Source organism: Oxyura jamaicensis, chromosome 2, assembly GCF_011077185.1.
Source record: "Oxyura jamaicensis isolate SHBP4307 breed ruddy duck chromosome 2, BPBGC_Ojam_1.0, whole genome shotgun sequence".
In the NCBI taxonomy this organism is placed as follows: Eukaryota; Metazoa; Chordata; class Aves; order Anseriformes; family Anatidae; genus Oxyura; species Oxyura jamaicensis.
The window spans coordinates 31,010,444-31,154,164 of NC_048894.1; the positions used below are offsets into that span (position 1 = coordinate 31,010,444).

The following is a 143,721-nucleotide window of genomic DNA, read 5'->3' on the forward strand; positions in this document are numbered from 1 at the left end:
ACTTTAGATAAACATGATATGACAAGCAAATTCAGACCTAACTACTTGATAAGACGATTTTATAATGAATGCTGACTTTTTCTTTAATAACCATCTCACCTTCCAAAATTCTAAAGGGGTAGCTTCATCTTGTTTATTGAAAATGCCGTGTTCCAACATAAAATAAAAAATATGGATCGGCGTACCAGTTTCTTCTTCTCAAGTACATTTCCTCTTTTTATGTTTTTAATACCCTAGAGATATTTTTAGAAGCTAAAATAAGTGATTAAAGACACTTTTGTTGTCAGTTTTATACTTTTAAGATGTCTAGTCTTTCTTATTTGAGGTTTCTACTTGTTTAAAGCTAACTAGCTGAAATGGAAGCCACCCACACAATTTTTCTATGAAAACGAGATATTTGCAACATAATACTTGTACTGCAGCTCCATTCCTCCATCATACACACTACATTTAGTTTCAGTGGTCTGAACAAGCAAAGGCATGCACGTAATTAATTCCATGAGGGACAGCTTATTCATATACTCACACACACAACTCTTGCTCTTTGTGTATCAGTTGCACATAATTTACAATGGCTATTTCTGCTAACTTGAGTACTCTGTAAATTGAATTCTAAATAAAGCTTCAAGTTTTCAGACTTATTTTTCTTGTAGCTCCATCAAACAGTTTCTATTGTCCTACATGCACATAAGTGCACGCACACACCCTGGAAAGGGCTTTTTCTATTCTTCAGCTTGTGCTATGTAGTAAAGTGGTTTTAAAAATAACATGGCAACAGTTGCTTGCACATGTGGATGTCATAAACATTTTGTGTTACGTTACAATCCAGCTCAATCAAATGCATTTTAGCAGCAGCGGGCATGGGAGTGGATATGGAATGCATTTTCTTAGACACGAAGGTGATTTGTAAGTTGCAAACGGGTAACACATACGGTGCATATTAGTTGTAAGCTCACAAATGTTCTCCTGGTGACATACATATATGTAAGTAGGATCTGCACTTAAAATAAATAGGGATGTAGTTAGGGAAAGAGCCCATTTTTTTTCCAGGATTATAAAAGAATACTGCCCAGGAAATCTCCTGGAGGAGATCTCACAGAGGAAGAGCAGCACTCCCCGATCTCCCTCAGCCTTCGCGGCCCCAAGGCCTCCGACAGGACCCCCGGCCCTCACAGCGCCGTAGCCGCCCCCTCCGCAGGCCGCTCGGCCCCGCCGCGCCCCGGTCGCCTAGGAACGAGCGCCGCTCTAAAATGGCGGCGGCCGGCGGCGGGCAGGTGAGCCCCTTCCCGCCCCCCAGCGGCGCCCGCAGCCGCCCCCAGCGGGGCCGCCTGACGGGGAGATCGGGGCGGGGAGGAGGTGGTGAAATGGCAAGTGCCGGGCCCGGAGGAATGGCGGTCGCGGGGCGCTGCCCTTTTTCTCCGTGCAGGGGGGTTGAAGGCAGCCCCTGGGGTTTGTGGTCTGAAGTAGGTGCGCGGTTCCCGGCTGTGTGCCTGGCAGCTGGCCCCTGCTGCACATCCCCAGGGACAGGCGTTACTCTGTGGGGATGTCGTTCAGCTGCTGTTCTCCCAGCAGCTTTTCTTTTCCAGTCTGCGGATGCTGTGGGCCATTTGGCCAGGATTTTCCCCTACCTGACAGCTGGGAGCTGTATCGAGTTCCTGGACAAGAGGCCACTGTCCAGCCACCAGCTGTGCTGAGTAAATGGCTGGTGCGCACTGTGCGTCCCACGAGCTCTGTGCTTGTCCTGCTGGGAAAGTACCACAGGTCCAGCCCATTTCCAAGTGCACCCAAAGTCACCTTATGTCACCCCTGTGACCCCAGAACATGCTCCACAAACTCATTGTGTGCCTTATACAGGCTGCTCTAAGCATATCCATTAGTACTTCCAAGCTTGAAAAGTTTTACATTTGCAATTTCATGTAAGCAAGAGTGATCTTAAAGGACATTGGGCATTTACGAAAGCCATTACTGTTCTACTGATGAGACATTTTGCTTTTTATCAGCTGCTAGAAGTTGAGATCCACAATACTCACATTACTAGGATTGCTTTTACAAATTATGGCACATAAGCATTAGATTCTGAAAAAGATATTTGTCTCTACATTTTTCAAAATTAAATATACATGCAGAGTTTTCTGGATGCATAGAATCATAGAATGGCTCAGATTGGAAGAGACCTTAAAGATCAGCTAGTTCCAACCCTCCAGATAATTTTAAAAAGTCATGTGCAAAATTTGCAAAATTATTGCAAGGTAAGCTGTTCTCATGTTGATCACCTGTACTGATTTGGCTGAATGAGTTGAGAAGCCCGTTCTCCAGCCACCCCATGTTTTCATATATCTGTCAGCTGTGGGTCTCTATAGAAAAACTAGAGTAACATAACTGTTGATGTATTTTTTATCAATTTAAAATAGAAACTGCCAATTCAGTATCTCTATCTGTCTTAGACTATGCTGTAGTTTGCAAGGTGCTGTGATTCATACATTAATTTTGGCATGTGTATTAATTTTGATACTGAATATGTATATGTTGTAATGAATTATGCAGTATCTTTTGCTGACAAATGTACTGTGTACTGTCAGGCATTTGAAAAACAGCTGAAGATCTGTGGCTTTAAGCGGAATATCGATGTCTTAGTATTGTATCTGGCTGGACAGTAAGTAAAATATTTCTTTGTCTTTTACTGAAAATGGAGCACATGGTAAATGGTAACCTTGCATAACCCTTTCTATATCCATCTCTGAACATCATTTATATGTGAATTCTCAGTAAATCATCTTTGTACCTAGTCCATACATGTTGTGCAAGAAGAAATGGTGGAGATATATATGGATGTAGACAGCAGAACTGCACTCCCAATGAAGTAGTTACCTGCCTCAGCCCTAGACACACAGTCCTCTAGCAACCCAGAATTGCTTGGGGGTCAGTAAGTTCATAGAGTTTTGTGTGAACTTCTACCACAGGGAACAGAGATGTGAAGCTTAATGGGCTGATCTCTACCTGTTCTAACTGGCTTGTAAGGCTGGGTGAAAGACTATCAAGAAAGCAAACGCAAAAACACGGGACCTGCCCAGTCTGAGAACTGCCAAATTTCTGACCTCCCTGAAGAAATCTGTTGTTGCAATAGCAAAACTCATTGGTAGCACCTTTGAAATTACCTGCATTGCTACCATTAAAAACTGAAGGGAGGGCAGGGCAACACGAAGTGAGCACGAGAACACTTGTTTGGAGCTGACAGCACTGATCAGAGAAGTGATCTCCTCAGTGAGCTTTATGAAGCAGCTTAAGAGATAGGGCAGGTAAGGAGAATTAACCATGCAAAGTGAAGGAAGGCAAAGCTTTCATGAACCTGTGGGTGATCTAGGTTGATAGAGTGATATGCTGTAGGATGAACATGCTGAGAGGCTACTGTAGAGAGATGGATACATGACAGGACATACTTCAAAGTTTTTGAAAAGCATACTTTGAATTTCTGGCCAGGGCACAATTCCAACTGTTGCATACCTGTCTGCAGCCTCACAACTGTGTCTAGTGTTTGTACTGTTGATATCATATGTAAAGAACTAATGTAGTTCAATAATTCAGGGACAAGGTTTTAAAAGTCTCTAGGTTTTATGAATGAAAAAAGTATTATAGGATTTCAATGATTTTAGTGGAAATTAGGTGCTCTTGAAAGTCTCCATGTGTCCACTGGTATGTCCAAGTTCCTTAGCACATCTCCTGGTTTACACCAAGAAAGAATTTGATGCTCTGTGAAAAGAAAATCTGAAGCATATAGCCCCTGTTAAATTATTATAAGCTTTATTAACTTAGTTTTAAAAAGACTAAAACACAGAAAATCCAAGTAAGGAAGAAATTTAAATAGAAAGTTACAAGATGCATCTATATATTATTTAAACAATATGATAAAATTATTCTAATGCATATGTGTAAAATATTAAGACTGTATATATATACAGTCTTCATAAGCACATTTTCTGATGTTAAATACTTAAATATATGCCCTCACTGGCTTTGAAATACTTTTTGTGTGTGTGGAATAAAATAAAAAAAAAAAAAAAAAAAAGAAAATAATAAAAAGAAATTACCAGATGGCAGATACAGAAGTGATCTGTCTTCCCATTAAACCATTTTGAGAAAGATGATGCAAGCTGGCTTCTTTGATGATTGGAGAGAACCTATTTCCTTTTATTCTATACCAATTTATATAAACCTTGAACCTCAGCCAATCTCAGTATCAGATCATGCCTCCTTAACTGTTGATTTGACATACATTTTTGTTGGCTAAAGTAAGAAGAAAATGAAAAAATAATAATGAAAGTCAATCAAATTAGAGGGAACAAAATTATGTTTTTAAACAACTGCTGTTAAAGGGACATGAAAAAATTTACTTTTCAACACTGAAAGCTGTCATCCTAGGAAAACTGATTAACTTAGCAGTAGGTAGGAGTAGAGGGCTGGAGGCCAGAAAGTATCAGTTTGTAAGAGACATGCAAAGTCTGGAAGGCATACAGAAAGGGACAGGCTCTTTTAGAGGAATTAAACTCTACCTGGGGCAAATTAAATGCCTTAATAACAGAAAAAAAAAAAAAAAAAAAAAAAAAAAAAAAAAAAAAAACCAGATCAAGGCTTGGATATAGTAGAGATGAGGCTGTTAAAAGAGAGGGAGTAAAGCCCATGAAAATGTAAAGCTGTAAGCTAAGTGTAGAATGGCAATGACAAAGAATATGAGGAGATTTGGGCTTTGCTATCTGAAAAGTAGTTCAGGTGTATACAGGTAAAGCTATACAGAAAAGACAGAAAATAGTTCTGTAAGACCTCTGTATGTCCTGTCAGCATTCAAGTGCTTATCTTTAGTACTTGCAGTAATGTATTTACTTGTGACAGTAAATTAAACACATAAATACAGGAGCAGCATGGGATAATCTGATTTTCAGAAATACAGGAGAATAAAATTACAGCACATGAACTTTGTGGGGTTTGCTCTGGACTTTTTTTTTTTCAAAAACAAGATCAGAAAAAGTGTCCACTCCTCCTTTGTATGTGGTGGGTTTGTTGGAAAAAAAAACATGGGAAAAGAGATTAGACTTCATGGCTGGAACATGAACAGATTGAGTTAGGCTGATAGTGTGAGGTTAATTCTTACCAATGCTATTAATTCTTTCTGAAACACTGGCCCTGGTGCTGCAAGATATTCAACACAGAAAGTTTTATTATGTCAACTAAAATCGTAAACATCATCTATAATTATTTGAGAGGAAATCAAGAATATTTATTTAAAACAACGAAACCCAGCAACAATTAGTAAAACTACTCAGCAGCCCACCCATATTCTCTGGTTAGTAGGTAATTTATTACTTATAGTACACTAGCAAGCTCAGCTTCGACGTGCTACATACAATTAACCAAAACCCTGTACAAGCGGAGAGTACCAGCTTCAGGGAGCGTACAGTTTCATGTAAAACAAGACTGCTAATGAGTATGAGTAAATACTCATTTAATACTCATATAAACAAAAGTTTATATGAGGACAGGAGAGGAAAGAGGTGAAAAAAGATAAAAGATTTCACAGTGTTAATTAATACGAAAAATAAGAAATGTATAGTGATGTGCTAAGTGTCTTTCTTGCATCTCTGGCACTGTGGCTGGAGAATCTGTGTTTTACTGAAAACAGCTCTCTTTATGTTTGTTGCTCCCTTTACGTTTGTTGCCCTCTAGGATGCAAAAATTCTCCTCCTGTGTTCTGAAGAGAACTTTAACAAGCTGCAAAGTAGATGAGACTTGTACTCCCTGGAAAATAAATGCTGTTATGGAAAAATAATTTATAACTGAGTTTGTTCCAATTTCTTTACCACCTGCTGCTTTGTTATGCTTTCAGGTGTTTATAATGCATATATTGTCTCTCCCTTTTGTTCTGTGTGTCTATTTTTTATAAAAAATTAAACTGTTTTTTAAGTCAGTAAGCACCATGAATATTAAGAAAATTGTTTTCTTTTCCACCAGAGGACTAAGAAGCATTCCAAGTCTATCACGCTTTCACAGGTTGAGGTATTTGTGGATTAACAACAATAAGGTAATAAGGCGTACCTTGAAAAAGCAGAACAATGCATTAACACTCCCTGTTTATTGTATCATGATTTTTCTAACATAAAATATGGTTGTAGTTGCTAGCAAATTTAACCGATGTATATATGACAGCTTTGAAGAAACAACTGTTTTACATTAGAGTACAAGCTGATTATTTTTTTTTACTTTTTTTACAGCTCTCATTTATAAATTCCGTGAAATTAAGGAGCTGAGTTTTTGTGCTAATGTCTTAGCAATAAAAAGACAGATTAAGTTCACTTAGAGCTAAGTTATTGGAAAAATTGCCTGATGTTATACTGATACGTGAGGCCTAGGAGAGCAGTTTCCAGGGTAGCTCATAGCAAGTGTACTCTGCCCACCGGAGTGGGCAGCTTTTGGAACAGACTGACTTTAACGTATTCTTATAGAAACTTTGTGTTTTCCTAGTTCTTCAGGAAAGGAGTGGACTGCAGGAAATGCGTAGGTCCTTCATTGTACCCTTCCAGACATGCCTAGTTTGTTTCATTGCAGGCTGGCAGCTGAGGTGAGACTCCTTTCTGCTGTCATGCACACAAGTGACATAAAACCCTTTCAAATTTGCTCCCGCCTGCGCACAAGTAGCACTGCCATGCCAAGATGGATGCAATATCTTCTGTCAGTATGCAGGCTGTAATGTCATCTAAGCATGTTTGAATCAAGAGACTTTTCCGGGCAAGTGACTAGAGTTTGACAATGAGCCACCATAAATTCCGTTGTATGGTTCTAAGACAGTTATGCAAACTATGAGCCATACTTTCTCCATCTGTGCAAATCTAGATCATAGCAGTTATTATATCCGGTATGAGTTCTAAGACAATGCTCTGTAAAAATCTCCAGACACTACATTTTTCAGCCAAATCTAGGTAAATAACTAGCTCCGTGAGCAGCAGGGAAAGAAAAAAAGAAAAAAAAGAAAAAAAAAAAAAAAAAAGGCATGCCATGTAATTTAGGAGTGTATGTATATCTGCTGCCCCAGGCTAACATCAATTATATAGTATGTTATGTAGACTTCGTTGAAAGACCTGCGGTTATCCAACTGTTTTCAAAAAAAGCAAAAATACGGATATGTGAAAAGGTTGAACTAAACCCACAGGTACAAGGCTTTCCCTTTTACTTCTAAAGGGCACTAAAGAATAAGGAGAAATGGCCGGATGACTAAGCAGAGCTGAACTGGTTGATCAGTAAAAGATAAATATATCTGATTAGATCGTACTTTCCTACTTATGCAGTAACAAAAATCATTCATCCAATGTTCTACATAACTTGTGGGACAAAAATCATTTTTTGTATAAACTGTGTGGAGAAGTGGCTCTTCTTAGAAGACTTCAGCTAACAGGGGAAACACATTTTTCTGAACTTGGAAGAGCTAAACACTTTTTTCTTTCATTTAAGAACACAATACAGTAATTTTATCACAAAAAGTAAACTTAAGATGATCTTAAAGCAAACTTGTCAAAGATAGAGAAATGCCACTGTATACAATAGGTATGTGCAGGCCCTACACTACACAAGGTACAATAATCGTTGTGAAGAATGTGATTTTAGTTTCAGAATACTACTGTCTTCACCCAACCAGGTTTTTCCGAACCTTAAAGTATCTTAAGTATCTTTTAACTTCAAAGTATTTTTTCTTAGAGGGTTCCAGAGAGCTTTAGGAATGGGAAAACCTCTGTCTTACTGCCCTCCTTCCAACTTCAGGTAGCGTTGATACACAGAGCAAAGCACATTTGTCGTAAAGTCAGTGGCACAATTCAAGGACTGAAATCATTCCAGTACTAACAGGTTACTTTGCATTACAGAAATCAAAATAGCGTCAGGAATAGAATTATATTTCTTGTTCTTGTCTTTCAAAACAAAGCCCCAAAAACTAGAGTACCATTAGTGCTCCAAGTTCTCAGCAGTTACAATGGTCAGCTTGCTACTCCATCGTATATACTCTACCTTGCGGTCAAATCAAGACTGATCATTAAAAACTTCTTAGAGTAAAACAGTTTTCAAATAGGATGTGTTTATACTTCTCCAAAGTTAAATTCAGACTGACATATGGCAGTTTTCCTAACTCTAATTTCAGATTCAAGATTTAACTTTCTTGAAGAAAAACTACTGCTTGACTGAACTATATCTCAATGACAATGAGATCACAGATATATCAGGTACAAATCTTCCATTTTAAGATTATTGGACAGAAACCTATACTTCCATTTCTATGTATTGGCATTCAAACTTGTAACAGTGGACTACAGCCAGTAACTTAATGGTTGAAAGCTCCCATGTATGAATAAATGTTAATTATTTTCATCCAATGTACTTGAGTGGAAGTAAACTAATAGCCAATATCAAGTTTATGCTGGTCTAAGAGAAGGAAATATCATTCACTTTAATGCCAGGCAATTGTAAAATATTTTTGATCTAGCATGACCATATTTTATATTCAAGATGGGTATGCAAAGTTCTTTTTACATCTGGTGATTTGTAGTCCTCTTCCTGAGCAAGCACTGCATAAGCTGATAGAACCTTTTGGGAGCCATTTATATTTACATGATGAAAAACTGATTGCAGTGCTAACAGACTTAGCATAAAAATAAAAAGACAATAAATGAATAAGTTGTCCCACTTCTAATGCAGGTTAAGCTTCTGCAGTTTCTTTATTGATGCAGTTATATTCACAATCAGAAGTGTTTTGCAAAGTTACTGCAAAACCATTTTATTGTAAAATTCCATCTTTATCCTGTACACCTATTTAAATTTTGCTTGCTCTTGTAGATTAAAGTAGCTATTTCAGACCAGTGAATTTCTGAATGAAAAGCCCAAAACACATTAATAAATCTCTGTGTTTTAGATGTTTTAAATGCTAATATTTTACTCTTCTCAGTCTCTATAAACTGTTCAGATGATAAATGATGTTGATTAGTTCTTGTGAGATTTTGAAAAAAGTGAATGTTTGAAAGAAACATTCAGGCACAAGAGACATCACAGCAGATACCAACATATGTGTTATCAGAAAGGGCAGGTGTCATCAGCGAGAAATGTGGATGAGAAAAACTTTGTGGAAATTGGAAAATGAGATGTCTAAACCTGATGTGGCGATGTGAACACATAGTCTGGATCAGCCACAACAGTGTTTGGAATAACTTATTTAACACATTTATAATAATTTGAAATTGAACTATGTTCTGAGGCATATGCAATGCATTGCTTGTAAGGCAAATGTAATATTAGCTAGGGATAAAAGGAAGTGAAGGGGAATTAATCAAAGATCACTGGGACATAGGAGGAAGGAAGGGATACAGGAAGGGAGGAAGAAAGCAGTTGATGTTGATTTGTTGAAGCAAGAGTGATGGAGACAAATAGAACTGGAGACAAAAAAACAGTGAAGCATATGTTTAAATGATGTGACTAGAAAGACAAAAGGGATTTTGAAATCTTTGATAGTTTTTTTTGTTTTGTTTTTTGTTTTTATTACTCTCATGCAAGGTGTTATAAATATGCAGACCTAGGTGGACAACTAGAACGTCAAATTTAGTGTGCAACATAAAATAATTATCTAATAAACACAATAAGATATGATGAAAATAATTATTTATTTTTCATTTAATTTCATTTTGTTTCATTTCAGGTGCTCTGAAAGACTTGCGTGCGCTACAGATTCTGTTGCTTCACAACAACCAGTTAAGACAACTTGGCAAAACAGTGAAGGAATTAAAAGGAATAATAAGCTTGCAGACCCTAAGTAATAACTTATTTCTATTTCGCAGAATACAAGCAGTAGTTTTTTAGTGTATCTTCCCAGGATGTTTCTTGTCTGTTTCCACATCATTTGCCAATAGATTTTGAAGCTAATTATCTATTTCAACCAAATGTGACTGAAGAAGGAGATCTGTAACGCATGACAATTCCACAGAGAGTACTGCTACTAAGGAAAAGACTGCTCAGTGAGTTCAAAAGTTAACTGCTTTTGGCTGCTGGCTAGCCAGTCTCCTGGATGAGTAGTGTGGAGGCAGTCAAAGCAGTTTGCTGCTACCTGTTTGTAAGGCAACATGGGAGTATACTGCTCACAGAGATGGGAAACTGATGTTACTGCTGTTACTGAGTGTGAGGAAGGATACAGAACCGGAATTCCTGTCTCGTTAATTACATTGCTTGAATACCTTATATACTACATCTTTTTCATAGAATCTATGGATTTGTAGAGTCTAAGATTAAGATATTAGTCTTTAGATACTAAGTTTAATAATATCTGTGGTATAATTTTTGGCATCCTGATTGGAAATAAAGTCACATAGATCTGAAATTTGAAATTAAATACTACAAGACGGTGCTGTCACTACTGAGTTACAGTGTAAGGAGTAGCCTTCAGGGAAGTAGGATTATATGCTATTAACCTGTTGAAAATGTGAATGTAAACAGTTTTTTTTTTTTTTCATGGTTCCTAAATGAATGTTGTCATTGGACATGCCAAACTCTCAGTACTTTGAGAAAACAGGAAATGAGTTTCATGGCTTAACTATCACAGTTAATGGAGGTGACCATCATCAAACCATACCATACCATATGCCTTCAAAAATTGAATTTCTGACTGCAGGAAAGGAAAAAATTGCTTGAAAAGTATACTTTTAATTGAACTGGATGTTGGGCTAAAATTCACAAACAAATCAAGTGTTTAAGAAGACAACATGCCAGCAAAATCATTTTTCATTATGGGCAAGACTGAAAAGTAGTCCATGTAAGAATGCAGTTGTTTGAAGTGATTAGGCAAAGTCTGGACAGACATCCTATGTATGAATGGTGCTGTCAGTTGAATTTAATGTTATAGCCCTGCCAATTAATATGGTGCTTCAAAAAGCACAGGGAGTTTATTGTGCTTTTTGCAGTTGTCTATGGGAAATAAAGAGAAATATTTAAAGTGCTGCTGAGTTACTATGAGTGGCAGTCACAAAGACACTGTGAAAACTGGATGGATATTGGACTGGTCACTGCTACAGAAAAGCAATTATTTAAAAGTACTATCAAACAGAATATGTAAAGTAAGCCTCTCTGCCCTGATTAAAAAATGTTCTTCAGTTCAAAGATATGAGAGTAAATGCAAATCATTGGAAGAAACTTAATAATCTGCTTTACAGTCATTCCTTGCTAAGCTTTCAAAAATTTGTCAGTGCCTTTGCTTCAAAGAAATAAGATACTACTGAGTTCTCAGATTAACAGTACTACATTAGTTTAATAAAATACATTATCATATTTGAAGTAAATGACAGCAATGAATGAACAAAATACGTTTTAAAAGTGATATCCTACATACTGTATTACTGTAGCATTTATCTTCCTGCCTGCAGTGTTCAGAAATGTGAAACGGGTGCCGCATTTGGGCTGTGTATCTTTCAAAAGGCCTGTGCCCATAATTCATCTTTATAAAATAAAAACTGTTTTGGAAATGGGACGGTTCTCGTTATTGTGAGGGAGATCTTTTTTAGATTTATTTATTTATTTATTTATTTAGCTGGACAATTTGATTAAAAAAAATAACTTGCAAACCTTCAGTAGAACTTCTGGAAAAATAATGCTTATTATTCTGTAGCACTGTTGGACATTAGAACTCTTAAAATGGGGCAGACTAATACACTATTATTGCTCACTTCAGAAGCAGCATTCAGCTACCAAAATGTTGCATTTCTCTTTCTTAAGGCTCTTGTGATTTTTAGCCACTGCACTGCAATGGAGTTGAAGCATAACAGCGTTCTTCATCACACAGTTAGGGAAGACAGTCAGCTTCTAAAGATTTACTGGATGGGTTGTTCAAAACTGCACCATTTTTGGGAGATACAGAGGGATTCTTTATGGGCTCACCTTGTGCTCCCATCACTCCTTTGGAATCCAAGATTTTTGTTATGTACTCTGTAAATTGCCTCAGCTGATTTATTATCCACAACTGATAACATCTTGCTGCCAGTCCTCAGAAAACTCGTTTCGTTCTTCACTGTGTTTTTACCAAAATAATTCCTTTCTGCCCCATGGGGGACAGGCACACTGTTTTCCTACAGCCCCAGTTGAGAAAACAGACAAAACTGCGGAGGAAGAAAGTATTATCCCTAATTTGTAGAATGAAAATTACATGACTTTGACTAGAAAGTAGATAGCAGAGCCCAAAATTGATCCCAGATGTTTTGTAAAATAAGACCATCTTGATCCATACAATGGCTGGATTTATTTTAAGAACAAGCAACAGAAAAAATTGTGTACTCTAAAAAAAAAAAAAAAAAAAAAAAAAAAACACCAGTCAGTATTGGGGAGGAGGGATGTGCTCCAAGTAGCACAGATTCAGAAGGACTTAGTATCAACCCCTCTTTGTGTCTTGGAAAAATCGCTCTTGAATTGCCATTCCATTCCGGTACTGCTTGAAACACCAAATTTACCAGCTTTTAGAGACATTTTGGAACCGTTTTTCTCTCTGGGATGCTATCACATATTGTCTTGACTCAAAAACAGGTTTATCAGGCATATACCTAACATTATTTCAGATTAACCCCACCTAGAAAAAAGGGCTGTACGCTACTGTGTTCAATAAAAATTGAACTTTCTTTTGCTGCCACCTTGTGGCTCCCTTACTACTTCTGAACACAGTGATTTTGTTGCGAATTCACTGAAGAAATAAAATATTTTCAGTTCTCCTCTCTATACATGAACAAACATTTTCTTCATAAAAGATGTCAGTTGCCCTTTCCAGACTTACTGAGCCCTCAAAACAGTTGGGCAGTACCATCATACACTGAGCACTCATTGGCAGTCAAATGCAGCCTAAAAAATGACATCCTGTTCACAAATCTGTGTAGGGTATTTCCAGATTTCTTTCTTCTTGTAGTATCCCTGAAATATCAGAGCCCTTATTTGTGTCTGTAATGCCACCTTTCTCTACATGCAGAAATTACATAAACAAAGATTTTTTGCCCTAGAATATTAGCCACAGCCTCTCCTCCAACTGAGCAGTGTAGTTGTCAAAATTCTTAACTTTAAAAGGCTTTTTTTTTTTTTTTTTTTTTTTTTTTTTTTTTTTTGCCTGCTCTGATCTTAAGGTAGAAACCTTCTGATTATTTTTACTTTACTGTCCGGGTTGAACAGTATTTGTGTAAGGAGAAGACAGCATTATTAAGTTTTTAACCTAGAAAAAAAAAATCTGTTTTCTTATCTGGGAATGAGCCAATTTCTGTTTTAATCAACCTCAGGCATCATTCGCGTGAACCAAACCAAATCTGGCATGTAAGCTAGGCAAATGTTCCACTTCTGTAAAAAGCAGCAGCATAGGGCTGGTACCTGCCCCTGTGTTGCAATTTTAGTCAAGTTGCTAATGGGCTTTTGAAGCCTAGTGCCTCAATGGAAGTTAGTGGCATCCAGGTTACAGGAGCTTAGGCCCCTTTAAACATTTTAATCTTTAGGTTTCTGAATTTCCAAAAACCCATCTTCCATTGGAACATCAGAAAACTGAGTATTTTATGTTTTATATTGCATCTGTATGCAGCTCTGATAAAGCCTTTGGAGTCCCAAAGCTCATCTTTTTGCAATTAACTCCCTCCCCCCTACAAAATTTATCTTATCCTTAAGCCATCACACCTAAAAGACTGCTACAATTTAAAATAGGCATCACCTAACAATGCACAATAAAATCAAAGGTAAGCACTTAGTGGTTTTGTCTGTATGTCGTAAAAAAAAAAAAAAAAAAAAAAAAAAGAGCTTCAAAGGCTCATAGTGCATGATGGCACCTTTACTCAATTCTTGCCTGTGGTATTTTGCATCCTGTGCAATAAACCAGTTCTTGCAGTCTGTGCTCAGTGGAGTAATTTTGTCTGTGTAAAGAAACTGCTTTATTTACCTAGCATAAAAATAATTTGAATTAATACTATTTTGTACAAAATCTTTGGCTACTATTGTTCTTTAATTTTCCTGTCTTGCTACGTTTGTTGGTTTTCTTTTGTTCTTTTGCTGGTGGTGCTGGTGTTTATCTTGCATATATTTTGCAGACTTGTTCCATAACCCTCTGGCACATGATCCAGACTACCGGCTTTACGTGATACACTTCCTTCCTTCGCTACAGCTCCTTGACAGGAAATGTAAGAATTGCTCTTCTCTTTTCACAGAGATTGTTGCTTTTGATTTTAATCCATTTGGAAAAATCGGTGAATTAATCTCATCAATTTTTTTGCATGCACTTGTTGATACATAAAAAGATCTAATGAACTATTTTGTGCAAGGTTTGTCATGCAAATAGACGTTTGGCATAAATAGTCATATGGCATAAACAGTTTACTTTGTCAAACATTTTTAATTTGTCCTTTTTCTATTTGAATTGTATATGTTTATCCTGTAGTTGGTCTGTATATTTGGGGGTAAGAGATAAAAGCCTGTGTTAAGAAACACCTACCTACATTTTGTATGCATACGTACATACCTGTACATGAGTACATACACCTACCTACCAGGAGTTGGACTCAGTGATCCTTGTGGGTCCCTTCCCACTCCGGATATTCTATAATTCCATATGAATTCTATGTGCATTCAGACCAATATGTTTACAAATGATACTGTGTACTTAGATGGGGATAATATTCTCAGGTGTCTAAGTGTTTCTGTACAGTTTAAATGCATATGTGCACATTTCCTGATAAGATCCATGCTGACTAAGCTGTCAAATACAAATCTTCATGAATCATCAGGAGATCTTTCACAGCTGTAAATGCTACTGAAAAAAAAAAAAAGGAATGATCTTTAGATTAGCCAGATCATAAATCAATGAACATGACAGTGGAGCCAGGAACTTAGCTTCGTGATTTTGTCTTTGGTGTTGGGAGAGCCATGTGATTCACTGGGAAGCACTGTGAGAGGTGTTGATTCGTACCCCACTTCTTCCTCATAAAAAACAATGGGAAGAAACAACATCATCTTTAAAACCTGCTCCCAGTCTCTAGGAGAAACAGAATGCAGGACCTGAGATGGCAACCACAAGATGTCGGCATGGGTTGGCAGGTTGCATAGCTCCATCATAAAGGAAAGGTGGTGGATGGGACACCGTATGTGTCAGGGGTTAGTGAGCTGCTGGATTGGACCATAGCCATTTGCCTACACATTCATCTTTTACACTGGCAAGTGTTACCTCCAGTCTCTTCAGTATTTGGTCTGGTGTTACACCTGTGCTTAGCACTTCCATCAGACTACTTTACTAGTGATCATTTTTGGCTAGGGAGGGGTGACTGCAGGTAAACCTGCTGGAAAATACATGTGGCATTTACAGTTCTAGAAACACTGCCATAAAACTTGGTGGACTTCTCTCTTCAATATAGCCATACTGTAATTAGTCTTGGATCAGGACTTGAGGCATTCATTTGTATCAAGCCGTACCCTGGACTTTCTATTTAGTGAACTATTTCTTTAACATTACAAAGACTGTACTGTTAAATAAAATGTTCCCTTTTTCATGATAAATGGAAAATGTTCTGGCTGTGGAACATTCCCACAGCGCTATCCTGGCTGTCTGCTTTACGCAGGACACATGCTCACACTTCTGCTACCTCCAGGCATGGCTACTGCAGTTCCTTTCTAATTAGTCCCCCAGACACCATGACTTAAAAACTTCCCTGAATTCAAAATGTTTCTGCCAGAGTTATGTTCTAAACCTTCAGCTCACTTTTATTGCCTATCGGAAGTGCTGGATTAGTATGCGGTTCAAATCATGAAAGTTAAAATTCCCTACTTAACTTAGAGTCTCAAACTTTCTTTAAAATGGTTACTTTTTAAGTAAAGTGCAAAACAAGAAAATGTGAAGCTTTTCTTTTGATTGCAGTCCTACAGTTTTCTCTGGAATTGAGCAATGGGAATTGAACTGATCTTGAAGCAGGATTTGTTTTCACTATTCCTACAGAAACTTCCAAGTCCTTACTGACTTCTACAGTAGGTCTCATTTAAGTGGTAATGAAGAGACTTGCTTTCTAGTTTCTTGGTTTAAAACTCCTGATCCTACAGCATCGAAACCAAATACTTGATTTTATTTGACAGGGCTTCACTGCAAAGCCATAGAAGTATCACTCCGTGGTCCCATTCTGAATCATTGTGAAATTATGCGGTTACAGCACAATTGTTATAGACCTCTGTACAAAATAATGGGAATCACCACGCAGATAGTTGATACCAGACTTTTAAGTTGACAGAAAAAAATATTTTTTTTATATCCCTTTTAACAGTGGTTACACAAAGAGAAAGGGAGTCAGCATTTCATCTGTATAGCCGTGAGAGGTCTTGTGTTATGGAGTCAATAGCTTTTGGAAAGAGAGTAAATACACCGCTGGGGACTGCCATGGCATACAGCAGAGCTGCTCCACCAGCTAGAAGACTGGTGATGGCCCCAGGTATTTATAATAACAACAATGAGAGCGTACACTTTTGAGTGATTTGAATTAGAAGAAAACAAGTTATTTTCATTCCTTATGTTCTTTACAACTTTAAAGTTCTTTACATTCATCTGAGAAAAAGTTGTTGTCTTTAGCAGTAAAATATAAATGCATCAGGAACTCAACCAAACTGCTTCAAGTCAAGAGCACTGGGGGCAACAGCCAACAAATGAATCTTTCGCCTGTGTCTATTACGGCAAATAAGTTTTGGCCACTCCCAGTAGTTACAGAATTGTTTTTAAGATAGCTGAACAAACAGCATTTTTTTTTCAATATGTATCTTTCTGTTTTGTTGGGTTTTGTTTGTGTGTTTTTGCTTTTGTTTTTTACTTTTGATTAGTTAAAAAAAATCAATATACTACTGTTGTCCTGGTGATCAGCATCATAGAGTTTTGATGCCCTCTAGTGCTTTTATAAAATAATCTCTTCAAGAACATACTTCCTCCTAGTGATGTAAATTTTGCATGTCTTGCCTAGTTCTGTAAGCAGAATCCTTTTTATGCTTTTCAAGCTAAGACTATTTTAATGACGTCTGATCATAGCATATAAAGTAATTTTTAAAGAGTCCTAAAAACATTCACAGCTGTAAGACTGTGTAAGGTCCTGGCACAAGAAAGCAGGTGAGTACCATCCATAACCTTGTGACTTGTATCATGGGACCATTCAGAACAAACCTTGGATTTCCACAGAATACTGTCTGCCTCTTGTGAAAGAAGAAGCAAAAATGCATGGAAATGTTTATCTAGGGAAAATAAAATATGAGAACTACATAAGCTTAAAAAGAAGTAGGTATTTGTTTCCACAGTAATTGAATAAAAAAAAAATATTACACATTTCAAATCTTTTGCTGGTTTAGGATCAGGATGGTAATCCTCAATTAATCAAAAAGCTGTATAGACATTAATGCCATAATCTGAACTTTTTCTTACAGATCGTGAATTTGGAAATCACACAAGTAAGTAAGTATTTTTTTCTGTACTTTTTTTTCTTTTATATTTCAGAAATATTTAATTAATTTTCTCTTCCTGTACATAAAATAAACCCTGACAAGAGGAAAAAAAACAGTAAAAATAATCTTGAAAAATTTTCTGATCTTTTGTGTTTAACATGGTTGTAACTCTGCATTATTCTGCTAAGGCAACCTACTCACTGCTGTTTTAAATTTAATATTGAAAGGTATTCCAGGTATATAAAAATGCTATTTATTTTATAAGATCAAATACTGATTGCTAGAAAGAGTGTGCTTGAAGCATTACCGCATCAGAATAGCTGTTCTGTATTGTGGCATTAACAACTTTCTCCTGGCTGGCTGTTCAGTAATACACACTGTCTGGAAAATATTACTTACATGTATTTTTGTTTGGATTTTTTTTTTTTTTTTTTTAGTCTATAGTTGATACTATATTTCAACATCATAGAAATAAATGTAAAACTCACTTCTGTTATCACTGTGCCTAGATTGAGGACGTATAATGGCCGCATTTTAATGTGATGACATTTTTAGATGCTATCTTTCTAAGGCATATTTACAATCTTAAGATATCAGGTTTGTTTATACTTTCTGGTTTCACAGAAAGGTTTCAAAATATTTGTAAGATGTATTAAAGGAAATAAAAAAGCCTACACATAGAATTTACAGATCCATGCACTCATAGAATCATTCAGGTTGGAAAAGACCTCTAAGATCGTCTAGTCCAACCTTTAACCTAGCACTGCCAAGTCCACCACATCTACAGATTTTTTGAAGACCTCCAGGGATGGTGACTCAACTACTTCCCTGGGCAGCTAATTCCAATACTTCACAACCCTTTCAGTGAAGAAATTTCTCCTAATAGCCAACCTAAACCTCCCCTGGTGCAACTTAAGGCCATTTCCCCTCGCCTTAACACTTGGTGCATGGGAGAAGAGCCCAGTCCTCACCTCGCTATAGCCTCTTTTAAGGTAATTGTAGAGCGTGATAAACTCTCCCCTGAGCCTCCTTTTTTCCAGGCTAAACAACCCCAGTTCCCTCAGCCACTCTTCATAAGCCTTGTAGCTTCTAGACCCTTCAACAGCTTCATTATCCTTCTTTGGACATGATTTCCCTTCTTTGGACAGTATGATGATTTCCTTTAACAATTTGTTTTTATATACCTATTTCCTCTGAGTACAGCTCTTTACAATCAGCCTAATTTATGTTCAAAAATAATTTCCTGCTTTCAGCTAGTTGTCCTTATGGATACAGTGTACAGTTTCCTCTCCATCTTACTTACGTAGATGCTTAAGCTTTATGAGGTACCTGAGCATTTGACGAAGTGCTGTACTCAGTGGGAATAGTCACATGATTTCTGATAGGTGTGTGTTACTACAGCTACGCATTTGTGAAATAAGTTCTTACAAATTCAGTTTTTAATACTGTATCTGATTCTAAAGTTTTTGGTCTAACATGAAGTCCGTGTCAATTCTGATGTTGCAAATCTGCTACTTCTCTGTCCCAAACTGCAGCTGTGGCAGGATACCCGAACAACACAAGTTCTAGGTGTTCTGCATTTAGTGTTCTGGATTCACTTGCATGGTGGCTGTTTAAAAGACCCATACTGAAATAAAAGTTGCATTTGCATTAATGGATATCATATCGCTATGAAATCATAAAGTACACAGTTATATGATTTCCACTTCTAAGAAACAGAACATGAAAATGTACAACTATACTTTTCATGAAAAAGAAGCAGTGAAAACAAAATAGCAAGTTCAAGTCTGCTTTAAATGCATTTTAAATAATTGATGATTTTTTTCCCTTAGAGTCCTGTGATCCTGAACTCCTGCAGTTTTGTTTTGCTTTTTAAAAATTTGGTGACAGAAGGAAACCTTCTAAAATTAAAAATTTTCAAATCCTAGCTGTTAGTATCATCACAACTTCTACCTGCATTTTCTACACAAAGTGTGCTTAGTAAGTTAGCTCCAAATGAGTTTGGAAACATTCAGATAATTTACATTTGCTTTGTTCTTTTTGCAGAGTTCCATTTGAGAACCCTGAAGATGCTGTTTTACTACGGGCAATGACAAGATCTGTAATGGAATTTTCCTCTCTTGACTGGAACAAAGTACCCACCTGTCGAGAACGACGTCTTGAAAACAAAGCAGAAGATTCCCCTGAGAAGCTGACAATCAAATTTAGATGACTGCTTTCTTCAGAAAAAAAAATACTCCTCTGTCTACAACGGATATAAACTTCTTATGTAAGTTAATATCTCTATAACAGAAGTACACTAAACCCCACATCCAATTAAATGAGCTTCCAGCAACAGAAAGTATTAGTGTAACATTCCTTTTATCATCAAATATATTATGTGGAAAATCAAGAAATTAAGAAATCAAATGATAAATAGTGGCAATGTTACAATAAAGGATGTTTGAAATGCAATTCTTACCATGCGTCTGTTACCACAAATTATTAAAGCCAAAATAGAAGTTAATTTTTTAAGAAATTAAGGATGCATTATTTTATTCTTTACAGTTTCTACTAGATAATTAGACTTACTATGTTCACTACTAGTAATTTGGGTTCCTCCGTCAAAGTAAAGATATCAGATAAACCTCATTAAGCTTTTCTAATTTTTTAGAGGAGTTAAAATTCCAATTTACTGATTTGTGTGCTTCACGAACTCACTGCAGGTTCTTAGCTTTATGAGGATGCTGTGCTGGGTCTCACTGCTGTGGAGCCAGTAGCTCTTAAGTGCTGAAATCTGGCTCTTGTCTCTGGCTGCTCATATTTCCCCAGGATGCAGGCCTCTGTTTACCAGTCCTTGTGGAGATGGGGCATATTATATGAAGTGCACTGGTCCCAGCCTGCTGCCAGCGCTTAGCAATACACCTGATGCTTTTGGCTTCTTGAGGTAGTTTCCACAAAGGGAGCTAGCAGGTGATGTGTATGCAGGTATACAGTAATACATTTCCTCTCATCTTTCTCTCTCCATGCTGCCGAAGGCTGAGTTTCAGTCAATGCTATCTGACATATCAAAGCCCTTCTTCAGCCTGGGGCTTGTCTTCTGAGTTCCTTCTTTTTGTCCTCAGCTGGCACTGAGTCACGGCGCAGTCTAGGTTGGCAGGGAGCTGTGGGTCCAACCCCTGTTGAAAGCAGGGCCTGACGTTAGGTTATCCAGCACTCTGTCAAGGCAAGTCAAATATTTCCAGGGAGGGAGAGACCACCACTTCTTGGCAACCTCTGGCAGTGTTTAATTGCACTCCCGAGCAACCTTCTCATATCCAGATGGAATTCTGCCTGCAACAGCGTGGGCCTGTTGGCTCTTGTCCTGTTGTTGTGCATCCCCATCAAGACAGGTCATCATCTCTGTAGGTGCTGTAAGACTGTGATTATATCTCTCCAAGTTGTCCTTTCTCTGGAATCGAACAAGCTCCTCCAGCTCTCAGATCACCACGGTGGCACACTCGCTGGGACCTCATTTTTTAATGTCTCTCTTGAACCAGGTTGACCAAAACTGGACACAGTATTCCAGGTGTGACCTAACAAGTGCCAAGTCAGGTGGAATAATTACACCCTCGATCTGCTGACTATACTTTTGTCTTTACCTTCAGTGCTGTCAGGGCGTACTGCTGGCTCAGGGGCAGCTTGCTGCCCGCCAGGACTTCCAGGTGCTTTCAACAGACCCAGACAAATCCCAGCCTGTACCGCTGCTTGATATTATTCCATCCCAGATACAGGACTTCATCTTTTGTTAAACCTTGTAATTCCTTTCACCTTTTTGATGTTAGATTCCTTCCTTTTTGATTTCAGCTTCCTTATTTTTCTTGCTTAAAGCTGTATGGATTTTGTAAATGCCCTTAAATCATCCTCATCTCTGCGGTTTTAAAAGGTAGATCAACACCTTGGTAGGTTTCAAGAACGTTTAATTTCTCAAATAGAATAAGTTTACAGAGAAGCTAGATCAAATAATCTCTAGATTGGCTGGGTCTTTTGAACTCTCACAGCTGGCTGTGCTCACAGAGGTAGTCTGCAATGCAGTAATTTCATAGCAGCAATTTCACAATTCCAGAATCTGTAGATTGCACATCAGATTTCACATGTCATAATAGACATGGAAAAGGCTGAATTTAACATTTTCTCTGAAAGCGGACTGCGCCCCACATGGAAATGGGAGCTCAGGTTGTAAGTGATGTCACTTCAGAGTAAATTTCATTGATTTCAAATTTTTGGATCAAATCTGAGGCACAATATTTCTGGCCTGCAGTATTTCTTCAGTCCCTGTCTTCTTTTGCTTAAAGAAAAATCAAAGTGAAATTTCCTATTTCAAAGTTTTCTGCTTAGAAAATGCTGGAATGGAAAACATGAAGAATTTTATTACAGAACCTTTTTGTAACAACTAACTTGATGTTTTCCCCAAATAATATAGATTTTGAAAACAACAACAAAAAAATTTCACGAGTAAATCTTAAAGGATTTTAACTGTACTTCTTGTAATCTTCTTGAGCATACAGATGGGCTCAGAGTAAATGACTGAGTTACTTTATACTTACATGGCCTTTGATGGTGAAAAGTCCAACAAAACCTCTAGAGTTTTGGCCCTCCCACTGTTGCACACAAAAGTCCCAGGAATACACAGAGTAAACAAACAAAATCCAACAGCCTATCGTGGCATCCAGAAGCCCTTCACTGTAGTATCTGCTGCCTGTTCACATTTGTAGTTTGTAAGCATTGGATGCTGTCAAACAAACCACAAGTCAGTAGAATCACTGACTGTCAAATCCACCTTACTCACTGGGCAGTGCTTTCCATTATACTCATCCACTGAGCTTTGCCAAAAGGTCTGTGTTTTACAGGCATTAGTTATAAGGCACGTTTGCTACTTATGTACAAAGTACTCAAATTACAAAGATAATTTCAAATTTTGCCGAAAATTTCCCTTTGTTAGATGAAGAAAATCGTTGAATATCTAACTGCATCAGTAATCTAAAGTGATTTGAACGTGTAATTTTAGTTCACTAGAAGACGTATGTAGTTTTAGAAGCTTGTTTTAATGTTCCTAGTTCAATCAGATTTCCCAGAAGGCAATAGAAAGAGTAAATATTAAAAAAAAAATAGCCTTGAAGTGAATTAGGAAGCAAGAACTGTGGTTCAGCAGGCTGTACATGTGTACAGCTGCTACGTCCTTACATCTAGCAAACAGCTGGAAAAGCAGAAGGGAGGACTTCATGTTTCTTAGAAAGCAAGGTCAGTGGAGGGGAGAAAAAGTCTTGTGACTCATATGCCCCTGAAGACACAAGAGCTATCTTTTGGCTTTGCACTCCACACCTGTCTTGTCACTTAAAATCTTGCTTAATGAATCAATAAATTGTATATGAATTTTCATTCTTCATTAAGCTCTGTATCAGTAGTGTCACGTGAGATGTTTTTCCAATTCATGGTCGTACAAGGGCTTCTCATTATCCCAAGCGTATGCAGAACCAATCATCATCTCCCAGCAGAAAAGCTGTCACCAGCTCAAGCTGAGGAAGGCTGAAGTGGCTTCTCTTCTGAGGCCACCAGGGCCTTCATTTGTATTGCATTTGTTCTGAGATTCACTGCAAAGAGAAGGAAGCGTGGAATCCTCTGCTCATAAAGATTCAGAATGCTTCTGAAGTTAGAATGAGAAAACCACATCTGCATAATCTCCACCAGGTAGCCTGTACTTCACACTTATTTCCGATTTCCAGTCTTCCTCTATTGCTTGGACTTTTCTTTATCAAGAAAGGTGTTGGCTGGTGGAACAAAAGCAGGATTTGTGCTATGGATATTATGACACTTCTAAGATCCTGAATCATTTACTCTGAATGAATGGCATTACCAGAGAAGTGTTAAAAGAGAAATATATCCCAGTGAGCTCCAACTGCTGTGTGTGGAATTGGGAATGAGGAGCACTTCTGCATGTGGTGACAGTTATTGTGACTCCATATCTAAGTTTCAGACACGCATCTCTTGCTTTCTGTCCCCCCGTTGGCTCTTGGCCCCAGCTGTCCTAAAATTAAACTCGCACACCTGAGCTACAGGAAGCCCATCGATCTCACATGAGAACATCACAGCATGCCCCAGCAACCCTCACAGATGCAGTAAACAGAATTGCGACTCAGCTCCCATCTTTTGAAAACCTTCCCTTTATTCTTCACGTTTTATTCATTTAATCATTGAAATTAAAACACTCTTGGATCATACAAAAGATACATTCCCTGCATTTATGTATCTTCACTCTTGCAAGTTGAAGAATAATAAACAAAAACTTTCAATATATTAAATAGTAAAAAATTAATAGCATTTTTCCTCTGTATGGTGGGTGGTCCTTATTCTTCTACGTTGAATGATATTGCCATGTTTAAAACATCAGTTATTCATCCAGCAATTATAGGATATCAAACTGTACCATCCTTCTTATGCAGCAAGTAGTGTTTTAGGTTGTGGCATTCCCTTTGATTTCATAGGAAACAGCAGCTAATCTGAGTGAAAACAGCAAAGTTAAGGGATGCTGTTTTCAAGATAAGCCATTTAGTTGAAAGCCTAGGTGAAATCACAATTGTATCAATGAATACATGAACTTCCCCATTTAGTTCATTCTGGCCAGGTTTAGCATGTACAATATTAAACATCTTTTATGTTTACAAAATAATTCATGAACATCCCAGTGTGCTCTAAGGCATCTTTGCCTGAAAGCTGGGATTTAGAAACTATTATTTGTGAGAGTCAAAACATTTAAAATCCTTCTGGTCTTCCCTTCATTAGGCTTTGATAAACTTGGACTATATTTGAGCAAATAAATAATGAAGTCAATTCTCTTGAAACACACATTTCACAGTAAGTTTGAGATATCTGAAACAGCAGTATCATTTAATAAAGTTGCCACAAAATAGACACTATTGTTGTGCACTCACTAGTCAAAAATATTTACAATAATGTCATGAAAAGTTGAGAATTCAGATGAGTATCTTTAGAAACTTAGCTGCTACTGAATTCTTTCAGATAAAGCTTCCTAAAGCGGTGTAAAAAAGCAATTTAACAGTTGGCTTCCCAATGTTTTAACTGCGGTTCTGTGTTGTTGCAGAAAAAAAATATATATTTGAATTACAAATAAAATAGATTTCATGTTCTGAAAACATGAAAAATCCAAAACACGTTTAAAAACTTTAACTAAGTGGCTGATTGACCACAGATACTCATAGATTTTACTACGGTTACTGTTGGTACACATACAGATGGATCTATGCCACTAGTTTTTATCATAATTTTTTGTTATTATTATTTTCATTCTACAACAGATCCTAAAGACAAACTAGCCAGTATTCCATCTCAGCGTGAACAGAGATATGCTTTCATAGGGAGTTTTGCATAAGCCATGCTGTAAGAACTCAGACATGGTCAGCAAAAAAAATTCTCTCTGACCCTTGGGGTACAGGGACTTCACCAGAATGCTTAGTCCCTTCCTTCCCTTCCTACCCTCCTCTTATTCCTCAGAATCTTGCATTTTTTGCAGATCAACGGCAGCTAAGCTAGTCTCACTTTCCAGCGGACTGTCAGGATTCAGGGCTAGTGCCTCGGACTCTTTGGCAAGTTCGGCTTCTTCTGTTCGGTCAGTAGCATGATTTGGATCCACTTCTTTGGTAGCATCTGGACCAGGAGCTGACTGTTCTTCATCTGTAGTACTAGACTCTCCTAGTTGTCCCTCATCTAGACAAACGAGAAAAGCCATCATCAGTAAGCACAGAGCTCATCTGCTAGCAAACCTTTTTTATTCCAGAAGAATAAACGCTAGGAAACTTTGCATTAAAGAAGTGATTAATTTAACCAAGTATCACCAAAAAGACGTAAGACATGAGAGTTCTGCTTTAGTCACTATAAGATTACTCTGAAACTAACTCTATAGAAAGCTGTCATTAATTTCTCTACAATTTTGCCACAGTTCCTTTTCATACATAGAGGAGCAGAGGTCTCTGCTGTTATTTTAACTTTTAATTCAAACATGCTTTACTGATGCTACAGTTTGCTTTTCAAAGAATGGCTGCAGGCTGATTAAACAGAATACAGGTGTTCTGTAAAAAAAAAGAGGTATTTATGTGATTGTGTAGGAAACTTTTTTTTGCACATAACAGACTGAAGAAATTCTTGCTAATAAACGGTTGACCACAATGAACTCCAGATGAAATGAGTCATCCCAAATTTTATAACCTGACTGCATGGAAAGGAGTCAGCTAGTACAACTTTACTTTTTAAGCATTTTTTTTCAGAGAAAAAACTCATCAGAATAACTTTAAATAACTTTATGCCCTGATTCTGTTAACGGGGGGTCACCTGCTAACAATTATGAAAAGAAAGAAGGGAAAGCCTAGTTTGGGGGCCCTTCAGAAGGCATCTTCCGAAGTAATTCCCCTTGGTTTCTTATTCTCTTATGACTGATAACCAGTTGAAAATACTGTCCTCACTAGCCACAACATCGCCAAAACGTACCATGGTCCCATCGGGCTATGGAGCTAACAACTTCCTTAGTCTAGGCTTCTGCCTGTGTTTTCTTAACACTCACCCTTGTGCAGTAGACACTCACAAACTCTTGTTTTTACTTGCAGTTACAGATGTAGATTTTTTTCTTTAATCCTTTTTGCTTATATATAGGATTTGTAAGGGGTATTAGTAGCTTTCTGAACTGAAACTACTGTTGATATGAAGACATTTGATACACCACCATCACAAGGGGACTTGAAGCTAGGATGAGTTCACTGTCTTGTGAAAAATAGTGAATCTGATAAGGTCTGTAGTGCGTTAACCATGTGTCTGAAGGAGTTAAAATTAAAATGTAGGTACTGCAGTATTAACGTTATAGAAAAAAAGTTAGCCTCCCCTTTTAGAATGGGAGGGAGAAGAGCCATCTACCAAGATCCTGTCTCTGAGGAACTTGTCCTAATACCTCCAATGAAAAGCAGAGTGTCATGAACTTCATTATTTTGTTTTAAAATTTGGATTTTGAAATAGTGTAGTGTAATTCAGAATGCTTCAGTTGTAGAAACCTGTGTAACTCTAGCATCAAAAAACAGGTTTTAAAAAGTATACAGCATTTGTAAACTGAAAAAAACTTGAATTCCAACAAATGCATGTTATGTTGTTACATTACAACAAAGACATTTCTTTTAACTTCAGCTGTTACAGATTTTTAAGACCTGTTACTGTTGTTCCTTACGGCACAGTTCATGTTGCATTATTTTCAGCAAGCGAACCATAGATCCTAACCTTTCTTTTGCTTTTTTTCTTGTTTTCTTTTTTCTTTGGCAGCTTCTAGTTCTTGTTTCTCATGAATTTCCTTCAGGGTCTTGCAGACTTTTTTGTGGGTAAACCAGTGTATTTTCTGGCAGTTCTGGTCACAGTACAGCACCTGAAAGTTATCAGAGCTATCAATTCATCTTCCTGTATTATAAAAATACACAAAAACCTTGTATTTCTTAGTGCCTCAAGTTAAATCATTCTATGTATAGTACTTAATGGTATTTTTTTAAGCAATTTGTAAGGTCATAAAGCAATTCGAACCTATATAAAACTCTAGAATAGTTTGTTTTGCTTAACTCTGAACATGCAGAAATTTTATTCTTTCTTAATCCTTAAACATATACGCTTGGAAATCCAAGTACTCCTACATGGAAATGCAGCCATCTCTCCTAGAAGTAGATGACTTGCACATTTGCAGTGCAGGTGTGCATGTGATTGATTGCTCATAAGTTTACATGGTAAATAGTCAAACATTCAAAATCCTCATCACCTCAATGGCACTAACTCGTGTGATACCTTATAACTATTTATGGATTCTTACCATTTTACATACTGAACATCTTTTGTCTGCTCCCTTTTCCCCACAAGTTGTACAGAATTCAGCATCCACAAAACCCACTTGGCCAGTAATGGCTTGTGTAAGTACAGAAAATGCTGTAGGATCAGAACCCTGAAATAAAGAAGGGGTAATGAGAAAAAATTAATTGTAAAACACAGGAAATACCACAGTTGTCCTGTAGGTTTCAGCTAAAAAAAAAAAAAATCAATGTGAAAAGGAGCAACAGAAGAGAAGAACAGAAAAAAGGTAATTCAAGTTTCCAAGTGGCCAGCTTAGTCTCACTGAAGATGCTGTAGCAGCAAGAATACAAAACAAAATCATAAAACTTCAAGTAACACGAACAATTTAGCATGTATACAGCTAGATCCATTTTTGTATATCAAGTTAACTTAGACCTTAGCTTCTGTGGAAGGGAAGATTAAAAATTACCATTTTTTTAATTCTGCAAAAAGGAGCCGCATTTGAAGGTAACTAGCTCTCAGCTTTGTTGCACATGCTTACATTTTGAAGAACCGATGGCTGCACAGAATGCTCCCTTATTCCATGCCCTTGTTTTGAATCAATACCAGAAGCATGGTGCAATGGAACTAAAATTTGAAGGCAAAGATAACTGGACTTTTTAATAACTGCATATTGTGGGATTATTTGAGAAGCTCATTATAAAGAATGAGATTTACCCCTTCCTTAACTGATGACTACTGATAATTATAAAAGCTATCTTGGAGGGAAGTGTTATTAATGCAGGGCAAATATTTGGATAATATAGAAGGCACTACCTAAGACATGAGCAGTCATTAAGTATGTGAGTAGTCCTAAATAACACTTAATTCATGAGAACAGACAGAAATTTAAATGTAACAAATATATAGGATACAAAGCATCCGTGTTAGCTTGTATATTCAAACAACTGCTGTTTTTCTGTGCAGACAAGCTAGATGATTTGAAGTGCAAATATTCCCCACTGATGTCGCTGCATTTGGAAAACAGATTCCTTTCTCTTCAGAGAAGAGAGTAAGCTTTATTTTTAATGCTCTGTATTGACCTTGAAGATTCATTAATTGCATAAGGTTCCTAAATTAGAAGTCTAGACCTCCAAATTAAGTACTCAGTCACATTAAAACACAGAGACAAAGTTCAGAAGCTTTAAAAGGTGAATTTTGTACCTGTTGAGGTTCACAAATATATTACTACTAATAGATAGCTTTGCTTTCCTCGTTTCCACCTGAAATAACTCTTGAAATGTGCTCCATGTACATCTATCTGTACATTCCTGTACTACTTCAACTGTTTTACTTCTGTGCCATCTGTTCTTTGTGCCATTCTTCTATGGGAATATCCCACAGCTTTTGTTCTTATATCACGGATGCCCCTGTAACGTATCTGTTGGATGAATTAATGAACTGTTATTAACTATAATTAACGAATATTACTATATTTGTTCTTAATACTATTAAAGGACTCAGTGGTCTTTTCATAGGCACCCCCTTGTAGATCCCATCCAGCAGGTTTTTCCACATTAGCCTCTATGCTGGCACACAGATATTTTTTGTTAAAACGTATTTTATTTGGCCCTGCTGTACTGTTGTGCTCAGTGTACTCAGACTACACACCGAAAGGTCAGAACTTGGAATTTTCAAAACAATTATTTACTTATTATTATTTATGTATTATTTATTATTATTTGCAGTATCTTTCCCATGCAATACAAGTAGTAAGACTAGCAACCATAAACTAAGTTATTTTGGGCAGTGATGTAAACAGAGGAAAAAAACGTCAAGTTGCTCCAGCTCTGTGTAAACCCTTAAATAGTTGGACCACCATGGAATATGCAGGGCCCTAACTACTAGACCAGTGCTGAGATGCCCAGACCAAATCTAAGTAATTGTGCATGGCAAAGGTCAAGGGCTTCCAGGAAATTAAAAATTTATAGCATCTTCTCCTTTCCAGTTCTGTAAAATGGACAAAAATACAGTGTAACAAAGCAGATGTCTTTAAATGGAGAAGGCAGTAAGGACTGCAAGGTCTTCTAAGAAAAGAGACAGGAAGGAATATGTTTACACTAAGGCAGCTCTTAATGCATCATGAAGGCTTACGTTTTCGTACTGTTTATTTTTCTGGCTTAGGCAAACAGTAGGGATCGCATTAAACCTCAGGACAATTTCATTCACTGGAGCCACTTAAGATAGAGGCTATTTTTAATTCACTCGGCGTAATCCAAGTATGTCACAAAACTGTGCCATTTCCCCAGTGTTAGTATTTGTAACATCTAGCTCTCAGACACCAGGGAGAACATAGCTTTTTAAAAAAGAATAACAACTTTTGTTTAACATTTATTATGAAATAACAAAAAGTACTATAATGAAGTGTGTTAGCAAAGACGTATGAGGAAAGCTGAAGTTAGATATTTTACTTGTAATTATGATTTCCTAATTCAGATACACATTGTACTGTGCATATGGCATCATCTTGTCTCTCCATGTGATAAAGGGAGCTTCACAGAATGGTTTTCCCTTTTCTACCATCATATATTATCAACTGTTCACATACACTGGAAATAATGAATGTATTAAACATAGGAAATGATTCCATCTATAAGTCCATTTAGACCCTGGGAAGAAGAAAACAAAGTTTCATCTCTGTTTGAATTCTGCAATTTGTAAAACCATGTGTGAAAAGAGAAACTGGATGGACATCCCAGAGTAAGAAAAGAAAGCTCTGTCACAGAAACAAATTGTTTCAATTTCCTTTAAAAGCTGAGGCATTTAAGCATTCAGTATTGGCACAGTGGAAAACAAACAAACAAACAACAACAACAAAACACACTACTAGGTTGAACCATTTTACAGTACTCTCTTGCAACATGTAAAATGCATTTCCAGTTTACCAGAGAACTCAGGACATCCAAAAACTTTGCTTAGCATAAAACACTGAAGAAGCTGAGAAAAGGAAAGACGTCCTAGTTTAAACTGAATTTATTATTGAAGTTATTAGAAAATATTTTCTTGATAGAAAAAACTTACTAGTTCAACAGGAGCAATACTTCTCACAAGCTGCTGGAGCAATGTGGCTTCACAGTAAGGAAACTTTCGGATGCTTTCTCGAATTAGCTTCTCTTGATATACAGGGAAACCATCTTTATCTCTCCCCTTCAAGAGACTAAATTTTTAAAACCAGAGTCAGATAAGAAATCATACAGTTCAAGAACAAACACAGCATGCTGTACTCTGTCTTCATTCCATTCTATTCCATATCTCAATTAATAGAGAAGAATTATAATTCAAAATAATTCTGAAACTTTAAACTCTGAAGTGTTTACATTGCAAATGAAAAATGCACGAGTGTTATGAAATACAAAATAACTCAGTGTATGCTCTGAAACCAGTACTTAATAATTCAGCCACCCAGTGAAAAATAATCAGCTACAGATGGACTAGTATCTATGTGAGAGTGAAGTAGCAAAGTGCTTTGTTGGGGTTAAAACAGAAGAAAAATAAACTCTTAATAATGCACTGGGATTAATTCAAAATTGATTTATCAGAACCTTTACCTAAACTAACCCAACTATTACTATTATTACTGTTGTCTTTTTCTGATATCCGTAGCTCATATGCATACATGACCTTCAGACCTTTGTGTAGAAATGCTTACCTTTTGATGAATCCATCTAGTTTATCGTCTCTCTCTTTTAGGAATGTAACACATCTCTGGAAGATGCAACTGATGTAGTGCATTTTCATAGCAAGTACTTCGTTCATATCTTTCTGCTTCATACATTTCTCACAAATTAAATCCAGAACCCTGTAACATTTCTGCAGTGCTTCTGCTTCAGCCAACAGAGGGTTCTCTTTCACTAGCAACACAATCTATGAGAAAGATTGAAGATGTAATCCAGTCCAGAGCTAGTATTTCTTTAAACTTTTTCATTAGCATTAAAGGTTAGATAGGTCTTTAAATATCAGTGAAGTTCCTAATATTCCTCTTAACCATTATTACTTAGTATACTGTAATACACAGTTCCCATACAAGAAGTGTTCAAAATTAATACTGGTATTAAAATATTGTAAGAAACAGAGCTACTTGAAGAATTACAGCTATTTTAAAAGAAGCACTTACAGAAACTACTACACACTGTCCTAAAATGTATTTCCTTTTGAACACCTAAAATAAACTGGACCTGTACGATTTAAGTGGCTTCAAAGAACACAACAACCTCAGATAAACTTTATTTTCAGCAAATATACTGGCAAGTAAAAATAAATATCTCTTGCATATACATTCAGAAACAGCAGCAGATGTTACTATGGTTAACCAGTGATTAAGGTAGGAAGATACACGCTGAGACAAGCACTGACAGAATAATGAGAATTGTTTTACGTTTTCACTTCAAGTAAGGCTAGGAAAAAATAAATCCCAAAAAGAAATATTTTTTTTGTTAAAAATACAAATCTCTCCACTTAAAGATAATAATTCAAGGTTCTAACTTATCTGAAGGCTCAAATAGCTTCAGTTTTTGAGTCATGTCTAGACATGAGGCCTGATTCTTTCTCATTTTCAGAAGCATCTGAGTTAGTAGATAATGCTTTTGATCTCAGCTGAATTCATGGAAGAGCTGAATGCTTTTTGACATAAAAAAACAGTTCCCATGCCAACAAACACATACAATTCACATGCAACTTCACCTTAACAGGATGCATATTAGTAGTAGTGATAATTTTATGGAGAGGCCCAGCCAACTTTACTGGCAGTTTTGGTTCTTTATCTAAGCCTTGTGGTTTAGTATAGTAGTCCAGCCTTTCACGTGGAAAAAAGTTGTTGATGATGGTCACACAATCATGCTGACCTAAAAGCACACAAGAAAAAAAAAATCACCAACAAAATGTAATCATCATTTAAAAACACCAAAACACCCTGAAACCTAATACAAACAACACAGATGAGGATTATCCATGAAAGAACTAAGCTTGGCATGCTTTACACTGGTAACAGGCAGGTCTTGCTCTTCCTCTTTAAAGTATGACTTACTGACTGAAGTCAGTAAGTCATGAAGAAAATAACTTCATGAAAGTCAGTAAGTCATGAAGAAAATAACTTCATGAAATTTCATTTGAAGAACTCCATTCCCTTCATGCATCCCTTCTCCCTGTTAGGCCAAAACTGAAAGAATAGGTAGTTCTCCCCAAAGTTTTTTATTATATTCAGAATCAAGCCATAAAGAAAACTGGTATTTTTATCCTGATGTGCAGCTATACTAGTAGTGTCATATTGGTGCTAAAATTTCTTAACAGAAGTTCTCTCCACGTTGCATTTTCAAAAATTAATGACATTTGCATTCAAACTTCTTAAAGTTCTCAGACCCAAGTAGTGTATTAATCTAAATAACAGAACATGCTTAATATCTACTAAAAAAATAAGGGGACTGCGATGAAAGTAAGAGCATGAGAGAAGTTGTTCCCCCTCCTTGTTTTCTCCATCTGGCAAAATGATGGATTACTAGGTTGAAGTGAAAGTAACATTTAGCTTCTCTAGTTCAGGGCCACATTCTTTAAACTGATTGATTTATCTTGGCATTAACGCAATTTATCATCAGCGGAAGACACAGACAACCAAATTCCAGCATTTAAAACCCTCCACTGTTTTTGAAGAGACTGTTCACAGCTAACAGAGCACAGGGTAAGACAATGACAGGAGAATCAGCATCCTCACTTCGCACACAAAGACAGATGAATTGATAGGACAGAGAATAAAAAAGAAGAGTTTCCACTGTTCAGACTTGTACAGAGTAGTGTATCTCAGTACGTTTGAAAATATTTACTCTCGTGATATGATTTTAAACAAAAATGTTCAAAAATTATGTTGAAGATGCCATTAATCATTGACTAATAATACAGTTCAACATCCCATTCCAAAACACTCTACAAATCCTAAGTGTTTGGAGTGGACTTCTTCAGCATGTTATGTGGATAGTTGAGGATTTGCTGCTTGAAACTCAAGTGAAAAATATCAATCTTTTCCTCTTTAAAAGAAGAGGAAATTCAATTGAAATTGAAACTGCACTAACTCACCGTTAAAGGAAGTAAATCTAAATGGCAAGGTAGGGTTTTGACTCCAGAACAACTAATGGACTTGCAGGAAAGTTCTCAGACATTTAAAGAAGATGAAAAGACTGCATTAAAATGAAAACAGACCCCCATTTTTGGTTGCTGGAGGTGGGGCTATCTGGACAGCAATAGCTGATTCATGAAAAAGACACTACCTTTTCTGGTATTTTATCACAAATCTTTGCTGGAAATAGAGAAAAAGAGTGCTCTATTTGGGTACGTTAATCCAGGAATCTTCTGATCACTGCTGAGGTGGGTAAAGAAGTAAAAAGGGTTTAAAAAAAAAGAAAAGAGGGAGAGGGAGCAGGAGAGGGAGGGGAGAAAAAGGTTGCATGTTTTGCCCAGGACCACCTAGCACTCTGTAATGACAATTGTTTTCTTATTCTAGTGAAGTTTAGGTTAGTAAGTACTGACCTATCTCAGAACAGGTCCTGAGAGTACTCCCTCTCACACATGCAGAGGGAGGTGGCTAACCATTACAGCACAGCATGCTGGTGCCAAAGCTCAGATGAGAGTCCTGGTTTGTAGTGCTTTGTTTTTCCTTCCTACAGAGGAAGCTCCGGTTACACACTTTGTACAGCAGGAGCACACGCGCGTACTTCAGAGACCTCAAATATTACAAGCTTCCTCTTACTATTTGCAAAATACCGACACTGCATAAACTTGCACACTTGGAGACCAGCAACATCTATTCTTATAGATATCATCACTTGTGCATTGAAGAAACGAGCATGGAAATAAAACACAAATGGACTCTGTTACAGGATGAGATGTGAAGAAAAAGATGAACTGCATCAGTTCAGAACAGGTTATTAAACAATGTTTCAGCAATAAAAAGCATCAAAACCTAAGATTTTACTTTAGGGATTTAGGAAACAATATTACACCTTAAACTTACCCACAAAAGCAGCCATCTGAGCTGCTGTCCTTCCCACAGAGTTGACAACATCAGTCTCTGCTCCAGCCTCTAACATCATCCAGGTGATTTCTTTGTTTCCTGAATTTGGGAGAAGATATGGGGTATTAGAATAAACCAGAACTTGTATTTCTTCATATTATAGAAGAACAAGGAGCGAACTTCTTATTAAAACCTGATATGATTAACAGGGAGGAAAAATGGTAATATTAGGAACATTACGTTAAGAGTGAACTAAGAGAAACACAGGGCTGCCTCCTTATTTATGGTCCCAAAGCGTTAAAGTGAAAACTAAATTCATGCAGGCTAAAATTCTGCCCTTCATAATGTACATTAAGTTCCCTGAGGAGCTGATGGGAGTCATATGCCTCTAACTATCCTAGCACCTGGTCCCCGTGGATAGCAGTACAGAAGCAAATTCTACTAATCTAGTTTGGCAGTTCAACTACAACGTTTGCTATTCTAAGAATAAAAAACAAACTCAGTACTATTATGTAGCAGGAGCATGGAGAAGAGAACAGATTGTTCCTTTTTCCACAGTGGGAACTGGGTGTTCAGACTGGGCTAAATACCAAATAAAATGAAGCTAAAATTTGATGGGAAGATTATAGAACTTAATTGGTGCCCTTCAAAGAGCACTGAGGGCACTCAGCACTACTTGTGCTGGTTCCGTTTTCAAAGGTACTCTTACTTTACCAGTTTTTGTGCACATTCTAATTGGAAAAAAAAAATATATTGAAAAAAGAAGGGGGTGGTAGGCAGAATTTGAGGTTTCTGGTTCAAAAACAAAGGCAACGCATCAGTAGTACTCACGTACCTTTTGCACTCACAAATAACAGACCTTAAAGTCAACACTCAGAAGCATTCAAACCCAGATGGCAGGTTAAAATCACAGCTGGGAGAAAATGGTAAAAAGACAGCAATTTCCATAAAGATGCAGGCATCTTAACAGCCTCTGACAGTTTGTTCCTATCTGTTTGCTGCAGCTCAGATATTGCTCAATGCCATAAAATACTGAAATTTCTCAAATCTTTTTATGAAAGTCTTAGCAGAAACCTGATATGCCAGTTAGAGTTCATGTACACACATGCCTTTTTAAAAATATATATATATGAAGAAAGAAAGCAGAATTTAAACTCTACGTGATAAGAAATCTTACATCTTCCCAACACAGAAAGTTCTAGGGAAGTAAGTGTCCTAAAAAATAACCCAGCATTACCAAATCTAATCCTTTCCCTAGAAGGAACAATATAATATCTTTATGTGATGCCTTTTCCTCACTCAAAAGTATAATTGTTCCTTTCATCAGGGAAAAAGAAGAGCAAGAGGAAAGTTGCAAAGCACCACACACACATATAAAAGAGGACAACAATAATAATGTAAGGAGATATATTTTTAAAACTTACTAAATAAATTTGTAGAAGCCCACAACATAGTTGCAAAAATAATGTAGCAGAGAGGCAAAATTTGAAAAATATTGATGTGACAAGCCTCAAATACTACTACAAGCTAGTGATATGAAGTCCTAAAAAAGTATGGTGCAGCATCATTTTCAGTGTTAACAGTATGAGTAACCAGAACGAATCCAACTGAAAAAAAAAAAAAAACATTGCATGAGAAAACTTCCCCTCTACTCAGCCACGGTGAGGCCACAGAGAGAAAGAGTACTATGTCCAGTTCTGGGCTCCCCAGTACAACAAAGACATGGAGCTCCTGGAGAGAGTCCAAGGAAGGGATACTAAAATGATTAAGAGACTGGAGTATTTCTCATATGAAAAAAGGCTGTGGGAGCTGGACCCGTTCAGCCTGGAGCAGAGAAGGCTCTGGGGAAATCTGATCAATGCGTGTGAGTTTCTGAAGAGAAGGCGTCAAGAGGATGGGGCGAGACTCTTTTCAATGACAAGAGGCAATGGGCACAAAGTGAAACACGGGAAGTTCCAGCTGAACATTAGGAAAAACTGCTTTACTGGGAGGGTGCCAGAGCACTGGCACAGGTTGCCCAGAGAAGCTGTCCTTCCTTAGAGATACTCAAAAGCTGCCTGGATGTGATCCTGTACAATGTGCTCTAGAGAACCCTGCCAGGGTTTGGACCAGATGATCTCCAGAGATCCCTTCCAATGGCAACCATTCCGTGCTACAAAGGCATCAACACTTTCCTTTAAATTATTAATTTATGTCAAAATGTATGCATCAATGCCATAAAAGATCAGTGAGATGAATTTAGTCAGAAGTTACCTGATAGCCCAGCGAACATCAAGGCAGTGTACCCATGCTCGTGTTCATTGCAGTTAACATCAGCTCCATGGCGCAAGAGCAGCCTGCACATGTCCACTTTCCCTTTGTAGGCTGCATGCATTAGAGGGGTCATGCCATGCTGAAAAGAGGAAGAAGCATACAAGAATTAGTTGCATCTCTCTGTCTTCATGCCACAGACGATTTTCACTTGCTCACACATATTCAGTGTACCTGCCAAAGCCCTGTGTAATATTTAAGCTAGGAAGAACAAAAAAGCTCACAAAATCTTGATGAAAAAATGTGGTTACTAACATGCAGTATATTTTCTATTTTCCATAGTGCCAGTGTTTGCTGCTGTGCTATATATCTGAAAACAGACCAGTCTTGAAAAAAAGAAATACGTTTTCCACAAATGAGTCATTAACACTAATGTCTTATACAGAAGACCAAAGACAGCTAAAGCTCATCATAGCAGGAAAAGCTTGTTTTTAGAAAATTTGTCAGGTTCCTCAAGTTGTTATTTCTCCCCTACATTCTATGCTAAGTAACAAGAAAATCAGAAATAGGCTCTTATTGTTTTTTGCCATTAAAAAGATTTGCAGTTTCTAAAATTCATCTTGTTTAGTCACGCTTACTGATAATTCTACTGTCCTCCTCTCTCCCATTTATCCATCCTTTTGGTACTGCATTTGTGATCTCTCTCCAGTCAGAGCTCTAAATGCCTTTGTCAAGCTATCCAGCTCTAACCAGACGTTAACAACCATACATTCTCAAACCTTGCCTTTTGATAAACTGCACCGGTGCAAAAAGGCTTACCTTCAGCAAGGGAGGCTCGCAGAGTTGCGCTGCTGTAATTACAAACACGAACCTGGGCAAGCCCTAGGGGCAATTTTCAGAACGGTGGTGAATTTTTAATACACGCTTTCTCCCTCTCAAAGGGCAGGGAGAAGCACAGTTCTTTTTGAGCAAATTGCATGACATTCAGTTTTGAGATTCTGATACATTTTTTCCAATACACCGTTCATTTTCACTTAACATCAAGTCAGGATTCGAGTTATCAGCCAAGACACAGTAATTGCCTAAAATCATTCTCCAGCACTGAGTACATGGGAATGTGATTTAGTCTGTCCCAGGTGGAAATTAAAATAGCATTTTCTCCCCTTTTTTGCAGGTTAGGGATATGTGCATGAATGCACTCATGTAGAACATCACTGCAGCTCTATAAATGCAGGGTAATGTGATCTTCTGAAATAATCTACTTGTCAGTTTGAGCCTTAATATATTTTTTGCTTCCATTTATAATACAAAACCTAAAGTTACATTTATCGGTATCATTTTAAAAAAATCCTAAAGGTGAAAGAAATTGGGCAAGTTAAAATTATAATATTTTTCAAATATAATTTCATTACTCCCTATCCTAACTGAAAACATTGAAAAATAATTTATTGATGCACTATACTTTAGCAACCTGATATACTTTTATATATTGCAATATAAACTGCTATTAAAGAAACAGAAAATCTGAAGAGAAGTTCATGAAATGGGTTTGTGACTGTTTTTGCTAGGTTTCATTTGTGGTCCTGTAAAAGAAAGGCATTCCTTCCTACTATACATAATACATTACACAGACAGTAATTTTTAGAGACCGTTCCCAAAGTCATATTGTAGAAACTCCTCCTTTAGTAGCACAGGAAAGCAGCTCTGTAACATGACACAACTTCAGGAAGGTTTTTGATTGGAGAAAGAACTTTAAGAAAACAACCACCTTAACTTTGGTTATATATAGAATGAGTTGTTTCAATTAAAAAAAAATCTGTCTGAAGATTGTAGGACAAAGGAAAGGTATTTTCTTTTGTACTCCCCTCCTCCTGGGAAACTTTCAGGAAAGTCTTTGATTAAATTTTGAAAGCATCAAGCTGTGGTGTGGATCAAAAAACATATCAAGCAAAAACATGTGCAGAGATGTTATAAAACTGGATTTAAAGTCACACTAATATTTTACATTCACAGCAAACTAAAAAGGGACAGGATAAACACAAGCTCATCTGGAAAAGCTTGGTATCTTCTATTATGCTCCTATGCAGAAGCTGAAGTGGCTGCAAATGTGATTCACAGGTTGAGTATCCAAGATGGGTCCAGAAACAGTCTGTTTTCTGATGTGACATTTGGTTTGTCAATGCACCATACTTAAAAGACTAAGCTGGCAGACAGTTTATTAGGCACAGAGATGAAAGTAATTACTTTATTCTTCCATAATGGAATACAGGATGAAGCAGCAGTTTTCTAGCAGCTACTCTGAAACATTCTTCTGTCCAAAAATCCATTCTTCTAAACTCATTCCCTTGGGGAAAAAGATTAATCTTCCCCAGTATTTGTTCAGTTTGGACTCTAGGGAGGAACATTAGCATCTCCTGTCTTCTGCAGGGCTGTAGGCATTCCCTGTATGTCTGGCTCTACCATGAGGATCGAGTTTGCAGAGCCTCTAGAAATTGCTTGGCATCTCCCCTGACCCAGTTGTTCAGCTAATCCACCACCAAGGACTCCCAGACAAACAGGGGCTATGCCTTACGCCACACCAGCCCAGCTCTGTTGCACACTGCCATGTCCAGTTCCCGATGCTGAAAATATAGCAGAAGCAGCTGATGAAGAAGATGAGATTTCAAGAGCTATTGCTGCCATGGTGGCAGAAATGAAGAAAAATACACTGTGGGTTCAGTAGGCTGAATTGCCTCAGAAGGGAAGAAAAGGACATAGTGGGAGGCAGGAGGGGCAGGTGAGCAGCAGAACCAGGGAGGGCTTGGACTCCACTGCTAGAAGTCAAGGCAGAAGAAAGCAGATCAGTATTTATCTTCTGCACCTGGCTGCTACAACATCAAGATGTGTTTCCACAGGATGAACAAAGCCAAGTTTATAAAGATCATAAACTGTAAAAACAACCTTCTGTCTTCGAGGAACTGTAGAATAAGTTCTCAACAACACTGTTTCTCAACCTTCATTGACTGGAGGAACTGGGGGAAGAGAGGAAATGCCACAAAGTAGGAGTTGGGATAAACCAAACAAAAAAGTACACACAATCTCATGTACCAGTGACCTGTGTTTGGCAGAAAAGCTGACAAGCTTATGTGGCCAAATACTCCTGCTGAGTATGTAAGAACACAAAGCAGGCATATTGCAGTCATTGTTTTGTGGGTAACACTCTAATGATTGACTATCACAAACTGAAGCAGCCAAACAACCTGACCGACCTGTGTTATTCAAGAGGAAAAAGGAATCAAAGTAGTACTAACACTCCAAGTGCTTTACACCTCTCACACTCACTTCATTTGTCTTACACCACAGCCATGAAAACTTGGCCACTACATGGCACATGTGGGCTGGATCACACCAGAACGGTTCCCCCAGCTGGTTCTCAGGCAAACCACAGCACCCCACAAGGGAAAACTAGCCACCTAGCTGGAGTTTAAGTCAAAGGTGATTTACATTTAAAAAAAAAAAAAAAAAAAACTTGGCCAGAAATTTGCTGTACACACTTACATGCTTCCACTGCTAAAGAAACCACCTCTCCCCTTCCCGTTTCATTTTGCATTGAGGAAGCCACCTCTACATTACCAGGGACAAAGTGTTATTTTATTCTTTAGATTCAGACAATTCAGTTCATTCAGGAAATCACAAACACACAGGCTGAAGGTCTGGCTTTTATTTGAGGCAGTATTTGGGAAGTTACTAGAAAGGAGGCAAATGACATATTTGTCTCTTCCTAGAAAGGAGACAAATGATATATTAATAAAAAAGAGTTAAGTAGGAACTAATTCTAATATGAAACACTCTTCATTGAGTACAGATCTCGTTATACTCCTCCTCCTTTATAGTCAGACATCCTGCTGAGCTGTTGTCTTCATGTAGGTAATACATTAAATTTGACTGATGATTTGTTTAACTGTAGTGACGAAAAAGTACATTCTACATCAATGTCCTGAACTGAAGTCAGAAAATTCTTAATAGATGTTGAATTTTTTTGGTTTGTGGATTTTTAAGTACTATACAAAAACATCAAAAGACAGACATGCACTAATAGGCAGGCTGCTGCTGTAATTTCAACACATTTTTAAATTCTGTAATTAGCAAATAGATGTGGACTGTTTCTAAAAGACGTATTATAGAGTGAACAGCTGAATTACCAAACTAGAAAAAAAAAATGCTGCCAATGCCAAGTGAAAGTTCTATATGTGATAAGATTATGAACCTGGAAATTATTTTAAATAGGGAAAAACCGTGAAGTCTTTTGAGATCAAAGCTTTCTGCTTAATCTGCATAAATCAATTATCAGGAAAATATTGTATTGTAGTATTACAGTATTACTCCTTCATAACCTTAACTACCAACATAACTGGAGGTAACTTCCGTATCTAGAAGCCTGATATGCTTCATCTAGATTGTATTTCTGTAGTAATCTTAGCCCCACTCAGCAAATGGATGGAGTTAAAGTCAGCAAATTGCCAACATGAAATCACAGCATTGTTTACAAGCTCTGTACATCTACAGGAAAGAAGACTCCTGAACATTTTCATCCACACTGCGTTTCTAAATTAGCAACCTCTCCACCTAAAAATAGGATAAGAATGAATAAGCAGTGTGTATTTAAGTTAAGTATAATTGTGGGTGGGTTTTATTGTTGGTGTGTGGGTTGTTTGTTTTTTTTTGCACCTCTTTCCATTGCCCTTTTGTTTATTATCTGAGTATAAATGCCTCTTAGATTTAAGCTGACAGAATCAAACAGCTAAAAGCTTAAGTTTATGGATGAAGAGCTATGTATGTCTTTGTTTTCATACGGAAAATATTTAGGCTTACTCAATGTCCTTTTCTTCAACTATCTAAATCCACAAAAAAAATGTAGTAAAACAACAACAAAAATGATTTGGTGAGAAAGAACACTGGGGAAAAAAACAGGGCTATATCTGCTGGATACCTGCACCATTCTGGAAGATTGGCACCTGCAAAGCCAATTTGAATAAAGGGGTCCTGTGCTACTTCTAAGTGACCTACTGCTTCCAGTGCAGTACTGCAGACAGGAGGAGGTAAAGGATGAGCAAGTCTTGGACATCTGAGCAGTAGAAGCAGATAGTTTAAAAAAAACTACTCTAAGCCTATCTAATTTTTAAATATCTGTAACAACCACAGAAGCAATGCTGCAATACCGTATCCAGCTTATATCTACACTCTTGAAGGAAGAAGCTGAAACAACTGGAAAGGATTTGGAAAACAGCCATGAATATAGCTCAATTACTAGAAAAAAAAATAACGTTAGGTATAATAGTTAAAAGTCGATGTACTTGCAAGGTACTACAAAGCGTCTTCATCCTGTCTAAAGATACATAAAGATTGCTGATTGTCCTTAGATTTTAACCTAGAGGAAAGGAGACCTAAGCAGTTAGAATGTAAGGCTAGAAACATTCAAAACAGAAATTAATGGGACCTTGTCTTATGTATTGGTATTTTAAGTCAGGAAGTGCAATATGTAACAACGTTCTACTGGATGTGGACTCTCCAGCACACAAAATTATTAAACTGTGATTATATATTCGCTGTACCACAAATAGAAGAGAGAATTGCATTAAAACCATGCTCATTCTGTTGACTCTCTCATCTTAAAAAAAAAAAAAAAAAGCTTTAAGAAAAGGAAATTCATTCTTAGTTCCCTCCCCTTTCACCCTTTCAGTATCTAAGCCTTTGATTTCGTCAGCATTCTATTTTCTCATTTCTTAAATTAATACAATTTAATAAAATAAGTAACAGTAGTAATAAAAGTGAATTTCAAAATAAACAGCTAAGGCAGTTGAGGGACAAAAAGAGACCTGATGCATTCAAAGCAGTCTCCAGTTCTGGCAGCCTTGGATAACAGATAAAGTTAATGTATAATTGTTGTTTCATACACTATTTATGTACAAATACTAGAATAACACATTAGAATTTGTCTATTATGAAATACTTTGCCTCTAAAAGTTGACATGAGATGACCACTGGATTAAAAATTTTAAATCTGAACCCTTTTCGGTTCAACATGCATCATTACATACCCCTCTTGGGAGAGGGTAGGATGCAAGAAGTCCATCACACGAACTATTTAAGTCTACCCAAAGCACATATGGCTCAGGCAGATGTGAACACTAGACAAGTATTGTTAATAGTGTTTCTTCTCTAACAATAGCTTAAGGCATAACTCAGCTATGCTGTCTATTAATAAACCATATCCTCTTAGCAGTAACGTTGCACTAATACTGCATCATGGGTGCAGTCATTTCAGGCCCTCTAGTACAACAAAGACATGGATAAACTGCAGCAAGTTCAGCAGGGTAAAACCGAGACATGGTGGGAGCTCTCAGGTTGGGGCTGGAGCACTTGCGCAGTGAAGAGAGGGTGAGGGAAGTGGGTTTCATCAGCTGTAGGATGGCTTTGTGGGGACCCAGAAGCAGCCTGCTGGTGCCTACAGGGAAGTTCATGAGAAGACACAGCCCGACGCTTCAGTTATGGTGGTGGGAGGGCAAGAGACAACAAGCTTCAGTTCTGAGGTCCTTTCTAGCCTGAATTTCCTAGGGATCCTAGGACCTGATAAAACTGGGAAAAACACAAATTGATACAAAGTACCTAATCAAGAACATACACAAACCACTGGCTATTTAAGTTAATAAATTGCATATTGACCTAATATGCATGTTGGGCAATTAAAGCTTTGCTTCCATGTTACACTTTGACATTGTATGCTTTTGTAAAGAGAAACACTGTAAACAGAAAATGAAGAGGAAATAAACATGAACCTCATACAAGAATCTTTTCTCCAACAACTTCCTCCCATCTTCGTGTCACACAAAGAATTGCATCTTCTACATGGCTATCACTTCTGTCTCCGCAGAAGACAGCATTTTCCTGACCTAGCTGCTCACTCACTCTCTGTTTAAGGTTCTGCAAAAGGTGATGTGGTACAGGCGTGAGAAGGGTGAAAAATGGGGACAGGTATTTACCTTTACTTTACCTTTACTTTACCTTTACTTTATTCACGCTGCCTGCTGCTAAATAAACAGATGGACTGCAATTTGGTGGAGGTGACAAGAAGCCAGGGAGCATCCCCATGTATCCTGCTGCAGTGTTCAACTTACCTTGCAGATACCAAAGCTCATGCAGGAACAAACCGTGTACTACCTTATATAACATTAAACTTCCTTAAAGAAACTAAGAGCTCTTCAAAGGTTCCTTATTCAGTTGCAGGCTGGAAGCTTCTTCAAAAGAATTCTGATTTCCAGGAGTCTGTACAGCAATGTTATTTAGCACCAAGCAGGCCTCTGGACCTAGTATTTTCACTGCTAAACCCAGTATAATGCTTGTACAGTTGTGTCGTACCTCATCCAAGCAATTGACACGGACATGCTTGCTGCCCAGTAGCCTTCCAGCCTCTTCGGTGTTTCCTTTAATTAAAAAGAGACACAGAGAGAAAAGGGGATGAGAAAAAGGAATGAAGAATGAAGGGGAAAAAGAGCAGAACTGACTAGAATAAAAATGTAGATTAACTAACAAGTTCAATAAGTCAACCGCACCTAGCAAAGAAGCACAAGAACAAACATCATTCTGCTCTAGAAGCTAAAAGCCAAGAAGTCACAACATCAAAGAGTAGTCTGAGAGCATGCGGTATAAGTAAGCATTCATTTTTTCTGATGTATTTGATCTACATACACACATGAGTATGGTACTAATATGTCTCTTCATAAACTGCATCAGAACAACTCTGAATGAGTAAAATGATACTGAGCATTTTAACATATTCTGTACTTCAAGAGCACCGTATGTCTGTAAGAGCTAACCAGATTCCCACAGAAGGAAGTCTGCTTCAGGAATCTTCTCAGTTAGGGCACAAATGTAAAAATCTCATATAAAGCCCACTGACATAACTGAAGGGACCTTCAATGCAACTTTATTCATCAAATTGAAACAAAAGAACATCGACTCTCAATTCATGGAAACTAATTTATTGCCAAGTAACAGAAACTTCTGATCACTGATTCAATCACAAGCAAAGCTCTTTTAACAGTGGCCTGCTTAAATAAAGGTAAGCATTATAACCCCTCATTTAGTGAGGGGCTTCACATTTTTCTTCATGCATCACAAGGAGGTACTCTTTCAGCAACTTTCCAGCAAAGCAGCTTTTGCAATTTCAGTTTGGGCTCATGTTGTTGCCCCCCAGAAGGTTACAAACACCAGAAATTATTTTCTTTCATAAAGTTTTGGTATGGTATGTATAAAGGAAACGTACACTTCACTTGTATCTGGAAATCAATTATCTCAGGGAAAAGAGCCAGTAACCTGGGTCATCTCACACACTTGACAATAGCGCTGTAAAATACAAGGACCAATGGTCAGGGCACTGTCAACTAGCCTGCTCACCCAAACAATTTTTTTCTAAATGCACAAGAAGCTTCTTAGGACTTGGTGCAGTTTTCAGAACGTCTCAGCAAAATAACAAGTGTTAGAAACAGCAAATCCACAAGGCATGATTATCAAAGTAAACTTTAATGCAAGTAAACCAAAGAAAAATTGCATTTACAAGTTCAGAGTTCTGTATGACAAACCACCAAAGGATTTCTAAACAAGGCACTAAACTTTGGCAGAAGTCAAACTTTCAGAGTTGGCTAGCTCTCAGAAGTTGGAGCCAAGCTGCTCATAACGCTGTGTGATAGGAGGACAAGGGGCAACAGGCGGCATTTGAAGGAAAGAGAGGTTCCTACCAGATGTAACAAAAAACAACGTTTTCACTACGGGCCCAGTAAGGCACCTGAAGAGGTTGCCCAGAGAGGCTTTGCAATCTCCATCCTTGGAGGTTTTCAAGGCCTGATCGGACAAAGCAACCTTGTTAGGCCTCACTGCTGAACTGTTTTGAGCAAGAAGCTGGACTAGAGACCTCCTGAGGGCCCTTCCAACCGGGATTACCCTGTAATCCGAATTATAAACATAAGGTAAATTAGAGGCATTTCCAAGAGTAAGGTCTGAAACTGCTTAAAGCAAGCCAGACTGACTCTGAGGCTCTGCAAGTTCATCACGGACTGTCCCGTGTTTGTCTGACACAGAGGAACGGGTGAACGTAATTGAGAGCGAAGCCCCAGAACTACAAATAGCATTTCCTATTGGTTCACACTCGCTCCGAACCACATACAGAAGTGCATGGAGCACATCAGGTGGATTTTGTTCACCTCCAACTAACAAACACCGCTCACAATTTTCAATATACGATTCAGGAAGTATTTAGGCAGGACGGTGAAGATCACCATGCAGCCCCATGAAATCCAGCAAGAAGCACAGAAATCCCCCGGCCCCTAACAGACATAACGCGACGGGGGGAAGCTGGCCTCCTACACGGAACACAAGGCAACACGTCAGGAATGACAGGCGCTGGGGGAAGGAAGCCCGAGCCCTGTTAGCCGAGGAACGCCGAGCCTGCAAGGACACCCTGCTGCGGCGGCGGCACACGGGGAGCGACGCGACGGGCTCAGGGCCCGGATTATCCCCAGCAAAACATCCCCGTCAGGTACGCGGAGGCGCAAATCCCCTCAGCAGCGCTGGGCCTCCCGCCGGGAAGGGAAGGAGGGGTGCGGGCAGCCCCTTCCCCGTGGGAGGGAGCGGCCGCGGCCCACCTGTGGCGATGACCCGCAGCAGCTCCTTCTCCTCGGGGCTCAGCTCGCCCCGCCGGGGGGGCGCCATGGCGGCCGCTCGCCTCCCTCCGGGCAGCGCCGCGCTCGGGCCCGGCCCGGCCCCCCCGCCCCGCTCGTAATGGCGGCTCCACCCCGCCGGGGGCCGGGCGGGACGCAGCACTGCTCTTGCCGCCTGGGGGGGGGACCGGCAGCGGCTTTCACCCGCCCTGCCCTCATCCCGGTGCGGCCGGAGCGAGGAGCCCGTTCCTCGGTTATCAGACCCCAAGAAGTGTATCGGCGCGGTTTGCGCTGTATCCCAGCCATTTTTCCCCTCCTTCCTTCTCAACTCTTTTCCCGGCCCCCCCGCTCGCCGCAGTGGCGCGGCCGGGCGGAGGGGCGGCGCCGAGCCGCCCGTGTGTCAATGTGCCCGGCCTGCGCGCCTCCATTGTCTGCCGCCGCTGACGGTACCGCCAGCACAGCCGCCACCGCTGCCCCTGCCGCCCCTGCTGCCGCCCCGCCGGCCGCCCGCCCGCCCTGCCCTGCCCTGCCCTGCCGCAGCGCGCAACCACCCGACAGGTGCGGGGCGGGGAGGCGCGGGGCAGCGGGCGGCGGCAGCCATGGAGGGGCAGCGGGCCTTGCCCAGGCCTCCGCCGGTGCCTCGTGGGGCTTTGGGGTTTATTTATTTAATTGTATTTTTTTCGCGGGTGGAGTTAAAGCAGCCGGGTGAAGACCCGGTAGGGCACGGCACCGCGTGCCGGGTGGGGGTGGGGGGGGCTGGGGGAGCAGGCTTTGGGGCGTGGGGAGGCCCGGCCCCGCGCCCGCTGCTGGCACCTTTCTAAAATTAAACCCGCGGCGCACGGAGAGCCGTGGGGCACGTCCAACTTTCCGATCCGCCGCCGGGCCTCCGGGACCTGTGGCGGTGTGTGCTAGGGCGGGCAGCAGAGCCCCAGAACCCGGTGCTGAGCGGGGGTCACCCCGCAGCTGCCCCGTCCCGCTCCCCGCCTGTGCCCCTGGCTGTTGGGGCGCCTCGTGTGCCGGTAACCGATGGCCGGAGGCACAGTCTCGCCAGGAGCCTGCCAGCACTGGTGGGTCGCCCCACGGCTGCTGACGGCTGGGGTGTCTCAGCCACGGCTCCCCGTCGGTGTTCCCCAGGTGCCTGAGCCCCTGGAAGGCCTGGGGGCACCCGGCGGGGCGCTGCCTGGCCGCGGGCGAACGCGCTTTGTGAACCCGAGCCTGGCTTCACAACTCCCTGGGTACACAGCCAAAGCGTAATGCAATTTTATTTTAACAAAATGGTTGAGTTCTGTGCGTCTTCCTGGTTTTAAAAGTCAGGGAAATACAGGGGCGTTGCTATCATCCAATTTTATTTCAATCAACAAGTGCAAATAAGCGAGGCTGCTGTGTCCTGGCATTGGGGCTCTAGATGATAGCCGATTCCCTCAACTTCTGTACGTGGGGGACCAAAATCACCTCGAAGGAAACACTCCGAGGACAGAAGTGGTTTTTATACGCTAGCCTTGAAAGCAATGCCTGTTCGTGCTAGCAGAAGGCTGTCGCTGGCACAGCCACAAACGCTGAATTTAGGGTTTAAATAGTCCTTTGTCAGTTCACTGCAGGGGGTGAATTTTACCCGCTGCGAGCAAATTTTGTGATATTATAGCATGCCGATAATCTCTGTAACACTGTTAAATAACAAGAGCCTACAAGATTCCTTTCATATTCTAAAATACCCCTAATTTCAATGTACAAAAATGTGCACGTTGCGTTTTTTTTAACGTGGCAGTGTCAGTGCCGTCCTCGCACCCTTGTGCACTGAGTAAATGGGCTAACGAAATTTTTCCCTGGCAGCCTCACTGGAGCGTGTTTAGTGACGAAGGCTACGGGAGTGCTCCATCTATAAGAGAAATAAAATGCTTTTAGAATAGTGCTTTAAAATGCTTCTTGCTCTTACCCATCAAAGGCTTCTATGTGACCTTCAGTACAGTAGTGAGCGGACATTTCACAATCTTCTGTTTATCCTTCCTGTATCCTGATGAGGTAACGAAGTGCTGTTGCCTCCATTTTATGTATAGAATTTGAAGCATGGGGACATCAAATGACTCTTCCACAGTGGTGTAGGAAGTCTGTGTCGGGGCAGGGCACTGGAACCTGAAAGTGTAGGTTCAGAACTCTTGTGTCTTACCCCTCAATGCATTTTCTTTTATCTGCTGTGTCAGCTTTTTACATATGTTGAAGTCGTGGGTATTGTGTAGTGATTAATAATGTAAGTGTTGGGCATTACAGAGGGAGAAGGAAATGTTTTTTGAGTTTCAGGTGATAAGTGTTACATAGGGGAATTTCCCGTGTTTCCGTATCAGGTTAACTGTATGTGTGGTGCTTTTGATTTCTGAAGCAGGCACAAATGGTGACTTGTTTTCTCCCCCCAGTTTGCTGCAGTAGTGTTCATGGGAAAGTATGATGGCTGTTGTAATGAATGCACAGGTGATTCTAAACACCTGATTTTTTTTTCACAGCTGTCAAGAGCAAGATTGATGCGAGAAAATAACAGGGATTTTTTTTAAATCTAGAAACGTTTGCTTTTGGTATGCAGTAAGTTTTTTGGGGAGTAAATCTAGGGTAGAAGAGACTGTCCTATTCCTTGGACAGTACACTGTGAAACGTGGTCTTTGGATGTGAAAGAGAGGAAAAAGAGATGCGGGACTGGTTTCACTGGTTTCAAGCCGCTTTCTCCCTCCCTGCCAAGTGACTACCCTTCACTTGTGTCTTGGTGGCTTGTTTGAATCGCGGTGATTGTAGTCTGCTGATGGTGTCACAGCTCAAAGATCCGATAGCCTCTTTCTGTGCCAGGTGATCAGAAACCTGGTCAGGCCCGCTACATTTTTACCTAAGCAAAAATACAAGAACAGGCCAAACAAGTATTTTCATGACATTATTTTCCTAGCTTCCATCCCACTGGCTCACAGCTAGGCACTTCCTGAAGGCAGAGTGGTATCTTGGTGCTTACCTTAGAGCTTGGTAGCCTGCAGTGTTGTGGGCTCTTTTTTCAAATTTAGGTAAGCTTTGCATCTGCAGCATCCTGTAGTTATGACTTTCACAGCTGCATGAAAAATTGCCTCCTTTTATTTGTTATTGAACCTTCTACTTAATGGCTTCTTTTGCTTTCTTCCTCTCTTTTTTTTTAAATTCCCTGCCGTAGTTCCTCTTTTGAGAGTCAATGAAAAACTGTTCCCTATTCACCTCTGACAGGCACGCAAAGTTTGATAGACCTGTATCATCCCCCACCATTGTCTTTCTGCCACACTGACATTTTAAGTCTATTTAGGCATTCCTGTGTAAAAGCCATTTCATATGGTTCTCAAGTGATTTTTTTTAAAAATGGTTCTGCCTTCTGCATGCCCTGTGCTGTGGGGAATTTCCTTCAGTTAGAGCCGAGCCTTCGAGACAGACCTTTGCTGGGTTCTGGACCTACTGACTCCAATTCTGATAGTTACATCCTGGCCAAAGGAAGGAGTGTTTTACAGGATTATTCGTTTAGATTAATTCAAGTTCATGCAAGTTCAAGTTAGGTGTTTTTTTTTTTTTTTTTTAATTGCTAGAAACATCCAATGGTTTTTCCCCCTCTAAGCCTGTGGATAGGTTACTTTTTTTTTCCCTCCCTGTTGATTGGCATTGTATAACTCTGACTTCCTTAAGTATTTTTGTTTTATTGTAAGCATTTTTTTCTTTTTAGTTTTCTTCTCTATTTGCATCTCAAGACAGCTGTTGAATCTGTAGTCTGATCTATCAACATTGCCAAGTCTTATTTTGAACCAAAAGTAGATTATTAAAATACCTCAAAAAAAAAAACCTGAAAGTATCCACGCGCAGGAGTGAATGATACATGCTCAAACACAATAGATACATCTCTGAATGACAGGGTTTTCCTATAGCCAGGGTGTTCACCTGAGACATGGAGAGAGATTTCCATCTGCTACCATCTCGTATTGGCTGTGAAGTGCATTTCTGAGTATATGCTTTTATTTCTGTGTATATCTTTTAACTCCAAGTTGTGCAAGGGCTACCTGTGTGATCTTCCCCAGATAGTGAGGCAGTGTATAAAGAAAGACTTCTGAGGTGTTAGGTATTGTGATGATGAGGATAATGTGAATATTTTAGATAAATGTGCATTTGTAGCACCTGGCTACAAATTTCTTTTAAAAATAATCCCCTGCTCCATTAATACGATCAGCAGTGGATCTGTAATATGGCAAACAAATGACTTGATTTTGTATTCTCTTAATTGTTTCTTCTGGATGATCCTGATAGGAACAACTTGCTCTGACAATAGATCTTTTTGTTTTTTTGCTTTTGTTTTTATTAGGAGACTTTAAACCATTATTATTCTCTTTTATTAAGAGAACGTCAAGTTTTAAATAACTTGTTTCGTGTTTATGAATTCCAGGTAGGTAGATACTTTAATTTTAGTCCACCTGTAATAGAACAAATGGTGTACAAGCAGCTTTTGGCTGAAAAGGACAGGTGTGTTTAGTGGCTGTGGAGTAATACGTATCAGACAGCCAGCTAAGCACCTTTGTAAGACTAAGTTCTTTCCCACTTAATCTTTGCAACTGGTGTCTCCTAAACTAATTCTGGATTACCGCAGCTTCTGTAGGAATTGGTTTGCTGTGCCCTTTCAGCTAGGTGCTGGTAAAATAAATTAAAAATCCCAGAGATGTAAGATTGCACATCGCTGAAAAACAGCGTTGTGCAGAAGGACTCTGGTAAAGTTTCAATGTAGGTCCCACTCCACCAGTTTGTAATCGTGAGCACCGCACTGGGGGAAGTCCCTGGCACCTGTGTGTCGGTAGCTGCTGGTGATTCAGGCTGGAGAGTCCCGAGTTATTTTCTGTCTGTGAGTATCAAAGCTTTTATCTGATGAATGGTGGAGGTAGTTGGGTTAAATATATCTGGTTAGATCTAATCTGGAAGTAAATTTTTAACATAAGATAAGGTTCTGTAAGCTCTGCTTACATTATGCAGTCACCTACAGATAGTGTATGTGTTTGCAGACCTAAGCCGACTGTTTAGGAAAGATGAGTAAAATTATGCATTGAATGGATATGGACTGTTCAGATTGCTTTGAGTGACTTTTTTTTTCCCCTGCTTCTCATCTTACTGTCTGTCTTCATGCCTCCTGTTCAAACTGAAGAATTCTCATGTTTGTGTTGCACATCTGACAGTGAGCTGTTGTCTGTGCCCATCTCACTGCCCAAGCCTACAAGTAAAATAATTTCCTTCTGGTACAAAATCTGTGATAAATTTTACCTCTGAACTGCTGTGGCTCCCCTTCAAACTGTGGATTTGCTTACAGGTACTGTTTCTTTTGCAGTGTGATCCACTGTTATTAAATATGAGTTCTCCTCAACTGTTGCTCTGCTTTCTTCTTAATTTGAAATCTCAATGATCTGTTCAGAGAACTGAAATACTCAAAGATCGTTCAGCGGTAAAGCTGGTGTGCGAGAGGGAAATTGGCAAATGGAAAAATCTATTGCTTCTCCCTGGAGAGAACAGCACGTGGAGTGCAGTGCCTGAAAACCCTTTTGAACTTGCTGGCCTGTGCTTAGATCTAACTGGAGATCTTGTAAAGAGTGCAAAAGTCAAAATAAAAGCTAGTCCAAAGTAAAAAGAGAGTCCATTGACCAGAGGAAAACTGTGGTGCTGTGGTGCTTGTATGTAGCACATGCACCTTCAGAGCTTCCTACGTGCCATAAAGCTGAGAGCAGAATGAAGTTGAGTTTCAAGAAGAGTATTTGTTGACTTCGGATTAACAGCTCTGGCATCTGGTAAAGTGAGGCTGTGTGCTGCAAACACAACCAAGGGCAGTCATGTATTTGTAAGGCATCGCTGGCAAAGGAACCTTCTGAATCGGATCCCAGTTTGTGCCATGGGGTTGGGTGGCTGCAAGGGGCAACTCAAGTCCATCAGATTGAGACACTAGGGCATCCTTACACACACTGCTGAGGCAAAGGGAAAGCTGTTAAGAGGTGAGCTGGCCGTGAGTAAATATAGGAGCTGAAACCTGGGTAAAGGCTGGTATATGTGGTAGCAGCTTTATTTTCTGTTGCTTTGTCTTGTTCCCGCTGTGTCTTTAGAAATGCTTTTATCACCAGGTGTGTCTCAATGTAGTAAAATGCTTCCTCCATATAAAATCTGTTTTTCTGAGTTGCACACTGTGTTTTGTAAATTCCCAGAAAGCAGGAAAATATTTCCAAGAAGTGAATTAGTAGCAATTCCTACCCTGACAGAGGCTCCATAAGAGCTGTTTATTTCTCTGCTTCATAGAACTTTTAGACTAGGAATGTGGTTTAGGAGCAGTATTTGCATTGATTTTTTTCTGTAGATTTTTTGAAATTTATTGACTATATCATACAAAAACGTGTTTTGGAGTCCTGGGTAAGGATTTGCTCCATGTTGAGTTATTTGTAGCGTCAGATGCAGACGTTCTGTATAGAGATTGTAGTTGTTGCAGACTCATAGTAGCGGACCAAGATTACTGCTTTTGGCTTCAGTAAGGATGGATTATCTCTGGTGAGAATTAGAATGGAGAACAGACAGGTCATGCAAGGAAAATTGCTAGATGCAGTCTGGGACAGAAAGGTCAGTCAGGGAAATGGGAAGGAAACATCTCTTGTGATGTCTTCAGTCCCAGTGAGTTACACCCTTCTGCTACTCTAGAAGGAACAATTAAGTACAGCTTTGGGGTTGCACCTCATTGTGCTGACCACTGTTTAACGTTTTTTTTTTTTTTTTTTTTTTTTTTTTTAAGATGTGTTTTCTTTTCATGAAGAAAAAGAAGTCTAAGCAGCTCAACAGTTTGTAATTTACAGGCTTAAGCAATCTTTTAATTTCATGTTTTGTTTCCATAAATAAAATCCCCTGCTTCTCTAGAAATGGTTTGAAGAGGGAAAATTCATTCAGTCCATTGAAGTTACACATTAATCCTTTTTATTTTGGTAAGGCACAGGATGTGAAATCTTAGCAACGTGTTACTGAGCCTTAGTAGATAGAAGGGTAGGCAGTTATTTGCACTGACAATTAGGAAAACAAAGTATGCTCTTTCAATACACAAGAAAACAACCCTTTTAAGAAGAGGAGATGGTGAGATGCTTCCTAGTCTGCACCTTTCTCTGTGCTAGCCAAGGTTGATATGATGGGTTTGGCTAGCATCTTGCTGCTGATTTTTGTCATCATCTCTGTGCCTGTGAGATTGCTGCTGAAACTTGTGCTGGTAGCCTCTCTCCTGGCTGCTTTGACTGTCTTATCCCAATGCGTGGCATTGTGTGACTGGGCCCTAAGGACCCCAAACCCTCAGCCAGTGAGTGCAAGGGAAGCTTGATGTTGTGCTGTTGAATGCCATCTTCTGTCCTAGATGGCTTTATCATTTTTCCCCTCTGTTTTGTGTCAAAAGGAGACCCCAGTCAACATGTCCCAGGGCATTCTGAATTCTCATCTCTGTCCTTAAGATCCCATGTATCTGTCTCAGCTCCCTTCCCAGCCCAGGGAAATACTTGCTTCTCCCGTGCTGATATGAGGATGAGGTCTTTTGTCGGGTTTTGAGCTTGGCCACCTTGTTTTGCATAACTCTAGTGGAAGACTTTTCCTTAAATTAGGGAAAGCATGCTCATAATTCACTTTTCTTAAGGAATTGAGGTGAGGTATTTATGTTTTCAGTTTTTGTTTTAATCCTGTTACAGTGTTAACAGAACTACTGGTGTGTACTAGAAAGTCCGGGTGCTCTCTTCCCAATGTGCAGTGCCATCGGTGTGTCAGTTTATTTGCTTTGCTGTGTGCCTCCAAGGTCTGTCTTTACAAAGCAGGCTGCGTGGTGACTCCACTGCGAAATTGCCAAGGTGCAGTACAGTCATGTCTCTGCTGTGATGAGGCGGGGTGGTTCTTGAGCTCTCATCTGTACAGCAGTCCCTTACAACTGCTCTGTGATCACAGTGGCATGCGTAACTGAGATTCATAACCTGCATTTTGTTTTTATTTATTTCTGGGGAATGCCAATAGTGACTGGTCGTCCACAGCTCCCTGAAACCAAGTGTTTCAAGCCGAAGCGTTTCATGGACAGCCTACGTGGTGCTAGGATTAGTTCGGTGGTTGAATGCCCTCCCTTGGCTGCCTTTGTCTCCTGGGAGCAGGAAGGCCTGATTCTTCTCCCTATTCCATTTGTTTTGTGTTGTCAGTGTGAACAGTTGTTGACAAGTTCTCCTTTGGTCAAAATACCTTTGCAGTCTGATCTGGGACAGCTCAGTGGTGCAAAATCGGCATTATGGTGTGAGGAGGCACAGCAAGTCTTGTGCAGCTGAGGGAGAAGAAGTTGGTGCTGGGGGAACAGGCATTGTCTTCCTGCTGTAGACCAAGATGTTCCCCACATACTCTTTTTAACATCTGTTACCTTTTTTTTTTTTTGGTCATCTGAATATAAATTTCTCAGATCCTGTTAATAACTAGGCTAGTAGATTACTGAATTACCTTAATTGGTGTTCTACCTCAGTGTTCTCTGGTGTTCTCAGCAATTGGTTAAAAAAGCTTCATATCAACATACCCACAGTCTGAAATACCAACTCTGTTTTTCCCCTCAATATTTGCAGAAGAGGAATGGCCTTGCAACATTGCCAAGAATAGAGGAAAAATGCCAACTGTCACAAAGCCCCTGATTGAATCTCATGTTGAATATCTGCCTTCTTTTATTTTACAATAAGAAAAAGAAATTTAGATTGGCACTTCAGCCACCTTTGCATTTCATCTCCCACTAGCAAAGGACACATGCCAGGTTTTTCAGTTTCTCAGCTTCACGCATCGTATCAAACTGGGCAGGGCAATATTCAGGGTGGGATGCAAATGCATTGGACTGCATGGGCTTTAACAGTCAGCTCACTGACTTTGAGAATTTGACCGTCTCCATGGCTAAAAAGATCTACATTTGGGGATTTTAGCATGAGTTCACTTTTTTTACGTTAGAAGTAATTTCTCCATCTCCCCGCCTCATTGTACAATAGACACAGTAGCTGTTAACAGGTATTTTGGCTTTTGAAAAGCTGCTGCTTCTTTCAGACACCATGAGGTGTAGCAGCGCTTTTTTCACTGAAAGTTAATGTATTTCATAGAAATCTTTTCTAGATGTGTGAGAAATCCACATTCAAGAGCTGTGGGTTAACTGGTGTGGCTTTTGAAGTCCTCAGGGAAACTAATCAAGGCTTCCATTGTGTTTTCTCAATTCAGGAGGAAAAAACAATCTTTTAGCTGTCTCATTAATAAATCTTATAAATTCTTAATATCTTTCTTTCCTGTAAGAAATGAGTTGTAGAAATCTAATGCAGCTTTTATTGGCGCTCGTGCTCAGTTCCGTGTCCATTTCTGTGCATACGCCTCCAGACGTGCATCGGGTGCAGCCGTAATTATGTTACCCGCAGAAGGAGGTTGCTGATGTTGGTCTTTCTGCTGCATGAACAATGATGCTGTAAACAATAAAATAGGTTTCCCTATTAATTGTGTCAATTACCATTGTGCTGAGCTGACATTGAGACAGGCCAAACGACTGCAAACCAGACGCACGCGCCTCATGCTGAAGGAAGCAAGGCTGGCTAGCGGAGGGGTGTTGTGATGCCCATTTTAGAAGTTGTTAAACCTACTCTGGTGGTTCTGGGTTTGAAATTGGTAATTCCTGCACTGACTCGTGGCTTCAGAAGGTGGGTTGGGTGTAGGTGGCTTCTCGTGGTCTCACGCTGAGCCTATTTGCCAAGCATATTTGTGGTAAACTGGATTTTTAACAAATTTCCATTTAAACAATGGAAATTTATGAATCATTTAAGAAAGATAAGCAATTAAGTCTACTGATTTTAACTATGGAATTGAATAATACACCATTAGTAATTGTAATATTGTTAATTTTGACTGTATAATTAAACTCAGATATATTTAGCTGTCTCTGAGCTATAGACTTTACACAGATTATAAATTGACAGGTATGAATTGATTTTGCAGCACTGTAGAAACTGATGTAGGAAGTTGGAAATTTATGAGAGTCACTTTGATTAAAAATCTAGAGCTGAAGCTGTTTGCAAGAGACTCCCTTACATCCTACCCAAAGATGGGCAAGTAGGACATTTTAGATAAACTGTTTTCTGGAAATGTTTGCTTTTCTCCATTGTTTGTGAAGGGAGCCAAGGACTGCGAGGTCAGACTTAGAAGTTTGTTGTTGGTTATTTTTAGAGTTAGGTCAAATGCAGAAGCAGCTGTAGTGTAACCGTCGCTGCCCCCATTTGGGATTTTCTGCAAAGTGTGGTGGAGTGGGGTGGGTGCTGTGTTTGTGCTCCGGTCTGCATCAGGATGAAGTAGGTGCCTCAGCTGAAGGAGTGTTTTTGGCTCTTCAGCGTAAGCATAGGGTGAGTTTCATGCTGTTGGCTATGACGCGGTGCCCAGGTGAGGTGGGGGGATCCGGCAGCGTGCCAGCACAGGAGTGAAAGCGTGTGGCTGGCCGGGGGTGGGAGCAGCCAGGAGCTGCCTCTTCCACCTCAGCTGCACTGTTTGCAGCCTGGTTTATGAGAATTTCAGTGTGGCATTCGTATGATGCCGGACCGAGTAGCATAGGATGTGATACGGTTGGATTACTTGATTTGTTTCTTCCCAACATTTTGGGCACAGTGTGGGGAGCTGCTCCAGGGCCAGAGCCCTGAGCTGCCTGTGTGCTCTCGTGGTCCATAATGTGCAGCAGCCGCTGCTTCATAGTGCTCTGTAAGGACAGTCATGGCACTTGATTTGCTGACATCAAAATACTTGGACCTGCTCAGTATCAATTAGTAATAAATTTGATGGTTTGGCAAGTGCCGTAACAGGCTGTTGACTGAATAACCTGTACCAGTTAACAGCTGATTTCTTCTTCGCCTTGCTACCTTGCTAACCATGGACCCAGACCTCTCATCAGGCAGTGACACCTGTGTAAAGTCCTCGCCCCGTCAGTGTTTGTCATGGTACTAATGTTGATGGCAGAATACAGAAAGTTGAAGTGATGCAGGGTTTTCTCAACGCTGAATAAAGCAGCCGTGGCTGTCTTCACTTGTGAATGTGTATTTAGCTCTTGTATGATTTCTTGTAACTAGGAGGGGAATTCAGTTGTAGTAGCCCCTTTACCTACGCTTGTAATGTTGGCTGACATCAGCTGTAAAAACCCAGATGTCACAGTGCTGAGACTGGTGACATCACATGGGGGCAAGCAGTAGGAAGAGAGTAACTGGGATAAAGCAGCTGGCAGCACGTAGGTGGAGTGCTTCAGCTTTTTGCTTTCACAACTGAAGACAACTGGTTTAAATGTCTTCCGTCTTCTCAAAAGAAGCAACTTAAAGGCCTCTTATAACATTAGAGTAATAGAACATGCTGGCTCCAGTCAGTCCTCTTGTGATTTTTGTTACTTCTCCTCCTTACCTGGCCTTACTGCTCTGGCACCCAGCCTGCAGTGCTTTTGTTACGGTTCTCCCAAGTGGAATGTTCTGCCATGGGTGATTAACACCTCTCGTGCATTTGGGGATTTGAGAGAGAGCGTTTCTGGAAGCACAGAGCTAAGGAGCTATGTGGGATGCATGACGCCGGCTAGTTTCCTGACCTCAGACCAAAGCTTGACTTGTTAGGACAAATGGACCTTTGCCTCAGAGTCTGGTCTCTGAAAATGGCCTGTAGTAGTTGGGTAGGTTTTCTTTAAAAGAAAAGGGGGGGAAAAAGTGTATGTATAAACCTAGATAGATGTGAGCTCTACATTTCTTTCTTTCATGCACTTGTCACACTTCCAGCAATTTTCAGTTCAGGAGTTTCTGCCATCCTTGTGCTTGATAGCCCTTCTGTTAGACAGACTCTTCCCTGAATTTGTCTTAAGAGCTTTAGAGTTGCTGCACAGAGGTGAAGAAATGACTTAATTACTTTCTGAAGTAAGACTGAGAGCTCTGATATGTTGGCTGCCAAGTCTTGGGAAGGATAGCAATTACTGTCCCCTCTTTGCTTGTCCAGTCTCTGCTATCTATTTTTCTGGCCCACAAAGGCTAATATAATAGTCAGTTATGCAGACACTCTGTGCCACGTGTTGTTGTGTGTGTTTTTTCAGCTGCCAACTTGTTGATAGGAATTCATATTTATTGCCATAGAATTATCTCAGCTTAGGCTGAGAGAAATTGGATCAATCACTGCCTAGAAAACAGCTGTTTTCGTGTTGAAGGTGTGTGGATGTTTAGTGCTCTCATCACCCACTTCAGGAATTTGCTCACCAAAACTACTGCATCCTGTCAGCATGTTCAGCCAGCCAGGAGAAAGAAGCAGCAGCCACAGAGTCTGCTTTTGGGATGCAGAGCAATGCAAGTCAGTTACAGGCTCATTTTCTGTCCAAGTGACTGCTGCTAACAGCATAATTGGCATTGGTATGTTTGGAATAGCTGACATGGTGCAAAACATTGCGTGTTTCTGCTGCTGGCTCTTGGTACCATCTCTTTTTTTGCCAGAAATACCAGAATTCAAACATCTGAAAGCCCATTCATTGCCCTGAAGGTAAAGAGCCACATGTTAACATGGTGAACTCATTTTCCTTGTACAAGCCTTGAAGAAATGGTTAGAGAATTTTAAGTTAAAACGAGCTTTACTGCATGCAGCAGTTGTCTCTTACTAAAGCCAAGGCCTTCACCGCTTGCAAGTCTGTAAGAGGTGCTGACTATTAATACATCCCTCCTCCAATTACTGTATTTAGTTCATGAAATAATAAACTGTTAGCAGTCGGGCGGCAGTGCTTTCTTCAGAATCCATACTTTGTATTTAACTTTTTGAGCTTAGCCATTGTTGTTTTGAACTTAAAGGTTTCCAGATCCTGCGGTGCCATGTCCTGGAAATACTGGTGGTCTCTGTGCTTTTGCTGCTGCACAAAGCTTTAAGACACCAAGAAAGATGGAACCGTCACGTCTCTGATTTTATTGATGTGATTGTTGAATTGTATGAGTAGGGTTGACACTGAAAATATTACTGTCGGTGTTCATTAAAAAAGAGGAACAGGGTGGACATGAGCAAAGGATTGTTACTGTACATGAGAAATGTGCTCTTGTACTTGCCTCCATTGCTGAGCTGTTCTTATATTGTCTTGTGTCTGACTGATGCGTTGCTAGGAACGAGGCTTTTCTGATAATTTTTTAGCATGGTTTCCCCTGCATACTTGTGTTCTTTGGTTTGTTAGCTCCTGGTTCACAGGAACTATATAAAGTAACTCCAGTAAATGATTTCTTTATATATTGTGAAGAACATCTAGCACAACTTATTCTGCCAAACAATACTTTAATGAAGGATGGAGCAAAATTGCGACAGTACCATCATAATCTGGTTTTTGCAGAACTTCAGTTCAATTAAACCATGTTCATACAGCAACATGGTTTCTTACAGTGATAGCTGAGATGGTTGTATTTTTCCAGGATAAACTGTGCATGCTCCTCTGAATTAAATGACCATTTTTTAGCATTTATATGGTCCACTGAAAATGGTGTCTTGCATTAAAAACAAACAAAAACCAAAAAAGCTCCACCACCACCACCAAAAAACCCTCATTAACTTTGGAGAAGTGTTGTGTTCTGCTTGTTTTCTAAGTTAACCTGATCCTAACCTCTGCCAATCCGTATTATCGCCTTCTTTTTCTAAGAGGTTTCTCTTCTGGCAATCCATGCAAGCTTTACTTTGATGACTATCATCACCTTAAAATTAATATTTATTGCATATGAATGGATCTGTAGCAAAACATCATCTCCATTACCTTGGGCGCCCCAGTTAAGAGCGCAGCAGTCTGAGAGAGCTCTCAGCTGAAAAGCTCCTACTGATACCTTGTCCTTGCAGAATTATATCTAATAACCCCTTTCAGCTGCTGAAAGAAACCTTGTAACCGAAAGATAGCTTTTTGTGTGTGTCAGCCCAAGTGTATGATTTCATTTGCTCAACTTGTATTTTCACCTGTCAACGATTAAGATTTTTTTTCTCTGTTCTTTTTGACTGTGCCGTGACTCACACATATTTCATGTGCTTGCTGATTACAAGACACAGAAGCCCGTTGCCTTGGTGGTTCAGTTCGCAGTTCCCTGACTTGGTGGAGTACATCTGGAGTACTTCAGGTGTGGGAGGTTTCTGCCTTGTTTTTACCTCCTTATTCAGCTGAGCAGCTTCTTTAGAAATTCTTGGTTACTGACCTAAGAAATACCTGCTCTCCTGAAATCTGTGCGTTGGGCTCCATATCTAATTCAGTCTGTTATTGTATTATAATTAGTGGGTGTGAGGTGGTTGGTTTTTTTGACTCTTTTTCAAGAAGCATATCCCTCTGCATCCCAGTTTATCGTTAGTTGATGTGATTTATGGTGTGAAATTTAGTGAGTTTGTCTTCTCATTTTTGTCTGTGCTTCCTTAGTTGTCAGCTGGATAACTAATCACAGATCACACAGAATTCTTGGCTGCAGAGTCTTCGTGAGCACAATTTTTTATTTTTTGTTTAACGTGTGGTAAGTTTCATTCTGGTCTGGTATTTGTTTTCTACTGGTTGAGTACTCGCTGCAGAAGGAAACAAATTCCAATTGTTTCATCTCTTTGTTTTCTCCCTCCCATTAGATATAGTATTAAAAAGACAAGTGCTTTTGTTGCAGTGGACACTTGCTCTTTAGTGTGGAAAAACACTGTCTTGTGATTTAAAAAAAATAAAAAATAAAAAATCAAGTGTCTTCGGAGCTTCTGGAAAGCTCTTTTGGAAAAGACAAGGCATTCAGTGCTTGTAGAAAACCTTCTACAACACTATCTTAAGATACTAAACGTGATATCCACTGGTAACTAGGGCATGTTTCCAAGTATGAAATTAAAGGTCGGTATCTAGTTGCTTCGTGCACTGTAAGATCATAAACAAAATTAATCCATAACAGAAGATGTGTCTTTCAGCACTAAATTTGTGAATTAACAGTGTTGTTTTACACAGAAATATTAACAGCACGAGGCTGATAATACTTAACTTACACATAGCTGTGTGACTGCTTAATCCCTTTGCGTTACCATTGAGATCATATTTAAAATAAAACCTGTGAGGGAATTTTGAAAGGGTGAGGATATTACAAATGTTTTACTAGCTCTTTGTAATTACTGATATCACTAGGAGAAAGGTTTCCTAAACGTTATAATTGAGGGTAAAATAGCAAGATAAACCTTACAGCTTCCAGTGTTGCTCTTTCTGCTGCTGGTTGAAGTTACAGATGTTCATGTTATCAGTCAGTCATTTCTTTAGAAATAAATTGTTTTGGGATTAGAGGGCAAAAGCAAGAAAATGGTGATGAAATGGTACAAGTCCACCTGAATGCTTGTGGCTCAGCCCTAAGTGAGGGCACTTGCCCTTGCTGGATTTCCAGAAGTGCAATTGAAGAGGGAGAAGAGGTAGAGGGAGATGTGTTTTCATAGACCTGCTCCTCTCCCACCTTTAACACTGGGGACCGTGGGAAACAGCAAACAGAACCTTTTTTATTTTCTTAATTTTGTAATGGTGTCAAAGTGAACTTTGAAAGGCTGTAAGGAGTGTCTCTGCTGCTCTTCATGTTACTGGCAACTGACGTACAGGCTCACATGGGTAAATACAGTGCTTCTCTTTCATGCTGACCAAATCCGGGAAATGCTGGCACCCAAGGTGAATTTCTTGGGAAGGGTGTGAAAGCCATGTTGTAACAGAAAAGGTTTTATTGCTGCAGCTGTTGCTGCGGCTGTGAGGTGAGCACTGTGGCAAGCACAGAGGTTGCATGATGGATGTGCTTTGCTTTCGCTCTCCTCTCACTGCACTGATTTGCAGTGAAACGCCTGCAGAAAAAGAGAATCGCAGCACAGGCTGAGTATCACAGTGGAAAGTGGGAAGCCTGACAAGGATTTGGCAAGAACCTGTGGCTACATTACATCCACTCTGTCCTGTCGTCCCCTTAAAACGCTTTGTTCCTCTGCACTGGAGATGATTTATGAGTTTTCCACCTACAGATTTTGTTCACTCATAATCTAGCTGCCTGCTGCCTTCCCGGACAGCAGAGGCAGCTGTTCACTACATGTCGACACGTTTCCTCTCTAGCAGAAGTGCAAAGGCGGCTCTTCCTCTGTGCCACTGGAGTTGGGTAATTTGTTTTTAACATACTCCCTTGGCTTGTTGCTGAAAGACAAAAAAAAAAAAAGCCCCAAACCTAAGTCTGACATTAGCCATGAGAATGTGAAAACACCAAATTACTTTCCTGGATGAAAAAGAGACGATAAAACCTTTTAATGTCCTGCATATTCCACTTCTAGAAAAGCTTGATCTTGATACGTGTTTTTTCATAGAAACTCTCACCATCTATGCTTGTATTTCATTTGACTTTGTGATGAGCGCTAATGTTTTGCACGATGTGTGAGTGAGGGAAGGCATTGGAGATGATTCCTTCCAGCACCCGTTCCCATGAGAGCTGTGCTTGTGGTACCCTTGCTGCTCCCCAGCACCACCTCAATCCTGAGCCAGCAGCATTGGGACCCACGCAAGGGGTTGCAGCCTGCTGCCACAGGCTTCCTTGCAGGGTTGCACTGCCCAGGGCACACAAGGCCGTAAAATCTTGGGAGGGGAGTTTAATAAATGGTTGCTCTCTTCTGATGTTGTCTGGCATGGATTTCTGTCCTTCTGCAACTGGGGCAATGTGGTTTTGCTGCTGTGAAGCAACTGGTTTTGAATTCTTCATAAGCACATTAATGTTTGAAGAATCTGAGATGTTTCTGACATTTTTGTTAACGTGTAAAATAATGCTTTGAAAAATAGAATTGGTTTGGATGAAGGTTTCCAGTATTTATCTTTGCAGTTTGAGCTATATATTTCCACAACCAAATGTTCCCAGTGTTTTAGTTTGGCAGAAACATTAGCTTTATCAAGGCTTTAAATGATTTAGGAGTTAATCATCATAAGAATTTCCCTGTGGCATGAATAAAAGACTGCATTTTTCTAACTTCTTAAGCCAATTCAAACTTGCTAAAGCTCTTAACTTTATCAGTTGCTGGTTTTATTAATTAATCTTTTTAGTTAATGCTGGTTTTGTTGATTACTACAATTTTTATTAGTTGTTTTGTGAGGATGGTTTGATTATAAAAACTGCTGTATCATTATGTGCATCATATCTACAACTGTAGATGTCCCTCAGTCCTGCTTTGCAGGAGCCTCTTAACAGGAGTGCAATCTGGAAAACTGTTTAACTGTAGAACTGTAGTAAATCTTGTAGCTGCAGGTTAGTTACCAGCAGGCTTAGACCCATTCTGGACTGTGGTACATGGTTGTCTGCTGGTAATGATTTCTGGCACGTCCCACTTGAGTCAGCCCAGCTTTGCTTGTGAGACACCTGCTTATGAAATGCCAGGTATTTGGGTGTGCAGTTTGAACACATGAATTTTCTACAGAAGACTTTCTAGATCCAAAAGAGAGAATCAACAGTGAAATGGCCGTTGCTCTGCCTCTCTCATTTTCCCTAGAAGAGTGGGGTCTGTGAAAGAAGCATGCTAAGGAGCTGTCACTGCCACGTCTCTTGGTGGACTTGAAGATGTAGGGATGACTCTTGTTTGGGGTTTTCTTTTTGAGGCTATTTTCTCCCTACCCTTATCCATCCTCTGAAACCATACGACTTACCTTCCTGGTGTTTCAAAACTTGCCTTTGGCTTTGAGCTAGTCTGTAACTTTCAAAAGGGAAAGTATATGTAATAGTTCAAGGTTTTTATGATTTTAAGGTTTGATAACTACATGATACAAGGCAGGCTTAATGTGGTGCAATCAAATGTTCTGTGCAAATTTGTATGCTGTCAGGCAAAACTTAAAGCCTTCAACCATCAGTTCTGTGCTATTAGTAAGTTCTTGACTTATTTTTTTTTTCCTTGCATTCACTTCTGTAAACATCTGGTATGGTAGCAAAAGCACTTTAAAAATTCATTCGCAATACCTGATGTTATTTGTAGTAGAGAGAAGCCCCATGGAAAGGACAAAATGTATGAGGAGCGGCTGAGGTCGCTTGGTTTGTCCAGCCCCGAGCAGAGCAGGTTGAGGGGAGGCCTCATGGCGGCCTGCAGCTCCCTCACGAGGGGAGCAGGGGGCAGGCGCTGAGCTCTGCTCTCTGGGGACAGCGACAGGACCCGAGGGAACGGCATGGAGCTGGGACAGGGGAGGGTCAGGCTGGGGGTTAGGGAAAGGTTCTGCACCCAGAGGGTGGTCGGGCACTGGGACAGGCTCCCCAGGGCAGTGGTCACAGAACTGAGCTGCTGGTGTTCAAGAAGCATTTGGACAATGCTCTCAGATATTTGGTTTGGTTTTGCGTGGTCCTGTGTGGAGCCAGGAATTGGACTTGATGATCCTTGCGGGTCTTGTCCAACACAGGATATTCTACGGTTCTACAAATCATTGGGTTAGTTTTGCTCAGGCTCATGCTTCTGCAGTCTCCCGATGACAGTGCCTTTGTTCCTGCTGGGCCAGCGCTTTAGGGAGTGCCTTATAAAGCCTGGCCCTCACTCGAGCAGATTAGAGCACAATGTATTTAAAGCTAAATATAGAAGAAGGCAGATCCTGTGTTCCTAGTAATTAAGTGTTCAAGAGTCTCTTCTGTTGCACTGAACCTCTAGTCATTAAATCTGCCACAAGTTGCAAGTCTTACTTTAACTTTTTTCTTTTTTTTTCTTGTTCCCAGCTGTCTTAAAGGGCATAATTTATATTCACAGGAAACAGTTTTAAAATCCAGTAGTCAACCTTAAGGTGCATGCAGCTCTTCTGGCAGTTTAAAAATACACCATGTCAAAGGAAAGAAATCTAGTGCTAGAAGTTGAGCGTATGCATTTCTAACCTCTACAGCAAGTGGAAAAAAATACTGGTAGTGCTAGGATGAGGTCAGATGCCTTTGTTCATTTCTTTGCCCCCAAAGCTTCTATTTTTTTCATAAAGGAAGTAGGCAGTGTTGATACTAGCCCAGTAGCACGTTTGTGCTCTGTAAGAACCGAGACAGGAAGATTAGGTCTTGCTTATTGCATGGCTTGCATGATATGTTATGGACCCCATGCCCGTGGGGTTTGAATCTATTGAAGCTAACAGTTTCGGTCCCAGAGCAAGAGATAAGGCATCACAGGCAAAGCATAAAAATAAATAAATAAAAATCTTGGAGAATATTATACCCTGTGGTGACTTTTACAATTAATAGATGACCACAAAGACAAAACAGATAAATAAGTCACACCTAGCCTGTCAGTGGCTGACGGCTGAGCTGTGGCTCATCGCAGCTGGCTGCGGGATCACCTGCCTAATGGACTTGAAAAGCGCCTCCCGTTTCTTGGTTGCTGAAACAGCTACATGGGGGAAGGAGATGTTTGAGCTCTGTGTGAAGAGAAGCTCGGATCCTACAGCATTTTTGAAAGATCCTGTGGTATCATGGTTTGCCATTAATTCTCCTTGCAGCTGTGTGAAATCATTTTCCAGAAGGCTATTTAGTGTTGTGGTTGTTTTGAAATGCTCTTAGTCTGTTAAAGTGGTGGCTTTAAATCGCGGTTATGAATGTTGGCCTCTCAGTGTAACTCTTGATTTTTTACTTTTTATGACTTGCAAGAAACATAAACCAAACTGGACTGTGAACTTGATTTGGCACTTCCCAGTGCGTGCTGGCATTTTCTGACTGTTAATAAATCGTAGACCTAGACTAGAAAGCAGCGGTTTGCCAAGTTACATGTTTGAAATACTGCTAAAGCATCCAGCTAGTGACACTGCAACTAGATGAGACAGTCTGGTGAATGGGAACCTGTTATACAGTTAGAGCACTGTTAACAGAGTTAAGTAAGCTTTCAGGGTAGAGAGACCATTGCTTACATAATACGATGTGATTGAGGGCATCTTTCTAGCCACAGAGCTTGAGTTTCTCTTTCTTCACGCTAGGAAGAAGTGTTGGCAAAAGTACGTACTTGTAAACCGGGCCTGCAGCAGCATGAGCTTCCTGTTTTAAAACTTTAATTGAATGAGTCCATGATGAAGAAATAGTACAAATTTATGTAAAACTGAACTTCTTTGGAGAACAGATCCAAAGGACAAATCTTCTTGTACGGTAAGGCTCAGTTCTGGATGAGCAGACCATCCGTAAGGGTGACCTGAAGGCCCTCAGGGGGTGAAGCAGGTGGCTGGTAGGTCCCAGCAGTGACACTGCTGGTGGAGCAGGACCAGGACAGTGGTGACAATTGCGACATGCAGAAGGGCTTCACTGTATGCGTGGTTATCTGCATCCAGCTGTCAGGTTGGGTGATCCTTGTGTAAGCTGTCTCAAGCAATTGAACCAACTATATCCGAAGCTGAAAAAAATATATATTTTTTTGTTAGATAAAATGGCATTAACGTATCTGGTTCCCAGATATTTTAGCACAGCATGATGAGATTTGCAATTAAGGTCTGAAGTAATGAGCCCAATATTTTTCACCATTCTTGTTACATGATTTGCCGTATAGGTCCTTAACTATGTATTTGTACACAAAAATGACGGGTGGAAAAGTTGGTTACCTTTTATTATATTCACAACAAGCACATAATAGCGTTTTAGGAAATGAAAGTTCATCAATGCATCTTCAGCTTGGAAGAAATGTTTGGGAGAGAACTGATGGTTAAGGTGTTGTTATTTCTCCAGCAGGACAACATGTAGCCCTGAGACTCCAGCAGCCCAGCGTACTCTCTGGGCTGGCTGGGTGGGCTGCACTGTTGTAACCCTGTCCTGGCAATACAGGCAGAGGCTCCTTCCTTTTCCTGCTTGGCTTTGAAACCTGTCTTGCGTGGGGACAAGTGGCTTTTCTGTCCGTTTCTTGTATTTATGGATGACAAGCAAATGAAGACGGAGGCAGCAGGGGGACAGGAGCAGTAGTTTGCTTTTGCCTGCTGTCCAGCTAAGGTATGAGAGAAGTACATCTCATCAAAGTTATTATTGGCTTGTAATGCTCTTAATCTTCAAAAAAATATGAATTATTCTTTGAGTATACATCAAGAGTTTCCTTTCCCTTTTCCACACCAGTATTTTGCTCTGTTGAATGTTTGTTTTGCCTTTAGGTTAAAATGTTGTCTGTGAATGTAATAGTAAAAACGTTTTTCTTTTTCTTTTTCCTCCAGAAATTTTATGAATAAGAATCAGAAGCCGGTGCTAACAGGCCAGCGGTTCAAAACCAGGAAGAGGGGTAGGTTAAGCTACATGTTTTTATTTTTCTCTTTGTGAAAACTACTAGAAGTGGAATAACTGACATTTAATAGATTAAGGTTTTTCTCTTAGCCATATTAAGAATACAAATGGTATTTGTTTCTAAGCTATAAAGATTCTATTATTTTTGCTGTATATTTAGGACATTATTGTTACTTAGTTTGGTTTTACTTGATATTCATTCTTAAAGAAGCTTTGGTTAAAGAATTACATTCTAAATCAATTTCTACTGCATTTATATATTAGGAAGAAAACTTATGGAACGTTTGTCTCGGGTATTTCTTAAGGTATCCCTTCTGACTTAGAAAGAAAACTATGAACTTTAAATAAAAGTTTGCATAAAGAAAATTATGTGGAATTTTGTTTTTATTTCTTTGACTCAAGTCAGTGCCAACTATAAATGAATCTTTTACTTCTAAAAAGGAATTCTCTCACCTTGCTTCTCTATGAGATGGTCAGATTATCTCATTGGACATGCTTTCTTGAAGAGCAGAGGTTAGAAAGCTACTTTAAAAAAATAACAAAAAAAAACAACACACGAGCAACCAAAAATCCCACAAATACTTTTCTCCTCTGTTAATGTAGTTTGTTCACTTTCTATTGTTAAAATAAAGCACTTAATTGCCATGGCATAAATGCCCTATTTGTAATAGTGATAATAGTGATACTGACTTTCTACAGACATGACCAACGGTCTTTTTCTTTATATACTCTATCAATTTTTAATGAGGGCAGGTGGTGCTGACTGTACTGATCATCCAAGTACTCTGTATAGCAAGTGTCATTCTGACATGCTTGTTCATATACGTAGAGTTCATTTATCACAATTTAGGTGTCTGAGACAAATGAAAGCTGAGCACTTTGATGTAGAGAGCAAAAATATTGATAATATATTGATCTACTCAAAATATTGATGATACAATAATTGATGATCTTTTTCAGAAGATGTCTGGTTTGTGAAAAGGCGACCTAGACATCTTGCCGTTACAATAGCAGATTATTTTGGTGTGCACAGATGGAGTTCCTATCTGTCACGTTAACAGATTTTTCCCATCTTGACTTTCCTGCTTCTCATTAGAAGCTAACACCTGGTCTGAGCTTGTTATGAGAGAGAATGTGAATATGAGCATTTTCTCAGTGTGGATGAGAGAAACAAAAAGAGTGTGTAGTCTTTCTCAGAAAATTGCTGATTCTACCACAGATCTGAAGAGCTGAGTGAATGTATTAAGATCTGTGAAAGTCACAGAATTATGAAATAGTTCTTTGTAGTTCTGTTTAAATATGATTCCAGCTTTCTTTTATCTTTCCTCCCTTGCACACGTTGCATCCTCTGTTATTTTGACTGTCACAGATCATACAGGGGATCTCTGAAGTTGAAAATGTCCTTCCTATGATGCACATACAATGTTTATAGGTAGAACTAATTTGAAAAATAAACCTTTAGTGCTTGCAAATAAATGTCACAGGGCTGCGGTAATTAGTGGGATTAACTTCCTGTCAGCATGGTTCAGAACAGCATCAACTAGCAACAGCATAGTTGTAGCTGGAGGGGTGGAATTAGCAGCCCCTGAAAAATACCTGTCAGATCAACCAGTAACGGCAATCCAAGATACACATACTGCTGGATTGATTAAATGTATTGTTTGGTCTAGTTCAGTCAGTTATGGAAGTTATTTGCCAAATTTGTCTTAGAATGTTCTTTCTTTTGTAAGCACTTTCTTTTCAGTTTGCGTTTTGCATTGTATTTAGCATAGCAAGGTCCTAATTCTGATTTGGTCTTTGACTTCTGTTATAATACAAGTAATAAAGAGTTTGTGTTTGTAATTCTGTGCCTATCTATTAAATTTCTGTTACAATGATTAGGAGTGACAGCAGATACTGGTTGACTGCATGAAAGAAGGAAAAGACTTGGAGCAGGGATTGGAAGATTAGGCAGCTGTTTGTTTTTCGTTTTATTTTAAAGTATTACTTTCAGAAAGAACCTAAAGTATTACTTTCAGAAAGAACCTTTACTATAGAATTTGTAACATGCAAGCACTTCTTCGTGTCTGAAGTGTAAGCAACATCTTCAAAAACTGTGAGATCCTGTTTGCCTTAATATTCAAGGCTCCTGCTTTGAAAAACCTATAGATACCTGCTTTCTTTCCAAAGACAAAGGAGTAGAAATGACTTCTAGCATGTTTATTCCTCTCTACATATATATACATTTTCATTTTGTGTCATGGCAGTATTGCAGACTATGTCTTGGTCTTAGACCGGAAGATACTATTAGTTGTTTTTATCCTGACTCCCAGCATCTCAAGGAGTCATTAAGTTGTACCCAGATACGACTGGGCACAGCGAGTGTGGTTTGACCGTGGCATTTCAGAGACTACTCTGTTGTGCGCAACAGGCAGGTCATTAGGAGGGGCTGAAATGCACAGGAGGGAGCTGGTTGGGTGAGAGCTGATACTTCTTGCTAGCTGATTTGTGTCTCAGGATACTGTTTTTCCCCTTCTGCAGCTCCTACTAAGAGCACTGTCACCTGAGGAGCCAGCGAGGTGTGATGCAGCAGTCAGGCATCTAATGAAAATACTTGTTCATATGAGTTCTGTCACTGATCAGCTGGCTGCAAACGTGACCAGTTTCTGAGCTTTCAGAAAGCAGAAAGGGAAAAAGACAATGTAGTGTGTTTTTTTTTCTTTTCCCATTAAAGTTTGAAAGTGTTTTTAGTGACTAAAATATTTTGAAAGGAGAGCCAGGATCTGAAGAAGGAGCTTGTAAATCCCCCTCCTTTCAGTTCTAGTAAGTTGACCTAATAAAAGGTATAAACCTTGCCTCCAATGTATGTAGTGGCAGGCATTAAAATCAGTTTAAAAGATTTGAAGGAAGAAATCTGATGTTGTAAAGGGAAGAACCTCCAGGGCAAGGAGGCAGCTCACAGTTCCATGTCAGGTTTTTGGCAATCTGGTTAAATAGTTTGGTTAGTCCCAAATAAAAGGTAAATGACATCTTAAAAAGAAACTAAGCAGAGCAAACAATGCATATTTACCTTCTTTCATGAAGAAAATTATCTAATAATGTCAATATTAACACCTTTATATTAATGTGAAGTCAGAAGGGGTGCCAAACAGGGCAGCTCATTTTTCTTCCACAGAAATACAGTTGTGGGCCTTCTCTTGAAAAGATGAGATTGATTCTTATGGAGGGAGGTACAAATGTACTTTGTGATTTCCTTACAAGCAAAAGAAAGGAAATAAGGATCTAGGACCATGATGAAAATTAAAAGCTGTGTGTAGCGCTGCTGCATTGGAAATTGCATGCATCACATCTGCGAGCTACACCTGCATCCATTAGCTTGTGATTGAAACTGTGCTTGTTCAGTAATTATGTACTTGACAGCTCAACATACTGTCACCACTTCTTGATGATGGCTTCTTACTCACCCTGCTGTACGACATCAGCATATTCCTCCCCAGTACATTAGTTCGGTAGGAAATGTTTAAATAAAATTATAAATCATTTTTCATGCAGTGAGTTCATCACCTCTTCCTGCATAAATTTTTAGATTATGATAGACAAGAAAATAGTAGGGTGCTCCAAATGACACGAGGACTTCTGGGGCAGGAGAAGAACCTGTTTAAAATAGCTAAGAAACATTAATCCTGGTGTTTGTGTTTGTACTGAGGGCTGTATACCCATGATACCAAGCACATAACACCTTGAAGTTTAAACATGAATATCACAGGATATCACATGATTGTAGGGGTTGGAAGGGACCTCTGGATATCATTGAGTCCAACCCCCATGCTAAAAGCAGGTTCCCTACAGCAGGTTGAGCAGGAAAGCGTCCAGGTGAGTCTAGAATATCTCCACAGAAGGATGCTCCACAGCCTTTCTGGGCAGCCTGTTCCAGCGCTGTCACCCTCACTGTGAAGAAGAAGTATCTTAAATTTTAGACAAAATACAGTGAAAAGGAAAAATAAGATTTTTTTACTATTACACTTTTTATTTCTCTCTTAAGACAGAAGTCTGTCTTTCTGCTTACTGAGTTACCACGCCTTTTTTTTTACCGTGTAAATAGTGCATACTTACATGGTATTTAAGAGAATAATTATTCTTAGATATTTATTTATGGGTGGAGCTGTGTTTCACGTGCACAGGTCAAACTGCCTGAAGCACACATGCCAAATTACTTACACTTAAGCAAAAGGTTTGCTTGTTTGTAGGTTGGTTGGCTTGTTGCTTTAGTGCTTCAAGATAGAGCTGCACCTGAGTATTTGGTAGGCAGTCCGATATCTCAGGTGGGATTCTGGTGGTGTTTTCTGTAGGCATGTCCTTCTGTTTCCCTGCTGGACCCTCTCTGGGTTGCCCACCATGGCCTAACCCCCAACGCAGCTACGCAAGGTAGTCGCTCAGTGGGGTTGAGTAGAGCTCAGCTCTTCTGTTGGGAGGATGGGGCTGCAAGCCACATGGAGGTAGGAAATGGAGTCAACAAGCCACTAAAAGCTGGGCATAGCAGCAGGAAATTGTTGCAAATTGGATGATTAGATTAGAAGGGATGTGTTGAAGGAGGGGAGAACGTCCAGGTGATGTGCTGGAGGTGGTAGAACAAGTCAACTGCGAGTGCATGCCGGGAAACGAGGAGAGCTAGAAATGTTTCAGTACTGTAAGTGTTAAAGCTGATAGGAATGCGCATTTAGCTAAAACGGTTCTTAATTGCCTGAAGCCAGGAGGAAGAAAGGCAATTAGGATCCAAGGTCTTTTGGAGTTGCTTTTGACTTGTGTTTGGGGTAGCATAACTTTTTCTGTGCTACAAGTCCCAGAGAAGGAGAACCTGCAGCCAGAGGATGGGTAATGTGGAGAACCTCCTCTGCCGAAAGCCTGCCACAGCTGCAGCTGGCACCTTTCAGACTACAGTAGTGCCTGCTTATTTAGACGGGAATTTTCCCAATTGTCATGTGTATCAGTAACTAAAATCTCTGGATTTGTCTTTGGGGTATGATATGTGCAGGTTTGTTGCCTTTTTTTCTTTTAATCAAAATTTATGTTAGCAAGTGGTAACAAAGTAGGTTCTCTTCTTTTTTTTCTTTTTTTTTTTTTTTTGTGTCATAGAAGTGTTCCCAGATGTGTTTCTGAAGTTCAAAGTTACTTAGATGGTAACAAGCACTTCAGCCATGCCCTTGTGTAAAGTCAGGACTTGCACAAAACAAGTTATAAGGTCTTAGCTGTCTGCAAGAAAAAGCAGCAGGAGGCATGTGTAAAACCTGCCTAGATTTATCTGGAGTTTGTGGCTGTGGCTGTTGTGACTAATGGCCTTGGCATAAGGATGTGTTTGTGTGGGGGTCAGACTGTATCCTGATTTAGTTCAACCAGGGACAGCTGTAGAAAATGTGGCGTTAGTGCCGCATTTCTGTATTCTTAGTGCTGCTCAGGTCTGTAAATGAAAGATTAATTTTTGGTAACACCATGTTGCAGAGTACTAAATGTTTACAGAGAAGCTATTTTTATGAATACCTTGATCTCTTTTCCTGAAGGCTTGTCTCTCTGAAAACATTTGAGATATGCAACTATAATTATTTAAAGAAAATTATTAAGAAGTGAAAAATGAAGTATTCCTGCAGTGAGATTATTTACACAAAACTGACATCCTTTATCCTGCTATCATTTATAAAAGCATAGTGGTATGCACATTCTTTAATATTTTCAGCAAGTGAGAAGTGTGAAATTTGAAAGCAATTTCAGTATTTGTCTCCCCTTTATTTATTTATCTCTGTTTGTATGTGTCTTGGTATTTGGGGGGGGATGAAGAGGAGAGGGAAGTGAGGGTAAACACATGAAAATTTCCAGAGATGATAAAAGCGAAACAGACTTCTGTACAGTGCGTTGACCAGAATGGGAATAATATGTTTAAGTGCCATGGTCATTTGAATTGCTGGCAGATACAGGATTTTAAAACTATCTACTTCTCTTTTTTCTTCTCCTTCCTGTCCCAGATGAAAAAGAGAAATTTGAACCCACCGTCTTCAGGGATACTATTGTCCAAGGCCTCAATGAAGCTGGGAATGACCTGGAGGCTATAGCCAAGTTTCTGGATGCAACAGGCTCACGGCTTGATTATCGCCGCTATGCTGACACACTCTTTGATATTTTGGTAGCTGGCAGCATGCTAGGTAAGTTGCAGTGTACCCAATGTAAAATTTTGAGGATCAGCCTTGCTTCTTTTAAGATGCTGTCTTCCTTTACAAAATGGAAATTATAAACTGTATTTCAGTTGTGCTTATCTAGCTACTTTATGGATCCAGTATCATGGAATATTTTACTGTTTGTAGTGATATAATACCTGTGGACTTGACCTTGGCATTCTGTAAATACAGCAAAAAATGGGTAGTGTTCTGAGAAGCCCTCAGTCAGAGTTGAAACAGCATACAAATGCAACAGCAAACAAAATGAGACACTAGCTAGGTGAAATAGGAATTTACTAGTCTGAAGAGCTATACAACACTACAAGTTACTAGCTGTTGAAAAGCTTTCTTTGTAGACCTTGCAACACAGGCTAGCTGAAAGAACTGAAGAACAATGAGGAGTGCTTTATGGATGTTTATAGGGAGTTTCCCCCGAGTGTTAGTGGTAGCATGGGAGAAGACACCTTTTGCCTTCCTCTGTATTTTGAACAAGTGGGCTCTTTTTTTCTAGTTACATTAGTTTGATTCCTGCTTCCTGCTCTTTGTTAAGAAGAAAAGATATTTTTGTAAGTCTTAAGATAATGCAGGAAACAAAAGCCGGTGGAAGTTCTAGAAAAAAAACCCCTCTGAACAAAGTAAGCCAGGAGAAGTCTTTTGTCAGTGTTTTGAATGTTTACATGGGGTTGGGAGGATGTTCCAAGTCCTCAAATTAGTAACAGAGCACTAATACTTTATCTTTGGAAATGATTTACATTATTGTGATGTTTAAAGTAGTAGTTAAAACAAGCACAAGAGTTATGGTGCAACCCATTCTTATTTGAATCCACTCCGTGCTCCCAAAAGTAGCTAAGATTCCTTAGTGTGACCTGAGTTTCTTTATCCTCTGAGGTCTGTGATCTCAGATGCAGCATATTGGCCAGCTGTCCTTTCTGATGGGTGCCACTACAGCTTCATAAAGCTTGTCAGTTTCCCCCTCTACGCTCTTCTCTCCACTGCCAGTTTTTACTCCTGCCTTATACTTGAGTGGTGCTAATGTAAAACTTACTAAATCTGATTGTGTTTTTCATTTGTTTGTTTTAGCTCCTGGAGGCACACGCATAGACGACAATGACAAGACCAAGACGACCAGCCACTGTGTATTTTTTGCAGAAGAAGATCATGATGCCATCCGAAATTATGCTCAGGTCAGGATAATAAAGGGCTGGTTTGCCATTTATGAATCAAAAATGATTATAGTAGATATAAATGATTATAGTAGATATAGTAGATTATATGTAGATTGCCTAGAGTGCAACTGACTAATTGTAGAGTAATTGAAAAATAGTTAACCAGTAAGCTGCCCTAATCAATAAATTTTAGGTAACAAAATAAGATGTCTATGGTTATCTGATCACAGCTGTCAACCCTTTCTTTTACAGAAAGCAGTCTTACTTTTTTCAGTCTACACTTGGGTTCAGTATATTTTTAGACCCCATCCCTATTATTTTTGTTGGCCTTTCCTATATGCAACCTTAAAGATTTGTGTAAACATTTTTAGAAACATTTGAAGGATGTTGCACAAGAAGGATGTCTATCTGTTAGATTGGGTTCAGAGGAGGGTCATAAAGTTAATCAGAGGGCTGGGGCACCTCTCCTATGAAGAAAGGTTGAGATTGCTGGGGAAGTTAAGCCTGAAGAAGAGAAGGCACCAGGGGACCTCACTGGAGCCTTTCAATACTTAGAAGGGACTTATTTTAAAAAAAAAAAAAAGATGGAGAGCGACTCTTTGCTCAGACATGATAGGACAAGGCTTTAAAGTAAAAGAGAGGAGATTTAGATCAGAGGTTAGGAGGAAATTCGTTACTCAGAGGGTGGTGAGGCACTGGAACAAGTTGCCCCATCCCTGGAGGTGTTCAAGACCAAGTTGGACAAGGCCCTGGGCAACCTGAGCTAGTGGGAGGTGTCCCTGCCCATGGCAGGGGGTTGGAACCAGGCGATCTTTAAGGTCCATTCCAACCCGAGCCGTTCTATGATTCTATGGTTCTATGAATGACAAAAATACAAAGCTCAAGCCTCCAACCTTTGGTTGTTTAGCTAGTTAGGATTCAGACTCATAGTGAAGAAAAGCTCTTGAAGAGCTTTCATTTCTCCTACATACGCACTGTACAGTTCCTTTTTACAAGAATAATATGGCTTGCACAAATAGGTCTACAGGAAATGAACACAAGCGATGAAGCCAGAATCATTATTGGAGAGAAGCTAATGTTGTGTAACTCCTTGATGTAAAATAATTACTACTATATTTTCTGATGTAAGAATTGTATTGTAAGTTCTATTCTGAATACATGTAGCATTGCATAAAAAATGAAGTATTGTTGAAACTCACATATGTCAAAAATATATTGTTATTTAAGTAATGTTCATCATTTTAATTAACTCGTTATTATTGGTATGTTGAACACTAAGTAAAAACTGATCCTGCTCGGCAGGGGGGTTGGATGAGACAATCTTAAGATCTCCCTTCCAACCCTGCCCATTCTGTGATCCTGTGACTTAACAAAATACACATTTTATTTGGAAATATGAACAAAATTCTAGCTAACATTTTTTGCCTTTCACATCTTACTTCATTAGACTTCTGTATGTCTTTGCCTTTCAGCATGGTCACAACTAGTTAGCTCATTTTCATTTCACTTGTTCAGAGCCAAAATAGTACCACTTAGGATGCTTGAGTGTATTTTACATTCTCTGAAAAATGAATTGAAACTTTCTTTTAACTTCATTTCCTCCTTTTCCTCCCCCATCCAGCCTGATAACGTCATTTTTTTCCCATGTAAATCTTTTTGCCTGTGACAGCGAGTTATATGTTCTATGCCCTTTGTTCAGTAGTAAAGGCAGTTATTTGCTTATTTAACTTACCATCTCTCACTTCTTCTATCAGAACGCAGTCTGCACCTGTGCTGCTTCTGCTTTCATAATCTGGGGTCACAAGGTGGGGAGCAAATAGTGAAAAGTAGAGATCAAGCATTTCCAAGAACATAGTTGTTGTAAAAGCTTTGTAAGACGTTTTTCCTCTTACCCTGACAGCAGTGAGTCTTACTGTAAGCACTCATGGTAGTGTATTTGATAAAAATCCTGCCTGTGCTGAAGGATGACCAGCAGTGCTACTTGAGTGCCTCACTCCATTGATTTACACCTGACAGCTTCTCCAAACAGCTGTGTTATCAAAGGAAGGGGGCAGAGTGCAAGTTTCTTGTATCTGTTAACCTCTTCTTCCTCACCCTTTCCCCTGCTTTTGATCTATGGATAGGGTGTAATAAAGTGAGACAGAGTGAGAATGAAATTTTGAGAAGTAGGAAGAAGATGAAAACTCTCAAACTGTAGTAAATTCTCAGATTCAAACGTTGCTTTATAAATCAAGAATTGCAAAATTCATGGCTTCCAATTTTGAACAAGCTAATTAGAGAAGGATATTTCATAATAAGTCATGAGATGGACAGTATGGCAGATGACAGCAGAAATATACTGCTGGCTGCTTATTCCTGAAAACAACGTCTTTATCATTGTCTAAAGAAAAATCAGCAGAACTTTAGTATGTAAGAAGTCACCTGTGCTTCTTACTTTTTCTTTCCTGCTGTGAAGACATTCATATTAAAAGTCTCATGGTTTAGCCATGGACATTCTTTTTGGATTCAGTTGTGGTGGTCTTGTTTCTCTTTTGCCTTTTTTTGTAAAAGAGGATGGCTAAAATTTTTACTGTTTTGTTTTTTTTTTTTTAAGTTAACCTATGTTTATCTTTAGGTCTTCAATAAACTTATCAGGAGATACAAATATCTGGAGAAAGCATTTGAAGATGAAATCAAAAAGGTAATGGTGGTGGTGGTATCCTTGAGGGTTTTTTGTTTGCTTTTTTTGTTTTTACCCTACGTCTAATGTAATTTTGTATGTAAATGCTGCTCTGTTGTGTATTTTATTTAGCTCTCATGGAAAAGAGGATGGAATCTACACTTGGCAGGGGTGGCAACTTCAGTCTGCAACTTTAGCTCCGTGGGAATGCTGCTGGCAGCACTTGATCTTGAGTCGTTCTGAATTAATGCTTCCTTTGGTTGCATTGACCAAACTCACCTTATTCTAGGCTTTTCTGTACAGGATTTCTGTGCTTTGGGTTATAGTCCTTAGAGAAAGGTTTACGGTCCTGCTCATACAACAGGTTTTTGTAGTTTTTGTTTGCTTGTTTTTCCCCACGTAGAAAAAATGCAAATGTGCTGTGCAAAACAGCAGTTGTTGTATGAGTACCCTATGTTGCAGATTGAGTCCTAAGCAGAAGTTTTAGTATTCAAGGCCATAGATACATGCAAGAAAAGTCATCACCACACTGATAGGGATTTCAGGATTTGCCTGTTAGATTCCAATAGATGTGGATACTGTTCTGTGGTATTGAATTCTACCTATGTTTCTCCTGTTTCCTGAGAAATATTTGGAAGAAATATATGTGAGTATTTTGAGCTCCTAGTAGCAGATGTAAACACCGTTTTCTAAATGGCCCGAATAAATGATAAACTTTGTGCTGTGCTGTAAGTTAATACGCTGATATTGGCAAAACCTCTCCTGTGACTAAATGTCAAGTATGTTAAAAGGAAAAGTGTATTTTCACATCATCTGAGCATTAGAACGACTGCTGCAGGGGTCAAGTGAGGATAAGTCTGGAGTGTGATGCCTCACCACCACCTCCTGTGCCTGAATGAATTTGGCACTTATTTTTGTACATTCTTGTTCATATTGGAAATTATTTTTGCACTTGTGGCCAGCATGCCTATTAACTGATTCTGATTGCTCAATACATCATTCTAAAGACCTAAATTTACCTCTCTTCCCCACACAAATCTAATGTTCTTGCTCTTAATTACTATAATCACTGACATGAGAAACGCTGACTCATAGCATTCAAGTTTCAGAGAGTGTTCAGCATATTAAACAAATGCCATGTCAATCCAAACCGCCTCCTCTCTCTCTTGTAAGTTGCTTGCCTTTGAATCCTTGAAGTTTCTAAGAATTCACTTTTCACAGTAGTGACTGGATGAGACCATGGTCCATATATAATAATCTGACTCTTCAGCTGAGGAACAAATGCCTTTAATCCGAAGATTAACCATATGCTAGCTTGAGACAAAGCAGTAATTTGAGGTACAGTTTGGCTGGAGTCCTGATATCTTGTGTAAAGTTGTTGGGAGCATCCTGGCTACGGCAGCATGGGGCTCATAGTGAGCTTATTCAGCTTGTAGATTACAAATTTCAATTTTATGTACATTTTGCATGGTTTTCAGCACCCGATTACATCTTGTGTGACAAATCACAAGAGTAGGTTTGCACACTAGTCGTAGGTTGGGAGTAATTTTTCCACCTGCCCTTCCATTGCCACTCTGAGCTCTGTGCTTTTGTGCAAGCCTTGTTGTGGCTCCTGAGGACCTAGACATTCTTGACAGGACAGGTGAATTCTCTTTGTCAGTAAATGCAGTTTATTTGCCAGTACTGAGGAGACAGTGGGGAAGAGTCCTTTAATACCCCATATTACAGAACTAAAAACTGGGAAGGTTGTTGCCCAGATTTGGGCTTACGTGTTGCACGTGCACTGTCATTGCTTTAAACACTTGAGGACTCTTTATGTTGCCTTCTACTTGTCTTCTGTTTTTGTGAAGCCATACCTCAAGTGTCTGACTTCTGACAACGCTACTGGATTTTTATTTATTTAGTGATTTAATCATTGTGAGCAGTAATGTGTATGAGAGTAGCTGCCTGTAAAGAGAGCCACATGACAGATGCGTTAATATTTCTAGAAGATGTTTCTGCAAGGTTCAGTAGTTCAAAGGTTACTGCAGTTTGGCAGCAGTTAGAAAGGAGTGACTCCTACATGTTTCACTCTTTTTCTGGCAGTATCATTAGGCAGTTAAAGTACTTGGGGGAAAACCAGCTCTTCTCACAGAAAAAGTCACGCTTTAAAAACACAAAGCAAAACAACACAAGGCAATACTAGCAGTTTCATTGTAAGGAAGCAGATGGTGTCAGTGGGACTTCTTTTTCAAGAGAGTTTGTCTTAGATGGCAGTATTCGTACAAGTATTTATTTGTCTTCTAGTTCATAATTTTATCTTCAGGATGTTATTTCCCAGCACCTTTCCCTTTTGTTGAAAAGCTTCTAGCTTTAAACTGTTTTTCTCAATTCTTATCCCTCAAAATTGTGGATTATTCTTTCTTCCAATGACTCAAGCAAACTGTACATCTGAATTTTTACACCTTAATTATCTTGTGCAAGCAATTTCAACAGAAGGTGAAAATGTTTAAGAGCATTTCTCCCCTGGTGGTTTTTAATATGGTCAGCTTAAGTTAATATGAGAGCTGCCCAGTATCCCTGCATAGCCCTGTGACAATGTTTTGCAATAACTTAAGTAAAACTCTCAGTTCCAAATTAGTGTTCATCTTTATGTAAGTATTTCTGCTCAGGTCAGTTGATGAAGTGTGCAGTGTTACTAGCTGCCTGTATCCTAAATGTCTGACTAACATTTAGAGACCAAATGTGACAATTCAAACTGGTGACAATTGAGCGCTGACTGCGGTTGTAACAGGTTATCAAATACAAAAGCAACAGGCTACTTCAGATAGTGAAGATATAAAAAGATACCTCGCTCCCTGCGTGGATAGAATTCCCTAATTTTCACTATTAAGATCTCCAGATGGCAATAGAAGAAACACTGTTTTATTATTATTTTTTTAACATGCGTGTCTCTACTTGTGTGTGTGTATTATATACCTAGAACTTGTGACTGAAAGACTTTTTTTGTAGAAGACAAAAATAGCACGGAACAGAACATTAAGTCTGGTCTTGTGCTTATTAGGCATTCTAAACTCCCACCAGAATAGGTGGGAGTTCTTATAACTATGCTAGAAATATAAAATTGTGGGCCAGAGTTGTGCATTTTATGCCTAGACTCAGTCTGTATCTGTAACAAAAGCAGTAATACCAGTGCTTGTCTAACAGCAGGGAAGAATCAGCTTGGAACTTTTTGTGGGTGTTTTCATACTGTTCTGAAATAACTTGGACATTTTGTGACTTTCCTGCAGAGGTTTGTAATAGTGATGGTAAAAGAAGAGCTCTCAAAGCAATCAGCAATAAAAATCAGAAACAAGAGCATTGAACTGAACATTCTGTTCTTTTCAATGGTTTCTAAGGGGGGGTTAATTAAAGGTTTTGATCCTTCTCATCACCCAGTCTCCTCCTAAATTACTTGCAAGTATAGAATAATATCCTAACAGCGGAAAATGGCATGTACTAGTTTGTTAGAGATGCTTTTTGCAAATTGTAAACCAAATTATGCTACTAGCACCAGCAGTACTTTAAGCAGAGAGGGACATATAGATGACCTGGTTCCTGCTCGAAAGGTACAGCCATGGGTACAGCTCGAGAACATCGTAATTCAGATCCACTGAAAGAGACTTTCAAGAAGCATGTTTCAACAAGAAGGGAGGAGGAGGAGGCGGCTGTGAATTTCATAGGTGCATGATTTCAGACCTTCCGAAACATTTGAACAATTACAGATTTATCAAAAATAGAGTTGATAAATGTTTGGATCGTTCTCTTAGGCTCCTTTTGCACCTTGGGCTGCATAACTCTGGTTATGCCGGTGCTGTTGCTTTCATGACTGCAGTCTGACATGAATGGGTACAACTCTGTTCATGGTCTACTCATTACTGACAAAACCCAGTGCAGGTCAGGCCTCAGAAATAAGTCAAGACTTGGTCTATGGCATTCAAGTAGTCAGCATGACCACTTTCTACTCAAAATCCTTATCTGTTACTTGTCTGGGAGCAGAAGGAATGAACATTAAGTAGGCTACACAAAAATGTGAAGCTGTTTCATCTTTATTAATGATCTTGGTCTCAGTACTTAAAATAAAGAGCAAAAGGTCTAATTCAAAATCTTTTCTCCTACAGACTTCCTTTTGGTACAATATTGTTGATTAAAGCTTGTGTAAGGAAACCTTAAAATTCCCAAGCTTCCAATCAGGCTTTATATTAGGTTTATATTGAAATGCTGTAAAAATGACCTTTATCTTTACATTAAAGATGGCACTGGAGTTATTTTACCTGCTCCATTTTATATAGCGGTTGCTACGTTCAGAAATACAGCCTAACATTTGTCTCTCATCTCTGTATTTAGAAATAATAAATACATTCATCTGCATCCCAAATTTTCATCCATTTTTTAGATGAGTCACAGTTTGTTGAAATAAAATGACACCTTGAGATTTTATAGTTTGATATTTTTTCTTTTGAGCTAAAACTGCATATTGCAATCATTTGTCTGGAGCCCACTAAAAAGCCAAATGACATGTCTGTGGCTGAATCATTCAGGCTTGTGTAAGCTGTAATTTAAAGCTGATGTTATGTAAGTACTAGCGTATGAATGAAAAGAGCTTTTTTCTGGTTCTGTTTGCGGATACAGATCAGAGGTATTCATAAAGCTTTGCATGTCTTTTAACTTAATTTGTTGTTTGGAATTTTTTTAAATGTTTTTATACTTAGAAATCTTTACAGTTATTAGTAAGATTATTGGGTATCTTGGAGAAGAGCTCGCTCTCACTGTCCATGGGAACAAACAAGTACAGGGGTGTATCTGGTGTCCTATCCCTTTGTATGTGTAGGTATTGCTAATTATGAAATACACTTTATCTGGAAACTGGGTGCAAATTTTCCATTAGAATGAGATGCTCTGCGTTGATTGCATCTGGTGCTCATCTGGAGAAGGAAATAAAGGTGATGACCACAGGAGGCACTTGAATCAAGTGCTGGTAGCTGGAAATGGAAATGAAGCTTCCTCTTTTAAGTCCAGAAATTCATGCCTGCAGTCTTTTTTTTTTCCATTCCCCCCATCCTTTGCTGTCAAGCTTCCTCTTTCCCATCACCCATATTGTGATTGCTAACAACACATTAAGAAAACATTATCGTTAATGCTTTTGAGAAAAAACTGTTTTGCATAACTTTTTTTCCTGGTAAAAAGGCAAAGAGCTGTAATGCTTCAATATACTTTCCAAGTCGTTCCTTCCAGTGTATGAAATGAAATTTAAAATAGACATAAAAATTAGACTTTAAAATTACACTTTAGAAGATCTGAATGTCTTTACCTTTTAGCACTTAAGACATAGTGAAATTTGTATTTTTATTTTTATTTTTTTCTTCAAGCTGTTGTAATTAGGAGTGGGAATGGCCAGGTCTCAGAGCAACTCGTGGTTCTCTCTTTTCTTTGTCAGCTCCACCAAGGTCTGGACTTGAAAATTCTAACTTTAGCCAATAAAAAATCTGGAATAATTGTGCTGTGTTTCCTTCCTCAAAAGGAAAACGGGGAACTTTCTCATCCTATTATTGTTTGCACGAGTAATAGTTTTTCTTAGCTAGAAAAGGAACGGCAGTCGGGTGGGGCTTAGTCCAAAATTTGGTGATGTGAATGGGCAGGCTCCTGTCAGCCTGTTGCAATCAGCAAGTTCGTGTTCCTGAACAGCTCCCGTTAATTTCTGTGGATGTTAAGCCTTTGAGCATTTTTTTTTAACACTTATATACTTCTTTGAAGAAGATGACAGACCTTGTCTATCTGAGTAAGGCAGTGTTCCACATGCTTGTATCCATCCCTATGGGAAGTGAAATTCTAAGTGATCATTGAAATGGCACTGCCATGTTTCAGGGCAGATTTTGATATGAGTGCTATTAATTACAGCAGCAGTTGTTGAGAAATGAATATTAATGGATAATTTAATTCTTTATCTGTGTTACCACTGCCTATGGCTCAAATGTATCTGTCTTTTCTTGTCTGACGCGCAGCTCCTGCTGTTTCTTAAAGCCTTCTCTGAAACAGAGCAGACGAAGTTGGCGATGCTCTCTGGGATCCTGTTAGCCAACGGGACTCTTCCTGCTACCATTTTAACAAGCCTCTTCACTGACAATATAGTCAAAGAAGGTAACTTTCTAAATGACCTTTCTTCTTATGTTAGCTTTAATAGGAGATGTATTTTGCTGCAACATGTTTTGTATGCTGGAAGCCTGTAAAAACTGTTAAACAGAAACAGGATTTTAAAGCAGAAGCATATAGAGACAAGAAGCACATAGAGACATTACTTTCTGAAATCTGACAAGGCAGTCAAAAATTAGGAGAATACCAGCAAAATAAAAAACAACAGAAAAATTAAAGCACTTAGCTTTTTTTGGATATTTTACAGCAAAAATGTAGTATGTCTGGATTCTTGTGATACTATACAAGCATGAAGTGTAACATCTTTTCCTGAGATATGCCTAGTAATGTTTTGGCAAGTCTTGCCAATATCTTGTGCAAGTAAATGTGAACTGGGACATGGCATATACAGACCAAGCGGGTATTGCAGAAGGGAACAAAATAATTCAAGCCATCAATCTTGCCTTCATACGAGTAATGATGAGTATTTGATGTGCTTCTCTCATGGACTCATCTTTACCATATGATTGGTAACAGTTCTTCCACTCTTGAGGCATTAATGCATTTTTGTGACAAGGAAGGGTTTGTTTGTTTGTTTGTTTGTTTGGGGCCCCCCCCCCCCCCCTTGGTTTTTTTTGGAGGGCTTTTATTAGTAATTTATAGCCATCTACCTTGGAATGTTTTTTTTCCAGGTGTTTGCCCAACAGTATCTTTCTCTGCCAGTTACTGAACACCTGGAATAATAACAAATGCAATGTTAGTGTTGCACAGCTTTCATGAAATATATTTTTTTAAGCTATGTATTAGCCAAAATGTATTCTAACTTTGTTTTATTAAAAAAAAACGTATTCTAACTGCACATTATTGTTTGTAGCACGCATTTGTTTTCTAAATGCTGCAGAAAGAAAAGCCACAGCTGCAGTTTTGCTCTGTCATCACCCTTAACTTTCAGGATCAGAATTAAAGTAGGAGAAAATTCAAACAGAAGGAATAATCCCTGTCTTAGGGTGATGGACTGCAATGTTTTTAAATCAAATTCTGTTCTTAGTTTCAGCAACACAAGAGGCATCTGAAAACTCAAATTTATCTAACCAACCTTTTTTTCTTTAATTTAACATTTCAAGAATGCAATTGTTATGTACAAATGCAATGCTTGAACAAATTCCATTTGTATTATCAGTTTAAGTTTCTGAAAGCTCTAAACTTCTGTCAGGACCTTACTTACGGTTTTGTTTCTTGGTATATTTGTATGTGTGTATATACACGCACGAGTGTGTATACAGACAAAATGTACCCATATCACCATTTGAGGAAAAGGTTGTTCAGTCAGTGTTCTGGAAAAGATGTTTTATGGAAGAATGATTAAAGGTTCAAATATAAATGAAACAGAAAAAGGATCAAGGCTTAAAGCAGGTAGATTATATAAGAATATATCTGATACCTTTCCTTAAATTATGGGGGAAAAAATTGCTGGAGGCAAGTGAAGATAAACTTTTGTAGAATACATGATGAAATGATTAGTTGAGCTGATGGAGTTGGTGGATAAAAACAGGAGTTGTAACATGGGCAAAGAAAGGATTGGCTGAAAGTTTGTACTGATAGATGATCTGTCAAGTTTGAGGGCAAATATCTTATTGATTTTAGGATTACCCTTTTTCAGTGTTCTCATTACTTTTAGTGTGACATATATAAATGGGAAAAAATGTACTCTGGGAATGTCTGACATTTGTAGCAGAGACACATGTTCACGGTACTGGTGAAGCCGTATCGTCACTCGGGTTGAAAAACTAATGTAAATACAAAGAACAGCTAATGGGGATAATCAATAAAATGAATAGCTGAAGTTGCTTGCTGCCAATAGGGTTGATGTGGGGGCAAAAAAGAAAAAGACAAGCTGTTTTGACAGAAAAGACCGTGGCAGACAGGAATAGAGTATAGCAACTGACCAATGATGAATTTGGACTGTAAATTAGAAGTCTTAAAACATGAAGGTATTGAAGCCTTGGAACAGTCTCCCTCTGATACTGGTTACTGGCTTAAAACTTGTCTTGTTTTAAGATAAATCTCGAGAAAGGATTTAGGACAGAGTTATGGGAGCAGTGCTTGGTGACAAAGACAGCTCCATTTGATCTTGGTCACTATTCCACTGGTCTGAGAAGAAGTGGTTTTCCCTTGCAGGCATGCTTTTTTTTTTTTTTTTTGCAGCTGGTAGGCATTTTTGCTATTCCATGCTTGTTTTTATCAGGAAGAAGCCTGTGACCTAACAAGCTGCAGTGTGGCTCTTAGTGACATCTAATAAAAGACGTGTTTCAAGCCAAATTCCAACGTGTGTGCTACCAGGCACTGCTTACTGAGAGGTTATAGTGATGCTGCAGTGGAGAAATTCTGTTTGCATTACCCTGCCCTCTGATATGAATGGGTTATATTGTCACAGCTTTGTATAAGTATTGTACAGAGCATGTGGGCTGTGAATAATGATTGCTAGCTATAAATGCCTCTGACTTCTTTATCAAGCCACAGCTCTGCAATGCACGTGCACATTTCAGATAGGCTGAATGGTGTTTGCAGGTTCAGAGTTACAGGTGTACGTTATTCGGAGGGCCCCTGTTAGTTGAACAGGCTTGGTCAATTCATGACTGGTCAGCTCATAGCATTTATGCTGGTTTCATTTGGAAGATGATGCACAATATGTAAAACAAGCCCAAAGTGGTATTTTAGGTCTCTTTCATTGCATTACGCATCCATAGTTACATACAGTACTTCTCAAAGGATCATGCCTCACAACTAAGCTATTGAAATAAGGTTGGTGAAACTGTCATAACAGTCAAGATCTGTAATGAATGTTAATGAAGTTGATGCTGCTTGGGGAATAATTGCTTCCATTTTTGTTTGGTGACTCATTTAGTCAATGTATCCTAGAAATAAAAAGAATGGGTATCAACTTAGTGGCTAGGAATGACTAAGCTACTTGCCATCAGAAGGAACCATGTAGATCTTAGACTTTTGGGACTGTTTAAAAGCAAAGCAGGAAATTATAATGGCTGGCTGTACACAGTTACATATTATCACCGCCCTCAATAGTACTGTAAATGTTGACATGAATGTAGTGTGGAGAAACATAACAGGCACCACTTCAGCAGGGAAGAAGTGAGTCTGCAGCTCACTTTGAGCTGGCTCCTTACAGCCAAGAAGCTGGAGCAGAGCTGGAAACCTGCAGGTAGTGGACACAGTTATTTTGGATTTAATTTAAAAAATAATAAGTTGCCTTGAGGAAGGATTTTTTTTTCTCCTCAAAATAGTATTTGTGCCCAGGCATGCCAAGTTCTAAGTATCTTCTAGGAGGATGGCTGTTGCCTTGAAGCTGTGAAGTTATTTAACCCTATCCAGGACTTAGAAAACCCTTTGATTATGCTTTTCATTTTGAGTTCTTATTCCTGACTGTCCTTTATTTTGTGCATCTGTTTCCTAGCTGATTTAACACATAATTTTTCCTTTTTGAATTAGATTCGGTCTGTAAACTGGGGAGGTAGGAAAAATAATTGCGAGCAAAATCTTTGAACAGTTAAATATAGATGGGTAAAACAGAATGAAAAGTTTTTCAAACAGCATAGCATACTTCAGAAAATTAATACCTCATTAAAGAAAGTGCCCTTCAGCTTCACGTTTGGTCCTGTTGTGATAAATGTATTTTCATTATGTATTAAATTCTTGTAACCATCTCTAATGCATGTTGAAAATTGCTGAAGCATGTTTTGTGTATTTTCTCAAACAGGGATTGCAGCCTCTTTTGCTGTAAAACTTTTTAAAGCATGGATGGCAGAGAAAGATGCCAATTCTGTTACCTCTGCTTTAAGAAAAGCCAACCTTGATAAGAGATTGCTAGTAAGTACAATATATTTTCAATAATCCTTATCTCTCCTTGAGGAAAAGATGGAAATAAAATGCAGGTGGTAGTTTGCTCTAAGCGTGTTAACTCGCCCTCAGACTCTCTTAACACTTTAAAAATATTTTGAATCTCAGCAATATTGTTATGGCTGTGTAGCATTGATACAGGTTCAGGAACACTAAATAACACGTTTCAACATCATCTCTATTTTTCCTGTAGTTAAATGCCTTCTGAAAGGCTGTATATCAGGGGGCTGGGAACTAGTTAAATGTTCCTTTCTAACAAAACACACCACTAGCAACTGTGCATGAAGGTTTTTATGTTTAATGTTTTACTTTTGTAAATAAGAATTGAAGTATAAAGAGCTTGTGTAGTCACAAAAGATGAGCATATAGGTTTCCAAACTGACAGTGTTTGAATAGTATGGAGGCAGCAGAGTAAGCTAATTTTCCACAGCAGTAGCCATCTGGGTAACATAAATGGTCCTGTAGTGATGACAGCAGAACTAGTAGTAGCAATGCAGAGAAAGCTTTCAGCCATTTGACTCAAAACCTGTGTTCTTGGTTTGTAGCAATGGCCTCAGGTGTTCGACGTATATGAATATGGAACAATGTCATATGCCTTTCCCTGCCGGTTTATTTCTGAAGATGCTTTTTTAATCTTCAAAAAGATGGCTGTGATAATCCGATCAGATGTGCTACATCCTGTGTAGCACTGCCTAGAGAATTTCAGCAGTATTTCCTGTTTCTCCTTCAATAATTTATGATTAAGCTAGAATCTTTCAAAAGCAAAGCAGCCTCCCACACCCCTTCATCTCTTCAGTTTGTATTTGATTTCAAGAGTCCAAATCATAAATCATTTGCCACAAAGCTGGAAAATGGGCTAATTGCACTATTTATTAGAAGGGAAAAAAGCCAACTGTGTCTTATTTCCATTTTGAACTTCAGTGACTAAAGCTTTCAGCTGTTGGCTCTCATTATGCTGCTATATTAAAGAACTATCAAGTGTCAGATGTTGTTGCTTAGCAGAGATGAGTTGAGGAAAGTTTCTTCTTAATCTGCTTTTCGGTAAACAAGTACACTGAGGGTCTGTAGTGTTTGGGGGAAGGGCGGGGAATTACTCTCCATTCCACCAGAGTTGCATTGTAAGCAAATATCACTGAATCCATGCTGAGACATGGCATACCCTATAACAATTTTTAAGAAATATATATATTTTTTTAAGTAGCAGGACTTTGACAAATCATAGATTGACAAAATCATAGATTGACAGTTTCTTTGAATTAGAAGAGCCTCCATGAGTTAGTGTTAACAGTGTACATTGTGAATGTTGTGATTTTTAAGTGATGCGTTAGTGGTAATCATTGCTCAGCAGAGTAGTGATATTTAGGCCAGGGTGCCTGTACCAGGTAGGTATTGCTGAGGTAAATGCGTGGAAGCAGTGGGAGGGCATGATAAACGTGCCTAGCTTATAATGGCTTTACCATCTATTCCTTTGCACTTTTCCTACAAGACTCTCAGAACTTGGAAGATGCTCAACTGTTTTGAGCACAGTGTTAAGCTCACAGCTGTTCATTAGTATGTGCCCTTCATATGTACCCTTAGTATGTGTAGAAAGGGTGTTAGGCATTTTCCACAACTGACCATCATTTCTTGCCTCTGCTCTAACTAAACAACAGTGGGAATGAAGTGTTGACTTTTCCAGTGTTAACACAAGCAGTAACAGGTGCAGTAACAGGTGATTCCCATTGAACAGTCTTAATTTTTTTTTTTCCTTCCATTTTGTCAAGAGTCCTTGTTTGCTATTTATGTAACAGAGAGCTTTCCTGTCTTTTTAGGAACTGTTTCCAGCCAACAGGCAGAATGTGGATCATTTTGCCAAGTATTTTACTGAAGCAGGTTTAAAAGAGCTCTCAGATTTCCTTAGAGTTCAGCAGTCACTGGGGACTCGTAAAGAACTTCAAAAAGAGCTACAAGAACGTCTCTCTCAGGAATGCCCAATTAAGGAGGTAAAGAGTGTTTTACAACTTCTGTTTATATAATCGTAGACAAATACGTAAATAAAGAATAAGTAGAGAGGAGCAGATACAGACACCTCAAAGATTTCCTCTGTTTTTCTTTAAATTATTTTAATTGATTGATCTACTCGCTCTGTGCCTTCAAAAGGCCAAAACAACAAAACACCTTATGGATTTGCAAGTGTAATTGACTACATTTTTATTTTCAGTTAGGCTTGATGAGAATGAAGTTCATGTACCTGTGTTAACTGTTAGTTTGTATGGGAAGGAGAAAACTTGTAGTCAAGAAATAATAATGTTGCTAAATAAAAACATGGTATATGCTTCATTTTTATTCTTGTTCTAAATTTTTCTTGTTGTTTCTATACTGCGGTGATGGAGTTGTTACTGGTTGATTGGAAATGTTGCTCAACACAGCATTTTATTTCGTGCTCCAGGTAGTGCTTTATGTAAAAGAGGAGATGAAAAGAAATGAGCTGCCAGAGCCAGCAGTGATTGGTCTCCTGTGGACCTGTGTAATGAATGCTGTGGAATGGAACAAGAAAGAAGAGCTGGTTGCAGAGCAAGCCCTTAAACATCTAAAGGTGTGTACATGGGTGCGGAGGGCAAGAGCCTGCTGTGAAACAACAGAACATGTTCTGGAGCTGCCAAGTTCTTACTTGGTTAAATCCAGGAGATTTAGTCTTAAGGGCTAATAGTGATACCGTGCATTGCAGTGTCTTGTGTGTAGTACCTTCTCCTTTTATTAACTGTAATGCTAAAATGAGGTTCAGATTGTTGAATGCTGTACTGTCCCCTGAGGCATACAGTGCAGAAAACCAGGGCAAGCTGAGGTGGCTGTAGCTTGAGTGTCTTTGCATTATGCTTTCTCAGCGTGCTGAGAGGCTCCTTGCCTAGGGCACAATGCTAAACAAATGCTGAGACTTGAGTCTTTTCAGACCTGACTAGTAAGCCTGCTGGAATTGTCTTTGCAATGTCTTTGCCAGGAGCAAAGAAGTTTTGGGAGCATAGTGAGGCAGCACCTGTGCTGGCTTTGCACAGAGCTGGCTAGATCCTGGCAGGACTACTGAGCTCTGAACTTGTGAAATGTTTGATGCTGTTGGTGACTGTGGGAGCTGCGTAGCTGTTACTCAGCTAATGAGACGGGAGCTGACTTTGCGTTGTGTAGTGTGCTCTTTCTAGCCCAGATGCCCTGCTTAGGGATAAGAAAACTAAATGCATAGAAAACCAGGCTGTGGTTTTCTAAGTGATCACAGGTTGCAGTGCCACCCTTACGTACTGGTACAAAAGCCCTTGCAACCTCAAGAGGAAAAAAAAAGGCAATGCAGAATAATCTGAGTCCTTGCGATGGTTAGCATTCCTCAGTCAAATCATGAAGGATTGCACAGCGCAAGATGCTTGAACATGGAAAAAAAAAAAAAGGCTTTTCAGTAAACTTAATTCTTTTCAGCTGGTAAACCATGAGCAAAAAAACACTCCCTCACAGCAAGGACTGCAAAAATTTACCCTAAGACAAAAGCAATCAGTACTTTTTTTGGTGATAAAATGGATCTTAAGCTTGATCAGAATTCCTTTCCTCTTTGTATTGATGCCTTTCCATATCTGAAGTTCCCACATCAGTTTAGCTCCTACTGTGACTGTCGTTTCATCTGAATTTAGGTTCCCAAGAGCAACATCAGTCATCCTAGAAATGTAGTCACTCGGGGTCTTGTGTAGTCTTTGATGGTAAAATTGAATGCCTTGAAGTCTTCTGCAGCTACAGTGACCCAAATAACAGCAGAAAGATGAGGGAGTTTCCAGGAGGAGAGACATTGTTTTTCTTGTTCTTTTGATGTAGTGATTGATCACATCTCTTTATTCGGGTTGTAACAGAGTATCCATTGAGATTTATCATCTAGTACCGCAGGGCAAATTAACAAATACTTCTTGGAATATTTGAGCAGTGGGAAGAGAAACGTATCTGGCTTTGTACAGATATTGTTGACTGGATGCTTAGTCCTACAAGCCTTGCTTACCAAGCCATCAGCTATGTGTGTAACACCACTAAATTAGGTAAAGCAACTTACCTACATAAGATATGCATCTTCATAACTACGTCCAAAGGCTAAAATCAGATGATAAGTTTGCATAGGGTGTTTATACTTACAGGTAGTTTAACAGAAGCGCTAGAAATAGAAGCATAGATTTTACTAGCTGCTGCTTCTTTACTTGTCATTGTTCAGAAATAAACAGCATTTGTTCCACATTGGTCTTGGATTCCCCTCTTTGGGCTCTAAGCTTGACCAAATGTGTGAGCCAACTCCAGAAATCAAATGGAATGTGTTAGCGTGACACACAGCCCAGTTCCCTCCTGTGTGTTGACATTCCCTGAAACAGTTACGGAGTTGCTTTGCCCTGATGGTGTGAGTCAGTATGCATATAAATACCTACTTGAAGTGGAACATGCCAGGTGCTGTGATTTATTCTTGTGTACCAACAGATAACTCAGAGTTCTCATAGCACTGACACATAGGTACCAGGCTCTTGAAGTCATTAGATTCATTTTAGTAAGCTGTGTGCAATGGACCCCTGAAAAGAAATACCAAGGTACAGCAATCATGTGGATGTCATGTGTGCCATCTGTATAGTAGGACTGCTAAGTCTTGAACTGAGGAGGAGATGTGGAAAGCTGTTAAACCCTGAATCTTACAGGGTAAGCTCCTCATCCTTCCAGTAACCTCACAGCTATGCTAGGACTTGACCCCTAGGCCACCTCCAGTCTGTCCCCCTCCTCGTGGATGGGGAGAACCCTCTAGACAATTCTCACTGCAGACAAGGCTGTGGCACTGGAGCTGCTGACCTGTTGCAACATAACCAGAGGCAAATGGAAAAAAATGCAGCTTTGCTTGGCCAGCAATGAGAGGAATCTAATTTTATGGTTCCTCAGTCATTTAGACACTTGTGAAACTTACAATTGTAAGTCTGTACCAGTTAATGAGCGAGAAGAATGAAGGGAGTCAACTTGGCGATACGAAGATCTCTTATTTCTAAACTGAAAATTTAGGATTTTTTAAATAAATTACTTAACACTGAGAGGCAGCTGCACATCACAGACTTGTGGATGGGATTGAGTTCTGCTGGTACTACTAGACATAAACTGCAGTGTATATTGCTCTGCCTCCCTACAACTTGACTAGGTAACAGCTGGATATTTACAGGGCCGAAGGGGAGAAAAGGATGAATCTTGCTACCCAAAATCTCACAATTTTTGCAGAGTAAAAAGAAAATTGTTTCTGAAAAATGTATGTATACCTTCCTGAAGTAGAAAAACTCAGCTTAGTGTTAGCAGTGTTGTAGTCTTTTTTTCATAGTTTGGGAGATGGTTTCTTCAAAAAGTAATTATACTGGCTGCCTGGCTGGCTGCTCTTACTAGTTCCTGTATGATTTCTTGCTCTAAGTTAATAGCTGATAAAGGTTGTTCTAGAACATCTCTTGAAAAATAATTCAGATTTTGCTTTCATGTGTTCCAATTTTTTTTTTTCTGTGGATCACATTGAGTAATATCCTCAGGATTTAGCTCCTTGCAAAGATGTCCTGAGTGTATTTTTTAACATTTATATCACTGCTGCTGAAGGTGCTCAGTTACCGGACCGCATCGATCGGGAGCCCTAGTCACACAGGTTTAACGCTGTTATGTCAAGTCATTGCAACTCCAGCTGGTAAAAGCTAAGTGGTGTTATTGAAAACAAAAAAAGGCTGAACTGGTCAATGCAAGAAAAATGTGAATAGTAATGTTAACATATATTTCTAGCCAGGGGATCTGAGGATCATTTCTTCCCTTCAGCTCTGAAAAATGCTTTTAATATTATCTTAAATGTTAAGCTTGAAGCCTTAGCTGGACTCATTACAGGCTATGAAGAAAGGAAATTGGAAAGAGAGATGGATATAAACACTGTCAGTTTATAAGGAAAGAGTGAATCAGATTTGATCCTTTAATGTAATTTTTAATTTTAAGATCTGAAATAATAGAAATTGCATAAAGTGAAAAATATTTTCTTTTATTATATTGATAAACTCCAGGAAAAGATGATGAAATGTACAGCTGTTGTCTTATCAGAATCTTATTAGCACTTAGTGCCATGTTTTGACAACCTTTGCTTTGGTAAACAGCAATGTTTTCATGACAGTTTGGTGATAAGAAAAAATAATGACACTTGAACACAGTTAAACAGGAATAATTGAATTTCCCTGAGACTCCTGAAACCCCTTGGAAACTGGGGATTTGTATTGTTATGTGCTTTATCCTTGGATATCTTACATAATGATCATAAATAAATTGTTATTCCTTAATCTACAGTATGCTGTACAAACACCAGTACTTAATGATGTGGGCTTTATAAATTCATTTTACAAAATTCAGTATCTAAAAGTAGTACTAAAATTTAGTTCACAGCATGCAGCACACCTTACAAATGCTCAATTACACTTATACATGCATTGTATGTATTTCGGTAAATGTATTGGCAAGTAAATCTAAGGTTTCAGTGAAACATTTTCAGGGATGAAATTCATGGTGCATGCAATTAAGAAGTTGTTTATTTTATTTTCACTATACTGATGCTTTTTTGTGTGTCCTCCTTTCAGCAATATGCCCCTCTGCTTGCTGTCTTCAGCACTCAAGGCCAGTCAGAGCTGATTCTTCTCCAGAAGGTGCAGGAGTACTGTTATGACAACATCCACTTCATGAAAGCCTTTCAGAAGATAGTGGTACTCTTTTATAAAGGTAAAAGTCCATAGCCACTGTCATAAACTGTGCATGGACGTCGGACCTGGCATTGACTTGATCATGTTGAACTAAGTTATTAAGCATGTTGTGGGCATGTATTACGGGCAGGGATGGACTGAAGCTCCTTTGCGGGGAGACTGTAATTTTGAATGCTCAGACCATTCTCCAGTGCTGTAGTTGCTCTGTGCTGTCTGCTCACCTATGACGTAATAGGAAATGGATGTTCTCTAAATAACAGCATATGCAAAAATATGTTTGAATTGAACTCTGAAATACTTTGTACTTTGTTAGTTCAAAGGAGTGTGTGGCAACAGGAGAAGTCAAACCAAGCCAAACCAAGCCATTCTTTCTCTATTTATCCAACAGTTGAGCTTGAGCAGGATCTAAGCAGTATCTACAGTCTGAGGGGATTTTTGTCTTAGTATATTACCAGGTCTGCAACAAAATCTATACGTTTCTGACAGCTTTAAAAAAAACAAATTAGAGTTTAGTTTTTAAAAAACTTGAAAGTGCAAGCCATCTTGGCAGGAAGATTTTTCAAGGGCTTTTTTGGGGTGTTTGTGGTGATTTTACCCTGTTGGGCAGATGAACTGCTCCATTAGCTGTTTGCTCACCCTTTGCTTCTTAAAGGAAAAATAGGAGAAAATATGATGGAAAGGTCTCAAGGGTTGAGATAAGGACAAGGGGGAGCACTCAACAATTACCATCAGGCGAAACAGACTCAGCACAGGGGGGAGATTAATATAATTTATTGCCTATCACTAGCAGATGAGAGCACTAAGAAACAAAAAGCAGACTAAAACTAGTTTTCTCCCCATCCACCTATTCCCCTCCTCCCCCCAAGCAGTGCAGGGAATGGGGGTTGCAGTCAGTCCCTAACACTTCATCTCTGCCGCTCCCTCACAGTCCCTCTCTGTGGGGTCCCTCCCACGGGATGCCGTCCTCCCCAAACTGAGCCTGTGGGGGCTGCCCACAGGCAGCAGCTCTTCAAGACCTGCTCCCACACGGCTCCGTACCACGGGGTCCATCCCCCAGGAGCAAACTGCTCCAGCACGGGTCCCCCACGGGCGGCAGCTCCCCCCCAGACCCCCTGCTCCTGCGTGGGCTCCTCTCCACGGGCTGCAGCTCCGACCCGGGGCCTGCTCCTGTGGGGGCTCTCCATGGGCCGCAGCCTCCTCCAGGCCACATCCACCTGCTCCACTGGGGGCTCCTCCACGGGCTGCAGCGTGGAGATCTGCTCCATGTGGGACCCATGGGCTGCAGGGGGACAGCCTGCTCCACCAGGGGCCTCTCCCTGCACAGGCTGCAGGGGAACTGCTGCTGCCTGCCTGGAGCACCTCCTGCCCTCCTGCTGCACTCACCTGGGGGCTGCAGGGCTGCTTCTCACTCCTCTCTCCCAGCTGCTGTTGCACAGCATTTCTTTCCCAGCTTTTTTTGCCCAGTGTGACATCACGTGGCATGGAATATCCCTTTGGTTGGTTTAGGTCAGCTGCCCTGGTCATGTCCCCTCCCCACCTCTTGGCCACCTCTAGCCTACTGGCTCTGGGGCCAGGGAGGGTTGGAGGTCATGGTGCTGTGCCAGCACAGCTCAGCAATACACATACACTGGTGGGAGATCAATGCTGTTCTAGCTACAAATGCAGAGCACAACACTAACATGGGTCGCTGAAGGGAAAGTTAACTCCATCCCAGCCAGACCCAGTACGGTCTTATTCCTTCTCTGCGAGAATGGAGCTCTTCTTACTTTATTTCTTCTTTTTTCTTTCCCTGACAGTTTCTTGCAGATGCCACAGTTTGACAGCTTTATTTTTTTTATTGCGAAGTAGACTTCTTAGCAAGTTTATTCAGATCAGGTTGTCATAGAGACTAATGGTCTTGCAGTGTGTGCGATGGGTGAGTGCCAAACAGTTTGTTCTGACATTCTTACTATAAATAGTTGAAGGAGAAAAATCAGCAGGAGCAGAAGTCCAGCACCGACCTTTGTTTGCCCTCTGGTGTCCAGGTGCACATTCAAGTCAAACAAGTTCAAATTGATAAAATATTTTCATGGCTTTAAAAGGTGAAGCAAGTGAATCAAATGGATTTATTTCCGTCCTTCTGTCGATACACTGTGGCCTCAATAATTAAATGAAAAAACAGTACACCCAGTGGTCCCTCTGCCTTCAAATTCTGTAACTTGTAAAGATAATTAATGACTGAGGAAAAGCCTGACAGTGCAACCTGCAGCAAGCACTGTATTGAGTTTTCTGTGGAAAAGGAAAATTCACTTCTCACATGGCAAATAAGCATTGTAACAGGTGTACGCTTGGACAGTAAGTGATGGTTAAAACAGATAGTTTTGTATAGGATTTCTTTCAAAGTTTTTTGTAAGTTCATTACTGCATTAGCCTGCAAGAATAACCCTGACATTCCAAAGAACTTAAAAACAAAATACTAATGGGTACATTAAACTTAAGGTGCTGCAAAAATTCAGTTCCCACCTACTCTGCTCACCCCACAAGCCTTGTTGTGACTCTGGAGATGCACATGGGCAAGCTAGTTAGGAAGGATGGGAAGACGTTAGCCTCAGCACTACAGATGTCACAATACCCCATAATGCATAGAAGAATGTTAGGAGCCATGGCCCATCCGTGGGAGTGCACTGCAGCAGGTATAGACTGTCCAGAATGTACAATATTTAGAGTGCACGTGCCCGTATCTGTCTCGAGTGTCTTGGGCAGGAGTGCCAGAGCACCTCCTGCTCTATCATATGATGCAGTCATGAGGCAGCACAGCTGCCAGCCCTTCCTGCCCCCGTTTTGGCTGAAGCTGTGTTTGCCTGTTGGACAAATGGGCTGTTGCCTACCAGCAATAGCAAGCCCAATGTTACATCCTGGAGAAGTAGGACCCCTTTGAGCCTGGACATGGTAAGGAAGTTATTAGCTCCATCCATTTAAGGCAGCTTTGGAGTCAGACTGTGTCTATTAGGTGAGGGTGTGCTCCTGCATTAACTAGGAAAGCTTCTGGGAGCATTAGTCCTTCCATTCCTGTTTTTCCCATGTGATCCTTATCACGCTTGAGCTGCTTGTGACTTTGGTTTGTCTAGAGGAAGGTATGAGCCTGAAATGGGGACTGGGTGCTGCCTGCCTCGGCTTCATTTCAGTGCTGGTGGACCTCACCCTTTCCTCCCCAGCTCATACCTCTCCGCTAGAAGCAAGCCATCCAGTCCTTCTAGAGACACACACTTTATTACAGGTTCTTTGCTGATGACAGTGTATCTTATGTTTCCTATTAGTCAAGGAGAACAGCCCCCAAAAGCTATTAATGGCTATGTTGGCAGTGAGGGAACAGCAGATGCTTGCATTCCCCTTTCTGTTGTGCTTCATCTGTAACTTACATAGGATTTGGAGAGGTTTCAGGGTACCTAGAGACAAATACAGACATCTGGATATCCGTGGATGGGCAGTCAGAAATGCAGCTATTTACCAGCAGGCATGAGGACTGCTTATTGCTTATTACTCATCATGAGGGAGTGTTTCCTGGGCATGAAATTATTATTAGTGATGTGATTGTCCCCCATGCTTTGACAAATTTAGTTTAACGTCTTGTGTTTAAATCCTTCCCATTTTTATATCATAAAATAGCCCTTGAATTATTTTTCTAGATATTACCTGAAAGTATCCTTGAATTGGAGTGGTTGGGTTCATTACTATCTAGAAGGCCTGAAAATATGTGGTGCTTTTAATTGTTCTGAAATCTGTCCCATCTCTAAACAATGTGGAATATAAGATTTTTACTGGTTTGTATGTATAATCTACAAAAGCAGTTCTGCAGTTGGTTAAAGCTTGTTGACATTATTATATCTTTGTGCTCCTTGTAGGGTATAGAGGAAAATAACCTGTCCTGTTCTGTACTAATCCCTGGCTGGGACATAGCTTCTCTGGTTACCACTTAAAGCCACTACTTTTGTAAGCAGTGTTTAAGCCAAGCTTAAAGAGCACAGCTACAGGATCAGAAATCTGCGCAGAAAAATTGCAAACCTCTTATACAAAATAGCCCAGGTTCTGTGCCAATATGACCTAAAGCCTTTGTGGTTAATGAGGAAAAAATAGATGATATTTGATTTACAAGTGCCCCAATACAGCACTAAAATCAATGGGATTTTTCTATTTTTACCTAAAAACAAAAAAATCAAAAAATCTGCTATTGTTACTGAATATAGTTGTATAGCAGAGTAGTGGTCCTTGATATTCTTTTAAAAATGGCTAGAACTGCACTTAATCATTAGGTGTCTTCTTACTGCATTTTGACTGGTATTCTAAATGACAGATGCAGAGTAAGAATGACTGAATTTTAGTGAGTGACACCTAAATTTGCCAGCTCCTTTGCTAGTTGTGCATGCACTGTAAGACTTGTGCTGTTTTTTGTCCATTCCATGTTGCAACATGGCTGTTAATTGTAGTTGAAATAAGCATTGCCGTTACTGGATTGCACGCTATATATTGTATTCACTTGCAGAATCTCCTTTCTTTTTGTTTGTGTCCAACTTGGAAATTTAATGTGAAATCTTGACACTATTGAAATTAATAACCATTCCTGAGGATCAGAATTTCATCCTCTGAACAACAAACCCCCTTAGCAGGCAAAGTGTCTGTGTATCTTTGCATTAAAAGCTGAGTCAGTATTTACAAAATAATGAGGGGGGAGAAAATCCCACGTGCATGTGGAATAGTACTCCAGTCTGCTGTAGCCTGATTAGACCTCAGAGATGCTCTTCTGCAGTATGGAGGTCTTGTAACCAGAAGATGCAGACTGTCTTCTCAAACAGTAGGAATCTTGCACTTACATGAACTGAATCTTCAAGTTCTACTTGACGTTCAGGTTTTGGTGGTTTTCTGTTCTTGATAGAATTCAGTTATCTTTAAATGATCTTCAGTATTCAAGGACCTTCTTTTGGTACTGGATGCAAAATCTTCCCAGGAAAATAATAAATCATAAAGACCATAATTGTACTGTGGGTGACATTCCCCGTATTGAAGGAGCTCTTGCCTTAAGGCTCTGTCCTCCCAGCTGAGTTGTCTGCAGTAGAGCTGAGCTGAAATTTGCAGATTGATTGACTGTGCTGGCAGCTGACAGCGTACGCTTTTGTCTTTACCACCGATGGCTATGCGGTTTGAGTTAAAAGCAGAAGCAAGTTCACGCTGGGTGATTTAGTACAAAGCTGAGACCTAAACTTCAAGTAACATTCCAGTTAAGCCTGCAGTAAAGAAATTGGGCTCTTCGGAGTCTGTGCTTTGCAACCCCTCTCTTTCAAGACAGATGTCCCTGGAGGCTCTCACAGTGGGTGGCTTGAGCGGAGGGTGGCTGCACCTGCAGGAAAACCTCATCTTGGGCTGACATCACCTGGGACTGCAGTGAAGATGATGCGCACAAACCACAGAGTTCAGCTTCAGCAGTTAAAATATACCTATAATCAAGTTTAATGAGAAATAACTCATAGATGATACAGCTATATGAGTTTATATGAATGAGTCATTCTCTCCTTCATTCTGTCCCCTCCAGTGTTCCTGTTGCTTCAAAGCAACCAAGGGGTATGATTAACTATGCCCTGTCCTGCTTGATTGCTAAATTGAGCATCTCTGTGCTGACAGGAGAATATCGGCTCTCATGAGCACTGGAGGCATGAATGTAGTTCAGATAATATTGCTCAGAAATGAAAGGAGAGTTGCAGTTGTCCTTTTTGCAGTTGAAAGCATTTTTTCTTCTCTGTTGGTGTAGGAGGCTTATTGCTATGGAGTTATATACAGGCAAATTCCTCATCCACCCAACTCGAGAATGTTTTAATCTTCAGGGCACGTTGTGAGATTGCATACTGCTATTACCAGATTTAGGGTTGGGGGTGGAGAGAGGTAAGTTTCCCCTTCCTCTTTGGCAACAAACCCATCAAGTTTATAGGCTGCAAATCAAGAAAATGATTGACATACAAGGATGAAATTCCAGCTTCACAAGAGTCCATGTGCAACATATTTTAAGCCTGGTAAATGAAAATCCTGAATTATTAAATGCTATAATGCTTTTGAGGTACTGCTACAGACTACTGACAAGTATTTAATGCAAAGTGAAACCTCTTTCTTAGCTCCAGTGCTGCTTCTACTTTTGAGGAAGAAATCACTGGGGGGTGTCAGGATTTCTGAAAGATAACAGCTTTGTGTTGCTTGTAGAGCTCTCAGCACAACTTACATGTACTGAAAAATGACATACAGCCACAGCAGTCTTGCTTTCCTTGTGTTTTCAGCTTACTGTCAATTGCACCAAACTGCAGAAGAGGTTTTATTTTGAAAAAGTGTCTGAGTGACAAGGTAACTTCAAGTCACACGCACTCAGTGAATTCCAAATTTTCAGGGAGAGGTTTTGCATTCAGTTACTATGGGATGTCTTGGGGTACTTTTGATTAAGTTCAGACGTATCCCAGGTTGCTTCCATCTGTTTATTATTCAACAGCATATGTGAAGTGTGTCTACTCTGTCTGGTTTGATCAGATGCATTTGATCAGATGTCACTTATTTCAGTTTGCCACCTTCTCTTCACTGCCACATCTGCTGTGACCTTTGGGCTGTGGCAGAAGGTGGTGGTCAGGGTTCACACTTCAGCAAGTGAATGCCAAATCGGCGGGACAACACCAAGGAGTTCAAGGCAGCAGAAAAGCACTCAACATAAATGTGTTGATTTTGCAGAGCAAGGGAGGGTAATGTGTTCAAAGGCAAGAAGAATGGAAATTTTAATGAGATGCAGAAAGCTGTCTTTAGTCTTTTTATAGAACAAATACAGTTTGATTTTTGTTCTTTCCTCCTGCATTATGTAACTGCCAAAATGCCATTGTGGATCCCAGATTTTGCCTCCGCAGCCATCAATTACTGAGATATTTGGCTTGGCTGGATCACAGAAGCTTTGTTCCTGGGGCTAGAGGTCTGTTGCTAGACCTAAATTTGCATCTGTTGGAAACAATAAGTGTCCTTGCTGTTTATTAGGATTTCTTTATTCTGAATTTTATTCAACCTCACGCTCCCTCAGACAGTTATTTTGTTCTTGATACTTAACAGAAAAATGTCAGCTGTGCTGTCCATCTGAGCAGTTCCCTTGAAATGGGTGGTCTGAATGAACGGTGGTCTTAATTTTTTTAGCTAAAAGCAATATAAAACTTCTAGGGAAAAATGTCCAGAAGTCCCTACTAGCTCTCCTTTAAGTGCAATCAGAAGGTGTCTGTCACTTCAGATTTCTAGAACCATGCACAGTTCTGTGATCCAACAGCAAGGAAAAGTATGGTATTTCTTCTTGTGGTAACTTCTAAGATGTGTAGATGGATTTTTAATCAACCATCTTACATGGTGTATATAAAGCAGATGAATAGAGAACTTCCCTTTGCAAAAGCACAATATTTGGTACTTTATTTTACATGTAACACATTTCATTGCATCTGGGATCCCTAATATGCATCAGATACTCTGTCTTTATAGCCTAATACAGTTAATGCAAAACTTGTGCCATTGTGACCATATTAACTTATTTTATGCCGCCTTTAAAAAACAAAACCAGGCACTATCTTTCTTCTCCCGTCTTTTAACCTCTAAAAAGTACAATGACTTCATACTGTTCTGTATTTCAGCTGATGTTCTGAGCGAAGAAGCTATCCTCAAGTGGTATAAAGAAGCACATGTTGCTAAAGGCAAAAGTGTTTTTCTTGACCAGATGAAGAAATTTGTGGAGTGGCTGCAAAATGCTGAAGAAGGTATGGATTCATTTAAAGCAAAGTGTGTCAGTCTCTTTGCAAATCCAAATGTGTTTCTTTTCAGATTTCAGTTGTACAAGGCACATGAAGTCTACAGACTTGGAATAAAAGACAGCAGGTTTGACTGTTCCAGATTGTTTACAGTCATGCCCAACACTTGCTGCTGCTTAATTTAAGGTGTCCTTATTAACTCCTTAAGTCATCAGGTACTGCCTGTCAGTAGATACATTCTTAAAGCTTCTGCAGGAAGAATAAAATCTGTGGGAACCTCTGCACAGCTAAATGACAGTGCAAGTGTAGCACGTGCTGACATCATTGTGCTACCTCGCTGATGACCTTGGTGTTAGCACATTCAAGCTGATGGTTTTCTATATTGATACCTTTTTTTCCTATTATCTGTACTGACCACGTGAACGTAGTGTAAGCCTGCCTGTGCCACTGTGGTTGAAACTCATTCCATATGAATGCTTAAGCTAAGATACGTGGTCTGTATTTGTTGCATTAAACAGTTACTGGGGAGCAGAACTGGTTTCTTTGGTCCATAAGTTTGTTATTCTTTGTACTGAACAAATAGGTTACCATTTTTGCCAAGTTCACATCCTTCAAAGAGGAAGTCCATGTCAGTTGGGATGATCAGTCCATGTGTAATAGCTAGGGATATAATTCTTAGTGTTCATTTGCATCCCTGTAACATCAATACTTTTAGTGGGAAAGTAGTAATGCTAAGGAGCAGGTAAGTCTTTGTAACAATTCAAATGTATATACAGAAAAACAAAAATGATAGCCCCCTTCACACTGCAGACTAGCAATCTTGGTCTAATTAAACATGTTTACACCCTCTAATCTTCTGCTTGCATGCCTTTGTTTCCCTTTTTCACTCTTTTCTGCATGTCCTCTCTCCCAGATTTCCTTAATGACAAAGTCCAGTACCACCGAAGACAAAGTATTGCTGTTAGAATATGCAGATCGTGTTAGATCAGATTTCTCACAGCAAGCATGTTACATTCATGTCAACAAGCCCTTTCTTGTCAGGTGAACACCAAGACAGAAATGCAATATGATGTAAAGTAACTTTAGGTGACAAAAAGGCTGTGCATGTTCCTAAATTACTAATTAATGTTATACTATACAAATCATTAAAAAATCTTTTGTACAGATTTCATACCTGCTGTAGAGTAATAGGCTGTATGATGATCATGAGTGATATTTGCAGAGGAAACAGTTAAAAGGGTGCTTCCTGGATAATAGCAGTACAGCCTACACAGAGATTAGAAGAGCAAGCAAAGGATGCTGATTCTTAATTAAACTCAGCTCAGATATGTATTGGTTGGCTCTGCGGATGAGGACCAGAATCATTCATAGCAAGCTAGAGTTGTAGAATATCCCAAGTTGGAAGGGATGCACAAGGACCATCAAGTCCAACTCCTAGTAACAGCTAACTAGTGTCAGATCCCTAAACTAAGAACTACCCTGTGGAGCGTAACAGCTTAGATCTTCATCTTCTGAAGCGCTGTGCATTGCTTTCTGCTTTACTCTGTTTAATCTATCAACCTTTCTAGGGGGTACAAGGTATGATGAAAACTTTCATTGGAATTTTGGAAGGATATTTTATTTTTAAAGACCTGCATCACTGTCCTTGTGCAAACTACATGAAATGTTTTACTTTCTTTTCTTCTAGAGTCGGAGTCTGAAGGGGAAGAAAACTAAGATGGTTTAACAAAGCACAGTCTCAATCTAGGTTAATGCCAAATGCGCTTGGGAATGCCGTACTGTTCAAGCAAAGAGGCTTTACTTCAGTGTCATACAGAAAACTATAGGCTAGGCTTTCCTTTTGTTTAGAAGAATAAAGGTTTTTAATGGAGCCCTGAGGCATTAGATGCTTTACTTGGGACTCTACCTCTGGTTCATTGTACACTAACTTAGGCAAAGACATTCAGCAAGGAGCCATATAGGAAAAGTGAAATGAAATACTTATGGACTCCTTTTTATTAACGGTCTTTTTCAGGTACTATGGTATATGAACACTCCAATTTCTGTTTATAGAACTGTTTGGTCTGTGTTTGTAGCTCAATATTGGCTTGTGTATGTGATTTGACACCACCACATTTTTTTGAATAAATTGCTTTTATATCTTAATTTTGTGGTGTTAGTGTGTGTTTTACAGATTTGGTTTGCCACTAAGTTTTTATGATTCTTCACGTGAAAATTACACAAGAAGGGCAAGAGATTACTTTCACACTTTTATTCACAAAATGAACATCAATACTTAATAGGGATCAATGGACAGTTTAGTGAGATTCCATAGCAAAGGCTAATGGACTAAATTACTTACAAAAATGTATGGAAACAAATCCAGAGTCCCAATTTTGCATGTACAAAAGTTATGCAAATAAGTAGATTAATGTCTTTCTCCATTCAGACTCTGCTCTACGAGGATGGTTAAGTTTTGCAAGAAAAAGCATTCATTTTAGAAGCATTAACTTCAAACCATGCATGATGTGAAGTCTGAAATGTTTTTATACCAGTGTGATGTTACTGATCACAAGATATTTGACTGAAGTACACAAATGAATATAGAAATTTCTCAAGCCCCATCCTGCTTTTTTTAATATTCCCTTGTGCCTTGATGTGATGTAATTTACAACTCCGGTGCCTGGGACCTGGCTAAGATGTTGCATGAATAGAGCGAGGGTGCAGCTTCTTACATTCATGCAAGCCTCAAAACCCAAGCCCAGAACTAGACATCTGACACTGTGGGAACACACAGCCTACGCTCAGGATCAGAGCTCTGGGAGCTCATGGGTGTGAGCTGGACAGCAAAGGCCCTGTGCAGCACGGTCTCCTGACTTGACCTCTTTTTCACACAACAGTCAATCAGAAAACAGTTGCTGCCATTTCACTTTCCACAGGCCAAATTACTTTGTAGTAGTCATCTTCTGCTCCGCTTCCCCCTCTGCTGTCCATGTCTCTGACCATGCTGGTGCTGAGAATCGCTAAGGCAGTGAATCAGCTTGCCAGTATACCACACCACTCCAGTTCATCTTCTCTTTAAGAATGTATTATTTAAAGCACTCGGCATCCTTCCCTTTAAACAGAGTTAAATCCACATAAATGAGAAATTGAATTGATAAGGCTTAGAAAAAGGAGACGTACCTACAAGGGAAAAGAAATGTGGAAGCATAATTAACTACTGAAATGATGTATTTTGTAATTAGAAGCCAATAAGCTATCTAACAGTACAGATTTTTCTGATGGGAAAAGTCAACACAATGTAAACCACAGACCCTGTGGTTTTAAGTCTTACCTCAGTGTGTATCAAGCTTTACAGGAAGCAGCAGACAGCAAGCAGAAGACAAGTACAGTTGACTGCCAGCTTTCTGTATAGAACAATATTTGTTACTGAACAGGTATTGATCTTTGAAAGGGGAAATGTATAATGTGCATCTTTCCAGTAACTTATAGCAACAGTAAGCAGACAGTAGGACAGTCATATTATAAAGCAGAATTGTTGAATTAACTGGATGCTTTCCAGTTCAGTCTTTGTTACTATAGAAAATAAATCTGCCAGGCACTACTGACCTGAGATGATCTCTCTACAAATTCTGCAGCTGCAATGTAATAATATCGATTCATTATTGACAGAACCACTATTGCTGGAAACGTTTCAAATTTAAGAAACGTGCTTTTCAAAGGTAGTAATGAATATTCAGTTGGGTCTACATAAAAACTACTTTTCCACATAATCTAAAACAAGCTGATTTCTATGGAGCCAATCTAGAATAATGCACGAAAGACTCAGTAACACACCTGTGGATGAGATTGCCAGGGGCTGGTGAGATGTGGCTGGTTGCAGGCTGGCTGAGCCATCTGCTGGAGAGAATAAACGTTGTCAGGAATAATCATTGGCAAAACTGCTCATCTTTGATGCATCTGTGCCTTCAGCATGCAGCAGGTACAGTCAATGCCCCCATCATGCTCGGTGGAGTTTGCTTCACTGAAGGCTGGTACCTACAAGCCAGACACCCATCACAGATGCAGGATGCAGTTGTCTCCTACTCCCTCTTAGTTGCTGGGTTGGAAGGAAATGGGTGCTTTTAGGATAGGGCCAAATTGAGGCCTCCTGGAAGCCCCTTCCAGGTTGACCACCCTGAGCAGAAGATCTCATAATTTGCTTAGGCAGGGTTTCTGATACTGGTTTTCAGGATCAGTTGTTAGGGACTTTTCATGCACATATATTTTCAAGCAGCATTTTGGATGTATGCTGGAAGGTGAACTAGGTGGGGCACAAATACAAACACAGCTGGTTTGCATCCAACTGAATTTTACTACAAATGTGTGTGATGTTTAGGATTTGCAAAAAGCCTGTGACAGAATCCGAACAGAGCTTTTGATGCGACTCTCCTCAGGCAAAGCACCAAACTATAGAAGCCTTCACAGAGTACAAATCTCAGTTAAAAAAATCCCCAACCCTAAGCATTTCTTCAACACAACCCATAAATTAGTATTCCTCTGCTAGAGAAGTGAAAATTACAGTCAATGCTAAATATATTCTTCAAATCTGGAGTCAGTTATCATATAAAATAAAAATAAACTTAAAAAAAAAGCATTTCATAAAATACTTTGCATTTATATTGAAATATCTAAATGTCAGAACTGCAAGTATCTCTTTTACTCAGCAGTAAATTGCAGTAGGATGCACTTTTAAATGGGGATTATTGAACTTGAAGGTGGGATTACTGAAGGTGATTCCTCCCTCCTGGCCTCTCCCTTCTGAAACCATGCTGAGGTTTTAACTAAGAACCATTTATGTTGCTTTAAACCAATCTTCTAGCATGCAAGTGCTCTCCAGGAGAAGGATTGCATCGTAGCCGCGATGCAAAAATGAGTTAGGTTTTATGGCCTCCTCAGTTAAAGCACTCATTAGAGACCTGAAAGGTGTTGGTACAGTTTTCATTTCTTACTGCTTCTGTGCAATGGCACTGCAGCCTTATAACAAAGAGAGCTCCTACCCCACAGAGGCCTGTAATCCTACACATCCCCAAACAGCAATGAGCCGATACTCCCTGCAGCACTTCCAGCCGCAATCCTGCTCCCCCCCTTGCTGTGCATTGGCTGGTAAGAGATTTACTCCCAGGACACTCAGTGCTGACCTTCCTCACCTGATCTCTCTTACCTGTTCAGCCAGCACATCCCAAATCCAGCGGCCTGTGCCAAAAAAAGTGATGCAGAAGTCCCTGGACTTGTCCCTAGGGCAGCTCCAGGCTGGTGGAGTGAGGAGGGGCTTCTCCGGCACTGAGGCAGCAGCTCCAGCCTGGCGAGACCCTGTGCAGGTAGCCAGGGCACAGCCCCTTCCCACAGCTGGGAGAGGGACAGCTGGGTGATTTTGTGTGAGTTAACATGTCTTCACAGAAGTGGTTCTCAATAATTAGTTCTAGCAATTTATTTACCAATTGGCAAATTAAAGATTAATTTTATAGCTTTTCTTTGTTGAGTTAAAATCTATAAGCATTTTTTCTAAAAAACTTAACTACACAAAACCACTGAACTCTAGTAATCACTTCCTTCTAATTAAGGCCCTAACCATTAATGCTTTTGTCAGAACATTTCAAAATGAAAGACTAGCTTTGAACATTATTTTGAAATTTAATAAAATATATAACTATTAAAAATGCTTACTATATATTCTATATAAATATTTTAAAATATCTTGTTGCTAAATATATAAATTTCCAAATGTATTTATGCATTATATTTAAGTATCTTTAAACAGTATACGAATAAAACATTTTATAAAATGTAAAATTATTAAAAAAAACATTTGACATACACTCGGGAAAAAGTCACAGCCCTAATACAATGTATGTGTGTAAAGGAAAATGATTAGATACAGAATATTTTGACTAGAACACAATTTCAGCCCATGAGATAAGCTGCTTCTAAATGAATAAACTAGCGTGTAACGTAAATACTTCCCAAATATACTACAAAAAAAAAAAAAAAAAAAAAGATATATATTTTATGAGCATTATTTGCTTGACTCAAAAACTTTGATAAAAATGTTCAGAAAATTCGGAACACCTGCTTTTTGAAGCATTGTTCACAGATAATGAATGCTTTTAGCCTGAATACAGGCACTTCCTTGGAATTCACTCTATCTGTGGTGTTAACTGAGGTGACAAACAAACACGTGATCCAGCCTTCCTCCTGGCTGTGCTGTAAGAAATGGCTGGGCAACTATTTTAATAAACGGACACAGCTGATCACCTAGCTATCAATACTGCTTTTGGTTTCCTTCCAATACCTCTAAAGCTTTTTTTTTTTTTTTTTTTTTTTTTTTTTTTTTTTTTTTACCCCTGCAGCTTTTTTAAGTACAAGATTTTAAGGCTATTAGAAATTCCTTGAAAGACCAATTCTTATCTCAAGCATAATTTGGGATACACAATTCATCAATAACTTTACTTGTACCATCAGAATGCCTTGGAACCCCAGACGTGGCCCAGGACACACAGTGCCCTCTAGCACTGGAGAAGCTTCTAATCCTATGCTTCTTTTGGCGGGCTTGAGAGAAGCACTCCAGAAGGGCTCCTGTTCTGTACGAAGAGATAAGAGTAGATTCTCTTAAATAATGGGTAAGACTTTAAAATACCAAGCATCTCGTGCTTATTTGAGCAATGTGGTCTAGTGGGAGGTGTCCCTGCCAGCAGCAGGAGGATTACAGGAGATGAGATCTTTCTTTAAAGGTCCCTTCCAACCCAAACCATTCTGTGGTTCTTTTGTCTGGCATACAACGGAGAGCTGAGCGTGCTCAGCAGTGCCTTTACTGAGATTCTTGGTTTACCTGGAAATGATAACATTTCTCTGACACTTCAAAAGGATTTGCTTTGCATTCCTGACATGTTCATGGACAAGAGTAAATACCTTTAAAAATCCCATTTACACTTTAAAACGTGGCTTTTCATTGCCTAAAATAAGGCTCATGGGGTGATGAAGACAAAACAGTCCTTCCTCAAGAAGAACTACAAATAACATCACACAGGTTAATTACAGCCAACCCTCCAACACTGGCTGAGCTGCACTGCTTGTGAAGAAACAAAACAAAGTAACTGTATCTTTTCAAAAAAGGGGAAAAAAGCCACATCTTTTGAATTTGCAGCAAATATCCCAGGTATGAAAGGTGTGGGGAGGATTAAAAGTCAACCTCCAGGGTGCTGTGGTTCCTCCCGCAGCAGGCCTGGCTGTGTTAGCCAGGTTTCAGATGCTCGGCCCTGCACTGGAGGAGAGCTCTCCCGTCTGTCAGAAGGCACAAAGCTGCTCCTGGAGGAGCCTAAGGCTGGCTTCTGGACTGTACATTGTCAGTGGTCTGCTCTGGGTAAACTCAGGTGCCTTCAGAAGGAGCCATGGAAGGGTTGTTCGGCATTGGAATGGGCTGCCCAGGGAAGTGGTTGAGTCACCATCCCTGGAGGTCTTTAAAAGATGCTTAGATGTAGAGCTTAGGGATATGGTTTAGTGGAGGACTTGTTAGTGTTAGGTCAGAGGTTGGACTGGGTGATCTTGGAGGTCTCTTCCAACCTAGATGATTCTGTGATTCAGTGTGAATGCTTTGAGGTGATCCAGACATGAAGGAGGGTGAACAGCATGTACCTACTTCCCCTCTGCCTCTCCCACCAGGGAAGGTAAGATCAGAGAAAGAGAAATGCATGTTTCAGGCTCAGGGGTTACCCAGCGATCACAGAGCACAACCACAGTGATGGCTCTGTTTTGCAGGCATACAGGACGGGTAGGTCACGTCCACTACCTGCTGGAGAGGCACTGCTGTCTGTCCCACGACCTACCATCATCTCCCACTCAGCAAGAAGAAAGAGGCCTGTGCTGAAACTGCTGATGTGACACAGCTGTAGGCTGACACAGTATCTTGGTACTTGAATCTGTCACGGCCGTGGCTGCTGGGTGCCAGAAATTCAATTGCCTCTACCCAAGTGCCTCATTTAACAGTTCAACGTTAATGGCTGCCACTGAGGCCTGCACTCATCGCTTCTGTGCCCGGTGTTACAAGGCCTTGAGTATTTGCTTTCACACTGTCCAGCACCCTATGGGACTGCAAAGACAGTGCAAAGCAAGGTGCCGCTCTGGCACTCTACTAACAGGAAAAAATAATCTCCTGACTTATTTCTCTGATGTTCTCTGGTTTATGAACACATTTGAATAATAATAATAAAAAAGTCCCAGAATAAAAAGTATCAACATATCACAACTTTATAATGATAACACGTATTTGTGATGCAGTCTCCTTCAGTACATCAACTGCCTGAGACTTTTCTATTCATTTTTCCCCAATGAAGTTTAGGGACATTGCTGACAGGCCAGCACGACTCTCTCCATCACTACTAGCTATTGCTGGGGTATTTGAATAATGCTGGCAGTCATAAATTGTGCAAGAAATAACAAAATAGTACTGTTGATGTATCCAAGGATACGACCAAAATTAGTTTTATAGGCAGGCCTATGCTATGACAACCACCCATCTAGCTTGGGAAAAATCAATAAGCTTTCAAGTACATCAGTCCTTTTCTAGGTCCAAAATAGAAGCAGCAGACTTGAAAAAATAAATCTCAACTGAGAACAACAGCTCAAAAATTTAGTTAGATTTGTATCAATGAGACCACCCGAGAGAAAATAGATGGTATCTGCAATACAGAAGGACATTCTAAGGGGAAGGAAGTCAGTAGGCAGGAGGAAATTTTAAGGGACTACCTACAAGGAAAGAGACAGATAATTTATAGTTTGTGGCATATGAAGTATAAATCAGTGGAATAAAAGGTTAATCTCTCCCTTTTACCATATTGATGACAGAGAAATTCAAATATAGGATATTCAGGCTTCTCCACCTTTGTTCAAGGGTCACAGAGAACACTACACCAGGCAGGAACAAAATGGTGTTTACCACGTGGCTGGGTGCCCATCCCTGCACCACGTCTGTCCCTTCCTGTGACAATATTAACCTTTGAGTCCAAGCCTTGTGCAATGCCAATGCAAAGACATCTTCTGAAAGAGCCCCACAATGAGACTGTAATTTCACAACTAGAAATTTATCTTGCACCATGATATGGGAGCAGTATATGAACAGACCTTAAAGATCTTCCCCCTCATTTGAGTATTTTGAACATTTTTCTGTTGTTTTATTGAGACAGTAGAATTCTGGGATCAACAGAAGCAGAGTTATATTTCTTATTGTTATTGCAGAATTCCAACCTGCTGCATTTTGCTCTGAGTTTCAGACATTAGCACATTTAGTAACCTCAGAACATGGAAAGCTGTTCCACAAGAAATAATTGTCTGATTTTAAATCAAAGGGTATCTCATCCTGTAGCCAGCTGAATATGTCCTGAATGTGGGGTGGGTTGGGGAGGGGAGGGAAAGGGAGAGGAGGGATTTACCAGAGGGGCTGGGGCGGGGACATTTTTCTGGACATTTTTCATGGTGCCCCTCACAGAATCACAGAATAATCTAGGTTGGAAGAGACCTCCAAGATCACCCAGTCCAACCACTGGCCTAATGCTAACAAGTCCTCCACTAAACCATATCCCTAAGCTCTACATCTAAACGTCTTTTAAAGACCTCCAGGGATGGTGACTCAACCACTTCCCTGGGCAGCCTATTCCAGTGACTAACAACCCGCTCAGTAAAGAAGTTCTTCCTAACATCCAGCCTAAACCTCCCCTGGCACAATTTTAGCCCATTCCCCCTCGTCCTGTCACCAGGCATGTGGGAGAATAGACCAACCCCCACCTCGCTACAGCTTCCTTTAAGGTACCTGTAGAGTGCAATAAGGTCACCCCTGAGCCTCCTCTTCTCCAGGCTAAACAGTCCCAGTTCCCTCAGCCGCTCCTCATAAGACTTGCTCTCCAGACCCTTCACCAGCTTCGTAGCCCTTCTCTGGACTCGCTCGAGCACCTCCATGTCCTTCTTGTAGCGAGGGGCCCAAAACTGAACGCAGTACTCGAGGTGCGGCCTCACCAGAGCCGAGTACAGGGGGACAATCACTTCCCTGGACCTGCTGGCCACGCTGTTTCTTATGCAAGCCAGGATGCTGCTGGCCTTCTTGGCCACCTGAGCACACTGCTGGCTCATATTCAGCCGACTGTCAACCAATACTCCCAGGTCCTTCTCTGCCAGGCAGCTTTCCAACCACTCATCTCCCAGCCTGTAGCGCTGTTTGGGGTTGTTGCGCCCCAGGTGCAGGACCCGGCACTTGGCCTTGTTGAACTTCATACCGTTGGCCTCGGCCCATCGGTCCAGCCTATCCAGGTCTTCCTGCCACACGAACCTAACTTGGTGTCATCTGCAAACTTACTGAGGGTGCACTCGATCCCCTCATCCAGATCATCAATAAAGATATTAAAGAGGACTGGCCCCAGTACCAAGCCCCGGGGGACTCCACTAGTGACCGGCCTCCAACTGGATTTGACTCCCTTCACCACAACTCTCTGGGCCCGACCATCCAGCCAGCTCTTAACCCAACAAAGCATACGCCAGTTACGCCCTCCATCGTGCCTACAGCCTCCTGGCCAGGCCCAGGGGAAGCTGAACACATGGCCCACATCTGTTGGCATGCTTTTTCTCTTGCTTGGGAAAATCTGTGTCAAACACAAAAATACTCACAGCAGTCAGATTTGTTTGGATACATCCTCTAGAGATCCCAAATAGGGCAGTATTTTGGCAGGAGAAAACTCAACTCCTGGAAATGCTGCAAAAAGAGAGAGAAGGAGCATCCAGTACCATTCCAGAGAGGGGTATGGGACACAAACAACTGGACAGAGATAATTTGGAATAACTGTATAAATCAAGGTCATGTACTGTCACTTCTGTACCACATATATATATATATATATATATATATAGATATATAGATATATAGATATACACACACTCATGTGCTGCTATTACAGTCACACCAGAGAATCCTGTTACAGTAACAGAGATTGATTTATCTCAATTTCTTCCCTTTTATTTTGGCTTTCAACTTCATTTTGTGCATATTCAGATTCAGTTTCCTTTACATGCTTTCTTAGCTTTGTTTGTGCGGGTAGTTTTTTTTATTTTTTGCAATAGCTAGTTATAGTTAAGTGATTTATGTACCATATATATCACTATAGTTATGTTTATGATTTTTTTTCTTTAAAGAAGCCTTCCTGAAACAGCAGCCGATGGTGCTCCTTTAGCTGAAGAATTCTAAGGGCAAAATGTACCTCAAAAGATACAGGCACACATCTGGATGATCCATTTAAGCCTAAATAACACAATCCTTCCTTCAAGGACTAGAAAAGCAAATGGCTACCTGTTTATGCTCTGCCTGTGTGAAAAATCACCTCTGTACCTTCCAAATCTTGAACAGGATAAATCACATGCAAGAAGCAGATGTAGGCAAGAATAATGAACATGGATAAATCAAATGTATATGAATTTATCTACTCAAGAAGTGCTGAAGCAACTGGTCCTCACAACCCTAGACTCCAAGTGGTTTCCACAGGGTCTGGGAGAGGTCCGTCTCCAGTTACAGCTTTCAGACTACTGACCGAAGAGGAACACATGGTGGTGCTGATGTTGCAAAGCAACCCTGAATTTTTAATATGATAAAAAGGCACAGAGGAAAAGTGCAGTCTTCCTGGGAATACTAATCATCATAGAGGAAGAAAAAGTACAGCTTCATCCCATCTCAAGGGAAGAATCCAGTAGGGACAACTTAATAATGTAGACTGGAACCAAAATGTAAACTCATGGAAAAGCACAAAAACATTGGCTTCTACAGACAGAAATGAGAGAGCGACAGCAGAGCAACAACATTCCAGGTGAAGTCCTGCATCAGTGGGAAGATCTGAGTTATGCTGTAGGTGACATTTAAACTGAAATTTTCTTTCCTTAATGAAATCCATGCTAGTTGTTCTCACAAAACTCAGTATCAGAAACACAGGGATATTTTGGAATTCTCACAGGTTCTCATTTCACCACATAAAATGGAAATGATGGAAAACCGTATATTCCACCAAGATGAAGGCACCAGAAGCAGAAACTTCCAGTTCTAGAAAGGCATTGAACCTTTCATTATGTTACTGACCCACCATTCACGAGTCATCTTTCACTGCTGTGCTAGCCTGTAGTGTGCAGAAATACATCTTTCTTCAGAGGCAAAATAAACATAAATCACACAGCTTGGTAAAATACCAATAAATAGACCTGATAAAGCACTGGGAAAAACAAAACAAAAACAAACAAACAAACAAAAAAACACTACTGATTAAAAATATCAAATGAATGTGCTCTGTTGTCCTATTGCATAGGTACCTGCTTCACTTGGTTAGTGCAGGGCATGTGCCTTCAACACAGGGATGTCAAACAAAACAAGCATTCAGTCTGAAAGAAGAATGGTCCTAGCAGCCCCCGTACTCAAGGATTTACCTAGAATTTGGGGTAAATCTTGTACTTTTGAGGCACCTTCTACTCTGTTCTGTCAGACCTGTGACTTCTTGTCCTTTGTCTCTGCGGGGGAGATGACATTTCAGGCAGATAACAAGATACTGGAAATGCTGTGTGAATTATGACAACAGAAACTTCTAGGGATGAAGTGGTAGGCTTTCAGCCCCAGCACAGATACAGCACTGAGAAGACGAGGAAAGACATCTGAAGTCCACTCCTGCTGGTCTTCTCAGAGACAAACATAGAATCACAGAAACATTAAAGTTGGAAAAGACCTCCAAGATCATCTGGTCCAACCATCAAACCACCACCAGCATCACCCACTGAACCATGTCCCCAAGCACCCCGTCCAACCTTTCCTCAAACACTGCCAGGGATGGTGACTCCACCACCTCCTCGGGCACTCTGTTCCAATGCCTGACCACTCTTTCTGAGAAGAAATGTCTCCTCATTTCCAACCTAAACATCTTACCACCAACAGTCAGACCTGAGACTGGAAACAAACATTGACCTGCTGTTAACATGGAGAAGGCCATAAGGCTTACCTGACTTTTGTTAATCCACTTCTATTTTAACATCACTTGTAATAGCTAAGAGCACTCATAATATCTATGACCACTCATGTCAGCAATCCCACTGAATGCCTGCAAAGAGGCACTGCAGTGCACTCACAGGATGTTGGTGCTCCAGGCCCATGTGCTCCTAATGTGACTGCTTGCTTTGCCTAAATTACATGAAGAAATATTTCCCAGGGAAAAGCACACTTTAAGAGCTCTTTATGTTAAGTGTATCATACTCTCTTACAGCTAGACACTCTAAAAAGTTCATATGACTTGCTACTGCTGAAATGGCCTTCATTTCTGGGAGTATCAGAGTTATTGCTGCTGTGTCTCTCAGCATGATCAGCAAGGCAAGCAGCACTAAGTATATTATCTGCCATGGCCACGGCTGCTCTAGCAAATTTGTGCTGTAAGACAAACTTCCACACACGTCTGGAGGAAAAACCACTCCTGTGGTGGCAGGCTGGCACCTTCCAGAGCTGACATCTCTCACTCGAGCATGGAAAGTAGAAACAAAACACAGGTGACGCAGTGGTCAACAGTCAAAAAATGCCTTCCAGCTCATCCTGAGAAGTTAATTACTTTAAGTTCAAAATCCACCACCATTTAAAATTTTCTCCAGTATTAAGTTTAAATTTGCCTTTTTACTTATATTTGAGGTACTTTCTGTAAAGCACAGTCACTGCAAAATTTCTCTCATTTTGTGATTGTCATTCATCTTCTTAAATAAAAAAAAAAAAAAGAAGAAGAAGAAAGAAAGAAAATGGAACAGCATTAAACCCTCTGTGTTATTCCTTCATCCCTTATTGCCGGCCTCTCTTACTCCATTGTACAAGGGTTCTTTAACCACTTGAAAGCACATAACTAAATAAAGGCTGTATTGCCATACTAACAGGGCATGCTTTTTTGTAAGCTGCATAGGAAAAAGTAACTACATAGGAAAAAAAAAACCCTAATGCCTGACTGATTCCTATAAATCCATATTGACTGATTGCCTTGTTGCCTAGTGCTGACTAGCACATGAAAACCACAGCTTCAAAGGGGTGAACCCTAATGTGGGAATGACGTGTCATGCAGGCTGGCAATCCAGACAGCAAAAAGAAGAGAGTCTCGGGACTCTGAGAAGAAATTTTGGTGAAAGATAAGCCATGTCCTATCAACTTTATTGTTCTTTTAGGGAAACTGTAATGAGCAAATTTAACTGACAGAAAATTCCTTTGTGTTTAAGGGATTAAATACTGCAAATATCAGTACCTGACTGTCAGCTGACATTAGCATCACTAACCCAGATGTGTGGTACTGATAGCCTTAGCAGAAAGCCTTAGATAGAAGACTGATGGAAGACTTGATAAGCAGCTATCCCGTAGGATAAAATATGAAGCTAAGTCTAAGCCTATATACTGCTTAACTAGCTTAAAGTCAGCAACAATCTCCATACAAAGACAAACAGACTGACTGACATGGTGGTACATTTGCTGCTGTACAGGAGCTGGATGTACATACATCTCAACAGCGAGAAAAGTTCAGAGTGAGTGCAAGACTTTGTGCTTTCATCCTCAAACTCTAGATATCACCTGACACTCCAAGTAACAAACTGTGACAAGGGCTGTTTCGTCTCTGATAGTTTCTAGGCACCTGCTGCACAATCAGCATCATCTGCTTGCAAAAAGACCACTGGGAAGAGCTGTGCTACCAGATGAACATGTTCCCGAGCACTCAAGTTACTTTACATATTTGAGGAGGGCTAGAGATCCATTCACTGCTTTCAAGGGAAAAGACCAAATGTTGAAACTGCTTCCCAGCTTGTGCACAGATGATGGTGGATATTAAGCAGAAATAGCTGGCAGCAGCAGATTGCTAACAAGAGGAAACAGCCATGGCTCTTTCTTTATGTTTCTTACACACACTAAAAAGTATTGCATTCACATTACTGGCAGCTCATGGCTGTAGGTTTCCTCTTCGCAAGAAAAGAAGCTACTCTGCTCTATTAAAGAGATATTTTAAAGAAAGATGAATTGCTAGGGGCACAGAGTATTATTACTTAGCAACTGCTTCAAAATGTATGTCAGGTGTCTGAGTTATGACACTACTTTAAGACTATGATATTATGAAAGAAATTGGGTTCTTTAGATTTATCTTCTGAATTTTGAACCACTTACTGTTCATATTTTCAAGATTTTGTTCAAAACTAAGTTGTTTCTGAAAAATTCTCACATCACCACAGGACTGCAGCAGCTAACTTTACTATAGATAAGCCAAGCCCATAGAACAGGGTGAGCATATTACACATATATACATGATGTAGTTAGGGCTGGTGAATAAGACACCTTCCTATGCATTCTGTCTACCTTGCCTTTTCTAATACTTCTCAGCTTTCTGTGGCCCCGAATAAAGGAAAAAAAACTATTTATTTACTGGTAATCATTAAACAAATGGTATAGTGTGGTGCTAGGGAAAAATACATTCACTTGCAACTCATGCCCTTGAGAAAGAAAAAATCAGTTGGGTGTGTTTTGGAAGGGACTTGCTTATCTGGAGTATGTACAACACAGACCAGCTGAAAGAATGAAGTGAAGCTGAAGCGCAACAGTTTTTTTTTTTTTTTTTTTTTAAAATAAAAACATGCATTTTTGAAAATAACCGCTCAATTCTCAATTCCTTTTTTTTTTTTTTTTTTTTTGGATCTACACTTTAACTTGTGACTGGCCTAGAGAAGGCTAGTGCCACAATTTAATACAGTTTTGCAACACAGTATGCCATCATTTTTGAATTATGAAGAAAGATAACCTTTAAGCGCAGTGGCTTGATGCGCTAAGTGAAAAGAAAGGACCCGTTGGGATCACACGGGTCACTGGATCCAGTCCCGAGCTGTGCAGGCCCCTAACAGACTGCCTTGCTCCCTGAGCTAACTGTGTAGTCTTCACACATACTGCTGAAATGTAAAAGACTAAATCCCACAGCCATCATCTCATGCCACAGGTAGAATAATAGGCAGAACAGGACTCTCACCTTTGGTATTTGGGGTTCTTGGTGAAGAGTAACATGAAGGGGATCAGCTCAGTCAAAAAAGGACCCATGGAACTGGTGGACAAGCTGAACGTGGGCCAGCAGTGTGCTCCTGTGGCAAAAACAGCTGACCACAGGTAGGGCTGCATCGCCAGTGGGTGGGAAGAATGGATTACTCTTCTTTACTCAGTACACCTGTAATACCCCTTCTTGGGTTTGGTTCCTGAGTTCAAGAAAGTTACTGACAAACTGGCAAGAGTCCGGAGGGCCACCACAGAATCATCTAGGTTGGAAGAGACCTCCAAGATCACCGAGTCCAACCTCTGCCCTAACACTAACAAGTCCTCCACTAAACCATAAACACAGAACAGCTAGAGGGCTGAACTGCGTAATGTATGAGGAGAGGCTTATTTAACCTAGATAAAAGCAGGCTGAGCGCAGTCTTCCACTCTCTAAATGGAATTGGAGCAAAGCTGGAACCAAACTCTTCCGACAGTGACACAGCAAAAGAACAAGGCAATGGCACATGCTGCAACAAAGTTAATTCTGATAATGGAAAAGTTTTCACTGAGAGTACTCAAGGACAGGAACAACTTGCCCTACCAGGTGTGGAACATCTACATAGTTGGAGATGTTCCAAGATTTGACTGGACATGGCCCTGAGCAATCTGTTTTACCGTAGGAGTTAGCCCTACTTCAAGCGGAAGGTTAGATCCCATATTTTTTTATTTTTTCCAGGCACATGACTCACCAGAAAGCTCACAGGCCCAGCACCAACAGTGACACAGTCAATAGGCACACCTAATGACAAGCACTTACCTCAGCAGCTTACATCAGAATCTTGGTGCTTGATTTTTCCTTGGTGATGTGTGATGTAAAGCTTTTCTCCCCATCCTTCCACTCACGGAGGACAAGGTCTTATGCTCAGGCCTTTCTCTACTGTTCTACATACTCATAAACATTTCAGATTTCTGCTTCTTAGCATGTGATGCCTGATTACTTCAAGATTCCTTGGAATGCTTCCAGGGAATCACCTGGGAAAGCATTCAATGGATGGTATCTATTTTCCCTTCAAACCAAATCCAAGTGGTGATGGTTTCCACCTGAACTTGATCAAGCGGTAACCTTTGGGAGGTGATGATAACAAGAACCCACAGCAGACAGAAGACCCATAAAAACTTCACTTAATTTTAAAACTATTGATTCTTCCCACTGCTTCCTCTCTGCTGTTAGTTCCCAGGCGTTAACATGCCTCGTTAATCTCAGAGTTATTGTCTTATATCGAACGTTGAAGTTTGCTGGTTTTATCTCAGACCTGAAGAAGAGAATGTGACAGTGGATCAGGTGCCAGCACACTGCACTGATATGAACGATCCACCCACCTCCCGGTAGAACAGGCTATAATGAATAGTGTCTCCAAAATCTATAGAGACACACAAGTGCCTTATATTTAATGCCACAAATATATTTCAATTTGTCTGCAGGACATATTAGCCCACTCAGCTGCCTGGATCAAGAAGTCTCTCTTTTTCTCTTTCAGACTTAACTAAGATCAGCCCATTGCAGCATTGCTGAATATTTACCTTGAACAGAAGGAATAGGCTTTGTGTCAAGCCTTTGATGTGTTACTGTTCAATATACCACTATTCTGCTATTTTCAGCCTCTGGTTACTTGTTTCTTTAATACATTAGATACAACAAACTCTCCTTATCCTAATCCTCTATCAGCTTAATTCAGAATGGATTTTAAATAATGCTGAAAGGCAAATCTTACAATTACGATAAGAGCTTCAGAAAATCCCAAGAGCTTTTAATCCTATGAAACCAGTATTTGCCTTTTTAAATATTTTTAGAAGGCTGATCTCTGAAATACAAAAAATATTATTATTTTTTTTTTAAATCAATGTCCTGGTGTTTTTCTTTTTTTTTTTTTTTTTTCTTCCCCCTCACCTGTCTATAAATGTAACAGGGACAAACTTCACCAAGTCTATCTTTTGTCTGGAAAGCACTATTCATGGGACAACTCAAAAGAAACGGGTATCAACTGAATTAACTAGTAGACATGCTATTGTTACGCTCAAATGTTATTTTCACCCACTGCATGGTGGATCGTGGGATTTTAGAGAAAGACTCAGTCCTGAACAATGGCTTCACAGTTGCCTGTAGCCGTTTTTGCTTGAAAAGAGACTCCGTTCTAAGTAGCTTTCTAACAGTGATTTAATTTTCCAGGCTTAACTCAAGAGCTTTATGCCATTTTGATTTTGGTCAGAAAGTTTCTTAAAGAATACATCCAGCATTTATCATTCTAAAAGTAAAGATGAACGAATTATTTGATCATTAGTCATTTGTAACCGCTTGTCAGAATTATTAAACTGACAATTTGCTACATCTTTCTGCTTTTGGAGGAGCTATTTTCAGACCTAGCTGTGGGTTTCTCTAGCCTCTGTACTTAAATGGCACGTTTTCCTGTCCTAATTTCCCTTTCTCCAATTACAATGTTCTACTCACTAAATATAAGTAAAAGTCCCAAAGAGTGGTACATTTTTTCTTCTCTACAGAGCAGTTTCATCCCATACAACACAGACAAGCTTATTCTTTACACCAGAATTGAACCTCCTTTGCACGTGGCTCGTAATGATCATCAGCATAAGGCACTGTTCCAACACCTTGTGCGTCTATGCCTGCACCCATACGATGGCCATACGATCCCTGAACAGACAGACGTGCCTTGCCTCTGCTGTCTTCAGTGCCTGGTGCCAGAAAGGGCTGGGGTGGAATGGCACGCGCACAATAGTGCTGCTGGTAAACTGGTTTTGTTCCAGGAAGTGGAGAGAAATTCACTTCCGTGGGCAAATACTTACCATGGCACAGTGAATTCATGACAAACAATACAGTAAATAGCTGGAGCATGGCTGCTGGACATTTGCACTGAATTTAGCTCTTAAAAAATATTGCTGCAGACAAGGTTTTAAGTGTCCCCTTTATTGACTCCATACATTCTTCCTGCTGCTTTACTGGTAACCAGGGTGACTAATTGACCTGGCGGAATAATTGAGGTGGTTCAGGTGACCAAGATGACTCAGACCTCTTTTTTTTTTTTTTTTTTAGTGACAAGAAATGGCTCAATACAGGAACCTCCACTTTCCATGGAGAGATGTCACTGATCATACACAGACTGTAAAAGTCATTTTGATGTACAGACTTTGCTGCCTGTAGCACAGACCCTGTAGCTATCAGCAAACTTCAGACACACTTCTGTGCCAAGCACAGGGATGTGCTTTAGTGGTCAGGTGCCCAGGTAGGACAAGCCCTTTACTTACTCCACAATAAGCTAGCTGAGACCCTGTCCCCTTGTTCATATTCACTATGAACCTCAACAGTAACATTTAAAAATGCCAACTGTGGACAGTGAATATTTTAAATAAAACTTCGGCTGTAGGTGCTTGACTTGTTTTTGTTTGGGCTGATGCAGTAAGCTTTACAAACAATCCTATGGGACTTTTTTGCACATATAAAAGGAAAATGAGAAATTCTCTAGATGCTGCATTGTCACAGTGACAAGTACGACATTATTGTTTGTAACACTATCACTTGGAGTTTTCCTATAGAGCCTAAAAGGAAGCAAAAAGCCTGATGCTAGACTTAAAAACAAACAAACCAAAATAATTTCAAGAAAACAAACACACACAACCAAAAAAAAACACACAACAAAACAACAGAAATACCAAGACAAGCAGCCAGAGAAGAAAATTGTGGAAGGTGCGTTTCAAGTTTCTTAAAAATCCTCATGGAATTAGCAACAGTTTTTAACAAGCCTGATTGTCTTGCAACTCAGTTCATATCATTTAGACCCACTATTTGGATTTTTTCCTACTTTCATGAGTATTTTGTTTACACATTGAAAGAGAGAAAGTCAACGTAAAGGCTAACTGATACTAATTACAAAGTACAGATCCTGCATGTGGCATTCCTGCTCTGGAAAACACCTGGCTTGCCTTACCCCAGCTTTTTCCCTCCCTGATTTTGATGTGCATGAGAGACTTTATACAAACAACAAGGGAAGAAAAATGACTGTGAGACAAAGAGTGAAAGGAACTGCTCAGAGTGCTGTCAACTGCTCATTGTAAACCTGGGAAAAATAAAGCGATAAAAATCAATTTCTGCAAACAATGTTTCACTTACAATGTTTTAGGTACTCTGTACTAGCACAGAGCAAGATCAAGTGTCACAGTGTCGTAATAAGCCAATGGTATACACTTCAAGACAACTTGATATATATTTGCGCCTCCACTTTTCAAATTTGTACCCAGAAGTGACACAGGCCTTTAGATTTCAGGCACATAATAAGTAAAATAAAACAGCAACAATAATGTGGGATTGCAGCCTACAGAAACAGAAGAGATTTTGCCTGAATGCTCAGTTTGCATTGTATTTTTGCAGGAGGCCCCATGCAGAAAACCAGTCTATATGGAAATGAACAGTGAACAACCAAAGTGTCTCTGCTTGAAGTTCTGTTGAGTTGCAAGAAGCATGCTGGCAGTGAGCCCCGGCAGCGCTGCAGTTTCAATCCCCTCTTTCCCTCCAGGAGCTCTTCCTTTCGCCCAGTCTGTCAGGGCTGCCCCAGCTGCAGCACAAGTGCCCAGTGTTCTCTCCCTCATTGCAGTTTCCCATGGAAAAACAACTAATTCACACTCTTTGTAGCTCCTCCTGTTGCCAGCAGTGCCATTGAAAGGCAAGAAAAAAGGGCAGGAGAACAAAGAGTGTGCAAGGAAGCGAAGAATAGGCATCGGAAAAAGTGGGGGAAGAACAGGAAAAGTCATATTCTGCTCTTGGTTATGTCTGTCAACTCAGGATTAACGTCACAGATGGGAGTGCAGAATTTGTGCCCTATAAAGACAAAGGGTGCGGAGACATACTTAGGATTCTCACTTGGACCAGCTGTTTAAATAAGTAAGCTTTAAAAATAAATAAGTCAAGTAAACACTATCTATGCTTTTCCTACAGAGAAGGAAAAAATCATCTCCAACTACAAAAGCACCTTATTGTAACTGACAGTTTGATATAATCCACTAAAAAAAAAAAAAAAAAAAAAAAAAAAAAGGCAATTTAGTTCTAGCCAGAACCAGAATTTGATACAAGTTCTTCAGCCTGATAGGAACAGGAGCACAGATGTACTTCTGGCCACTACCAGAAGTTAGAGCACTCACGCAGCTCAGTGCTGTTACAGCAAGTTTTGTATTAAATCAAAACAGTATTATTCAAAGTTCCTACTGTAACTTGTGAACAGAATCAGAGGTGTGGGAGAGAAAAGACCTAAAACCCTAGCTACATGTCATAGCTCTATTTGCTTAATTGAGCCCTCTGATTATCTATCCAAGCTGAACTGTGCTCCACAGAGTTTATCATTGGCTGAGGCGGGGACAAACCAAGTTGCAAAGGATATGGTTGGATGCCCACTCGAATCTGAAGAAGTAATCCTGTACTAGGTAGGACTGTAGGAGCTGTGTCCTTTAATACTGGCATTGATTAAGAAAGTGGAGGTACACCTTTTAATAATGAATAGGGAAAGAGATCTTAGAAGAAGGGCGGTGGGTGATAATACTGAATAATTTATCACTATAACAAAAGGAACAATGGTACCGTAACTTAATAAGGGAGCATTTGCAACAAAATCCAACAAAACATTTGATAGGCTAATGGCTTCTTGCGTTCAGGAAAGGGTACGCTACACGTTCAAGATACTGTTTCCTACTGAGAGGACAACAAACAATTTCTGAAATTGCTCTTTACAAAAAAAAATTAAAAGTAGCTGGTAAAACTACATTGAAGCAAGTGACTTTAGACCGGGCTTACGCTCTGCCGAATCCATGCCCAAAAGTTCAGAAGAAGGGCCCAATAAAGCCAGTAGCTAAAGTCGGTAAATCTGTGTTCCCACTAGTAATAGGCCAAATTAGCTACAATATCATGTCAGCTTAATTAGCAAGAGGAAAACAGCAAAAACAACAACAAAAACCCACAACATATTTTTCACTCATCCGGCCACTTCACAGAGCTCCAGCAGCAGGGATAGTCTGTGTCTGTCAACTTGGGAAACAAACAAAAAGCTTTAGCAGCTGCTGAGCATTCAGATCTAATTTGTGGTCACAAGTATTGGAGAATTTTAATTTGTTGCCTGGCTAGCAGCTGAGAGGTAGACGTACATCTGTACAAAACTGTGAGTCTTCATTACTGCACAAAAAAAAGCATTATGTTTAATTGCAGAAGTCTGGAGATACATCAAAGAGCAAAGGAAAAAGATGTTAAAAAAGGGAGATCTGAGTGACAGCCCAGGAAAGACAAAGCCTGCTGTTGTTCAGCCTCTTTCTGTCTCACTGCTGGCAGGAATTACTAGCCTGCTGTGGCTTTCCTTAGCAGACAGAGGCCAGCCAAATTACATAAAACAAAATGCTTTTGGTATTTCCTTCTTAAATTGTTTTGATGACAAGTTCCTATTAAGAATTGTCGTGAATCCATCAGAAAGCAGACACAGCTTCCTCTGCTAACCGGGAACTGACCATCGCTGGCAGCTTTTTCTCTGGCACCAAACCTTGCTGCAACAAAACCATAGGGCTACAAACCATCGCCCACACCCCAAGTGATCACGGTGGAGGAGCACAGATCTTGCTTCTTTGTGAAGCCCAGTAAGAGATAAGAAAACATCTTGGAAACTGACCCTGAAACACACATACAACCTGAAGTAGCGTGCAGTTATTAGGCCTGTTGCATGGCATTCCTCCACAGGGTCTGAAGATGAGGTTTTGGAAAGCACTGGTGACCTGGGACACTGCCCCAGTCAACTGAAACAAGCACCAGAAACTTGGTAAGGCTGACAGGAAATGGTGGAGATGGGTTATTTCATTTGGCTACCCGTACATAAAAATATTACACTCTCAAAGTAGGGAAATGTACGCATGTAAGCTTGTAAGAGAGGACACAGAAAGAACCTGCCTATTAAAAGAAACAAAAAATAGAAAGAAGTACACAAAGAGCCAGTAAACAGTACTCGAAATACCCCGGAAAAGTAGCCCCTTTGGATTTCCCGGGGGATATGTTACCGGTCACAGACCCGCGCTACCAGGGCAGGGGGGAAGGCGGCTGCCGGCGGCAGCACAAGATGGCCGAGGCCGTGCCGACCCCCCGGGGACCGCCCAGCGCTGCCCTTCCCCCCGTGCCGGGCCCCAGGCACGACAAGGGCACGTCCCGGGGAGGTCGGCAGGGGCTGCTCCCCGCGCAGCGCCCGGTCCTCGGGGGGCGGTCGGCGCCGTCCCCTCGGCCCCCCTCGTTTGCAGGCTTTTACCTTAGCGCCGGGGCCCGGCCAATCAGCGGGCGCCGCTCACCTGCTGGCGGCGGGGCGGGGGCGGCGCGGCCTCCCCGCAGCGCAGCTCCCTCGGGCCGCGCCGCGCCGGCGGTACCGGTACCAGCGGCGGCGCCATGGTGTGCGGGGGCTTCGCCTGCTCCAAGAACTGCCTCTGCGCCCTCAATCTGCTCTACACGGTGCGGGGGGCTTCGGGGGAGAGGGGTTGGCGGGGAGGGCGGGGGAGAGCCTTGCGGTGTGTGTGGGGGAGGGGTCCCGGTACCCCCCGGTTGGGCTCCGCCGTCCCCGGAGCGGGTCGGTGCCGGGAGGGGAGCGGGGGCACGGCTGGAGGGGGCGGGGGTGTTAGGGTGAATAACTGCCCCGTGGGGGGGCCCTGCCCCAGGGCAGGCACCTGCTCCTATTTCGGTGAGTCTGGGGGCCGGTGATGGATAGCAAGCGGTAAGATTGCCCGCTGGGGAGTGGGCTTTTTTTCCTCCTTATCCGCGCTCACACGAGCCAGCGCTGGGCGCAGGGCTGCCTGTAATGGCTGCCCCCGGCAGCGTGTGCCCGCTGCGGCGAGCTGTTGGCCGGTGCCTCTGGTGGTGCTGGCACCGCTCACCCACCGAGCCCTTCCCATCGCCAGGGGCTTATTAGGGCTGGGTGTAGGCCCCCCGGCAGGGCGTCAGTGGGTGTTGGGGTGCCTCTGCTGAAGGCAGAGCTGTTGCTTACCGCTGGGGTCGGAACACCGGGTGACCCTCGAAAGCCGCCCAGGGTCCCTGCGACGCTGCGTTGCCCACGTTAGCCCCAGCCAGCACGGAGGGAGCAGGTGGGCATCGTCTGCTTTGGCATCTGTGGTTACAGGTAACCTTAGGGAACGTGGGCCAAGGTGAAGGTAACTTGGGGTGCTCCACCCTGATTGCGCTTTTAAGTAAACCAAGATGTCAAGGAAGAATTATTATTTCTTTTTATTGTTATTTCTTTTATGACAGAAGGGTGAGAGCAATCTGGGTCTTTCTAATGCAATATATATATGCCAATCTCCTTCCGAGGTCAGTGGACGGTGTGTGTTTTTCCCGAAATCTCATTGCTCATTCTGACAGGCAAATAGTAACCACGTCTAAGGGGTCCGGTAGGACTTCTGAGCATATTTAGCCTCGGTAGGGGTGGGTTGATCACTGAGACCTCTGTGGTACCGTTGGTAACACCTGTGCAGTGTACCTGTGACCTGAATCTTGCTCTGATGTCTCTGAGTAGAATTTACTTTGTGGGTGTCGCATGCTATTCATCCGTCTCACCTGTGCGTAGCATATGCTTTTGCTGAGAGGAAGGAATGACTTTAAATTACAGTAACTGGGATATCCACCTGTTATTGCTTGTGTCACTGAGCGATAGGCAAACTATAAGACTAACGCTTTTCAATTCTGAGTTGCAGAAAAATCATACAAGGTTTAGTTGTCCTGGTTCAAAATCTTGCAAAATGTGCGGGTTTCTCTGTTCCTGGGTTGGACATGAACCTGACAATGCAACAGTTGGGTTGTAACAGCACAATGAATTGCAGGCTTCTCTCCAAACTGGAAAAAGAGATGAAAGACCACCAGAGCAAGAACTTCATCATCTTCTTAAGCAACAGTAATTCACAGCAAGAACTGGGCAAGAATTGGTGAGAGGAGTAGTGGGGGGAGATAACAAGCTCAGTTAGGTAATGCTTCCTGAACGTTCAGCTACATTGATGTGTCTGTATCACGTGTTTGGGATGAATTGGCTCTCAGAACCGTGTATTGGGGGGGTTACAGCATTATGCCTTTTTTTTTTAAGCACTTCTAGAATATCTTGAATTTCAAAACAAACAAGTAGGATATTGGGTCTTGCTGTCTTGTTTTAATCTTGTTTTGTTGTATACCAAGAAAAATACATATCCTGGCAGTAATAAATCAGTTACTGGCTTAAGGTAAGAAACCAGAAACCGACTAACCTAATTGCTTGCTTACTGTTCTTTTCAGGTGATATTTGCTGATGTCTTTTGTTTTTTCTCTGGACTGAATTAATGTCCTGAGGCACAGATTCTATTTTAAAATTTATTTTCTGAGAGTAATTCTGGCATCTGTGTTGAGTCTTGCTGACTTCAGTATGGTTCCTTACAGGTATAGGAAGGGTAGAGAAAAATAATTGAAACTGTTGACTTAGTATGTATAAAATGAAGTATATTGCTAGAATAAAGTTTTACGTGGAAGAACTGTCTGCATACAAGAACTTTGAAAGTTCTAGTTTTGGGTATCTGACCACTTTCATCTTAGTCAATCATATTTATGTTTTCCTGTGAATGTCAGACCAATATAAACTGCTTAAAAGGGCCGAGCCTGGAGTTCACCTAGATGCAAGGATGCATTGTAACTACAGATTTCTAATCTTTCAGGTATGAGAACCTTAGTTGCTGGCCTCACCGGTATTTGCTCACTTTAATCAGACAAGGATTTCCTTAGGTAGACAGTGTTCCATTCAAGGAAGTCTTGAATAATTCTGTTGAAGAGTGAACAGCTGATATCTTATTTCAGATCAGATTCCTCAGAAAGGAAAGGGAAATTCCCAAGTCCTGGCTAGTGATGAAAGATTGAAATGGTGGCTGGGACGCAACATTAAATGTATTTAAATTAAAGAAAAAGAAAATACAGTTCATTTGGATGGTATGTGCTGTTTTTATCACCTGAGCAGCTACTTAGTTATTCCTGCAGCACCAAACGTTAACTGTTTGTTGTCAGTATGGAAACATCTTGCCTTTGTTCTGATGAGCAGGCTTTCATTTTTCTTACACCTAGAGTGGCTGTTTAATTTTAAGGTAGAATATTACCATTAAAAATAAGTATTTTCTTTAGTACCACAGTGTTCATGCCATAAGAGCATCCGTGTTTCCTCACAACACTAGAAAGTACCTTATCAAAATCATCTACTTCTTATAGTACTTTGCTCTCTGAACTTGTTTCTAGACTGCCTGTTCAGTGCCCTCCCTGTTCTTTGCATCACTATTCAAAGCATTGAATTTGAAAGTTTGTGTGTTGTTTTTCTTCTTTGCCTATGGCTGCCGGTTCTCTGGGTGCAGGAATTACTCAAAGTGTAATTACTACAGTTGTGCTGTCTGCCACCTTTGTCAAAATTGCCCTCCCTGCATTACGTAAATACATGCAAAGATGAGGACAGAAATTCCCAGCTTTGGGCAGCAAGTGTTTGGCATGGTGGGGCTTGTAATAATGCCTGTGGGAGTTGCACGGTTCCCAGTGCAGAGGGGAGAGCACCTTGCATCCCCCAGGAAGTCTGCAGGCTCCATCTCTCCTCTCTCTGCATAGAGCAGAGCTGGTGTCAGAGGCAGGGTAAACATTTGGATTTTCCTAGGGAAAGGGAATGCAGCTGTTGCTCGTGTTTTCTGGTAATTTCCTGGCTGCTACAGTGGTTACACAGACCCAGGTACTAGCAGGCAGTAATCAGAGAAACCCAATTCCTGTCCTACACAGCAATTTCTTTCACAGTGGTAGAGGAACCTGTGATCTCTGAGCTCAATTCCTTTTTGGTTCGATTAAGTTTTTCTGCCCTGAGAAGCAAGCAGCAAATAGCCTGCTGTTAGCTGTGTCTGACACTCTCCAGTCTGTGTACGAGCGTTCAGGTCAAGTTTGCTGCAGCACCTGCCTGTGCATCGGGCTTCTCTAACCCATCATCCTAACTGGGTGCTCAGCAGACGGGGCAGGCTGCCTTGGAGCCATTTCCTTCTTTCCCAAGGACAGTGTGAAGGCAGCAGTACGAGCTGTGCTATCTGTTCTCGATGTGTACGTCCAACAGTGGTACAGGAGCTCCCGAGCATGTGGCAGGGAAGGTCAGCGTTGGTCACGTTAATTTAGTCTGTTTTCATTGGCTTTTTGGAAGGCTTCTGTGCTCACGCTTGAGAATACCAAGGAGTATCTACAGTGAAATGTATTTTAAAACTTGTTGTCAGTCCTTGGATGTGCTCAGATGTGCGGTGTGACAATTTGTAGCCAAGATGACAGCAGTCTGTGGTAGCAGGGTCAGAATTAAGACGTGTTGGGTCTGTAGATCAGATTTGAGTGTTTTGATTTTAAACATCTTGTGCAGAGTGCGTAGTTGCAGTTGGAAGGCCTAGGAAGGTCAGACCACCATGCTTAATGAAAGAACAGGAGAATTATAGGTTGTAGAAGGAGGAGGTCGTATGGAGCATATGTTTTGTTTTCTGATGTTGTCAACCATTCTAACGGTGCAGGTAGGCACTTCAAAGCCTGCATAGTTTAGAGATGCCCACTGAATACCATGAAGTAGTCTTGGAGCTTAAGTTATTAATTTCTACTGATGCTTTCAGGCTGAGGGAGAAATACCTGTGGAAGAAGGATCTGTGGGATCGCTGGGCTTCCCAAAAATATTTTTCATTTAAAAAAACGGGGGGGGGGGGGAAGCAAAAGTAAGCATTTTAGAAGATAACTCTTCCCATTATACAGCAGAAAGCTTGTATTTCCAAAAACCATGGAGTACAAAATGGGTTAAATCTCACTGCTGGTTTAACCTTACAGAAGCTTGTTACATGGTCAGCAACAATTTGTTCCTAATTATTGGCCAACAACACAAAGAACTCTGAACTGGGCCATCAAACCCGAGGAGCTGGCTTCTATGATAAGAGACAGGAATGCTGCCTTTCACATAAATTGCTCATTCCACATCATGTCTTTCAAGGCTGTTCAGTAACCAGACTACTGGTTGTTCCTCATGTAAATAAAATAAGTATTGCAATTGTGAAAGGTTCTGCTTTCTGTTGGAAATCCTCTGGAGGTGCTCAGAGCTTCACTGCTCAACCTTAACTTTGCTTTCAGTAAAGCTGAAGAAACACTGAGGTAAAGTTGCTTATGGGTAGGATAGCCTGCAGGCATGATAAAAATCAATTTCACTTAGTCATATCTTGTTAAAGGTGCACCGGCACATACAGCCTGTTGTATTAACACGTTGTTTTTAGACGAAGTGCTGGGGACCAGAATTGTCTTGTGGATTCTCTGTGGATGTGAAGAAATGATTGACCAAGTTGAAGGGAAGAGTGGTAGAAATCTTTGACTTCAGAGTATATACCACTTCAGGTTTAAATTTTAAAGCCCCCTTAAAAGAAGTGTTATGATTATAGATTTGTATATAGAGAGAGGGGTTAGGGAGGATGCATTTCATCATGTGTGCAATCTCTCTGATTTTAGTTCCTGTTCCTTATCCAGTCTGACAGCTCTTCTGTAAATATTTCCTTTGCTGATAGTGGTGTGAATGCTTTATAGTCTCTTTATGTAGGAATGGCGAGGCCATATTTCTTGAAATTTAACTTCTGAAACGTAGTTATTACTAACTCTGGTCTGAGGCTACAAAGAAACACTGTGAACACTAAATTCTGTGTCTGACTTGCTTCCTAGGAAGCAGTTGAAGCTATTGAAATGCTGAAAAGTTGCTAGTCAGTGAAAATAGCAGATTTGCTTATGGCATGCCATTAAGGGAAGGAGGAACTGGTCTGGGCGTTTGAATTGTTTGTCACTGGTGGTGTCTAGTGAAAACGTTTCTGTGTCTTGGTTACTTTTTGTAACATAGAATTTAAGCTTGTGGATAAATACACAGAGGGTATTTATCCGGTGCAGTCGTGGTCCAAACGAGAAACCTTGTGCACAGGAAAGCTTGGATTTAAAGACTATAGCAAATTAAGACAATTTAGTTTCCTTTTTGCTTTTAGATGAGTTAAAATAGTAATTTATGCAGTAGTAAGGGAAAAGAAAACCAGACAGGTATTATAAAGGCTAATGCTTTATTCATGTTAATAGTAAATTAACTGGAGAGTGGGACTAGCAAACTTGTGATAACTTCAGCTTCTGTCAAAGAAATTCTACTTTGTCTCTAAATTGTTATTTTGAAACATCTTTGAAACTCAAGTGTGGGTGTAATGGACACGTCTAAAAATACACATATAAAAGTATAATGGAAGCTGATGCTTCAAGTGGAGTCTGAGTCATTCAACTTACCTTGAACATACAGTCCCTAAAATCATTCCTACAGAGATGCTGACATGGGAATAATGTTTTCTCTAATGGCAATATGATTGGTTTTCTTACTGTTTTTTCTGACTCTGTAGAAAAAGTACTTGACCTCATAGTGAAAACTACCATTATTTTCTTGGGACTGTGCTGCCTGTAGGTTTGTTCCAGGAAAGCATTTATTTAGTTTCAAATCCATGAGTTTATATACTGGGTTATGCTAAGCCTGTGTTTGTGTGTGTGTTTTCAGAAAAGATTGGTGGAGTTTGTACTGATGAAGACAGTATATAGTAAACAAGGATGTATTGGGTTTATGTGGCAAGGGCTTGGTAGCAGGGGGGCTGCAGGGGTGGCCTCTATGAGCAGAGCCCAGCAGCTGACCCATGTCAGGTCAGAGCCAGCTCCACATGGCTCCAAAAAAAGGACTTCTTGTTGGCCAGAGCTGAGCCAGTGAGGCTGGTTAGGCCTCTGGAAGAGCAGATCTAAGGAAGAGAAGGAAAAACAAACAAACAAAATCCTGCTGTGCAACAGCAGCTGAGAGAGTGAGAAGCAGCCCTGCAGCCCCCCAGGTGAGTGCAGCAGGAGGGCAGGAGGTGCTCCAGGCACGCAGCAGCAGTTCCCCTGCGGCCTGTGGAGAGGCCCCTGGTGGAGCAGGCTGTCCCCCTGCAGCCCATGGGTCCCACATGGAGCAGATCTCCACGCTGCAGCCCATGGAGGAGCCCCCGGTGGAGCAGGTGGATGTGGCCTGGAGGAGGCTGCGGCCCATGGAGAGCCCCCACAGGAGCAGGCCCCGGGCCGGAGCTGCAGCCCGTGGAGAGGAGCCCACGCAGGAGCAGGGGGTCTGGGGGGGAGCTGCCGCCCGTGGGGGACCTGTGCTGGAGCAGTTTGCTCCTGGGGGATGGACCCCGTGGTACGGAGCCGTGTGGGAGCAGTTCTTGAAGAGCTGCTGCCTGTGGACAGCCCCCGCAGGCTCAGTTCGGGAAGGACGGCATCCCGTGGGAGGGACCCCGCGTGGAGCAGGGGCAGAGAGGGATCGTGAGGGAGCGGCAGAGATGATCAGGGACTGACCACAGCCCCCATTCCCTGTTCCCCTGCACTACTCCAGGGGAGGACATAGAAGAGGGTGGATGGGAGAGAAGGCATTTTTAGTTTGCTTTTAGTTTCTCACTGCTCTAACTTGTTAGTAATAGGCAATAAATTACATTAATCTCCCTTTGCAGAGTCTGTTTTGCCTGTGACAATAATCGCTGAGTGATCTCCCTGTCCTTATCGCATTGTATTTTCTCCCCCTTTCCCTTTGGGGAAGGGGAGTGAGAGAGGGGTTGTGGTGGAGCTCAGCTGCCTGGCAGGGTAAAACCACCACAGAGTGGTTTAAATTTAGATTGCTGGCTGTTGCTTCCCCGTATTCACATACTTCCTGGGGCTCTGTCTTGCTTTTCTGGTTTGTGGATAGTATGTGCTTGTAGCATCTTTCCGTGAGACAACTTGGTGTAGTTTGAGACTGTAATAAATTCTTTTGCTCTTAAGTGAATGGGACCTTTTAAATCACTGTGTAAGTAGTTCTGAAGAATCATTCACTGCTCTTTTATTGAGAACTGTTTGTAAGAAGGTGTTTTGCTGTTGCGTGGCCTGGGAGATTGTGATATTTAACGAGCCAGGTGGTTCAGCAGAGTCCTTGGTTGGTGCTAAACCTGTCCCTCATCCCGGCAAAACATGGATTTTTGGTGTGGGGAGTGGCAAAGTTTCCATGGTGGATCTGCTGGCAGTGGTGGTTGGAGGGGACTTCATGGCCCATCTGTCTGGGCTTCTGCCCTGGGTAGGATTATGAGCTATACTAGGTTGCCAGCTGTGGCTTTGTCTACTTCAGTCTTGAACACCTCAGAGAACGGAGGTTCCATCATCTTTGTGAGTGCAGTACCAAACCACCTTGCAGATCTGTTTTTTTTTTGTTGTTTTTTTTTTGATGTCCAGAACCTTCCAAGCCATTGCTTGTGGCTGGTGCCTGTGTTTTGCTGCCAGTCAGTGCTGAGAAGTGTCTGCCTCCATTGTTTTTGCAATGCTCCTTCATTTTTCATTTTCAGCTGCTATTAGATTATTACTGACTAAACAAACCCAGCTCCCTCACCTGGTTCTCAAACATTGGCCTCAAAGCTCCAGGCCATTTGGAGACCCTTTCCAGCTTCTCATATTCCTTTTTGAATTGGGGGTTTGAAATAGGACACAGTACTTGAGCTTGCAGCATTGAGTTTCCTTTGATTGTTTTCCTCTTGGCGTTCCCTTCACAGTGAGAGCAGACTTTGGCTTGTATTCCACTTGGCAATCTGTGTGATACCCAGGTCTATCTCAGAAGGCTGTTGTTCAGCCAGGTTGTTCCCAGGCTGCAATGACGTAACCCAGGTGCACAATTCTGCACTTTGTGAGGTTTTTGTTGGCTCACTGCTAAAGTTCATCAAGGTCTGTGTTGAACCTCTAGCATTTGGAGAGTCAGTCCTTCTTTCTTGTTTAGTATCATCCATGGAAGTTTGAAGGTTTTGTTCTATTCCATCACCTAGGTTGTTGATGAAGATGCTGAGTAATGCTGGGCCCTGTATCAACCTCCTTACCAGCTACCAGCGGGATGCAGAGCCATCCATTACTACCCTTTAAGCTCAGCAGTCCAGCCAGGTTTCATTCAATCTAACAGTCCATTTCTCCAACCCATGTTTTTTCAGCTTATTAATGAGAATACTGTGGGAAAACAGATCTGTCCTATTCACTAGAAACTGGGCTGTGATTTGATCTGTTTTTGGTAGATTTATCAAGTAAATATTTGAAGCACCAGTAAGTAAGGCTAGCTTTAAATAATGTAAAGTTTATGTAGAGAAAATAGTTTCACTTGTACTTCAGACTTCCAAGGATGATGTTATTTTCTTGGGGGGTTTGCTGCTGTGAAATGTGCTGTCAGTAAAATAAAACATGACATGACATTTGGAAGATCTGTAGCATCCTTTTTTTTTTTTTTTTTTTTTTTTTTTTTTTTAGCAGAAATAGATGACTTTAAATAAATAAAGCTGGTACCTTTAGGATGTACATACTATTCATTTAAAAGTAGTTAGGGACACAGATTCTTTAAAGCATGTTTACTTCAAAGTCATAGTAGGTTTGCTTTTAGAAATATTACATCTAAATTCTTTTTGTTTTAAAACATCTGAATATGCACTGTTAGGTAGTAATTCCTAGCAGATAAACGATTGTTTAACCTAAGAGTCTTGCTTTGTTTTACAGAATTGTAAAAACTCTTCCCAAAACGGCTGAAGTTCTTTTTCCTGTTTGTAGTAGTATGTGTTTACTTAAGTTTTTCACATTATGGCGCTATAAAACTGCATATATATCTGCCTTTATTGCTTAACGGAATGAACAATAACAGGGAAAAATGCCTTTATTCTTTGGAGGGAGGGACAAAATAGTTGAAAAGCTTCGTTTACTAGACAGGGAGTTCACTTCTCAGAGACCTGCATCTGAGCAATTAATTACGTCTTCAGTCTGGATCTGTAGCTGCTGAATTGCATGTCTGACACTTCCTGACAGCCACCTGTCGACCTGGTAATAAGAAACCAGAGGGGATGATTCCCAGTGTCTAACGACAACTGCAGACGAAGGAATAACAGCAATTTCATCTTTCTCTCAACATGCAGAAGAGACACAAGCTTAATCCCAAATCTGTTTTGAGAATGGTTTGTAAGCCTTCAGTCTCTATTTCAGTTTTGAAATACACAATTAATTTTTCCACACTTTTAAGTGGCTGAAATTGAAGGAGTCTGAAGTGGCTTTGATCCAAATCATATATCTGCCTGGTATTGGATGAAGCATTCTCACATCGCTTGCCAACTGGAGCCCAGTAATACAGACCTGTGATCATAATGAATTTCCAGATGTTTTGAAGAATTAGACAATGGTCAACTTCATAAAGGAAGAGAAAACTCTTCTTTTTTTTTTTTTTTGGTGAAAGCTGGCCACCAGATTTTTTAACATTTGAGATTGAACAACAGATTTAAAAGCCTAGAAGAGTATTTTTTTTCCTTTACTGTCTACTGAAAATTATAGCAGTTCCAGATTCAGTATGTGGCTCTTTCTACCACAAATGCTTTTTGGGCCAGGAGGTCTCAGTAATAACTTCTAGTGTCATACACGTGTCCTTGGAGCAATGGAAGCTGAGGCAATTAACCAGCAGCAAGAAGTAAGTGGTACACTGCAGCTCACATACCACACATATCTAAGAATGTTATAAGCACAGATTTTGTTTAGATCTCCTGTTTTTGATTTTGATCCTTTTAAGAATAAGGTGATTTCATATAACTGTTTTAGAATTCTTAAGAAATAACTGAGCAAAGATCTGGACACTTCTGACACTTACGTAGTAAAATAAATCTTCCCTGTTGTACGAGGCAATGAAATAAAGTGAATGGACATAGATCAGAAGAGGAGGATCTTGCACTTAGCTGTCTGATAGTGAGGTTAATTTTTAACCAGCTATATTAGGAAGTTTATAGCCTTGTGCAGCATACATTCAGAAAATCTGTCTGTGGCAGAGCCAAGGCGCTTTTCTTGTTATTTTCTTATTTTTCCCTTCCCTGTAATTTAGATTCTTGACATCTTGGCCCAGTGCTGTGTTTTTCAGTAAACACGATTATTAAGGCTTTTTGTTTAAGAGAAACAAATATGTGAATTAATCCTGAAACTCTACTGGTATTGAACAATTTCTTCCACTGTTATATTGCTCTTCTGTCTCTTCATGTTGTGAATGGAAGGTGTAGGGATGGCAAATACCCTCCTTTTCTTCTTGCAGACTGATTAAATTTCTCCTGAGGATTACTGGCTTTTTGTAAAAACTTTTTTTTTGAGATGTGTTTCTGTCTGAACACAAGTTGGAGGAAATTCCCATTGTGTTTTGACCTTGCTGAGCATCACAACTTGTTCTACTAGCTTTCTTGATGTTCTCTGGTCTCAAAAGCAACATTACATCAGCCAGTCTTCTAAAAGATGCTGTAGTTGAAAAAATATACTCTCATAGAATCAGAATCATGTTTAGCATTAAAAACAAGAAAAATGCTGTGCTTTAGGGTAAATATACTAAAATGATGGTTAAGCTGGAAATTTACTTTTTTTTTTAAAAAAAAAATCCCTTTGGTAAGTAGTAAAATGTCATGATACATTTTGAGCAAAAACTGAGGAGCAAGTGGAAGTGCTGCTCTATATTTGTTGTTGAATAAAGCCATGTATTGGACTAGACTGAGCGCGTACTGCTTTTTGTAATGATACAGCTTCTGGGTATTTTTTGGTGAGGTCCGGTTTTTGGAAAGTCGAAATTTGCATGTTGAATTGATGTTATCTAATGGAGAATGTAATAGGCAATATGTTATGCGCACATCTAACTGTTTCAGATGAGCGTTAGGCATCTTGTGTCAAGGACATCTGGCTTGCTTTGTCTGCTGCTTCCCTCCTGTTGTAACTCATTGCAGATTTCTCTTCAGGTTTTCATGTTGGATTTTTTTTTGTTGTTTTTCTATGTTTTTGGTCTGGAAACAGGAAAGGCTGGAGCTTCCTGCCCACATAAACAATAAATTCCAGCAAACTAACTGGGACAGATTCTGCTCGCCTTCCCTGAATACCGTCCTTAAAAGGAAGGAAACAGCACAGGAGTGCTTTGAGTACTGAAGTAGGATTGACCTCATAGTAAAGCTAATTTCCTGATGAAATACATAGCAGAGACAGGACACCTTAATTGTTTCAATGTGTGCAGTCCTTGAGGTTCAGTATTTTTGTGTGACCTTTTTAACTATTGTGTTATATCATGTACTACACAGGATCTTCTGTAACGAATTAATACAACCGTATTTCTGATTACGGTAAGTTCTGGCAAAGTGCAGTCTTTTACACATTCAGAGCTGTGGAGCTATATTCTATAAATAGGCTGTGTTACAGAAAACATCTGGAAGTGTCATTCTTCCATTCTGTAAATTAAAGCTGATGATTTTTATCTTATTTTGTCTATTCTGTTATGTTCCACACAAATCCAGTGTCTCTAGTCAGTTACAGATACGCGACATGGCTTGACTTGTAGGCTGAGCTACCACAGTTCCTCCATAACAGTGTTGAGAAACATGTGTGCCTTAAAACATCGGGTAAAGTCATTTCTAGGATGAAGTGGGGAACTGGCTCGTTTAGCATTGTGCTGCTTCTCTTTGTACTGGAAAGAATTGTACATTTCTGATAACAACCTTAAGGTAAGGAATGTAGCTGTGTGTTGGTTGAGCAGCTTTTAACGTGTGGGCTAACTCTGTTTTCTCTTCCCTCCAGCTGGTAAGCCTGCTGCTGATTGGAATTGCAGCATGGGGAATCGGCTTCGGCCTCATCTCTAGTTTCAGAGTTGTCGGAGTGGCAATTGCAGTAGGCATCTTCCTCTTCCTCATTGCCCTAGTCGGATTGATTGGTGCAGTGAAACATCATCAAGTATTGCTGTTCTTTGTATCCTTCTGATGTGTTTGTACACAGATCATAGTTTGGTTCAAGCCACGTAAACAACCTGCTCTGTGAGCTGACACTTGTGGAAGGTGCTTCAAAAACAGAACAAGGCTGTGAATTTCTGTTTTGGTCAGGTGCTGTTTTAATTAAACATCATTCCCAGTTTATTTTATTCAGTTTCCTTGTTCTGCCCTTGTTTTTACTTTGAAGACAGAGCTATTCCCTCTTTCTCTTTTTAAAAATCAAAATATTTCAACGTTTTTAGAAGATTTTATGGTGTGCCACTGTGTTACATGTTACAAGCCCTTCTTGCTGTGTGTTCAACCCTCTAGCAAGCTGGAGTGTATGAAAACTAATGTTTAACAGTAGAGGGAGGTGATACTTGCAGACAGTAAACTGGCTGTAGCTGGCAGAGGAACGCATTGTTACCCATACGTGCTGCCAATAAGCACTTTCTTTCATACGTAGTCTTTAATTGTGAACCCAGATTTGAAATAAGCACAGGCCTTCTCAGTGTGCTGTGCTGTCCCTTTATGTGTACTGACACAGCGTAAGCAGTCTGTGGTGCTGCCTTGCATAACAAAATTGATCTGTTTGGATGAGAGAAGAGATTAATCAGATAAAATTCTTATTTTTCTGGTTGTCGTCTGTGAATAAATAGCGATGGCTGCGTCACGCACAATTTAATTACATGAGGTATGTTTTTGCCTCGGAAAATGGCAGCCAAATTGTGAATCCAGTGCATGACTTTCAAAACGTGAACAAATAAAACTTGTTCTTTTTTTGGTTTTATACTGTTTTCAGATGCATCAGTGCAAAATTGTTCCAAAAGCAGCTCTCAGTTTTCGTAATCTATCTTAAAGTTACCTTTTAATTAATTACAGTGTGATATCATTGAACGAAGAAAAGAAATGTAATATCTGGAGAAGTATTTTATTTATCACTGTAAGTGAAGTACCTTGAAATGGCAACTTCGGTCCGTAAAGCTAAAGGAACCAACTATAGCTTTTTTTTTTTTCCTCTCTCAATTTCCATTATTTCTTTGCTCATATTGTCTTCCTAAACAAGGAATACCAAACCCAGAAATACACACTGTGAATACTAGTGTCCAAAAAGAGATAACACAGTGTGATTGAGTTCTGGGGAAATTATTTCTGTTATCTCTTCCACATCTAGTTAGAATTTTTCTGTAATTCTTTTGTTTCAAATGACCTGTCCTTATCCAATGAAATAAGGCATGCCATTAGTCACTTGTGTTCTATAAACAAAAATAATTTGAGAGAATATCTTTAACTACCACTTCCAGTACATGATTATCCTCTTGCTAGTTTTTATTGTCCAGTTTTCTGTCTCCTGCGCCTGTTTGGCACTAAACAAGGAACAGCAGGTAAGAAATGTTTCCTGACTTCTCAGTTAATCTATAGCATATTATTATTTTTATTTCATGCATTTATATGTGTGTGTGTATTTATCTATACATATGTATGTAGTCTTCCACCAAGTGTGGAGTGCATATTTTAAGAAAATCTGGGTTTAAAAATGCCCTTCAGCTGTCTTTTTATTTTTTAATTGTTTTGATTTTAAGGTTCCCATCTAGGTTTATGTTCATGATTGTAGCATCATGGTATCTTGATATATCATGTGTTCAGCAGTTCCAGATAAGCTGATGAAATCTGCAGTAATCATGATGTAAAGGTGATAAATCCGCTGAATTGTTCTTGTGTAGTTGAAAAGGTAATGACTACATTAGGTACAGAGGTGACTGATCCATAAGTGGAAAAATAAGACAAGCGTCTGTAGCATAGGGAGAATAATTCTTACTGCATAAGGAGGCAAGAGTATAGTGACTAAATGATCAGCTTCTACATGTAAGCGCAGTTTGTTGAAACCTGAGCAATCATGCTTAGATTAGTCATGTGTTCTATTACTCGTGCTCTTGTTAGGTTTAGGAAAAGGATTGGAGGAAAATGACTTATGATCATAAAAGTGCTGCTGCAAAGTGCTGCAATCTCATTTGCTATCCAGACTGTTTGAACATCGAAGTAATTCTTTAATATGTTATTCTGTTAGACTGTGAGATCCGAAGGGTTTAGTTGTTAAGGGCTATATAATCAGCGGAGCAAAGCTAGGTAAGCAACAGACTCTGTTATTTGGATGTGCCTGCTCAATGAGAAGCTATCACATCAGGTTTCTGTTTGAGCTGTGTTTGGGGAGTCAACCATTGTGTTGACTGTTATGAAGGAAGCAAAATGAGAATCACCTACTTTGCCTTGTATGTTGTTTTCCATTGATATATAGAAGAGATCAATTAATATGTATTTGCTTATGCCTTCTAGAGTCAACTTCTAGAGGTGGGATGGAATAACACTAAGAGCGCAAGAACAGATATTGAGAGAAATCTGAATTGTTGTGGATTCAGAGTCTTTGATCCAAATGAAACCTGCTCCTCTGTAAGTTTTTTTTTTTTTTTTTTTTCTTTATGAAGTGTAAAGAGACCGCAGCCTTCTCTCATTGTATTTGTTCAATAATGTATAATTGCTTTCATAGTTGAAGAAAGCAGAGGTTTTTAACAAATCTGTAAGTTAGTTGTTACGATGATACTAAGGTCTTTATTTACTTACTGGAAACCTTACAGAGCTCTCTTTAAATGCAGAGCACTCTTTAAAGGTTTTATTTGTGTACTTGCTTTTTTGGAGTCTTATAGCTCCTAAAGCTTTGTCTGTGGCTTGTAGTCTTCTATAGAGCTAACTGGATACTTTCAGTCAATGAAATATTACCAGAAAATGCAGTGCAATTCTCCATTTGTATCTGTTACAGGATTGCTTTAGAAGTCACCAGTGTCAACCATGTGCCCCAATAATAGAAGAATATTCTGGAATGGTGCTCAGATTTGTTGGAGGCATAGGACTCTTCTTCAGTTTCACAGAGGTGAGTAGGTTAGAAAACAGAGTTTTTATTTTTTATTTTTTTTATTTATTTTTTCTCCCTGTAATTGTTTCACAAAACAAAGCCTTAAGTTTTAAGGGTTTTATTACAGGAACTCCCCATATTGTCAAATCTAATAAGGTCAAAGCTTTTCATGTTATCAGCTTGATTAAGTCTGCCAAAAGTAGGACTTGTCTTTATTCAACGCTGGGAGTATTTATTCTGTTATTTAGACTATGAACTTACTATGTAGCACGTTAAAATGTGGTGCTATAAAGCCTAAATTTTGCAAAAAGTTAGCTGTTCAGGTTTACTGTTATCCAAAAGTAATAAAGATATGTTGTTGCTTTTAGCTTATTTCCATGTTCTCCCTGCTCCCTCCATCTTTCTGTGCTGCTTTGTTTGTTTTGGAGAATTTTTTTTTTTGTGCCTCCTGTAGTGCAGAGAGACAGTACCATGATAAATGAACTGTATTTTAAGCATTATGGTATGTTTTTTTTTTTTTTCTTTTTCTTTTAAAGTCTTTGGCTCTTTGCTTTAGTATCCAGATGGTTCATATACTTGCTTTATCAATCAGTGAATAAAAATCCTCGGAGCAGATCTTTCATAACTCCACAGTACGGCATGTTAAAATGCTGCTCCTGCTGTGTAGTGCAGTTTTCAGACTGTTTATAGACATTACAGCAGCAAGGGATACAGCAACTGAAGCAGAATCACTCTGACTTCTGCCCTCAATTTCTGTATTAAAAATGGGATGTTACTGTGTGTGTGTGTGTTTATGCAGAATTTTAAAATATACTGGAATATAACCTTATCATTATCCTAAAAACAGGCATATGAATATTTATCCTTTGGGGGGGGGAGGATAGCTCTAGATATTGTGATACTAGATATCCTCTAATAAATATTTTGCTTAGCATTGTGGATACACTTCTGGCCTGATTTTCTTCTCTTTATTACTAGATAAGAATTATTTCTGAGAAGGTGCATTCTTTTTTAAATTAAGTAGTTGGTCTGGGGTTGTGCATTTTCAGCAACAGAATAATATCCTACACTCATATACTATAAATTCGTTATCGGGGTTCTATGTTTAAAACAAATTTAATAATACTGATGGAAGATGAGGGTAGAAACCCTCTGCTTAATAATATCTCTCTCTCTTTTCTTTTTTTTTTTTCCCCTTTCAGATTCTGGGAGTCTGGCTGACCTATAGATACAGGAACCAAAAAGATCCCCGTGCAAACCCTAGTGCATTTCTTTGATAAGTTCATGAAAGACTGAATCTTCTCTCTGCACCCTCTACTTCAAAATACTAGGTCCTCCGTAGTTTGATACTTCACTGTAATAAGGATTCTCCATGTACCCAAAAAGAAACCTTTTCCATAAGAAGTTTGCAGTTCTCATCTCTAAATTCCCACTGTTTTTCTTTAAAATCTCTATTTTGAAGTAGATCGGAGTATTCAGTAGCTGGGCAGTCAGAATAATTCTGTTATGACTTCAGTAGTTGATGTGGTGAACTCTGTTCAGCGAGTTTTGTAGCACTACTGGTTTCTCTGCTGTCCAGAAAACCAGAAAGTATTTTCTGCTGTATTCATTGACTACAAAAATTCACCTAACTTCTCCTTTAACATTAAAATTATAAAAATTACATGGTGGGTGTTTGAAGCTGTATGATTTTATGAAGATTTACAATGTATTCTAGTCAACTTTTTTGTCTTAGTAATGTTCTCCCACTTTCCTGTTTTTATTTTTTAAAAAGGTAAAGGTGTTATCTTCTGTAGTGCATATAAGTGTGTATTAACTGACTACTGTAGTCTTCCCCTTCCCTACCCTATTTTTGTTTTCTTTTGGGGGGGGTCAGACTTAGAGATTTTTTTTTTTTTTTTGAGAATTAAAAAATAAAGTAGTACTTTTATGGATATCTTCACTATGAGAAGTATGAATGAAGATGTAATCTGCAGCTAATTAACCTGAGCCTTTATTTCTTTTGACAACTGAATGAAATTTGGTATTTATACAACATAAGCATTGATAGTGGTCTGTCATCTTGTTTATGTAGGAAACTTGACTTGGTGTTTGGAAAGCTGTATAAATATTTTTACAGATGGTATAAAACTATTGTTGTACTCACTTAGCAGTATATATTCCTCTGTCATCCAGCTTCCAGTCTTGATTTGATAAGAGAATGAATAGTAGGGAGGAGGAAAAAAAGTGGTGTTTTCCAATAGTTTGTTTAAAAAAAAAAAAAAAAGGATTAAAGTTAGAATGGTACATCATCCACATGATGAATGTTGTCTAAGCTGAAGGAGAGCATGGTCCCTGGTCCAGTCTCCAATACAAGTGATACATGAGCTGGAGGATCTAAGCAGCAGAGGTGAGCACGTTCCATTTGTTTCTAATCACAATGAATTGCAGACCTGTACCTTTTCTTCATTAAATTGCTGCTTCCAGCATGGTGTAGGCAGCTTCTGCAGCCTGAAAGACAGCTCTGCAGGAAGAAAAAGGGAAGTGTATTAAGGTCATCTGCCAAGGCACACACAGTAGCGGAGTGTGGTGGGCTGTCATTGAGTTCAAATGAAAGAAGGTTCTTATAGAGGTCTCCCTTTGCTAGGCAGATGTCTTCTTGCTTTTGCAAAGGCAGAAACAAGTTGAAATATCTGCTTATCAGAATGCTTTCAGACCTCATGTGCCCAGTGCTTCTCAAGAAGGAATTGTCTTGAGGTTTCAAGGGAAAATGCTGAACCTGAACACAGGGAGGACTATGA

General features: G+C 40.1%; 4 protein-coding genes and 1 long non-coding RNA gene across 10 annotated transcripts in view; 3 read left to right on the forward strand and 2 right to left on the reverse strand.

The window, feature by feature from the left end:
• LRRC72 (leucine rich repeat containing 72) overlaps positions 1 to 19,953 on the forward strand; it is a 24,338-nt gene extending 4,385 nt beyond the window's left edge. Inside the window, exons 1-9 of one of the 2 annotated variants that reach the window (XM_035319550.1) lie at positions 1,245 to 1,274; positions 2,580 to 2,653; positions 6,001 to 6,070; positions 8,174 to 8,255; positions 9,719 to 9,832; positions 14,109 to 14,198; positions 16,323 to 16,487; positions 17,461 to 17,488; positions 19,525 to 19,953. In XM_035319550.1, coding sequence (XP_035175441.1) covers positions 1,251 to 1,274; positions 2,580 to 2,653; positions 6,001 to 6,070; positions 8,174 to 8,255; positions 9,719 to 9,832; positions 14,109 to 14,198; positions 16,323 to 16,487; positions 17,461 to 17,488; positions 19,525 to 19,690 — 813 coding nt within the window. In that variant the 5' untranslated portion in view covers positions 1,245 to 1,250 and the 3' untranslated portion in view covers positions 19,691 to 19,953. Of the gene's footprint in view, positions 1 to 1,244; positions 1,275 to 2,579; positions 2,654 to 6,000; positions 6,071 to 8,173; positions 8,256 to 9,718; positions 9,833 to 14,108; positions 14,199 to 16,322; positions 16,488 to 17,460; positions 17,489 to 19,524 lie in introns of those variants that run through there. The other variant, XM_035319549.1, reaches the window with a different exon arrangement.
• Positions 19,954 to 23,636: 3,683 nt separating this feature from the next.
• ANKMY2 (ankyrin repeat and MYND domain containing 2) lies at positions 23,637 to 46,484 on the reverse strand. Its single transcript, XM_035319632.1, has 10 exons — positions 46,285 to 46,484; positions 44,003 to 44,067; positions 36,611 to 36,749; positions 34,358 to 34,456; positions 32,041 to 32,201; positions 31,010 to 31,224; positions 30,382 to 30,517; positions 27,344 to 27,472; positions 26,770 to 26,911; positions 23,637 to 25,218 (listed from the first exon to the last, which is right to left on the reverse strand). Exons 1-10 carry the CDS (start codon positions 46,349 to 46,351, stop codon positions 24,995 to 24,997), a joined length of 1,377 nt encoding a protein of 458 aa, XP_035175523.1. The 5' UTR covers positions 46,352 to 46,484; the 3' UTR covers positions 23,637 to 24,994.
• Positions 46,485 to 46,708: 224 nt separating this feature from the next.
• Positions 46,709 to 104,249, forward strand: BZW2 (basic leucine zipper and W2 domains 2). 2 transcript variants are annotated; one of them, XM_035319629.1, is made up of 12 exons: positions 46,709 to 46,857; positions 67,460 to 67,524; positions 73,520 to 73,696; positions 74,789 to 74,892; positions 77,489 to 77,554; positions 83,554 to 83,689; positions 87,453 to 87,562; positions 89,404 to 89,574; positions 90,021 to 90,167; positions 94,207 to 94,345; positions 101,991 to 102,113; positions 103,792 to 104,249. In XM_035319629.1, exons 2-12 carry the CDS (start codon positions 67,467 to 67,469, stop codon positions 103,818 to 103,820), a joined length of 1,260 nt encoding a protein of 419 aa, XP_035175520.1. In that variant the 5' UTR covers positions 46,709 to 46,857; positions 67,460 to 67,466; the 3' UTR covers positions 103,821 to 104,249. The 2 variants fall into 2 exon arrangements, with proteins under 2 accessions (XP_035175520.1, XP_035175522.1); XM_035319631.1 differs by lacking the exon at positions 46,709 to 46,857 and adding an exon at positions 60,766 to 60,789.
• Positions 104,250 to 104,887: 638 nt separating this feature from the next.
• Positions 104,888 to 112,852, reverse strand: LOC118163138. 3 transcript variants are annotated; one of them, XR_004748873.1, is made up of 4 exons: positions 112,773 to 112,852; positions 108,579 to 108,703; positions 105,917 to 105,980; positions 104,888 to 105,490 (listed from the first exon to the last, which is right to left on the reverse strand). It is a non-coding gene; the product is annotated as an uncharacterized LOC118163138 (long non-coding RNA). The 3 variants fall into 3 exon arrangements; XR_004748871.1 differs by lacking the exon at positions 104,888 to 105,490 and having other exon boundaries at positions 105,496 to 105,980; XR_004748872.1 differs by lacking the exons at positions 104,888 to 105,490; positions 108,579 to 108,703 and having other exon boundaries at positions 105,496 to 105,980.
• Positions 112,853 to 125,396: 12,544 nt separating this feature from the next.
• The window catches only part of TSPAN13 (tetraspanin 13), an 18,994-nt gene continuing 669 nt past the window's right edge, over positions 125,397 to 143,721 (forward strand). The window contains exons 1-6 of one of the 2 annotated variants that reach the window (XM_035319634.1): positions 125,397 to 125,683; positions 137,867 to 138,034; positions 139,338 to 139,418; positions 140,368 to 140,481; positions 140,849 to 140,979; positions 141,012 to 141,069. In XM_035319634.1, coding sequence (XP_035175525.1) covers positions 125,621 to 125,683; positions 137,867 to 138,034; positions 139,338 to 139,418; positions 140,368 to 140,481; positions 140,849 to 140,979; positions 141,012 to 141,054 — 600 coding nt within the window. In that variant the 5' untranslated portion in view covers positions 125,397 to 125,620 and the 3' untranslated portion in view covers positions 141,055 to 141,069. Of the gene's footprint in view, positions 125,684 to 137,866; positions 138,035 to 139,337; positions 139,419 to 140,367; positions 140,482 to 140,848; positions 140,980 to 141,011; positions 141,070 to 142,143 lie in introns of those variants that run through there. The other variant, XM_035319633.1, reaches the window with a different exon arrangement.

What these genes read in the sequence shown, in the direction of transcription:
- BZW2 (XM_035319629.1), top strand. Translation starts at nt 67,467, where the DNA reads ATGAATAAGAATCAGAAGCCGGTGCTAACAGGCCAGCGGTTCAAAACC. An exon ending in CCATCCGAAATTATGCTCAG is followed by an intron (nt 74,893 to 77,488) that starts GTCAGGATAATA and finishes GTTTATCTTTAG; the next exon opens with GTCTTCAATAAACTTATCAG. An exon ending in TTGAAGATGAAATCAAAAAG is followed by an intron (nt 77,555 to 83,553) that starts GTAATGGTGGTG and finishes TCTGACGCGCAG; the next exon opens with CTCCTGCTGTTTCTTAAAGC.
- ANKMY2 (XM_035319632.1), bottom strand. Translation starts at nt 46,351, where the DNA reads ATGGCGCCCCCCCGGCGGGGCGAGCTGAGCCCCGAGGAGAAGGAGCTG. An exon ending in GATGTTCGCTGGGCTATCAG is followed by an intron (nt 34,457 to 36,610) that starts GTAACTTCTGAC and finishes TCCCAAATTCAG; the next exon opens with GAAACAAAGAAATCACCTGG. An exon ending in AGAAAAAAAGCAAAAGAAAG is followed by an intron (nt 25,219 to 26,769) that starts GTTAGGATCTAT and finishes TCGTTTGTCTAG; the next exon opens with ATGAGGGACAACTAGGAGAG.